The sequence below is a fragment of the Oncorhynchus keta genome, chromosome 8 (genome assembly GCF_023373465.1).
Source record: "Oncorhynchus keta strain PuntledgeMale-10-30-2019 chromosome 8, Oket_V2, whole genome shotgun sequence".
Taxonomy (NCBI): Eukaryota; Metazoa; Chordata; class Actinopteri; order Salmoniformes; family Salmonidae; genus Oncorhynchus; species Oncorhynchus keta.
The window spans coordinates 6821937-6966115 of NC_068428.1; the positions used below are offsets into that span (position 1 = coordinate 6821937).

Below are 144179 nucleotides of genomic sequence, written 5' to 3' on the forward strand. Positions count from 1 at the left end.
CCAAGCCATAAGACTCCTGAACAGGTAATCAAATGGTTACCCGGACTATTTGTATTGTGTCCCCCCCCCCCAACCCCTCTTTTACGCTGCTGCTACTCTCTGTTTATCTTATATGCATAGTCATTTTAACCGTACATACTACCTCAATTGGCCCGACCAACCAGTGCTCCCGCACATAGGCTAACTGGGCAATCTGCATTGTGTCCCGCTTACCCACCACCAACCAACCCCTCTTTATGCTACTGCTACTCTCTGTTCATCATATATGCATAGTCACTTTAACCAAATCTACATGTACATACTACCTCTATCAGCCTGACTAACCGGTGTCTGTACATAGCCTTGCTACTCTTATTTTCAAATGTATTATTGGTTAGAGCCTGTAAGTAAGCATTTCACTGTAAGGTCTACCTACACCTGTTGTATTCGGCGCACGTGACAAATAAACTTTGATTTGAAGTTTGATTTAATTTGATTTGAAGATGCTTCCCCCTCTCAGGCCCCAGAGCCTGTGTAGGGATCTGAGTACATTTGACTAAGTGAAGGAGTACATTGACCGTTGTTTTGTTTTTTGAGGATAATATGTGGAAATTATTATAATTTTGTTGTTGTTATATTATTATTATTTTGTATATATTTTCGTTAGAGTATTTTAATTTTTACCCCACCCAATAGGTGGCGGCAATACACATTTTGGGATGTAGTCTGTCAATAAATCCTTGAAGAAGAGGAAGACATTTTAAGAAGAAGTTGATGTTTGGACGGGTCCAGAAAGTCATACCCAAACAATTATTTAAGTCTTTGACACAACTTTTCTTATTACGGAATTCAAGAACAGTTACTTCTAAAATGTCTTTCCAGTACCCAAATGCTTACCGTGACGAGGCAGTTGTAAGTAACAGGCTAGCTTGTCATGTCGCTTCCAAGGCAATGGGGAGGAGCTAGCCTGCTAGCTTGCCATGTACCGGCACTTGCTAACTAGCTAGCGGTCTTTGTTTATTAGATAGTTTGAGGCTACTAAAATTAGTTGGCATTTGAACACATGCACATTGCTAGCTATGAACCGAGTTCGCGAGCTAACAAATGAACATCGGCTAGCTAACCGTTCGCTTGTAGGCTAATGTTACTGGCATGGATAACCAAACCTCAAATGAATGAATGAGTCAGCCAGACTGCTAACGTTAGCTCGGCTTCGTTCGCCTTTTGTTGGCTTTGTCTCATGTTAGCTAGCTGCTAGCAAAGCTTTTGCATAGGCTGGCTAGCTAGCAAGCTAACCATAGCGATGTAATGTCATCGCATAACATCCAGCAGCAAATGATCAATGTTGTTGGGTGACTGCTGCCGCACATTATGGATTTCACCTACTTGTTATTTCTCACAGGTGGATGACTACCATGGCAATAAGATTCCAGACCCGTACAGTTGGCTGGAAGACCCAGACAGCGAAAAGACGCAGGTAAACGCCCATTTGCCATTCAGTCAACACTGGTTGAAGGAATGTTATCGCAACGTTACCAGTTGATTTCGGTCAGGGAGTCCTTAGTCGGGGTCAATATGTTCAATTCTGATGAAATTCACATTAATTTGTATGTTATTACTTTTATCAAGGTATAATAAAGTTAGCTGAGTTGGTCACTGTAGAATGTGCCACTGCCAACTCCCCACAATCAAGGGGGGGGGGGGGGTTAAATTAAATTTGAGTCACCAACTCAGCACATCTACCAAAAATGTCCAACTGGTATTGACATACCTACTGTGTCAGTAGCCTAAGGTTGCAACCAGCTCCACCACCTGTGAATTAGTGGTCATTGCATTGATGATGTAATGTAATGTAATATATCTGGTTTCTTCCCAGGCTTTTGTCAATGCTCAGAACCAGCTGACACTGCCCTACTTGGAGCGCTGTGAGGTGCGAGACCTGTTCAAAGAGCGCATGACGGAGCTCTACGACTACCCCAAATACAGCTGCCCCTTCAAGAGGGGGAGCAGGTGAGAGGAGTAGGGTTGGGGTTGGGTCAAGGTTAGCGAGCACATCCGACCCGCTTGCTTACAGCTACACTAGGGTCAGACAGCCATCCTTTGTAAATTAAGAAATTGCGGATATGGCTCGGAAAATGTCCCTCATTCCAGGGGTGAGAAAGTTGTTCCATTATCCCAACTGTTACACGGAAAATATTGAATGACTGATAGTTTTCTGGAAAAATGTCCACAGCAGTCATTCCGACTCTAGTGCATCTGAAAGCAAGCAGGTTGGATCTGCTGGCTAGGTCACGGTGTGGGAGTTTTGAGGACTTTTGCTGCACCCAAAAACACAGGGTCATGTTCATTAGGGCATGTAACAGAAAATGTCTTAAATGTTCTGCAACAGAAAAATAAAAATGAGCTTTTCTTATTGGACAGCTCCAGAGGTTTATTCACTAGAAACACAACAGATGCAAACTATCAAATGGCGCAGGGACCTAGCTGCATTTGTCAAATAGAAAAATGATTCTGCTTCAAAATGTTTTTCGTTAAGAAAAATAATGACTACTGTTGGCCCTCCCAGTTTGGTTTCTTGTGAACACGATCTAGCTGCTCCTTGAAGGTGGCTTTCCATCAAATTGGTTTGGTGCATTTTTGTTCAGAGCTCTTACCCCCTTATTTTGCTTTGTTTGTACTGGTGTGAACACTGCACTCAGAAACGCACTAAACAATCCACCATGGTTCGCTCAAAAAGGGTAGTAGTGGTCCGATTCAATTCGAACCCTGGTGCAGTTCGCTGCAGGCGAGAAAGAAAGATAACCAGAGTTGAGCGCTATTATTGGTTGTTTGACTGCGAGCATTTGACGAAATGCACACAGCATCATAACTTGAGATCCCTGAAACATTCTGTGAGTAGCAGCGCATTTGAGAGCATCCTATGCAGATTAGGGGAGACAAGGGCTATTCCGGGGTTATAGGCTTTTGAATATAGCCTATTCACGTCGGAGTTAGAGCATCTATTTCTCTGTTTCCTGCTGCATGTTGAAAGATCAAAGTGAAAGTAATATGAAGATTGGGACACACAAGTGATGCTTCATGATAATCATAAATGGATTTAACAAAAGACATGCATGGACACGTGGTGTCCAACTAACATTTCTAATGTGAAACCTACCAGACTAAAATGTAAATAATACAAAATAACAAGTAGGCGATCTCTGATTCGAACTGTAGCTCAAAACTGTGTGACAACGCCCTGAGAGGCTCAGGGGGACTTGTCTCTTGGAATACTGGGTAGTGTGGTTCTATTGATGTCTGGCTCACATTCCTGGCCCCCTCTGCAGGTATTTCCACTTCTACAACACGGGTCTCCAGAACCAGAGTGTGATGTATGTTCAGGAGAGCCTGGAGGCAGAGCCCACAGTCTTTCTGGACCCAAACACTTTCTCTGAGGACGGGACTGTTGCTTTACAAGGTGGGAGACTGAAATGTGTACAAACAATATTAATATTTAAAACACATTTGTGTAGAATACATTCTTTATTGACAAAACTACACAGATGGCCATTGTTTTCATGATATATTCTCTATTAACAATCAATGTGTGTTGCTGACTGTGTACTATGTTGTCTAGCCGGACATGCAAGGCTATATGATGTGTATTCAGAAAGTATTCACACCCCTTGACTTTTTCCACATTCTGTTTTGCTACAGCCTGAATTTAAAATGGATTAATTTGAGATTTGTCACTGGCCTACACACAATACCCCATAATGTCAAAGTGGTATTATGTTTTTGGACATTTTTACAAGTTAATTAAAAACGAAAAGCTGAAATCTCTTGAGCTAATAAGTATTCAACCCCTTTTGTTATGGCAGGCTTATATAACTTCAGGATTAAACATTGCCTAAAGTCACAAGTTGCATGGACTTGTGCAGTAATAGTGTTTAACATTTTTCTTTTAATCATTACCTCATCTCTGTACCCAACACACTAAATTATGTAAGGTCCCTCATTTGAGCAGTGAATTTCAAACACAGATTCATCCACATAGACCAGGGAGGTTTTCCAATGCCTCACAAAGAAGGGCACCTATTGGTAGATGTGTGTGTAAAAAGGGGGGGAAAAGATATTGAACATCCTGTTGAGTATGGTGAAATATTAATTACACTTTGGATGATGTATCAATACACCCAGTCAATACAAAGATACATGTGTCCTTCCTAACTCAGTTGCCAGGGAGGAAGGAAACCGCTCAGGGATTTCAGTTTGGCCAATGCTGACTTTAAAACAGAGTTTAATGGCTGTGATGGGATTAAACTGAAGATGGATCAACAACATTGTAATTGCTCCACAATACTAACCTAATTGACAGTGAAAAGAAAGCCTGTACAGAATTAAACATATTCCAAAGCACGCATCCTGTTTACAGCAAGGCACTGAAAGTAATACTGCAAAATATGTGGCAAAGCAATTAACTTTTTGTCCTGAATACAAAGTGTTATGTTTGGGTCAAATCCAATAGAACACGTTACTGAGTACCACTCTCCGTATTTTCAAGAGTTGTGGTAGCTGCATCATATTATGGGTGTGCTTGTAATCATTAAGGACTAGGGAGTTTTTCAGAATGGAGCTAAGCACAGGCAAAATCCTAAAGGAAAACCTGGTTGTCTGCTTTTCACCAGACAGTGGGAGATGTATTCACCTTTCAGCAGGACAATAACCTAAAACACAAGGCCAAATCTACACTGGAGTTGCTTACCACAAGACCCTGAATGTTCCTGAGTGGCCGAGTTACAATTCTGACTTAAATCTTCTGAAATCTTTGGAATGACCTGAAAATGATTGTCTAGCAATGATCAACAACCAATTTGACAGAGCTTTAAGTATTTTGAAAATAATAATGGGCAAATGTTGCACAATCCAGGTGTGGAAATCTCTTGGACTAAAAAATGAAAGCCTAACAGCTATATTCACTGCCAAAGTTGCTTATATGAAGAATTGAATCAGGGGTGTGAATAGTTATGTAAATGTAAATACATTTGCGACATTTGGAAAGAGAAAAACGTGCTTTCACTTCATTATATGGTATTGTGTGTACAGTCGTGGCCAAAAGTTGAGAATGACACAAATATTCATTTTCAAAGTCTGCTGCCTCAGTTTGTATGATGACAATTTGCATATACTCCAGAATGTTACAAAGAGTGATCAAATTAATTGCAAAGTCACTCTTTGTCATGCAAATGAACTGAATTCCCCCTAAAAATTCCACTGCATTTCAGCCCTGCCACAAAAGGACCAGCTGACATTATGTCAGTGACTCTCTCGTTAACACAGGTGTGAGTGTTGATGAGGACAAGACTGGAGATCACTCTGTCATGCTGATTCAAATCAAATTTATTTATATAGCCCTTCGTACATCAGCTGATATCTCAAAGTGCTGTACAGAAACCCAGCCTAAAACCCCAAACAGCAAGCAATGCAGGTGTAGAAGCACGGTGGCTAAGAAAAACTCCCTAGAAAGGCCAAAACCTAGGAAGAAACCTAGAGAGGAACCAGGCTATGTGGGGTGGCCAGTCCTCTTCTGGCTGTGCCGGGTGGAGATTATAACAGAACATGGCCAAGATGTTCAAATGTTCATAAATGACCAGCATGGTCGAATAATAACAAGGCAGAACAGTTGAAACTGGAGCAGCAGCACAGTCAAGTGGACCGGGACAGCAAGGAGTCATCATGTCAGGTAGTCCTGGGGCACGGTCCTAGGGCTCAGGTCCTCTGAGAAGGAGAGAATTAGAGAGAGCATATGTGGGGTGACCCGTCCTCTTCTGGCTGTGCCGGGTGGAGATTATAACAGAACATGGCCAAGATGTTCAAATGTTCATAAATGACCAGCATGGTCGAATAATAGTAAGGCAGAACAGTTGAAACTGGAGCAGCAGCATGGCCAGGTGGACTGGGAACAGCAAGGAGTCATCATGTCAGGTAGTCCTGGGGCATGGTCCTAGGGCTCAGGTCCTCCGAGAAAGAAAGGAGAGAATTAGAGAACGCACACTTAGATTCACACAGGACACCGAATTAGGACAGGAGAAGTACTCCAGATATAACAAACTGACCCTAGCCCCCCGACACAAACTACTGCAGCATAAATACTGGAGGCTGAGACAGGAGGGGACAGGAGACACTGTGGCCCCATCCGAGGACACCCCGGACAGGGCCAAACAGGAAGGATATAACCCCACCCACTTTGCCAAAGCACAGCCCCCACACCACTAGAGGGATATCTTCAACCACCAACTTACCATCCTGAGACAAGGCTGAGTATAGCCCACAAAGATCTCCGCCACGGCACAGCCCAACCCACTCAGGTGACGCACCCCCTGCAGGGACGGCATGAGAGAGCCCCAGTAAGCTGATTGAGTTCGAATAACAGACTGGAAGCTTCAAAAGGAGGGTGGTGCTTGGAATCACTGTTCTTCCTCTGTCAAACATGGTTACCTGCAAGGAAACACGTGCCGTCATCATTGCTTTGCACAGAAAGGGCTTCACCGGCAAGGATTTTGCTGCCAGTAAGATTGTACCTAAATCAACAATTTTATCGGATCATCAAGAACTTCAAGGAGAGCAGTTCAATTGTTGTGACGAAGGCTTCAGTGCGCCCAAGAAAGTCCAGAAAGCGCCAGGACAGTCTCCTGAAGTTGATTCAGCTGCTGGATTGGGCTCCACCTGAACAGAGCTTGCTCAGGAATGGCAGCAGGCAGGTGTGAGTGCATCTGCAAACACAGTGAGGTGAACATTTTTGGAGGATGGCCTGGTGTCATGAAGGGCAGCAAAGAAGCCACTTCTCTGCAGGATAAACATAATGGACAGACTGATATCTTGCAAAAGGTACAGGGATTGGACTGCTGAGTACTGGGGTAAAGTCATTTTTGGGGTAAAGTAATTTTGTCAATTGTTTGGGGCATCTGGAAAAAAGCTTGTCCGGAGAAGACGAGGTGAGCTCTACCATCAGTCCTGTGTCATGCCAACAGTAAAGCATCCTGAGACCGTTCATGTGTGGGGTTGCTTCTCAGCCAAGGGAGTGGGCTCACTCACAATTTTGCCTAAGAACACAGCCATGAATAAAGAATGTTATCAACACATCCTCCGAGAGCAACTTCTCCCAACCATCCAGGAACAGTTTGGTGATTAACAAAGCTTTTTCCAGCATGATGGAACACCTTGCCATAAGGCAAAAGTGATAACTAAGTGGCTCGGGGAACAAAACATCGATATTTGAGCTCACCTCAGCTCAAATTTGATACTCAAACCAAAGGGTATGAATACTTATGTTATAAGTTATTTCTGTTTTTAAATTTAATACATTTGCAATATTATAGTATATATTATAGTATTGTGTCTAGTGTGATGAGAAAAACATATAATTAATTTTAGAATAAGGCTATAATGTAACAAAATGTGGAAAAAGCCAAGGGTCTAAATACTTTCCGAATGCTGTGTGTGTGTGTGTGTGTGTTTGGACACCTACTCATTCCAGTTTTAAATTATTTTTTTTAACCATTTTTAACATTGTAGAATAACAGTTAAGACATCAACTATGAAATAACACATGGAATCATGTAGTAACCAAAAAAACTGTTAAATGTCAAATATTTATTTGTATTAAGTTTCTTCAAATTAGCCACCCTTTGCCTTGATGACAGCTTAGCACACTCTTGGCATTTTCTCAACCAGCTTCACCTGGAATGCTTTTCCTTCACTCTGCGGTTCCTTCACTCTGCAGTCCAACTCATCCCAAACCATCTCAATTGGGTTGAGTTTGGGTGATTGTGGAGGCCAGGTCATCTGATGCAGCACTTCATCACTCTCTTTCTTGGTCAAATAGCCCTTACACAGCCTGGAGGTGTGTTTGGTCATTGTCCTGTTGTAAAACAAATGATAAGCGCAAGCCAGATGGGATGACGTATCGATGCAGAATGCTGTGGTAGCAATGCTGGTTAAGTGTGCCTTGAATTCTAAATCAATCACTGACAGTTCCACCAGCAAATCACCCACACGCCATCACACCACCAACGCCATGCTTCACGGTGGAACCACACATGCAGAGATCATCCGTTCACCTACTCTGTCTCAAAGACATGGCGGTTGGAACCTAAAATCAAATTTGGACTCATCAGAACAAAGGACAGATTTCCACCAGTCTCTAATATCCATTGCTCGTGTTTCTTGGCCCGGGCAACTCTCTTCTTCTTATTAGTGTCCTTTAGTAGTGGTTTCTTTGCAGCAATTCAACCATGAAAGCCTGATTCATGCAGTCTCCTCTGAACAGTTGATGTTGTGTCTGTTAATTGAACTCTGTGAAGCAATTATTTGGGCTTTGATTTCTGAGGCTGGCAACTCTAATGAGAGGTAACTCCGCGTCTTCCTTTCCTGTGGCAGTCCTCATGAGAGCCAGTTTCATAGCGCTTGATGGTTTTTGCGACTGCACTTGAAGAAACTTTCAAAGTTCTTAATTTTCCAGATTGACTGACCTTGAATGTCTTAAAGTAATGCTTGACTGTCATTTCTCTTTGCTTATTTGAGCTGTTCTTGCCTAAATTTGAACTTGGTCTTTTACCAAATAGGGCTATCTTCTGTATACTACCCTACCTTGTCACAACACAACTGATTTGGCTCAAACACATTAAGGAAAGAAATTCCACAAATGTAATTTTAACAAGGCACACTCTTAATTGAAATGCGTTCCAGGTGACTACCTCATGAAGCTGTTTGAGAGAGTGCCAAGTCTGCAAAGCTGACATCAAGGCAAAGGGTGGCTACTTTGAAGATAAAAAAATAAATGAACAAATACTTTGATTTAACACTTTTTTTGTTTACTACATGATTCCATATGTTTCATAGTGTTGATATCTTCACTATTATTCTACATTGTAGAAGTAAAGAAACCCTGTAATGAGTAGGTGTGTCCAAACTTCTGACTGGTACTGTATGTCGAGAGACCTGTCGACCAAATTTTGTCTGTGGACCATAAGTCGTGGAATCCTGGCATAGGTTAACTCATTGTGACCCTGCTCTCCAGTGTCTCCTGTTATGTCTTCACTATAAAAGTCTTACTTGGTTAAATAAAGGCTTTAAATCAGGTTCTGTCAATCCTCAGGCTATGCGTTCTCGGAGGATGGCGAATACCTGGCGTATGGTACCAGCGCCAGCGGCTCGGACTGGGTGGAGATGCACTTCCTGCAGGTGGAGGGGGCTGTCGCCCTCAAGGACAAACTAGAGAGGGTTAAGTTCAGCTGCATGTCCTGGACCCACGACGGCAAGGGCCTCTTCTACAACTCTTACCCCATGCAGGAGGGCAAGAGCGACGGTGAGCATCCTGGCTACGTAGACGCACACTGAACAAAAATATAAACGCAACATGTACAGTGTGGGTCCCATGTATCTTGACTTGAAATTAAAGATCGCAGAAATGTTAAGAATGCACAAAGCTAATTTCTCTAGATTTTTATGCACAAATTAGTTTACATCCCAGTTAGTGAGCATGTATCCTTTGCCAAGGTAATCCATCCACCTGAGAAGCTGATTTAAACAGCATGATCATTGCACAGGTGTACCTTGTGTTGGGACAATAAAAGGCCACTAAAATGTGGGAGCATGCAATTGGTATGCTGACTGCAGTAATGTCCACCCAAGCTGTTGCCAGAGACTTGAATGTTCATTTCTCTACCATAAGCCGCCTCCGTTTTTTTGTTTGGCAGTACATCCAACTGGCCTTACAATCGCAGACCACTTGTATGGCCTCGTGTGGGAGCGCAATGTCAACGTTGTGAACAGAGTGCCCCGCGGTGGGGGTATGGGCAGGCATAAGCTACAGACAATGAACACAATTGCATTTTAGTGATGACAATTTGAATGCAAGGAGATACGCAACGAAGTCCTAAGGCTTATTGTCTTACCATTCATTCGCAGTCATCACCTCATGTTTCAGCATGATAATGCACGGCCCCATGTCGCAATGATCTGTACACAACTCCTTGAAGCTGAAAATGTCACATTTCTTCCTTTGGCTGCATAATCACCAGATGTGACCCATTGAGCATGTTTGGGATTCTCTGGATTGACGTGTACGACAGCGTGTTCCAGTTCCCTCCAATATCCAGCAACTTTGCACAGCAATTGAAGAGGAGTGGGCCACAATCAACAGCCTGATCAACTCTATGGGAAGGAGATGTCACGCTGCATGAATTAAATGGTCACACTAGATACTGACTGGTTTTCTGATCCAAGCCTCAATCTGTGAACAACAGATGCGTATCTGTATTCACAGTCGTGATTAGGGCCTAATGAATTATTTTCAATTGACTGATTTCCTTACAAGAACTGTAACTCAGTAAAATCGTTGTGTGTTTATAATATGTTAGGGATCTCCCATTGCCACAATGGGGCAGACATGGTACATTAACGTCTCTCTCTCTCCTCTAGGCACGGAGACGTCTACCAACCTGCACCAGAAGCTCTACTTTCACGTGCTGGGGACCCCCCAGTCCCAGGACTGCCTATGTGCTGAGTTCTCCGACCACCCCAAGTGGATGAGCGGTGTCGAGGTAGGATGGAGTCACTATTACTTAAACGCTCCTCAACAGACAGGTGGGTGCTTGACTTGGTTCTAAGTTTTAATAGGCGCTGAAGCAGAAATTACATTATTTGAGTAATGTCGTTATCTTTAATGTAAGTAATATTTTCTGTTAATTTCACATCTATACCAATCCTGTTCCCCTCTACACACAATTTTGCTGTTAGCAATTTCTCCGGTATTTTATTTGGGTTAGCGGAAGAGTTTTGTGGTCAGAGTGCTTGACCAGTTTCGCTCTCTCCAGGTGTCCGATGACGGACGCTATGTGCTGCTGTCCATCAGGGAGGGCTGTGACCCGGTCAACCGGCTGTGGTACTGCGACCTCCAAACCACTCCCCAGGGCATCACAGGTACCCCTTTCCTTCATAATAAATTAATAATCACAAGTATCCTCGCCCAAAACGATGGTTCCGCTGAAGCTTTCTGTAGCTTCCTTAACCAACAATGCAGTTCATAAAATAGCTATGAAAATATTTACTAAATAAAACTAAAGTACATTTAAAAAAAAAAATTAAAAAAAAGTAACAATACAATAACAACGAGGCTATATACATGGGGTACTGGTACAGAGTCGTGCGGGGGTACAGGTTAGCTGAGGTCATTTGTACATGTAGGTAGGGGTAAAGGGACTATGCATTGATAATAAACAGCGAGTAGCAGCAGCGTAAATAAACGGGTCAATGCAAATAGTCTGGGTAGCAATTTGATTAATTGTTTATCAGTCTAATGGCTTCAGGGTAGAAGCTGTTAAGGAGCCTTTTGAACCTAGACTTTGTGCTCTGGTACTGCTTTCCATGCGGTAGCAGAGAGAACCGTCTATGACTAGGGCCTCTGGAGTCTTTGACAATTTTTAGGGCCTTCCTCTGACACCGCCTGGTATATAGGTCCTGGAAGGCAGGAAGGTTGGCCCCAGTGGTGTACTCGGCCGTACACACTACCCTCTGTAGCACCTTGTAGTCAGATGCCGAGCAGTGTCACCATACCAGGCGGTGATGCGACCGGTCAGGATGCTCTCTGGTGCTCGCTGTAGAACTTTTTAGGATCTGGGGACACACGCCAAATCTTTTCAGTCTCCTGAGGGGGGAAATTAGTTTTCGTGCCCTCTTCACAACTGTCTGGGTGTGTTTGGACTAGAAGTTGACCGATTAATCGGAATGGCCAATTTAATTAGGGCCGATTTCAAGTTTTCATAACAATCGGAAATCTGTATTTTCGGGCGCCGATTTCCGATTATTATTATTTTTTTTATACCTTTTTATTTGACTAGGCAAGTCAGTTAAGAACACATTCTTATTTTCAATGACTGCCTAGGAACTGTGGGTTAACTGCCTTGTTCAGGGGCAGAACAACAGATTTTCACCGTGTCAGCTCAGGGGTTCCAATCTTGCAACCGCACAGATAACTAGTCCAACGCTCTAACCATTCATTGCACTCCATGAGTAGGCTGCCTGTTACGCAAATGCAGTAGAAGCCAAGGTAAATTGCTAGCTAGCATTAAACTTATAAAAAACAATCAATCATAATCACTAGTTATAACTACTAATCCAGTTGAGCAGGCAATATTAACCAGGTGAAATTGTAATTTCTCTTGCACATAGTCAGGGTATATGCGACAGTTTGGGCTGCCTGGCTCATTGCGAACTAATTTGCCAAAATGTTATGTAATTATGACATACATTGACGGTTGTGCAATGTAACAAGAATATTTAGACTTAGGGATGCCACCCGTTAGATAAAATACCGAACGGTTCCGTATTTCACTGAAATAATAAACGTTTTGTTTTAAAAATGATAGTTTCCGGATTCGATCATATTAATGACCAAAGGCTCGTATTTCTGTGTGTTATAATTAAGTCTGATTTGATAGAGCAGTCTGACTGAGCAGCAGCAGGCCTGTAATCATTCATTCAAACTGTACTTTCGTGCGTTTTGCCAGCAGCTCTTCGTAAGCACAGCGCTGTTTATGACTTGAAGCCTATCGGCTGGTGTAACCCATGTTAAATGGCTAGCTAGTTTAGCTGGGTGTGCGCTAATACTGTTTCAAATGTCACTCGCTTTTAGATTTGTAGTAGTTATTCCCCTTGCACTGCAAGGGCCGTGGCTTTTGTGGAGCGATGGGTAACGATGCTTCGAGTGTGGCTGTCGACGTGTTCCTGGTTCGAGCCCAGGTAGGGACGAGGAGGGGGACGGAAGCTATACTGTTACACTGGCAATACTATAGTTCCTATAAGAACATCCAATAGTCAAAGGTATATGAAATACAAATGGTATAGAGCGAGAGAGTCCTATAAATACTATATTAACTACAACCTAAAACCTCTTACCTTTGAATATTGAAGTCTCATGTTAAAAGGAACCACCAACTTTCATATGTTCTCATGTTCTGAGCAAGGAACTTAAACGTTAGCTTTTTTACATGACACATATTTTACATGGCACATATTACTTTCTTCTGAAGCCGGCGACTGAGGTGATATACTCCTTAATGCAATTGGATGAATCCTGGAACATACTCCAGTCTGTGCTAGCAAAACACTCCTGTAGCTTAGATTCCGCATCATCTGATCACTTCCATATTGAGCGAGTCGCTGGTACTTCCTTCTTTAGTTTTTGTTTGTTTGTCTGCAGCAGGAATCGGGAGGATAGAATTATGGTCAGATTTGCCAAATGGAGAGCGCGGGAGAGCTTTGTATACATCTCTAATTAGCAGCCTCTGTGTTAGTGATGGCTGTTTAATAGTCTGATGGCCTTGAGATAGAAGCTGTTTTTCACTCTCTGTCCCAGCTTTGATGCACCTGTACTGACCTCACCTTCTGGATGATGGCGGGGTGAACAGGCAGTGGCCTTCCTGTGACATCGGGTACTGTAGGTGTCCTGGAGAGTGGGTAGTTTGCCCCCGGTGATGCGTTGTGCAGACCGCACCACCCTCTTGTGAGCCTTGTGGTTGTGGGCGGTGTAGTTGCCGTACTAGGCAGTGATACAGGCCGACAGGATGCTCTCAATTGTGTATCTGTAAAAGTGTGTGAGGGTTTTGGGTGACGAGCCAAATTTCTTCATGTTCCTGAGATTGAAGAGGAGCGGTTGTGCCGTCACCACACTGTCTGTGTGGGTGGACCATTTCAGTTTGTCAGTGATATGTACGCAGAGGAACTTAACTTTCCTCCTTCTCCACTGCTGTCCTGTCTGTGGATAGGGGGTGCTCCATCTGCTATTTCCTGAAGTCCACAATCATCTTCTTAGTTTTGTTGATGAGTGAGGTTATTTTCCTGACACCACACTCCCAGAGCCCTCCCCTCCTCCCTGCAGCCTGTCTCGTTGTTGGTAGTCAAGCCTACTCCTTTTGTGTCGTCTGAGTTGTAGGCGTGCATGGCCATGCAGTCATGGGTGAACAGGAAGTACAGGAGGGGGCTGAGCATGCCCCCTTGTGGGGCCCCAGTGTTGAGGATCAGCGAAGTGGAGAGGTTGTTTCCTAGCTTCACCACCTGGGGGTGTCCCGTTAGGAAGTCCAGCACCTAATACCCAGGGCCTCGAGCTTAATGATGAGCTTGGAGGGTACTATGGTGTTGAATGCTGAGCTATAGTCAATGAACAGCATTTATTACATAGGTATTGCTCTTGTCCAGATGGGATAGGACAGTGCAATGACACAGATGTGTCAAGTTTTGAAGGAGTGTGCAATTGGAATGCTCACTGCAGGAATGTCCACCCAAGCTGTTACCAGAGAATTGAATGTTAATTTCTCTACAATAAGCTGCCTCCAACGTCGTTTTAGAGAATTTGGCGATACGTCCAACCGGCCTCACAACCTCCGAACTCGTGTAACCACGCCAGCTCAGGACCTTCACATCTGGCTTCTTTACCTGCGGGATTGTGTAAGACCAGCCACCTGGACATTAGATGAAACTGGGGAGTATTTCTGTCTGTAATAAAGCCCTTTTGTAGTGAAACATTTATTCTGATTGGCGGGGCCTGGTTCCGTGGTGGGTGGGCCTTGCTCCCAAGTGGGTGGACCTATTCTCTCCCAGGCCCACCCATGGTTGCACCCCTGCTCAGTCACTCAATCATTTGAATTTTTTTGCTATTTTTATATTGGGACATAAAACTAAAACTTAGTTGGCTCACAGGTGGCTAAGCTCCTTTTTTTCCCCCTCGTGGAGCCGGGCCCGCAAGCAGATTTGTTTTATATCATGTGCTTTCTCATTTGCTGCATACCGACACAGCTTGGCTAAATTGTAACCATGAAGCGGCCATGGTGTGCATAGCCTGTGGGGCTCAACCAGGACTGTTGCTTTTGGAACTGAATTAAAACATTTTAACAATGTGATTTAACCTATTTGAAGTTTGGAAAATATATGGCAAAAATTGTTAAATGCCTGTAAACTGCTTACGAGGTCCCCATTGACCACTGGCAAGCTACCAGACATGCAGGTTTCTGCAAAGGTGCAACCTTTGGTAGGTTGATGACAGTGTCTGTCTGCTATACAGCAAAGCCTAATCAGACATGCCCATGCTCATCAGGGTTCTTACAGGGAACATGAAATTATCCAAATAATTTGCTCGTGGTTCCACGCAGCTCAAATTATACTGTATGTAACAACTCAATTGGACTTGAAACAGCGATACAAATCTAACAGTTCAACAAAATACATTTTAAAATGTCCTTTTCATTTTAAACTTCAGTGGTGCAGCTAGTGAACCAAAACATTAATCTTGAGGCGACGGGTGGAGGGGGTGTAAAATGCAATCTGACATACTGTGTTTATTTTAATACAAAACATTACTTTGTCATTGAAAGTGACAAATGACCCAATGGATCATGATAATTTTCTAGTAAAAAAAAAAAGAGCATTAGGCTAAAGCATAGGCTGCTGATGTGAATAATTGTCAGCAAACATTTTAATTTGAAGTCAATCTACATGGTTGGGAATTTATTTTGGACTAATTGGTTAATTACGTTAGATTCAGGCCTGGACAATTCCATTCCTCCGGGGCCTGATTTGATTTGGTGTCACTTTTCCCCCATCCCTAGCAAACGCACCTGATTTTAAAGCAATTGCATTTTTAACTGAATATGTTTAGTTGAGTATTGGAGTCAGGTGTGTTAGCTGGGGCAAAAGTGTGACACCAATCAGGCCCCCCGAAGACTGGAGGGTCCCGGGCCTGCATCATGGTATGCACACGTGACAATTAATTCACACATGGTGTGATGGTCGACATGCTAAAAAAAATAAAGGCCTGGCCCTAATCATGACATTATTTGTTTTGCCATCTTGGCTATAAATCATGCCAAATCTCCCTAGATTTTTTTTCTTCTTCATTTGAGCTCAATGGGAAAACCTGGTTAAATGGGCAAAATCCATCCATAAGCAGATCTTTTGATTGGCCCTCTGTGTGCATCGCATTAAATCACTCATCGTATCCCCTTGTATCTCTTTCTTCTCCAGGCCTGTTGCCGTGGGTGAAGCTGATAGACAACTTTGATGCGGAGTATGAGTACGTGACCAATGAGGGCACAGTGTTCACCTTCAAGACCAACCTAGAGGCCCCGCGCTACCGCCTCATCAACATAAACTTTGCCCAGCCTGCCCAGGCCAACTGGAAGGAGCTTATCCCCCAGCACGACAAGGACGTCATCGGTAGGTCACAGACAATGAAAAGACAGTTTTACGCAAATAATATACTTTATACAGAAGCTAGACAAAAAATAATAATTTCCATTCACTGCTTGCTACTACCAAGTGATCTTTAAAAGGCAGCCTAATGAAGATGTTTTGATTAGGTCGAAGGAATTGTCCGTAGATCTCCGAGACAGGATTGTGTTGAGGCACAGATCTGGTGAAGGGTACCAAAACATTTCTGCAGCATTGAAGGTCCCCAAGGTCATCACAGTGGCCTCCATAATTATTAAAAGGAAGAAGTTTGGAAACACCAAGACTTCATAGAGCTGGCTGCCCGGCCAAACTGAGCAATCGGGGGAGAAGGGACTTGGTCAGGGAGGTGACCAAGAACCCGATGGTCACTCTGACAGAGCTCTAGAGTTCCAATGTGGGGATGGGAGAACCTTCCAGAAGAACAACTATCTCAGAGGTCGGCCGATTACTCGGAATGGCCGATTTAATTAGGGCCGATTTCAAGTTTTCATAACAATCGGAAATCTGTATTTTTGGGCGCCGATTAAAAAATATATATATATATATATATTTAAAGGCTTCCCTTTTGTTAATCCACCTGTCGTCTCAGATTTTGAAATGATACTTTACAGCGAAAGCAATACAAGCGTTTGTAAGTTTATCGATTGCTCGACAAAACAATAAGTACACAAAATAGAAGCCACTTCCTGGTTTGATTTTTCTCAGGGTTTCGCCTGCAATATCAGTTCTGTTATACTCACAGACAATATTTTGACACTTTTGGAAACTTTAGTGTTTTCTATCCTAATCTGTCAATGAAATGCATATTCTAGCATCTGGTCCTGAGAAATAGGCCGTTTATTTTGGGAACGTTATTTTTAAAATAGTGCCCCCTAGCTTCAAGAGGTTAACTGACTTGTTCAGGGGCAGAACGACAGATTTTCACCTTGTCAGCTCGGGGCATCTAATCTTGCAACCTTACAGTTAACTAGTCCAACGCAATAACGACCTGCCTCTCTCTCATATCACTCCACAAGGAGACTGCCTGTTACGCGAATGCAGTAAGACGAGGTTAGTTGCTAGCTAGCATTAAACGTATCTTTATAAAAAATCATAATCACTAGTTAACTACACATGGTTGATGATATTACTAGATATTATCTAGCGTGTCCTGCGTTGCATATAATCTGACTGAGCATACAAGTATCTGACTGAGCGGTGGTAGGCAGAAGCAGGCGCGTAAACATTCATTCAAACAGCACTTTAGTGCGTTTTGCCAGCAGCTCTTCGTTGTGCGTCAAGCATTGCGCTGTTTATGACTTCAAGCCTATCAACTCCCGAGATTAGGATGGTGTAACCGAAGTGAAATGGCTAGCTAGTTAGCGCACGCTAACTAGAGGGACGGAAGCTATACTGTTACACTGGCAATACTAAAGTGCCTAAAAACCTACAGTGCATTCGATAAGTATTCAGACGCCTTGACTTTTTCAACATTGTTAAATTAAAGCTTTAGTCTACATTGGATTAAATTACTTATCGAATGATCTGTAGGTTTTTATACTTTTTGGTAAAAATGCCCAGTCTCCTTTAGTTTTCAATCTAGACTTTGGAATGATCTACAGAGCCCTGTCAGAGGATCTCAGGCTGCGTCCTGGCTCGTAGGGATATTCAAGATCAGAGATATAGGACGATTTAATAAAACATTTAAATCTATTCTCAAAGTGACTGGTAGCCAGTGTAGAGAAGCTGAAGTAAGTGTGATATGGGTACATTTTATTGTGCCTGTTAAAAGCTGAGCTGCACCATTTTGAATTAACTAGACCAGGGTTGTCAAACAAATTTTGCCCCGTGGGCCGCATTCTGTTGTTAAGGAGGTCCGCGCTGAAAGTTGGTTATATTTCCTTGCTGTCAATATTTGCAAAAAGTAGTCCTCACAGTTAAAAAATATATAATGTTTACTCAAACCAACTACGGGCTGGATTGAACCCCTTTTGGGGCCTAATGTTTGACACCCCTTAACTAAACAATGCAGTGATTTCTGGCAGACATTAATACAGATTACGCCTAGATTACTGTATGTATAACTTTCTCCAGATCAGTGACTAAAATAAATAGTTGACTTTAGCTGTCTCTTAGATGATAAAAGCAGGACTGGACAAACTTATTTACATGCATCTCAAGGTTTAGGTCAGGTTCAAAGAAGACACCAATGTTTCTGACCGCAGGCTTTACATTGGTTGACTAATGAGTTGTGGGTCAAATATCATTGAGCTGGAGAAAATGGTAAGACATACAACATTTGACGTCAGCAAGACACTTAAGGGTAGCTATGCTAGCTTGGTCATTGAGTCTGATTGGTAAATACAGCTGTGTGTCAATCATAACTAAATGTAATGATTGCGAATGATAAATGGAAGCATGTACTGAGAAAAATGGATGGGGCCCAGAATTGACACCTGCGGGACACCGTAGTGAATACGTGTTGGGGACAATACTGAACCACCCATGCTCACTGAGAAACATCTACCACATAGATATGACCTGAACCACTGGTGGGCAGCGTGAGAGATTCCTACCCAGCCGGTCAACAAAGATGTTATGATCAATAGTATCAAACGCGTCACTGAGATCCAAAATAACTACAATAGAGCTGACGTGACTATCATTAATGTGATCACTGCTATTCATCAATTTAATTACCTACTCTGTTTAATTATTACTCAATTTAATTAATCATGTAACATTGAACTCATTTGGAATTTGGGGCACCACTGGAGGAGTTTGTTTTAATGAGTCACCATTTCCCGAATGAACTAAAGAATATAGATATACTAGTCATAAATTAGTAATTTCCTCATATCAGTCTCATTCTGAACATCGTAGACTCTGCACAAATCTGGGTCTCACTAATCATTCCATACCACACACATTTATTTGATTATTTATTTACTAACAATAAATGAATGTGGTGTGTGTGTGTATACAATGACAACAGGTCCATAGCGGACCAACATGACGTGTTACACAAGATGGAGATTTAGAGAGTGAGAGCGAGGGAGAGAGCAAGAGAGAAAAGCAACACTTGGATACATTTGGGAACTATACTTATAATAGCCCTAAAACCTTGCCCCGAACTGCCGCTCTTATGGGTAAGAAGTGTAATGCATGTATTTACGTGTTGAAGGTCTTCGTTGGGTATCTTTGTTGGGCCCAGGCCTTCGTGGGCTTAGTGAGAAAGGTTTGACAGAGGCCTTGTTCTTTGGCTGACCGTCTCCTTCGTTCTCGGGTGTAAGTATATGATTGTCCACAAGATGTCACAATGTCCTTTCTCTTAAGTTGTCTTTTTCCTTGTATTCGTTCTGGAAGAGTGGTCTTCTGAGGACAGCTAATCAGCGGAATAGATGTTCCCATGGGGAATGGGGATGAAAGCAGTGTAGACAAACGATGACTTGAAGAGAATAACCAGAAAGTCCTGCTTGAATTCCTCATCTTAGATACAGTACTCAACCGTAGCATTGATTGTTAAGAGGTTCCTTTGTCTTCAATCTCATGTTGCGTTTTCAGGGTCGTGACTAATCGTAGACCTCGGCTGCAGCTCGTGGTCATCCCAGTCAGATATATTAATTATTAACTCAAATGATTTATACCCTCGAGTAAAAAGGGGGCGTTTCCATCTTGCTGACACCTCTGGGTTCCCTGGGGGCGTAGCTAGTTTCGAGGCAAGGTATCAGAATTTACTATGATCTCGTTTGGAGAGCTAAAATCACAATTTTATCGTCACAAAAATATTCTCTTTATCCTGGATACTTCACGCTGTGTGGAAAAGATGTAAACATGATATAGACCGTATGAAAACTCTTCAAGTTACAATGTTTTTGTTATAACATCTTCGTTTAATGACATGACAAAGTAGACATTAATCTTCCACATTCCATCTCTCATCATTACCAAAATTCGGAGGATGAAATATATTGCCTTCCTGGTGTTGAGGGAGAAGTTTTTGCTCCTGCACCACACTGTCAGGTCATTGACCTCCCTGTAGGCTGACTCATCGTCACCGGTGATCAGGGCAACCACCATCGTGACGTCAAAGACCTTGATAATGGTGTTGGAGTCGTGCTTGGTCACACAGTCGTAGGTGAACAGGGAGTACAGGAGGGGACTAAGCACACATCACCTCCACCACGCTGACCCTTAACACAGGGATGTTACCTACCCTCACTACCTGGGGTCAGCCCGTCAAAGTCCAGTTGCATAGAGAGGTGTTCAGACCCAGAGTCCTAAGCTTGGAGGGGATAATGGTGTTGAACGCTGAGCTGTAGTCTATGAACAGCATTCTCACATAGGTATTTCTCTTATCTAGTTGGGTGAGGGCAGTGTGGAGAGCAATTGAGATTGATTGTGGTCATCTTAAAACACCCAGTCCTCTGGGTCAGCGACGGCCCTCACACCCGGCTCGATGTTGTCAAAGCGTGCATAAAATGCATTGAATTCGTCTGGTAGGGAGGCGACGTTGGGCAGATCACGGTTGTGTTTTCCTTTGTACTCTGTAATAGACTAGCCCATGCCTCGTGTCAAAGCCTGTGTGATCTGATTCCACCTTATTCCTGTATTGTCTGCGGAGGTCATCGCGGGCCTTCGTGTACTTACTGCTGTCTTTGGCTGTAGCATCAGTGTTTTCTGTGATAGCTCTGTGTGCTATATATATCACACACACCCTATACCATTCAAGTTTGGACACACCTACTCATTCCAGGGTTTTTCTTTATTTTTGCTATTTTCTACATTATAGAATAATAGTGAAGACATCAGAACTATTAAATAACACATGGAATCATGTAGGAACCAAAAACGTGTTAAACAAATCAAAATAAATGTTATATTTGAGATTCTTCAAAGTCTGTTGCCTTGATGACTGCTTTGCACACTCTTGGAATTCTCTAAACCAGCCTCATGAGGTAGTCACCTGGAATGAATTTCAATGAACAGGTGTGCCTTAAGTTAATTTGTGGAATTTCTTTCCTTAATGCATTTGAGCCAATCAGTTGTGTTGTGACAAAGTAGGTGGGGTATATAGAATATAGCCCTATTTGATGAAATATCAAGTCCATATTATGGCAAGAATGGCTCAAGTAAGCAAAAGAGAAATGACAGTCCATTACTTTAAGACATGAAGGTCAGTCAATACAGAAAATGTCAAGAACTTTGAAAGATTCTTCAAGTGCAGTCGCAAAAACCATCAAGCGCGATGATGAAACTGGACATAGGAAAGGAAGAGGACCGGCACATGAAAGGAAGTCCCAAAGTTATCTGTGCTGCAGAGGATAAGTTCATTAGTTACCAGCCTCAGAAATGGCAGCCCAAATAATTGCTTCACAGAGTTCAAGTAATAGACGCATCTCAACATCAACTGTTCAGAGGAGACTGGGTGAATCAGGCCGTCATGGTCGAATTGCTGCAAAGAAACCACTACTAGAAGAAGAGACTTGCTTGGGCCAAGAAACATGAGCAATGAACATTAGGCTGGTGTAAATCTGTCCTTTTGGTCTGAGTCCAAATTAGATTTTTACATTCCAATTGCCATGTCTTTGTGAGACGTAGAGTAGGTGAATGGATGATCTCCGCATGTGTGGTTCCCACTGTGAAGCATGGAGGAGGTGCGGTGATTGTGTGGGGGTGCTTTGCTGTTGACGCTGTCTGTGATTTATTGAGAATTCAAGGCACACTTAACCAGCATGGCTACCACAGCATTCTACAGCGATACGCCATCCCATCTGGTTTGGGCTTAGTGGGACAGATTTGTTTTTCAATAGGACAATGACCCAACACACCTCCAGGCTGTTTGAGGGCTATTTGACCAAGAAGGAGAGTGATCGAGTGCTGCATCAGATGACCTGGCCTCCACAATCGCCCGAGCCGAGTGCGATGGGACAAGGAATTCCTGGCCGGCCAAACCCTCCCCTAATTCGTACGACAATTGTGCACCGCCTCATGGGCCTCCCGGTCACGGCTGGCTTTGACACAACCTGGGATCAAACCCGGGTCTGTAGTTTCGCCTCAAGCACTGCAATGCAGTGTTATGACCCTTGCTCAGCCGATGCATTTTCTATTGAAGCCGGTGACTGAGGTGGTTCACTCTTCAATGTTATCGGTGGAGTCATTAAACATATTCCAATCAGCACTAGCAAAGCAGTCCTGAAGCATACCCCCTGATTCTGGTGACCATTTCTCAACGGAGTGAATCGCGGGTACTTCCTGTTTCAGCTTTTGCTTGTAAACAGGAAGTAAAAGTACAGAGTCGTGATCTGATTTGCAGAATAGAGGACGAGGGAGGGTCTTGTATGCTTTCTTGTGGGTAGAATAGCAATGGTCTAGGACTTAATCCCCCCCTAGTGGTTTGGAGACGTGTTGATGAAAGTTGGGCATCAAGTGACTTATTGATGCCGACTTAAAATTGCAGATAGTTTGTAGCCTTGCACAGTTTAAGCGCCAGCTTATTCTTTTTGTCCTGTGGTGAAATGTTTACAGCAGTCCCGATAACAGCTGAAAACTACCTCGGGAGATAGAAGGGCCGGCATTTGACCATAAGGTATTCCAAGACTGGTGAACAGTGGGTTGACACTTCCATCGTGTTGGAATTACCACACCAGTTGGAGTTGATGAGGAGGCAAACGCCTCCCTCCCCCCTCGATTTCCCCGACTCCACTGTCCAGTGTGGCCAATGAGAATTGAGAATCCGAGTTGAATAGCCGTGGGGGGGTATCTTGTCTGAGAGCCATGTTTCTGAAAAGCAAAGAATATCGCAATTCCGAGAGTCTCATTGGTAGCAAATTCATTTTATTATCAAGTGCTTGTGCCAGTAGAATGGAGGCTTTCCCTTTCACTTATTCTCACCAAGAACCCCCCTTTCACTTATTCTCACCAAGAACCCCCCCCCCCTTCTCTTGCCTCTGTAACGCCAGCGTTTCCTCTTCGGTAGCCTGAAAATTGTTGGAATTACAGAGAGAGCCCAGGGCAGATTAGCTGATGTAGAAGCCAGAATAGGGGTAAGTAACTAAAGATCTGATGTTCAAGAGTTCTTGTCGGTTGTAAGAAATAGAGGATAGATTACATGTAAGTAGACTAAAAATAAACAAGATTTTTCTCAAAATAGCGAAGTTGGGCCAGAGCTTGCAAACCGGTGGCCTTTCAATACGGCGCCATGCTGAAATAGGCTGGAAAGGAGCCAGAGGTCAGGAAGCTATTTACAATGAACAGAATGTTGGGTCCAACAGTAGGCATAACCTCTTTTAGTAGTCTAGTAGGGCTCACGTACATGGAGTTGCCGTACGTGCTTCCTGACCAGAAATGCTGGTATGGTGTCAGCTACTGTCAATCGGAGTTCTAATATTTTCTATCTTTTCTGTAAAGAATCGTTAAAAAAAAATTGCAGAGATCAGGTAATGCGAGCATGTCCCTGTTAAGCCAGCCGCATGCTTCCCACCCGAAACTGTTCGGTACAGTTTGTGCATATTATTAACGTTTTGGATTATGGTTCGGGTTTTGTCGGCTATTTGGGTGGACATTTTTTTTTCTCTGCGCCTCGTGTCTGTGATTGGTCAACTGCAGGGGTGCTTCTTGTTGATTCAGCCCAAAACTCCATGTGGATTCAGCATGGTGAATGACAACGTCATGCATCGATTGACTGATACGATTCTAGCCATGCATTATATAAACACTACCATGTAAATGCCAAATCATGGAGGGAGATTGCGGAGACGCTGGAGTCCGACCCAACCACTTGTTTAAAAAAAAAAGTGTTCGCAACCAGTTCAAGGCAAAGAAAAGAAACAAGGGCCGCAGTGGAGATGCTGGTGGAAAGGCTTCTCCAGGAATGTTGCTGGCTTTTACGGCAGGTGAAGCAACATGTCATCTTCACCAAAGGATGGGGTATGTTGTATTTTTCTATTGTAGTTAACGAAAAGGGTAGCCATGTTTTGCCAACAATAGCGAGCCAGCTAATGCTAGCTACTTGGCTGGCTAGCCTAGCAGAATAGTCGTGCAGGGGAAGCAAGCCAACCAACTAAACTAAAGATCTTTTCAACTTTTGATTAAACAATTTTGTCATAGAAAGAAAAACATAATCTTCCCAAAGTCAATGTTTGGTAGCAAGGTCCAGCTAGTCAAAATGTTGCAAACGTTTGAGCAGAGTTGAGTAGCTAGGTCAGGCCTAGTCAACTCTGCTCCAACGTTTGCAACATTATATAGTCTATTGTGGTCTCGTTTTAATGACATTTGATGTTCATTAATGTTTTGAAATGTGTACTAAATAGCCCTCTACTCTTTTTTTATTTTCAAGGAACAAACACCAGTGAATGGAGACGGCACCTGGTTTTGTTCTCTGTACCCCAGCACTTCCTGTTCACCGGCCCCAAGCACGACCTCTGTCCCCAGTACTAACTGGTGACTGGCCCCCAGCCCATCTCCCACACTGAGTTGCAGTGCAGAATTAGGAGCAGTCTCCATGCAGGACTTGGGCAACTCTATCCTGGGCCCACCTCCGAGAACTACTCCACTGGCTTGCTCCTCACCGACGCCACAGAGCAGCAGCAGTAGTAGCAGGGGTGTGAGAAGAATGGAGAAGAGGGCTGCAGACTCCGTCTGGACATCAAGATCTGGACATCAATATCTGGACAACATCATGCACCAAGCCACCAGCTTGTCCCAGAGGTAAATAAATCAAAATGTCAGACTTTACTCTGATCTCCTTTCCTCTCTTCTGTTTTATTTTTTCCTCTTCACCATGCACACTCTCCAGACACTCCTAATTTCCCCCCTCTTCTCATCCTCCCCACAGGGTCCTGGCACCTATGGAGGAATTCGATCACCAGCTGCATGAAATTAACAACTTGTTCTGTTCAGATGTCTCAGAAGTCAGACAATAGACACTTTAATTTCTATTCCATACGCACTTTTGTTAATTACATGTCTGTTTTACTATTGTTCTGGAATATTTATATTGCTGTTAAATATTTATATCTACACTCTTGACACTATTTGACCCTTTTGTTGTTTACATGTCTGTTCATAGCAGACACAAATATTTGTAACTACACTTTGACACATTTTATTCCATAGACACTTGTTTTACATGTCTGTTCTCAACAGACACTTTAGTATTGTGGTATATTTTCAGAAGCAAGAATAAAGGTGTATTTGTGTGCTGAAAAAGCACTTTCATTTCAATACAAGTTGTTTCAATGGATTATATTTGAACATCAATTGCTGACAACTACTTTACAGGCTTGTGGTATAGTTCGGTCTAATCTAAATTACTGCACACTGAGGCATCCCAGAATCGGGTTGAATTTTATTAACAAGATTTAAAACTACTGGTTACAGTGCACTCAAAGAACTAAGTGTGCATCCATCAAGAACCTTCATCCTTGAAGATGATGCGATGATGCCGAATGCATACTCTAACTCTCCGACAACGAGAGGGGGTAGTTCCAGGTATGCCCAGGTTTATTGAGATGTTACCTGTCATTCAGGAGGTGTCCAAGAGAAAGTCATATGAGGTAAACAAAAAAATATAACATTTTCCAGGATGCAAAAGCCTTGATAAAATGGCACTTGTCATAAAGAGGTGTATGCATGTATGCAGTAACAAAGGAAATTAGAAACAGAAAAGTGACATTTATTCCAACTTTCTCAACATACCAGTTCAGTGATTTCCTAAATTCAACACACCTAAACTAAACTAAATGCATGCTCTTCAACCGATCGCTGCCTGCACCTGCCCGCCTGTCTAACATCACTACTCTGGACGGCTCTGACTTAGAATACATGGACAACAACAAATACCTAGGTGTCTGGTTAGACTGTAAACTCTCCTTCCAGACCCACAACAAACATCTCCAATCCAAAGTTAAATCTAGAATTGGCTTCCTATTTCGCAACAAAGCATCCTTCACTCATGCTGCCAAACATACCCTTGTAAAACTGACCATCCTACCAATCCTTGACTTCGGTGATGTCATTTACAAAATAGCCTCCAATACCCTACTCAACCAATTGGATGCAGTCTATCACAGTGCCATCCATTTTGTCACCAAAGCCCCATATACTACCCACCATTGCGACCTGCACGCTCTTGTTGGCTGGCCCTCGCTTCATACTCGTCGCCAAACCCACTGGCTCCATGTCATCTACAAGACCCTGCTAGGTAAAGTCTCCTCTTATCTCAGCTCGCTTTTCACCATAGCATCACCCACCTGTAGCACGCACTCCAGCAGGTATATCTCTCTGGTCACCCCCAAAACCAATTCTTTCTTTGGCCGCCTCTCCTTCCAGTTCTCTGCTGCCAATGACTGGAACGAACTACAAAAATCTCTGAAACTGGAAACACTTATCTCCCTCACTAGCTTTAAGCACCAGGTCTCAGAGCATATTACTGCACCTGTACATAGCCCTCCTATAATTTAGCCCAAACAACTACCTCTTTCCCTACTGTATTTATTTGTTTATTTTGATCCTTTGCACCCCATTATTTTTATTTCTACTTTGCACATTCTTCCACTGCAAATCTACCATTCCAGTGTTTTACTTGCTATATTGTATTTACTTTGCCACCATGGCCTTTTTTGCCTTTACGTCCCTTATCTCACCTCATTTTCTCACATCATATATAGACTTGTTTCTACTGTATTATTGACTGTATGTTTGTTTTACTCCATGTGTAACTCTGTCGTTGTATGTGTCGAACTGCTTTGCTTTATCTTGGCCAGGTCGCATTTGTAAATGAGAACTTGTTCTCAACTCTCCTACCTGGTTATTAAATAAAGGTGAAATAAATCAAACGTAAAAAATAAAACACCTGGTCTTCCAGGGTTGCCTACCTCTGCTATAGGTTCTGCATTTAAGAACTACACCTTGTCCAGGCCCGTAGAAATTCTGTTCGGGCCAGTAGAGTTTTGGCCGACTGGGCCAGTGAGAAAAGTTAATGTTGGACTCTGGCGTGTTTCATATGCAGCCAGGTATCGAACTGACTGAATAAAGTCTATCTCATATATCCTTTCCAGTCATAAATCATACAACATATATTCATGGTTTCGTATATAAAGCAAAGATCTCGTTTGTATTTTCGATATGAAGTCCATCGGGACTTGCCAGACAGTGGCGTTAAAGTGAGTGAATCGTCAGGAGCCTACTGAATTGCATCGGTAAGAGCTGTTCATTTGGCTCCCTAATTTGCACACTGGAAGGCTTTTCGCCAATTAATCTGCAGATAAATTATGAAAACATTAGATGACGATGGTGAATCCTCCTCGCTGCAGGAACAATATGTAGGCTGGTGGAGAGAGAGCCTCACTCTGGTCCAAAATATAATATAAGAAAACAGATTGAATTGTTTTAAAAGCTAATGATACTTATATGATATTTTCAAAGATATTGATCTAGTGATTTAATGAAAAGGTTGACAATAAGAGTAGTCCACTGCTGCTTTCTGTGTAGTAAAGGCCATGATTAACACCTGCTTCATTATTCAATCAGTCCTGCATGGCAGGTAGCTGAGAAAATGGCTCTTAAAAGGAAGCTTGAAGCCTGCAGTCCAAATTAAAATGTTCCTGTGTTTTATATCATATTGTACAACAGCTGATGAAACTAACACTGTCAAAGTGAAAATGTGTAATCAGTGTTATTTCCTCATAGTTGCTGGGTGAAAATACAATCTAGCATTTCAATGTACCAGAGGCCACCAAAATAGTGCCTGTTCTGCAACAAAGAAAATGCTCGGGGGAGCCAGGCTGGCTACTTTTTCTATTTGGCTGGCTACTCCATGTGCTTGTGGAAAACACTGTCAATGTCAGTGGAAATAATAAAATCATTGCATATGAACTACTTATTATTTAGATATCTTACATTCAATAAACCAATCTTGACATGGGTAGCTGCCAGATTGACAGAGGTATTCAGGGGAGTTAAAGGAAGATAAATTAAGTGATTTACATTAACCACACTACGGGACATAATATGCGTTCCATGTCCTCTGTTGCTAATTATGACAGGGAGGAATGGAGCACTACCAGACCGACAGTCAGTCTCTATTGGTTTTGATCAGGTCCTCAGTAAATAACAAATGCTATATACTCTCTAGGAGTATTCTGTTAACCACATGATCATGGTTATTAAAAATGTAGATTGTTTGACTAACCCTTCTTGCGTTCTCTCTCATTCACTCCCTCTCCCAGTGTTTGCCACCTGTACCTACTCCAGCCTCCTGTTCGTGTGTTTCCTGCACGATGTGAAGAACGTCCTTAAGATGTACCGTCTGAGCTCGGGGGAGGAGCTCAGGACGTTCCCCCTGGATGTGGGCTCTGTGGTGGGCTTCACCGGACGCAAGAGGGACTCTGAGATCTTCTACTACTTCACCTCCTTCCTCTCGCCAGGTAGGCTATCAAAGACCAGGGCTCAAAACTGCGACCCAAGCACTCACATTTGTGCAACACCTATTCTTAATCGGTCGCTAGGGTGCCAGTGGAGAAAATAAGTATTGTTTTTGTTCATGTTAGTTTTTGGTTTACAATGTGCTTTTATTATCAAGATGTATTCAAACACAATGGATATGCAGACCAGGAGGCCTATTGTGCAGTGCATTGTTTGAATATACATTTCTAAAGGCATCTCCAAAAACCTTCTCAGTTAAATGTTGACTAAAGAGTAGGCCTACCTGGCAGACTGATATCATGATGATTTGTTTCAATGACAGCGCATTTGTTTTGGAAACTCTGCCATCACATGTAGCCTACACTGTACAGTACAAAAACACTGCTAGCCAAACACAACGTGTACTTGGACGCTCCCGCCCAAAAATCTTTTGATTGTTCCCAGACCTCAAATGTGATTTAACCTGGGCTGTGTCTCAATGGGCTGCGTCTCCAATCCACCACATCCGCCGATGTCGTCCTTCCGCATCTGTGGTGCAAGGTGGCAGAGCTAGAGCAGTGTTTATCAGACCATGAGACATCCTGAAAATCAGTTCTTCTCACAAACACGGCAGTAGCGTCCAAAAGGTTTGGCCGACAAACTATTATGAACACTCTATTGAAAGCTGACTCACGAACACCGTGGTTTTCCATTTTGGCCAGTTAAAAAATGAATGGAACTACAGTGCATTCGGACAGTATTCAGACTCCTTGACTTTTCTACATTTTGTTACGTTACAGACTTATTCTAAAATGTATTAAATCGTTTTTTCCCCCATCAATCTACACACAATACCCCATAATGCAAAGCAAAAACAGGTTTTTAGAATAGTTTTAATAAAAATAGAAAATAAATAATTGACATCACATTTACACAAGTATTCTGATCCTTTACTCAGTACTTTGTTGAAGGACCTTTGGCAGCGACTACAGCCTCAAGTCTTCTTGGGTATGACGCAACAAGCTTGGCACACCTGTATTTGGGGAGTTTCTCCCATTCTTCTCTGCAGATCCTATCAAGCTCTGTCAGGTTGGATGGGGAGTGTCGCTGCACAGCTATTTACAGATCTCCAGAGATATTTGAATGGGTTCAAGTCCATGCTCTGGCTGATCTTTCTTATATCTCTCAGATATAGGACAGACACTTTAGAACAAACTTCCTTCAGCTTTTTTTTGGGGGGGGCTGTCTGTTGTTCCATGTAGTGAATATGTTATGCAATACATTTGTATGGGCTAATACCAGTAATGCCAAATTCAATATTTCCATTCCATATCTTTTGTAATCTATTTTTTTGATACCTTAAGATTTCTTCAAATTCAAAATCAACTAAATTTACCAAAAGATAAAACTGATTTCATAGTGTACTACAACTGTAGAGTGACTTCAAAATCCCTAAAAAGAACACACTTTTTTTTATTTAAAAAAAAGAAAAAATATTTGTCATTTTTAGCCTGGTTCGGAATGAATCCAGGCACATTATGGGACGCAGGTTAGGACATTATCGCTGCGCAGCGGCACAAAATTGGTTCGACCAAATCATGTGCTGGTGCCGTCAACTGAAAAAGTTGGTGCCACCAGTGAATCAGACACAGACAGACAAAAAAAAACACACACACACACACACACTGTGGTGGGCTTCTTCAGATGCAATAAGGACTCTGAGATCTTCTACTACAGAGTGACGCAGCGATCTAAGGCACTGCATCTCAGTGCTAGAGGCGCCATTACAGACCCTGGTTCGATACCAGGCTGTATCACAACCGGCTGTGGTTGGGAGTCCCATAGGGCGGCGCACAATTGGCCCAGCGTTGTTAGGGAGACCGATACACATGCATACACACGCACAGATGTTCTACTGCTTCACCTCCTTCCTAGGCTATCATATTTCCCTCGATTCTGAGTTAGAGACCGATACACATGCATACACGCGCACAGATGTTCTACTGCTTCACCTCCTTCCTCTTGCCAGATACCCCCCCCACACACACACACACTTTCTACTATTTCACCCCCTTCCTCTCTCTTGTCTCTTGTAATGTACAAATGTAATTCAGATGTGATTTTTCTACAAATAAACTGAATCTGAAAAATATAAAATGACCTGTCCCTCCTCTCTGTTCCGTCCAGCTGTTATCTATCACTGTGACCTAACCAAGGAGCCCCTGCATCCCCACGTGTTCCGGGAAGTCACCGTCAAGGGCTTTGACCCCTCTGACTACCAGACCACTCAGGTGAGATACCTACCATATTACATGTACATGATGACCCTTCAAAGGATGGTATTTTACATACAGTGCCAATGAAAAAGAAAGTGGATTTAATTGACCAACATTTCGGCTAAAGATGAAACGTTGGTCAAATATATCCACCCGAATGAGAGATGAGTGTGCAGCCTTTTCCTATGTATAGTGTATCTTCTGTTAGTCAGGACCTCACCTAAAGGGTGTGTTCTTTATTTTATGTACTTTGTGCTTTTCTTTACTAACACAAATCACCAGAATTGACTGATTGGGTGTGTGTGGTTTGTCACTTCAACAAACCTCTGTGTATACACAGAGTGTACAAAACATTAGGAACACCTCATATTGCATTGCACCTCGTTTTGCCCTTAAAACAGCCTAAATTCGTCGGGGCATGGACTACAAGGTGTTAGCTGGATGTCCTTTGGGTGGTTGACCATTCTTGATACGCACGGAAAACTGTTGAGTGTGAAAAATCCAGCAGCGTTGCAGTTCTTGACACACTCAAACCGGTGCTCCTGGCACCTACTACCATACTCCATTCAAAGGCACTTAAATATTTTGTCTTGCTCATTCACCCTCTGAATGGCACACATATACAATCCATGTCTCAATTGTTTCATAGCTTAAAATCTTTCTTTAACCTTTCTCCTACCCTTCTACACTGATTGAAGTGGATTCATGGGATCATAGCGTTCTCCCGGATTTACCGGGTCAATCTGTCATGGAAAGAGGATGTTTTCTGCACTCAGTGTGTATCTGTCTCCAGGTATTCTACCCCAGTAAGGATGGCACAGAGATCCCCATGTTTATTGTCCATAAGAAGGGCCTGAAGCTGGACGGCTCTCACCCAGCCTTCCTCTACGGCTACGGAGGGTTCAACATCTCCATCACTCCCAGCTACAGGTACAACCACAAGTCACACTGCTAGCTACAGGTGAAACCACAAGTCATACTGTTAGCCACAGGTAAAACCACAAGTCACACTGATATCTACAGGTACAACCACAAGTCACATTGATATCTACAGGTACAACCACAAGTAATACCTGTGTTTCCCATATGCGCCGTTCGTCAGCTAAATAGACGATAACAGACTCATTGATCTGCTGGCTGCTTTTTCCACTTCATTAAGATGGTCATACCAAAATATGTAAAAAATGATTTGATACAATTTTGAATTTGGACTTTATTACTATAGCCCATAGAAATGTGTTGAATAATACATTCATAAATGTAAAAATGGACGGTCTCTAAAAAAAATTAAACTAGGTTTTAAAGTGTCTGTCCTATATCTAGGACATCCTCATCGTCTAATTCATTTTCGGAGTCCAAGAGAGTCAGCATGGCACGATCGTCCTCCAGAAAGTAGTCCATCACAACTCTTCCCCACTGACCTTTGTTGATAATGCCTGATAAATTCAGGGCAGCAATGTTATTGAGAGCAGTAGCAACACTTGCAGTTCTCCATATCTTTCAAAAAAGCCACGGTAGCAAGGATTATCTACACATATGAGAAGCTCATGTTAAAGACATAAGATGCTACATGGCAGACCAATCTGAACTCATCTCTCAGCATGTCCAGCCCATCCATTCTCTCAGCCATTCATGGCTAGCGGGAAGATTCCTGACTTTTTCGTTGGCTAAACCAACTAGGTATGTAATTTAACAATTGTATTCGCACATGTGCCAGAAGGCATTTCTGCCCAAAAGCACATTTTGATGAAAAAAATGTTTAAGTTAAAATGCCTCTCATGTGAAGTAGTAACGTGCGACATACACCTAGGTTCTTGAAACGGGTCACATATAATAAAGCTCAAGAAATATTTGGTTGTTGTTGGCAGAAAACTACTTCCATACTTCCATTCATTTAAAACAACAGTACCGGGTTACCTTTAGACGAGTTCTGTGACTGTTGTGAGGGTTGTAGAGCAAAACAGAATACACCATTTTGTTTTTGAGAGTCTCATCTTTCCTTAGTGGCCAAACCGCTCGGCATTACAGACGTTTTTTGTGAGAAGACCGATTTTTGGGATTCCTGCTGGTCTGACTAACAGAGCTGTCACTCTGCCACTTTCCACGGCAGATGCAGAAGGCCGATATAGGCGGATGCGGTGGATTGAGTCGCAAAAAACAAACTGACAGATTTTGTTAATTAGATTGTGGCATGGGTGCTTCAATAGACTCTTAATTAAAATATATTGATATAGGCCTACTGATTTGATTAGTATTGACAATGGAGTAGTTAAAAGCTGCTGTATGTGTATCAAAGCACATGATTAGCACCTGCTTCATTCTTCAATCATACCTGTAGGTCTATTCATGGGCGCCTGACTTTGTATAAAATTGGAGGTGCACAATCTGGCAGGGGTCTGGGGGTCCTCCCCTGAAAATGCTAGAATTTTTAAAACCATGTTCTTACAATTCTATATTGGTTCTCAACAGGGAATCTATGTTTACTTGACAGAACACAACCTTTTTTCTTAGTTTCTTCCCACAATAAACTAAATTGAAATAGCAGGCTAGAGTTAATATTTGCCATAATAGATGTAGTAAAAGGGTAGACTAGACTACTTTTTCTGACTAGATTAGTAATCTACCACCTTCCCTCAAAGTCCTACCCACAGTTATTTATTGACAGGTCTGAAACCCTACCAAATCTGTCACTCACAAATGTCCTGCCCCCTCCCACCCACAGCAATTGATTGACAGGCCAAACTGTTAAAAGGTTGGTTGACCCAAATTACAAAATGGTTTCCTTACCCTAAAATGCTGCTGGCTGCGTGGTCAATCCGACGTCTGCATTGGCCGCGCAGCGTTTACGGTGATATGGCCTTCACAGAGCTGATTTGAAGGAAGTTGTCAAGGAAGTGAGTTTGTGTTTATACTGGACCTTCCGCCCCCATCTACCGTCACCCAATCATGCCATTGCGGAGCTATATGGAGCCTTCCGCATTGTTATAACATTTGGGAGGTGTACTGCGTTGCAGTACAGAGCTCAATTTGGCCTCTGCATGCCTCTGGAGACTCCACAATTGTGTCACACCATCCATATTGAGCCTCCGACCACATTTTCAGATCAAGCAAAAACAGCAGCAGAGCCAATAAAATACGTCATTTGAAGAACAAACATTATTGTTGCAATTCATACCTTACAAGTCATATTTACAGTTTACTGCATCTCAAGAGACAGGTTTAATGTTTAAAAAAAAGGGTTATCTTACTTAGAAAATAGTCCTGATCGTATAGGCCTAGGCGATATCCACATCAACTAACACACTGAAAACATAAATGTTCAGTCATTTGAATTGGAAAGTCATGTTTTTCTGTTCAATACCTCAACTCATTTTACCAATCTGGGAGCTAAAGTTGTGAAAGTATTCAATAATTTAGCCGTGTATTTCGGATGGAATCAAGGCATTGGAATGAATCAGAGGCCACCAAATTAGAGCTTGTTCTGCAATCTTTTCCCCCTAGAACTCACTGGTTGGCTACTTTTTCTATTTGGCTGTTATATTGGTAGCTACAGATAAAACCACATGTGACACTGCTAGCCACACATTTCATCAAGCTCCCGGCGAACAGTTCTTGTGCTGACGTTGCTCCGAAAGGCAGTTTGAAACTTGGTAGTTTCAGATGATTTTATCTGAGCTACACACTTCATCACTCGGTGGTCCCTTTCTGTGGCCTACCAGAAATAGCTGAATCCACTAGTTTGAAGGTGTGTCCACATACAGCCTTTTGGTTAATCGTTCAGCACTACCTTGACTAGTACAGATGTATTGTTGCCATGTAAGGCTGTTTAAGGTAACATTATTTGCAAGCAGTGTTTCCATTTACTGTCTTTTTGAGGAGTATCATATCTTGGCCCTTCTACACAATGCTTTCTATCTACCTTGACTTGTTTAGACAGAGTAAATTAAGTAACAGGATGTTAAATGTTGTTTTTTCCAGTGTATCACGGCTGATCTTTGTCCGACACATGGGAGGAGTCCTGGCGGTAGCCAACATCAGAGGAGGAGGGGAGTATGGAGAGACCTGGCACAAAGGTAACACAGACACAGGTTGCCAGTCACTTGAGAGAAGAGGACCCTCGGTTATAAATTCCAGACCTGCCAACATGCACTAACTTTGCCTACCAACTACACTCTGTCCATGTATGCAGGTACGCGATCCGAGATAAAAGTACGCAGAAATTAATAGGGCCTGATTTTTTTTTTTTTTTACATTTTAAGAAAAAATAAATCCGCTGAGTAAATCCCGATTCTCTAGCTGCAACACACAGACATGTACGGAGTTTGTGTCAGCGGACATGGAGATTAATACATCATTATTGGACGCAGCTACCCCGTCTGCCCCGCCTCCTGTTTGATGTGATGCTGAGTTTGCCGACTGTCAGCTGTGTGTAAACACATGGACAAATCCCTTTTCGACTCCGTGTGTTGTGGAAAGGTTATTGTTTAATTGTTTCAAGCTAACGTTAGCGAACAAAAGATGGACATTCAGTGGGCTCTAAAGTGTCAGCAGTTCACTTGCATTTGCTAGTGAAAGAAATGAAATACAAATATGAAAAGTAACTGGTCGCATTTGTGTGAGTGTGATATACATTTAATTCTGCGTCTCATTAGTTGTATTTTCCACGTAAAATTACAACGATCACGCAACCTGATAGACTGTAGCTGTAGTTGTGAACCACGTCACAAAAAGCATTACAAAAGTATAATAAAAAATACGTTGGGAGTTTAGAAGACTGTGTGATGGAGAATGAATGAGTGTCCGGTATTAGCTATAGAAGCAATGCTTCTAAAATGCCTTTGCACTAGGTTTGAGATTTGATCAATTTCAAAAATTCTGAAATGATGTATGCACTGCAAAGAAATACAATAGGCACCTTTACATAGGCTGAAACACCGGACTCTTCCAGCGAACAGCGTTCAGATTCCCTTTGCGCTAGCCTACTGAACAGCGTTCAGATTCCCTTTGCGGTAGTCTACTGAACAGCGTTCAGATTCCCTTTGCGGTAGTCTACTGAACAGCGTTCAGATTCCCTTTGCGGTAGCCTATTGAACAGCGTTCAGATTCCCGCTTACTGAACAGCGTAGTCTACTGAACAGCGTTCAGATTCCCTTTTTAGTCTACTGAACAGCGTAGTCTACTGAACAGCGTTCAGATTCCCTTTGCGCTAGCCTACTGAACAGCGTTCAGATTCCCTTTGCGCTGAGCCTACTGAACAGCGTTCAGATTCCCTTTGCGCTAGCCTACTGAACAGCGTTCAGATTCCCTTTGCGCTAGCCTACTGAACAGTGTTCAGATTCCTTTGCGCTAGCCTACTGAACAGTGTTCAGATTCCTTTGCGCTTACTGAACAGCGTAGATCTACTGAACAGCGTTCAGATTCCCTTTGCGGTAGCCTACTGAACAGCGTTCAGATTCCCTTTGCGCTAGCCTACTGAACAGCGTTCAGATTCCCTTTGCGGTAGTCTACTGAACAGCGTTCAGATTCCCTTTGCGGTAGTCTACTGAACAGCGTTCAGATTCCCTTTGCGGTAGTCTACTGAACAGCGTTCAGATTCCCTTTGCGCTAGCCTACTGAACAGCGTTCAGATTCCCTTTGCGCTAGCCTACTGAACAGTGTTCAGATTCCTTTTGCGGTAGCCTACTGAACAGTGTTCAGATTCCCTTTGCGGTGTTCTAGCCTACTGAACAGTGTTCAGATTCCCTTTGCGGTAGCCTAGCCTTCCCTTTGCGGTACCTACTGAACAGCGTTCAGATTCCCTTTGCGGTAGCCTACTGAACAGCGTTCAGATTCCCTTTGCCCTTTGCGTTCAGATTCCCTTTGCGTAGCCTACTGAACAGCGTTCAGATTCCCTTTGCGCTAGCCTACTGAACAGCGTTTAGATTCCCTTTGCGCTAGCCTACTGAACAGTGTTCAGATTCCCTTTACTGAACAGTGTAGCCTACTGAACAGCGTTCAGATTCCCCTACTTTGATTCCTTTGGTAGTCTACTGAACAGCGTTCAGATTCCCTTTGCGCTAGCCTACTGAACAGTGTTCAGATTCCCTTTGCGGTAGCCTACTGAACAGCGTTCAGATTCCCTTTGCGCTAGCCTACTGAACAGCGTTCAGATTCCCTTTGCGCTAGCCTACTGAACAGTGTTCAGATTCCCTTTGCGCTAGCCTACTGAACAGCGTTCAGATTCCCTTTGCGGTAGCCTACTGAACAGCGTTCAGATTCCCTTTGCGGTAGCCTACTGAACAGCGTTCAGATTCCCTTTGCGCTAGCCTACTGAACAGCGTTCAGATTCCCTTTGCGCTAGCCTACTGAACAGCGTTCAGATTCCCTTTGCGCTAGCCTACTGAACAGCGTTCAGATTCCCTTTGCGCTAGCCTACTGAACAGCGTTCAGATTCCCTTTGCGCTAGCCTACTGAACAGCGTTCAGATTCCCTTTGAACAGTCTTCCCTTTGCGGTAGCCTACTGAACAGCTTCAGATTCCCCTACTTGTTCAGATTCCCTTTGCTAGCCTACTGAACAGCGTTCAGATTCCCCCTTTGCGCTAGCCTAGCCTACTGAACAGCGTTCAGATTCCCTTTGCGCTAGCCTACTGAACAGCGTTCAGATTCCCTTTGCGGTAGCCTACTGAACAGCGTTCAGATTCCCTTTGCGCTAGCCTACTGAACAGTGTTCAGATTCCCTTTGCGCTAGCCTACTGAACAGTGTTCAGATTCCCTTTGCGTTAGCCTACTGAACAGCGTTCAGATTCCCTTTGCGCTAGCCTACTGAACAGTGTTCAGATTCCCTTTGCGCTAGCCTACTGAACAGCGTTCAGATTCCCTTTGCGCTAGCCTACTGAACAGCGTTCAGATTCCCTTTGCGCTAGCCTACTGATCAGTGTTCAGATTCCCTTTGCGCTAGCCTACTGAACAGCGTTCAGATTCCCTTTGCGCTAGCCTACTGAACAGCGTTCAGATTCCCTTTGCGCTAGCCTACTTAAGCTCCGTGTAGCCAGTTTGCTGTCTGTGTCGATGCAATCATTTGTTTTTGTTTTTATGTTTTCAAAATGATTTTGTTTTTAGTGTTGATTAGGAACCGTGTCTAAAAAGACAATACTTGTGAGCTGGCCCTAGTGATTGGCCCTGTTTGAGAGGTGACAAGCGTTCCTCTACTATAGAGACTTGGGGGCATGTGCTAAGAAAAACGTTATAATGATCTCCATTCTACACTGTACATGTAATAGAATAAACATACAGGCAATCTGTGCTAATTCCACAAAACATATATTTATTTGAAATGTTCTGTAGTCTTTTATTAATGTTTTGTAAATACCTTTTCAGAGGACTGAACCAGGTGTGACCCAAAATGTTTGTCTAAGCACATGTGCTGATGAAAAACAAGTAAGCATAGGTCCCATGCATTAACAAAATGAGCAGCTAATTTAGCAAATCATTGTTATTGCAGCCAGTCAGTAAAGCGATGTCAGACGATGCGAGTGAGGGAACTGAGAGAAACAGACAGAGCAGCAGCAGTAACCCCGAACCCTACAAAGTAGAGTGCATGTGCCTCAAAGTTCCTTCCTCGATACCAGGAGAAGTGGTCATGCTTAATGCAATCCAAGCTATCATATCATGCATTTTGTACTTTGTGTAAGTAGTAAGTATGATGTTGACATTAGTCATCAAGGAAGCTCAGGTAAGTGCTTACATATAAGGATGCTAAATTATTTGATCCAGTTGAAGTCGGAAGTTTACATACACTTAGGTTGGAGTCATTAAAACTCTTTTTTCAACCACTCCACACATTTCTTGTTGACAAACTATACAGTCATGGCCAATAGTTTTGAGAATGACACAAATATTAATTTTCACAAAGTCTGCTGTCTCAGTTTGTATGATGGCAATTTGCATATACTCCAGAATGTTATGAAGAGTGATCAGATGAATTGTAATTAATTGCGAAGTCCCTCTTTGACATGCAAAGAATCTCCCCCCCAAAAATTCCACTGCATTTCAGCCCTGCCACAAAAGGACCAGCTGACATTATGTCAGTGATTCTCTCGTTAACACAGGTGTGATTGTTGATTAGGACAAGGCTGGAGATCACTCAGTCATGCTGATTGAGTTCAAATAACAGACTGGAAGCTTCAAAATGAGGGTGGTGCTTGGGATCATTGTTCTTCCTCTGTCAACCATGGTAAACACGTGCCGTCATCATTGCTTTGCACAGAAAGGGCTTCACAGGCAAGGATATTGGTGCCAGTAGGATTGCACCTAAATCAACCATTTATCAGATCATCAAGAACTTCAATCAGAGCGGTTAGATTGTTGTGAAGGCGGCTTCAGGGCGCCCAAGAAAGTTCAGCAAGCGCCAGGACCGTCTCCTAAAGTTGATTCAGCTGCGGGATTGGGGCACCACCAGTACAGTACAAAAACATCAGGGACAGACTGATATCAGGGACAGACTGATACCTCCGAGAGCCATTTCCCCCCATCATCCAGGAACAGTTTGGTGACGAACAATGCCTTTTCCAGCATGATGAGTGGCTCTGGGAATTTTTTGTTGTTGATATTTTGGGTCCATGGCCAGGAAACTCCCCACACTTTAATCCCATTGAGATATTGTGGTCAATCCTCAAGAGGCGGGTGGACAAACAAAAAGCCACAAATTCTGACAAACTCCAAGCATTGATTATGCAAGTATGGGCTGCCTTCAGTCAGGATGTGGCCCAGAAGTTAATTGACAGCATGCCAGGGCGGATTGCAGAGGTCTTGAAAAATAAGGGTCAACACTGCAAATATTGACTCTTTGCATCAACTTCATGTAATTGTCAATAAAAGCTTTTCACACTTATGAATGCTTGTAATTATACTTCAGTATTCCATAGTAACATCTGACCAAAATATCTAAAGACACTGAAGCAGCAAACTTTGTGGAAATTAATATTTGTGTCATTCTCAAAACTTTTGGCCACGACTCTAGTTTTGGCAAGTCTCTTAGGACATCTACTTTGTGCATGACACAAGTAATTTTTCCAACAATTGTTTACAGACAGATTATTTCACTTATAATTCACTGTATCACAATTCCAGTGAGTCTGAAGTTAAAATACACTAAGATGACTGTGCCTTTAAACATCTTGGAAAATTCCAGAAAATTATGTCATGGGTTTAGAAGCTTCTGATAGGCTAATTGACATCATTTGAGTCAATTGGCGGTGTACCTGTGGATGTATTTCAAGGCCTACCTTTAGCCCCAGTGCATAATTTCTTGATATCACAGGGAGTCTTCAATATTCCCAGTTAAGAGGTTTTAGGTTGTAGTCATTATGGGAATTATAGGATTATTTCTCTCTATACCATTTGCATTTCGTATATCTTTGACTATTGGATGTTCATTAGGTCATTAATATGGTCAAATCTGGAAACTATCATCTCGAATATAATATAATAATATATATAACATAATAAGAATATGTTAATATAATTTCGAAAACAAAACATTTATTACATTTAAACATTTATTCTTCCAGTGAAATACGGAACCGTTACGTATTTTATCGAATGGGTGGCAACCCTGAATCTAAAGATTGCTGTTACATTGCACAACCTTAAATGTTATGTCATAATTATGTAAAATTCTGGCAAATTAATTACGGTCTTTGTTAGGAAGAAATGGTCTTCACACAGTTCGCAACGAGCCAGGCGGCCCAAACTGCTGCATATATCCTGACTCTGCTTGCACTGGAACGCAAGAGAAGTGACACAATTTCCCTACTTAATATTGCCTGCTAACATTAATTTATTTTAACTAATTATGCAGGTTTAAGAAAGGCATTGATGTTCATTGTGAGGCTTCATTGGTGCCACGAAAGTGCTTTTTTCGCGAATGTGCTTTTGTTAAATCACCCGTTTGGCGAAGTAGGCTGTGATTCGATGATAAATTAACAGGCACTGCATTGATTATATGCAACGCAGGACAAGCTAGTTAAACTAGCAATATCATCATCCATGTGGAGTCAACTAGTGATTATGTTAAGATTCATTGTTTTTTATAAGATAAATTTAATGCTAGCTGATGTCAGGAATATTTTGAAGCTGGTATCTACAAGATGTTTGTCCCTTGGCCAGTGTATCAACTGCCTTCTGCAGCAATGGGATCCTCTCACTGTTCTTTGCCGATGAGGTATCAGGAAACAAGACCACTGTGCCCCCAAGCTCCACCACAACAGCCACATCCTCCTCCTCGTCCTCACTTGAGCCCTCTGCTAGGCAGCCCAAGAGTTTTTCCTCCTCCTCCTCCACATTGCCAATACCACTGCTCAAGCCCCCAGCTGACTCTACGAAGCCCAAACCTGGCTCGACAAGCCCCCACCTGGCTCTACAAAGCCCCCACCTGGCTCCTCCGAGCCCTCCGAGCCCTCACCTGGTGCCTCCACAGGCTCCTCTGAGCCCTCACCTGGATCCTCCAAGCCCTCACTTGGATCCTCCAAGCCCTCACCTGGCTCCTCTGGAAGCAAAGTCAACTTTAAAGATTCAACTGCAGAAACGAGTGTTGTCCGTCTGCAAGCCAGACACTCACTACCATGATGGCAGAAACAAGTAGTGGTGTCAAGCCTACACTCTACCTGGAGAGACAAAACCAGCTTCCTGACAAGGAGCTGTCCATTGGCCAGGACACCCCCACCTACATAGGAAGCCAAGGCAAGCTGGATCTGCAGACCTTCTATCTTGATGTCAGAAACGTATTTTCTTCTGTAGCAGACTACATGTTGCTGATATTTCCATTTGGAGATGTGCTCCTCCAGCATGCAGTGGTCGCTGACATTGCCAGCAGGCAGACTGCCAATTCCTCATCCCGTAACTTGTTCATGGCTCTCTTTCCCTGCGTTGTTCCTGAGGGGAACCTCTGTTGATCTGGTGGAAGATGAGTTTAGACTCTATCAGGCAACAACCTTTGAAGCAGAGTCTGGTCAACATGCGCACGGATCAGGCCTGGAGAGAAATTGGCACAATGAAAAGGGGGAGCAGCCTGGTCTACTTCCAGCTGTGAGGCTGGGGATATTGGTCATATTCCACAGCAATGCAGACTGCAAATGAATATTCAGTCTTGTTTCCAAGAACAAAACACAGTACAGCACCTCCCTCATTAAAGAGATGCTGAGTGCCCTCGTTACCAATGTTTCAATGATTGCCAGAGGTACAGTTTTCCACAGAAAAGTCTACCCTGTTGCTCAATCTGCTAACTACCAGGCAAATCTGTCTAGGAAATGACTTCCTGAACATGTAAAGGTGTCCATAAGATTTGTTCTCACCCCCTGTTTCCTGTCATAGCTTTTTGGTTTTATTATGGAGAACATGTTTATATGATACTGATGCTCTGCTTCAAACATTTGTTCTTATCATATCAGAGTTTTTTAAAAGTTATCGTGGATAAGACGTTTGTACATTTTGTGCCTAAATAACTTGTGTTAATAAACTAACGTGTGTTTAATAAAATAAAAAAACTCCAAGAATAAAGGCCCTTTGTGTGTTCTTTCTAATTACATCTTGTGAGTGACTTTTACCATATGTGTAAGTGGAATGCTGTCAAGATAGAAAGTATTCCAACCTTTTATAGACTTGATTTGGTACAATTCTATAATTGCGATCAGACTCACAAACAGCGGGGGGAAAGAAAACCCAAATTCGGCGAGTGCTAAATATCTAATTTGCCGCGCGCGTCTGATACTCTAAAAAGTTGGACAGGGTTGGCAGGTTTGAAATTCTAATTCCTGAACTTTACACACACTCATTCGTTCTGTCTCTCTCTGTGTGTGTGCGTGTCTTTCTTTCCTTCTTTAGCGGGCATGCTGGCCAACAAGCAGAACTGCTTCACAGACTTCCAGTGTGCAGCAGAGTACCTCATCAAGGAGGGCTACTCATCCCCCTCCAAACTCACCATCAATGGAGGGTCCAACGGGGGCCTGCTCGTAGGTAGGGCCCGCAATGATAGCATCACTATTGTTTGTTGCTGATGCTTTTAGACAGTGAGCTCACGCCCAGTCTGAAAACTAACCCTGGCACTACCCTAACCTGTTGAGATCTTCCTCACCTGTGTGTGTGTATGTCTCTTGCTGCCTGCTAACCTTTTTGGTGCGTGTCAAACTTCTCACCTGTGTGTGTGTGTGTCTGTCAATCCCTTTCTGTCCTCCAGCGGCGTGTGTGAACCAGAGGCCGGAGCTGTTTGGCTGTGCCGTGGCCCAGGTGGGCGTCATGGACATGCTCAAGTTCCACAAGTTCACTATTGGCCACGCCTGGACCACCGACTTCGGCTGCTGCGATGTCAAGGAACAGTTTGACTGGCTCATCAAGTGAGTGATCCTCCTTGCTCAAAACCATTCATCTTGGGGCGACAGGGGAATTAGGTTTGCAAAATGCTATCATATCATGCAATTATACCATTCATAAATTGGTGTGTACCAAACATTAGGAACACCTTCGTAATATTGAGTTTCACCCCCCCTTGCCCTCAGAACAGCCTCAGTTTGTCTAGGCATGGACTCTACAGGGTGTCAAAATTGTTCTACAGGGATGCGGTCCCATGTTGGCTCCAATGGTTCCCACAGTTGTGTCACTTTGGCTGGATGTCCTTTGGGTGGTGGGCCGTTCTTGATACAAACGGGAAACTGTTGAGCGTGGAAAAACCTGGTCAGTGTTGCAGTTATTGATACAAACTGGCTGCCATACCCGTTCCAAGGCACTTAAATCTTTTGTCTTGCCCATTCACCCTCTGAATGGCACACACACAATCCATGTCTCAATTGTCTAACGGCTTAAAAATCCTTCTTCATCAGATGACACTCATAGGGCTTCATGTTACACAATACATGTATGTTTTGTTCGATAAAGTGCATATTTATATCCAAAAATCTAATTTTACATTGGCATGTTATGTTCAGTAGTTCCAAAACATGCAGTGATTTTGCAGAGAGCCACATCAATTCACAGACATACTCATAATAAACATTGATAATAGATACAACTATTATACATGGAACTTAAGATGAACTTCTCCTTAATGCAACCGCTGTGTCAGATTTAAAAAAAACTTTACGGAAAAAGCACACCATGCAATAATCTGAGCACGGCGCTCAAAGCCCAAACCAGCCAAAGAACTATCTGCCATGTTGTGTAGTCAACAGAAGTCAGAAATAGCATTATAAATATTCACTTACCTTTGATGATCTTCATCAGAATGCACTCCCAGGAATCTCAGCTCTACAATAAATGTTTGATTTGTTCGATAAAGTTCATAATTTATGTCCATATACCTCCTTTTGTTAGGGCGTTTGGTAAACAAATCCAAACGTGCGTGCAAGTCCAGCGGAAAGGTCGGATGAAAAGTCCAAAATGTTACATTACTGGTCGTAGAAACATATCAAACGAAGTACAGAATCAGGATGTTTTTAACATAAATCTTCAATAATGTCCCAACTGGAGAATTCCTTTGTCTGTAGGAAAGCAATGGAACGCAAGCTACCTCTCATGTGAATGCGTTTGACCAGCTCATGGCTCTCTGGCAGACCTCCGACTCATTCCCCTCTCCTTCCCCCCTCCTTCACAGTAGAAGCCTGAAACAACATTTTAAAGACGGTTGACATCTAGTGGAAGCCTTAGTAGGAAGTGCAAGATGACCAATATCCCACTGTATCTTCAATACGGGCTGAGTTGAAAAACTACAAACCTCAGATTTCACACTTCCTGGTTGGATTTTTTCTCTGTTTTTTGCCTGCCATATGAGTTCTATTATACTCACAGACATCATTTAAACAGTTTTAGAAACTTCAGTGTTTTCTATCCAATCCTACTAATAATATGCATATATTAGCATCTGGGACTGAGTAGCAGGCAGTTTACTCTGGGCACGCTTTTCATCCAAAAGTGAAAATCCTGCCCCCTATCTCAATGAAGTTAACCAGTTTTAATAGCTATAAACTGGTTTGACCTGTTTTCACCAGTCTGTCCAGGAAAGAGCAGGTGTTCTTAATGTTTTGTATACTCAGTGTATAATCTCTCAATAGGGGTTGTCATGTGTTAGTGTGAAAATGTTTGTGCAGTCTCAGTTACTTTGTCCTTGATAAAGTTTATCTGGGTGTATTTTAGCTCAAAAATAGAATCAAGCGCACTGTCTTTTTATGGGTATGATTTTTCCTCATTAGTCAGGAACCCCTGTTTTTCTGACATAACCTTCTAATCATACATGATACATCATTGAAATGTACCTTTGGCCAAGCAAATCTAATTTTTGTTCAGATATGTTGTTCTGTTCACATCCCTATTTTTTGCCTGTTAAACGATGGTCACCCACATGTAAATGTGCATTGACTTTGACCAATGCCCCAATTCTCTTTTCTGTCCCCTGATGTCTCTCTCCACTCCCGCCAGATACTCCCCGCTACACAACATCCACGTTCCCGAGGGCGAAGGTGTCCAGTACCCCTCAGTCCTCCTCCTCACAGGTGACCACGATGACCGCGTTGTCCCCCTGCACTCCCTCAAGTATATCGCCACACTGCAGCACGTGGTGGGCCGCTGGGCGGGCCAGAGTAACCCGTTGTTCATCCACGTGGACACCAAGTCGGGCCACGGTGCCGGCAAGCCCACCAGCAAGGTCATCCAGGAGGTGGCCGACACATATGCATTCATCGCCCGCTGCCTCAACATCTCCTGGGTCAAATGAGGTGGTGGAAGACCTCCGACACATACGCCTTCATCGCCCACTGCCTCAACATCTCCTGGGTCAAATGAGGTCCATGGAGCGCTGTGGTTCTAGTTCCCCCTTCTCTCTTTCTTTGTGGAACTCTTCCTGAAAGTATCTTTCTTAGTTCACTGGTTGTCTTGATCACTAAGTTTTTTTCAACTGTTCCCTCCTCTCATCCTCTTTCTTTGTATATCTCTGACTTGAGCTGTAATCAATGTCAATACACTTGAACCTGTGTTTCTGGTCTGTTTCTCTCCCGCTCTATTTCACAAATATGTATTAACCACCCCTCACTTCATACATGCTAATTTTCTATGTCCTCTTTCTCTTGTCTCTCCCCTCCCTTTCCCCCTCTCCACGCGTGTGCTTGTTTTGGGCATGCACACCAGGACAGCAGAAGTATACAGTTACCGCCCTGTCTCCATCCCTCATCCTTCTGTCCCCAGTACCTTACCCCGCAGGCGCCAGCCCCGGCACATAACCCCCCTCATAGCTCTTCCTCTTATTTGTCATCGTCCTCTGTATTATACTCCATGTGTATTTTGGTTCTGATCGGATAGCCCTTGTTTGTTCAATGTCGAGAGATAGGTGATACAGGGTAGGACTTAAAACACTTAGTTATCAGCCTAAAAGTCAAAGTTTAAGGCTGTAAATGTCATCAGTAGGGGGTCATAAAATGAAACAGCCCCTAATTGGTGCAACCCCCTACACAATACAGACAATTGTATGTATTTATAATTTGGAGTGCATTTGGAAGGCTGTTGCTCAGTAAAATCACTAGGTAAATTATTATAGCATTTAGGATTTTAACTCTTCACAGTGTTGGCGTGAATGGGTTTAGATTTAGGTTATTTTGTTGTTCTGTGGCCAGGAGGAGGGTAATGCAGAAAGAAAGTGTGTGTCCGTGTGTGTCCACATATCCTCAGACTGATGTTAATTTCTACCTCTTGACATGTGCTGATTGTTTATCAATGAAAGGGATATAAACAACTAACTGCAATGCCACAACTTCAATAAAAAAAAACATTTTGAACAGTGCTTTTTTGTCCATTGTGTGACTCTCGTTACCTAATACGTAGCCAATAAACTCTTAAATGGCAGGTAAAAACGCATTCGTCCTGTTTTTTTTACATTTCCACACTGAGGTAGAAATAACCATCAGAAATTATGATAATACCCTTTTTGTGTAGGCTGTTTTTTTTTAAATCACTGGGAATTTCAGTCTTTTCTGGTGGGATGTAATTTTGTCCCACTGTAACGCCTGTCGTCGGAAGGAGTGGACCAAAGCACAGTGTGAAAAGTGTTCATGATTTATTTTTATTATCAAACAAAACACTCGAACAAAGTAACAAAACAAAAGCGAACAGTTCTGTCAGGTAAGAGGCAAAACAGAAAATAACTACCCACAAAACACAGGTGGGAAAAAGGCTACCTCAGTATGATTCCCAATCAGAGACAACGTTAACAGCTGCCTCTGATTGGGAACCATACTCGGCCAAAAACAAAGAAATAGAAAACTAGAATGCCCACCCTAGTCACACCCTGACTTAACCAAATAGAGAAATAAAACTGCTCTCTTGGGTCAGGGCGTGACACCCACCGCATAACGTCACCTGCGATTATAATAGACCAATTAATGTTTGTTTATTTGAATATTCCCCCCTAGTCGCTAGAGCACAATGACATCTCTGCCGGCCAAACCCTCCACTAACCCAGACGACGCTGGGCCAATTGTGCGCTGCCACATGGGTCTTCTGGTTGCGACAGAAACCCTGGAACTAAGGGGCCTAGCCCGAAATGTGAAAATCAGCCCCAAACCATTATTCCTCCTCAACCAAACGTTACAGTTGGCACTATGTATTTGGGCAGGTAGGGTTCTCCTGGCATCAGCCAAACCCAGATTCGTCCATTAGAAGTGTGAAGTGTGATTCTAGAAACCCATTTCATGAAGCTCCCGACAAACAGTTATTAGTAGTGAGTGTTGCACCCGAGGACAGACCAATTCTATGCGCTACACGCTTCAGCCCTCGGCGATCCCGTTCTGTGAGCTTGTGTGGACTACCACTTTGTGGCTGAGCTATTGTTGCTCCTAGATGATTCCACTTCACAATAACAACACTTACAGTTGACTGGGGATGCTCGAACAGGGTAGAAATTTGACGAACTGACTTGTTGGAAAGGTGGCATCCTATGACGGTGCCACGTTGAAAGTCACTGAGCTCTTCACTAAGGCCATTCTACTGCCAATGTTTGTCTATGGAGATTGAATGTCTATGTGCTTGATTTAATACACCTGTCAACAACAGCTGTGGCTGAAATTGCAGAATCCACTAATGAAGGGGTGTACACATACCTTTCTATATATAGTGTATACACTACCGGTCAAAAGTATTCTAACACCTTAAAGGGTTTTCTACATTGTAGAATAATAGTGAAGACACAAAAACTATGAAATAACATACATGGAATCATGTAGTAATCAAAAATCTGTTAAACAAATACAAATATATTTTGTATTTTAGATTCTTCAAAGTAGCCTTGGCATTCTCTCAACCAGCTTCACCTGGAATGCTTTTTCAACAGCCTTGAAGGAGTTCCCACATATGCTGTGCACTTGTTGACTGCTTTTCCTTCACTCTGCGTTCCAACTCATCCCAAACCATCTCAATTGGGTTGAGGTCGAGTGATTGTGGAGGCCAGGTCATCTGATGCAGCACTCCATCACTCTCGTTGGTCAAATAGCCCTTACACAGCCTGGAGGTGTGTATTGGGTCCTTGTCATGTTAAAAAAAAGATATGATAGTCCCACTAAGTGCGAACCAGATAGGATGGCGTATCACTTTTTTGGTTACTACATGATTCCAAATGTGTTATTTCACAGTCTCAACATCAACAGTGAAGAGGTGACTCCGGGATGCTGGCCTTGTTGCAAAGAAAAAGTAATATCTCAACCTGGCCAATAAAAATAAAAGATGGGCAAAAGAACGCAGACGTTGGACAGAGGAACTCTGTTTATATATATATACTGTGCCTTTGGAATGTATTCAGACCCCTTGACCTTTTACACATTTTGTTACATTGCAGCCCTATTCTAAAATTGATGAAATCTGAACTCAATACCCCATAATGACAAAGCAAAAACTGTTCTTTAGAAAAGTTTGCTCATTTAAATAAATACATAACATTTTACATTTACATAAGTATTCATAGCCTTTACTTTGTTGAAGCACCTTTGGCAGCAATTACAGCATTGAGTCTTCTTGGGTATGATTCTACAAGCTTGGCACACCTATATTTGGGGAGTTTCTCACATTCTTCTCTGCAGATCTTCTCAAGCACTGTCAGCGTGGATGGGGAGCATTTGCTGCACAGCTATTTTCAGGTCTCTTCAGAGATGTTCGATCAGGTTCTAGTCCGGGCTCTGGCTGGGCCAGTCTGGGGTTTTCATCAAGAATCTCTCTGTACTCCATCCTCACCTGTCTCTCAGTCCCTGCCGCTGAAAAACATCCACGTAGTATGATGCTGTAACCACCACACTTCACCGTAGGTATGTTGCTAGGTTTCCAGATGTGACGCTTGGCATTCAGGCCAAAGAGTTCAATCTTGGTTTCATCAGACCAGAGAATCTTGTTTCTTGTGGTCTGCAAGTCTTCAGGTGCCTTTTGCGGGCTGTCATGTGGCTTTTACTGAGGAGTGGCTTCCGTCTGGCCACTCTACCATAAAGGCCTGATTGGTGGAGTGCTGCAGAGATGGTTGTCCTTCTGGAAGGTTCTCCCATCTCCACAGAGGAACTCTAGACCTCCATCATAGAAACTATTGGGTTCTTGGTCATCTCCCTGACCAAGGCCCTTCACCCCCGATTGCTCAGTTTGGCCGGGCGGCCAGCTCTAGGAAGAGTCTTGGTGGTTTCAAACATCTTTCATATAAGAATGATGGAGGCCACTGTGTTCTTGGGGACCTTCAATGCTGCAGACATGTTTTGGTACCCTTCATCTGTGCCTCAACACAATCTTGTCTCAGAGCTCTACAGACAATTCCTTCGACCTCATGGCTTGGTTTTTGCTTTGACGTGCACTGTCAACTGTGTCTGACTATATATAGACAGGTATGTGCCTTTCCAAATCATGTCCAATCAATAGAATTTTCCACAAGTGGACTACAGTCAAGTTGTAGAAACATCTCAAGGATGATCAATGGAAACAGGATGCACCTGAGCAAAGGGTCTGAATACTTATGTAAATAAAGGTATTTCTGTTTTTAATATTTCATAAACTTGCTAAAATATGTTTGTCAATATGGGGTGTAGATTGCTGAAGATTTGGTTTTATTTAATACATTTTAGAATAAGGCTGTAACATAACAAAATATGGACAAATTCAAGGGGTCTGAATACTTTCCGAAGGCACTGTATGAAATTATACTTATGATTAGATGTATGCAGATCACAATTGAGAAGGGTTTAGCTATAAAGTTGCTCATCTGTGGAAGACTGGAAGGAAGAAAATCAGGTGTAGGCAGGGACATGTGTTATTCTAGTAGAATCTTAAAGTAGATGGAAGGGAATCTGAACATTAATCATTTATAACTTAATGCTTTTCTTGAGTTAGCTTATGAGGAAGTAGGTTACTAATACCATAGCTTCTTTCAGTGTTTTCCTCTTTGATTGTGGCATCTGCTGTGGGTTGCTGGCATGGACTACATGAGAATCAGGGCCTTGTCACACTGACTTCAAGTTTACTCCAGAGGGCAGTAGACACACACTGATCACAGGGACATAACAGATAAGCTGTTGGAAAATACAAAATAGTATGCTGCATGGTTTTTACCATTTATGAGACATTATGTCTTACTAACTGTTATCATGTGACACTTTATACTTGTTACTTTGCTCAAATACTTCAACACTTTTGTCAACTTGCTAATGTCTATGATGTTTGGTGCTACGGTACGTGCTTTGGGCAAAAGTAGTGCACTATAGTGTAGGGTGTGGGGTATCAAGGGAGATATGTCTTGAACCTCGTGGGCTGCTTAGAGATCGAGCAGGCATTTGTGAGAATAAGGGCGAGCAAACAATATCATAGATTCTTTTAAGTGTCGCTCTCCTTGTGTTTGCTGTAGGTCTTGATCTGATCTTTACTCTCCCCTTTCTTATTTTTCCCCTTTTTTATTTTTCTCCTTTTCGTTTTCCCCTCCTCCCCAGCAGGTGTTCCTCTTCCTCTCCTGTCATTCCAGCAGGTCTGGCTCCATCCAACCTCCTGTCATTCCAGCAGGTCCAGCAGGTCTGCATTCCAGTGGCAAGAAGAGGGTGATCCATGTATCCAACCTGAGGGCCTCTCCTGTCACTCCAGCAGGTCCTCTCCATGTCACCTCCAGCAGGTCCGCATGGTGAGATTCCAGCAGGGTGATCCATGTATCCAACCTGAGGTCCATGTATCCAACCTGAGGTCCTCTCCTGTCATTCCAGCAGGTCCGCGTGGAGAGAAGAGGGTGATCCATGTATCCAACCTAAGGTCCTCTCCTGCCTTACTCGGATTCTGGACCACTTCAACCTCTACCGTCACAGGTTTCTCCAGGTGTGCAGGCTTGCCGCGGCCACTCCATCCCAGCGGCTCGCGTGGAAAACATCTCGCCACCTGCTAATAGGGCTCCAGCCCAGGTGAGGCCCTCGACTCCTCCACCCTCAACAGCAATGTCTCTGGTTGCAGCTGAGTAACACAGGATGAGTCTTTGTCCCCTCCTAATTCATTTCATTGTCATTATTTAGCCAGTAGAGTCCACTCAGGAAAAGACTTGCCACTGTTTACCAGGGAGTCCTCCTCCCTCTCCTCTGGTAACTCCAGACCACTATGAAAGGATCAAGCTGGCATAGCTCAGGAACTGGGAGCAACTCAGTACTGCACGCTCTTACCAAGATGCCTCTTGAGGATAGAAGTTGAGGACTTTTAGTACGCTACATAATATTGATAAATATAAAATAGATGATGAGATAGATGATATAATTTTAATCAAAAGTAATTCATTTGCAACTATCAAACTGTCAACTGGTTATTCATTACAGTATGAAGTGTAAAAAGATTGGGACAAACACAGCTCACCTAATGGTAGTTTTTACAAACAGTACAGCACCACGCTCACCCAAGAGCCAAGAGGTCTATGATACATGAGTCTACAACCTTATCATATTATCAATACTATTGGAACATTTACTAATCACGGTAAAACAATGTGGATTTGTTATTTGGGGAATACCAAAATAAACCAAAGGCAGACCCAAGTAAAACCAGGGTCATATTCATTAGGGTCGACCATAGACAAATATTTTGCTCAGGAAAACAAGAGTTTCTTATTGGAGAAGTTCACATTCCCTCCCTGTTTCAGTATGTTTCCTTATGTCTCTGGTGCATAATGAACACTACCCAGGGTTATTAGTCTGGGCCAGGTGTAACAAGGGTCCGAGAGCAGCACTCCTACTCTGAGACCCTTGATACATACAGCCTCTGGTGTATCTGGAGTTGAAAATGCCACTGTTCCTGATCATTCACAAGGGGGCAGCCTCCACTACGAATAGAAAGTGACTGTCTGTACATGAGATGTGGGCTGCATTGCCACAGTCTAAAATGGCTTCATCTGTTAATCTCATGTACACTGAATCCGAGGTGAAAAAAATGGACAAGTGGAAGCAAATGCCTAGTAGAACTCAGCCGTAATTATTTTACCTAGTCTGTTTTCACATCAGGGCAGATGGAGGAGATGAGGAGAGAGGAAGGGAGCCATTTTGGAAAATGGCTGATAGGGAGCAATCTATTATGACTTCTGTCTGTTCTCATATATTTGGCTTCAAAACTTTCCAGTTTCAATTAGTTTGTGCTCTTCCAGTATTATCTGTACATCTACACTTTTTACATTTTGTGTTTGAAAATTAAGAAATTCCAATCAACATTTTGGTCAAAAGCCTGAAGACGATCTGCGGTGTATTCATTACGCCGATTCAGTTGCAAAATGTTTCTTAAATGGGAGCAAACAGAACAAAACGGGGAGGGACCTACCTGACCTAACTTTTGTTTTCATTGCAAACGCAACTTTTTGGACTAATGATCACACCGCTGTTGACTGAAATGTTGCTTGGCGTTTACTTCTTTTCAAATGTAAAATGTGCAAAACATTATGTAAATTATGAAAAAGCTACAGTGATTGAAACTGTAACTTTTGAGAGCAAATACATCAGAACTACCCTTTTGTGTTCTTCTGAGATTACTTGAGTTTTTTTTCAAGACCATGCCAGATTACCAGTGTGCTGGAGTTTCTTTCTTTTCAAACAGGTGTTTTTCTCCATTTACCTGGAAATGCACTAGCTGTGCACACCACAGTTTTTTAAAGTACATTTTCTATTAGTCATGGATGATGGTCACTGCATCTATATCAACAACGTCTTAGTCAATATATATAATAATAATATATAATAATATAATATATATGCCATTTAGCAGACGCTTTTATCCAAAGCGACTTACAGTCATGTGTGCATACATTCTACGTATGGGTGGTCCCGGGAATCGAACCCACTACCCTGGCGTTACAAGCGCCATGCTCTACCAACTGTGCTACAGAACACCATCAACGTCACAACCCTGGATGGTCATGAAATTGTGGACTGACCAAAGAGATGGGATATAATGTTTCACTCAGCGTTCTATATTTTACACCCATATATTTTCTCTGTCATGAATATTTTACTCCCATTACAGAATAGTGAGAACATAATATAATGGATTATTGTGGGAGATGCGTGCCAGATCAGAAGATCGAAATGAGAAATAGCCCAAAATGGGCTAGGAATACCTATGTGAGAATGCTGTTCATCGACTACAGCTCGGCATTCAACACCATAGTACCCTCCAAGCTCGTCATCAAGCTCGAGACCCTGGGTCTCGACCCCGCCCTGTGCAACTGGGTACTGGACTTCCTGACGGGCCGCCCCCAGGTGGCGAGGGTAGGCAACAACATCTCCACCCCGCTGATCCTCAACACTAGGGCCCCACAAGGGTGCGTTCTGAGCCCTCTCCTGTACTCCCTGTTCACCCACGACTGCGTAGCCACGCACGCCTCCAACTCAATCATCAAGTTTGCGGACGACACAACAGTGGTAGGCTTGATTACCAACAGCAGAGGGAACACTCCCCTATCCACATTGATGGAACAGTAGTGGAGAGGGTAGTAAGTTTTAAGTTCCTCGGCATACACATCACAGACAAACTGAATTGGTCCACTCACACAGACAGCATTGTGAAGAAGGCGCAGCAGCGCCTCTTCAACCTCAGGAGGCTGAAGAAATTTGGCTTGTCACCAAAAGCACTCACAAACTTCTACAGATGCACAATCGAGAGCATCCTGGCGGGCTGTATCACCGCCTGGTATGGCAACTGCTCCGCCCACAACCGTAAGGCTCTCCAGAGGGGAGTGAGGTCTGCACAACGCATCACCGGAGGCAAACTACCTGCCCTCCAGGACACCTACACCACCCGATGTTACAGGAAGGCCATAAAGATCATCAAGGACATCAACCACCCGAGCCACTGCCTGTTCACCCCGCTATCATCCAGAAGGCGAGGTCAGTACAGGTGCATCAAAGCTGGGACCAAGAGACTGAAAAACAGCTTCTATCTCAAGGCCATCAGACTGTTAAACAGCCACCACTAACATTGAGTGGCTGCTGCCAACACACTGACTGTAACATTGTTCGTCTGTTGAAAGAAGAGAGTCAGACCGAAATGCAGCATGTTGGTTACTCATGACTTTAATGAATGAAAAAATGCGGTACATGAAATAACTGAAACTAAATACAAAAACAACAGAACGGAACGTGAAACTAATTACAGCCTATCTGGTGACTACAACACAGAGACAGGTACAAACACCCACGAAATACAAAGCGAAACTGAGGCTGTCTAAATACGGTTCCCAATCAGAGACAACGACAAGCACCTGACTGATTGAGAATCGCCTCAGGCAGCCAAGCCTAACAACACCCCTAATCAGCCGCGATCCCAAATACTACAAACCCCAATACGAAAACAACATATAAACCCATGTCACACCCTGGCCAACCCAAACATATAACAAAAACACAAAATACAATGACCAAGGCGTGACAGAACCCCCCTAAGGTGCGGACTCCCGGACGCACCTCAAGAGCATAGGGAGGGTCCGGGTGGGCATCTGTCCATGGTGGCGGTTCTGGCTCGGGACGTGGACCCCACTCCATTAATGTCTATTTCCTCCCCTTCGCGTCCTGGGATAATCCACCTTCTCCGCCGACCATGGCCTAATAATCCTCACCCCGATCCCCACATAACTGAGGAGCAGCTCGTGACAGAGGGGCAGCTCGGGACAGAGGGGCAGCTCGGGACAGAGGGGCATCTCAGGACAGAGGGGCATCTCAGGACAGAGGGGCATCTCGGGACAGAGGGGCAGCCCGGGACAGAGGGGCAGCTCGGGACAGAGGGGCAGCCCGGGACAGAGGGGCAGCTCGGGACAGAGGGGCAGCTCGGGACCGAAGCAGCCCGGGACTGAGGGGAAGCCCGGTACTGAGGGGAAGCACGGTACTGAGGGGAAGCCCAGTACTGAGAGGAAGCCCAGTACTGAGAGGAAGCCCAGTACTGAGAGGAAGCTCAGGCAGGTAGTAGGCTCCGGTAAATCCAGGCTGGCTGGCGGAATTGGAAGAGTCAGGTTGTCGGGCAGATCTGGAAGAGACTGGTTGTCGGGCAGATCTGGAAGAGACTGGTTGTCGGGCAGATCTGGAAGAGACTGGTTGTCTGGCGGTGCTGGGCTGACTGGCGGCACTGGCGGTGCTGGGAAGACTGGGAGCACTAGCGGCGCTGGCCAGACTGGGAGCACTGGCGGCGCTGGGCAGACTGGCAGCGCTGGGCAGACTGGCGGCGCTGGGCAGACTGGCGGCGCTGGGCAGACTGGCGGCGCTGGGCAGACTGGCGGCGCTGGGGAGACTGGCGGCGCTGGGAAGACTGGCGGCGCTGGGCAGACTGGCGGCGCTGGGCAGACTGGCGGCGCTGGGCAGACTGGCGGCGCTGGGCAGACTGGGAGCACTGGCGGCGCTGGGCAGACGGGAGACTCCGGCAGCGCAGGAGAGGAGAAAAGCTCTGGCTGCGCTAAACAGGCGGGAGACTCCGACAGCGCAGGAGAGGAGAAAAGCGCTGGCTGCGCTGAACAGGCGAGACGCACTGGAGGCCTGGTGCGTGGTGCTGGAACTGGTGGTACTGGATCGAGGACACGCACAGGAAGCCTGGTGCGGGAGCTGCTACCGGAGGACTGGTGTGTGGAGGTGGCTCTGGATAGACCCGGACCATGCAGGCGCACTGGAGCTCTTGAGCACCGAGCCTGCCCAAGCTTACCTGGCTCGATGCCCACTCTAGCCCGGCCAATAGGAAGGGCTGGTATGTGCCGCACCTGGCTCTGCACCCGCACTGGAAACACCGTGCGCTCCATAGCATAACACGGTGCCTGCCCGGTCTCTCTAGCCCAACGGTGAGCACAGGGAGTTTGCGCAGGTCTCCTACCTGGCATAACTATTCTCCCTTCTAGCCCCCCAATAATTTTCTTGGGCTGCTTTTCAGGTTTCCTTGCCAACCGTGTTCCCTCGTATCGTCGGCTCCTATCTCCGGCTGCCTCTGCTCTCCTTAGTGCCTCCACCTGTTCCCATGGGAGGCGATCTCTTCCGGCCAATATCTCCTCCCAAGTGTAACAACCTTTACCATCCAACACGTCTTCCCATGTCCATTCTCCGAATAATTCATCCTCCTTTTGCTGCTCCAGCTGTCGCTGCCTGTTTATACCAGCGCCTCTCCGTTTTAGCCGGCGTGTCTTTTCTTTGACTCCATTCGCCTATAGCCCTCTTCACACTGCTGAAGCGAATCCCAGGCGGGCTCCTGCACTCTCTCTGGGTCGGCCGCCCACCTGACGATTTCTTCCCACGTCGTATAATCCATGCCTCTACCGTCCATAACGTCCTCCTTTAGCTCCTGCCAGTTTACACACTGCTCGGTCCGTGAGAGGTGGGTGTTTCTGTAACGCGTTCGTCTGTTGAAAGAAGAGAGTCGGACCGAAATGCAGCATGTTGGTTACTCATGACTTTAATGAATGAAAAAATGCGGTACATGAAATAACTGAAACTAAATACAAAAACAACAGAACGGAACGTGAAACTAATTACAGCCTATCTGGTGACTACAACACAGAGACAGGTACAAACACCCACGAAATACAAAGCGAAACTGAGGCTGTCTAAATACGGTTCCCAATCAGAGACAACGACAAGCACCTGACTCTGATTGAGAATTGCCTCAGGCAGCCAAGCCTAACAACACCCCTAATCAGCCGCGATCCCAAATACTACAAACCCCAATACGAAAACAACATATAAACCCATGTCACACCCTGGCCAACCCAAACATATAACAAAAACACAAAATACAATGACCAAGGTGTGACACTGACACTGACACTGACTCAACTCCAGCCACTTTAATAATGGGAATTGATGGGAAATGATGTAAATATATCACTAGCCACTTTAAACAATGCTACCTTATATAATGTTACTTACCCTACATTATTCATCTCATATGCATACGTATATACTGTACCCTATATCATCGACTGCATCCTTATGTAATACATGTATCACTAGCCACTTTAACTATGCCACTTTGTTTACATACTCATCTCATATGTATATACTGTACTCGATACCATCTACTGTATCTTGCCTATGCTGCTCTGTACCATCACTCATTCATATATCCTTATGTACATATTCTTTATCCCCTTACAATGTGTATAAGACAGTAGTTTTGGAATTGTTAGTTAGATTACTTGTTGGTTATTACTAAACTGTTGGAACTAGAAGCACAAGCATTTCGCTACACTCGCATTAACATCTGCTAACCATGTGTATGTGACAAATTCAATTTGATTGGTTTGATTTGAAATGTGTTAGGTTCAAATGCGAAGTTTTTGGTCATTCCTATCTATTTCCAATGTACAGTACCAGTCAAAAGTTTGGACACACCACATTCAAGGGCTTTTCTTTATGTTTTACTACGTTCTACATTGTAGGATAATAGTGAAGAATGAAAAACACGTATGGAATTTTGTAGTAACCAAAAAAGTGTTAAACATAATTAAAAATATATTGTATATTTGAGATTCTTCAAAGTAGCCACCCTTTGCCTTTATGACAGCTTTTCAATCTCTTGGCATTCTCTCAACCAGCTTCATGGGGTAGTCACCTGGAATGCATTTCAATTAAAGGGTGTGCCTTGTTAAAAGTTCATTTATTCATTTATTTTCATTTATTTTCTTCTTAATGCGTTTGAGCCAATCAGTTGTGTTGTGAGCCAATCAGTTGTGTTGTGAGCCAATCAGTTGTGCTGTAACATACAGAATATGGACCTATTTGGCAAAAGACCAGGTCCATATTATGGCAAGAACAGCTCAAATAAGCAAAGAGAAATGACAGTCCATTATTACTTTAAGACAAGGTCAGTCAATGCAGAAAATGTCTAACTTTGCAGTCGCAAAGACCATCAAGTGTTATGATGATACCAGCTCTCATGAGGACCACCACAGGAAAGGAAGACCCAGAGTTACCTCTGTTGCAGAGGATAAGTTCATTAGAGTTAACTGCACCTCAGACTGCAGCCCAAATAAATGCTTCACAGAGAGACTCTCAGCATCAACTGTTCAGAGAAGACTGCATGAATCAGGCCTTAATGGTGAATTGCTGCAAGGAAACCACTAAAGTCACCAATAATAAGAATAGACTTGATTGGGCCAAGAAACACGAGCAATGGACATAAAACCAGTGGAAATCTGTCCTTTGGTCTGATGAGATTTTTTTTTTACATTTACAACCGACGTGTCTTTGTGAGAACGCCACTTTACAATAGTGCAGGTGAACGGATTACTTTATCCTATCCTAGGTATCTTAGCATGTGTGGACTTCCTGGCGTCGTGACCGTGAAGCACGGACGAGGAGGTGTGGTATGATGTGGGGTGCTTTGCAGGTCACACTGTCTGCTATTTATTTTGAATTCAAGGCACACTTAACCGGCATGGCTACCTTAGAATTCTACAGCGATATGCCATCCCATCTGGTTTGGGCTTAGTGGGACTATCATTTGTTTTTCAACAGGACAATGACCCAAAACACACCTCAGAAGCATAACCTCACACTCAACATCAAGAAAACAAAGGAGATGATCGTGGACTTCAGGAAACAGCAGAGGGAGCACCCCTCATCCACATCGACGGGACAGTAGTGGAGAAGGTGGAAAGTTTCAAGTTCCCTGGCGTACACATCACGGACAAACTGAAACGGTCCACCCACACAGACAGCATGGTGAAGAAGGTGCAACAGCGTCTCTTCAACCTAAGGATGTTGAAGAAATTTGGCTTGTCACCAAAAACACTTTTACAGATGCACAATCGAGAGCATCCTGTTGGGCTGTATCACCGCCTGGTACGGCAGCTGCTCCGCCCACAACCGCAAGGCTCTCCAGAGGGTAGTGAGGTCTGCACAACGCATCACCAGGGGCAAACTACCTGCCCTACACCACCTGATGTCACAGGAAGGCCAAAGAAATCATCAAGGACAACAACCACCGAAGCCACTGCCTGTTCACCCCGCTAACATCCAGAAGGCGAGATCAGTACAGGTGCATCAAAGCTGGGACCAAGAGACTGAAAAACAGCTTCTCAAGGACATTAGACTGTTAAACAGCCATCACTAACATTGAGTTGCTGCTGCCAACATACTGACTCAAATCTTTAGCCACTTTAATAATAAAAAATTGGATGTAATAAATGTATCACTAGTCACTTTAAACAATGTCACTTTATATAATGTTTACATACCCTACGTTACTCATCTCATATGTATATACTGTACTCTATACCATCTACTGCATCTTGCCTATAACTCACGGCCATCGCTCATCCATATATTTATATGTACATATTCTTATTCATTCCTTTACACTTGTGTGTATAAGGTAGTTGTTGTGAAATTGTTAGATTACTTGTTAGATATTACTGCACGGTCGGATCAGCATCTGCTAACCATGTGTATGTGACCAATAAAATATGATTTGATTTGATGTGGAATAGAGTTCCATGTAGTCATGGCTATATGTAGTACTGTGCGCCTCCCATAGTCTGTTCTGGACTTGGGGACTGTGAAGAGACCTCTGGTGGCATGTCTTGTGGGGTATGAATGGGTGTCCGAGCTGTGTGCTAGTATTTTAAACAGACAGCTCGGTACCTACAGCTTGTCAACACCTCTTACAAAAACAAGTAATGAGGAAGTCAATCTCTCTTCCAATTTGAGCCATGAGAGATTGACATGCATGTCATTAATGTTAGCTCTCCATGTACATTTAAGGTCCAGCCGTGCAGCCCTGTTCTGAGCCAACTGCAATTTTCCCAAGTCCCTCTTTGTGGCACCTGACCACACAACTGAAACGTAGTTCAGGCACGACAAAACCAGGGCCTGTAGGACCTGCCTTGTTGATAGTGTTGTTAAGAAGGCAGATCAGCGCTTTATTATGGATAAAATACCACTGTTGGTTGATTGTTTTTAATGCTTTACTGGAAAGCTTATCAGAAGTATACTTGATGGTTCAGGGTGAGCTGCACAAAGTGGTCTTCTTACTAGGACACACCGCCTCAATGGTAACAGTGTAACTCTGGTTCATAGGCTCATGATCATTGCATCCAATGGCTGTAGGATTAACAAAGATATTCAGGGCAATTAGGGGGACATAAATTAAGTTACTTACATTGTGTCTGGCATCACTCCTAGGATCATGTACATTAGCTGCATCATTATGATGACTCATTGTCACAATGGTAGGGATTAGCTGAGGCGGTCTTGGGTCATTGATAAGTCATTGTTTGGACAGGAGTCCAGGAGCCAAGAGTATCTCCTGTTTCCAGAAGGTGTCAAAGTTATCTATAAAAGTGACTCCCTCAGAGATACAATAACAATAATATTTTAGCCAGATGTGTACAGATGTGCCAGATGTGTACCAACGATGGTACGATGGTAATACAAAAATCAGTTCTTTAAAATACATTTTCAAATGTTCCGAGCTAGCCCTCCTGATGTCGTTTGATCCCACATAGACTACGACAGTGCCAGCTCCCGGCATCTGTCGTAGAAAAGTCAGAAGCTGCTTTGTGATGTCTTGTACTCGTGCTCCTGGGTAGCACAGAGTTTTTGCCTCGGGAACTGAGATGTTTCTCACCATAGAGCTGCCTATGATGACAGCTGGCGATGTTGATTGGGCCGGTCTCTCAGGCAGCCTCATGGTCTGATGAGGGTGGGATCTCCGAGGATCTGAACCCGAGGTTGAAGCCACCAGAGAGGGAGACAGAACAGAGGACGAAGACGCAGGAACCTCCGGATCTGATCTTGAATGGGAAGCCTGCAAGGAAGGCGGCGCTGGAACCTCTGGATCCAGGGCGGCAAAGCTGTTTCTGGTCCCTGTCAGATCCTGGCTCAACATCTCCAAGGAGACTCCCGTTGCCAGAGGACGCTGTCTTTGACTTCCACAGTGAGTTTCGTATCTCCATGGCTGGTTGGTTGGGTCGAGAACAGCTCCGTTCTCCAGGGAAGGGGGAGACCCCTTCGGGGATGGAACCCTGCTGAGCACCTGCCAGTCGGCTGTGGAGAGCCAACACTTCCACTAGACCAGAGCGGCATCCGGCTACTGGGGTGGAAGAAAAATAAAAAGTAGGCGGTGTGGATTTGCCAGTAGCTTGTGAAGGTTTGCTACGTGCTTGGTAAGAGTAGCCACTTTGCCCCTGTAGTCCTCCGCAAGCAATCAGCTGCTACATTGAAAGACAGCACGGTCTACATTGTCCCGGAACAAAGCAAAATTAAACACTGCTCCTGCAGTGCTGGAAACGTTCAATAGCGTCCTCCATTTGAGACCGTCGAGCCAGCTAGGCTAGCTGGGGTTCGGTGTCTCTCTGCGGAATCTGGAGAGATCCCGGAACAGACAGCAATGCTCGTAGCAACTAAGCCCAACAGAGCCACAGAATCCAAAATAAAATAATAAAAGCATATAGAAACAATGTTAGCTTTACAAAAACAATAAACCGAGGTCTCTCGTTCAGCTTTCGGCGTTCATCAACCTGTGTGGAGAGAGGTGGTGATGGTAAAGCATAGAGCAATTTGAGATGAGTGAGAGGATCGCATGAAGCAATTAAAAAATAAAATATTACATTCATCCTTTGTTGTATCTAAAAAAAAAAGGAGGGTTCTGATATCAAGACATGTTCAAGAAATGGAACAATGTATCAATCAATTGAGTACAAAAGGTAAGACAGGGCATGCCACCCAAGAACCTATGACAAACATGTAAACAATGCATTGTGTTTGTCACCGACAAGTGAACATTGAACTTGTCAGCTACAGGAGAGGCTTACATCTTTTGAGACTTAATTGAACAGGGGAAATAATCTTAAAAACAAACTTAGAAAAGCATGTATACAGCCTACGCTACACCACTACTTTCTTAGCTTCTGTAGCAGTGCGTGTGTAAAATCACTGGATAAGCCAAGAAAATGTATTGTGATAATTGCATTGTTTTCTCTATAACCTGTTAGTTCATATGCCTTGCGACCTTGATATACTGTATAGGTCTAAGGCAGAGACAAGAAGAATAAATTCAACCACACCTTTGTTTCATCACAATGAGCAAACTCTGTCCAGTGAAGTGCACAAAGCATATTGCATGTAAAAAACAGTTACATGACCTATAGCATGGTCAAGCAAGTTAATATTTCTGACATTTTCGGACTACTAAACAACTGTTGATTTAGAACCACGGAGAGTTACCACAAGTCACTCTGAAAACAGGAGCTGCCTCCATTAATCCATCACCATTTCATCATAAACAAATGACTCTGTCAATAAAGAATTGGTCAAATGACACAGATGTTAAGCTACAGGACTGTTTTACTAGCACAGACTGGAATATGTTCCGGGATTCTTCCGATGGCACTGAGGAGCACATCACATCAGTCACTGGCTTCATCAATAAGTTCATTGATGACGTCGACCCCACAGTGACCAAATGTACATACCCCAATCAAAAGCCATGGATTATAGGCAACATCCGCACTGAGCTAAATGTGAGAACTGCCGCTTTCAAGGAACGGGACTCTTATTAACCCGGAAGCTTATAAGACATCCTGCTATGCCCTCCGATGAACCATCAAACAGGCAAAGCGTTAATACAGGACTAAGATCGAATCGTACTACACTGGCTCTGAAGCTTGTCGGATGCGGCAGGGCTTGCGAACCATTACAGACTACAAAGGGAAGCACAGCCGAGAGATGCCTAGTGACACGAGCCTACCAGACGAGCTAAACTACTTCTATGTTCGCATCAAGGCAAATAACACTGAAACATGCATGAGAGCACCAGCTGTTCCAGAAGACTGTGTGATCACGCTCTCCGCAGCCGATGTGAGTAACACCTTTAAACAGGTTAAGATTCACAAGGCCGCAGGGCCAGACGGTTTACCAGGACGTGTACTGCGAGCATGCACTGACCAACTGGCAAGTGACTTCACTGACATTTTCAACCTCTCTGTAATACCTACATGTTTTAAACAGACCACCATAGTTCCTGTGCCCAAGAACACTAAGGTAACCTGCCTAAATGACTAACGACCCGTAGCACTCACGTCTGTAGCCATGAAGTGCTTTGAAAGGCTGGTCATGGCTCACATCAACACCATTATCCCAGAAACCCTAGACACACTCAAAATGGCATAATGCCCCAACAGATCCAGAGATGATGCAATCTCTATTGCACTCCACACTGCCCTTTCCCACCTTGACAAAAGGAACACCTACATGAGAATGCTATTCATTGAATTACAGCTCAGCCTTCAACACCATAGTGCCCTCAAAGCTCATCACTAAGCTAAGGACCCTGGGACTAAACACCTCCCTCTGCAACTGCATCCTGGACTTCCCGGTGGGCCGTACCCAGGTGGTAAGGGTAGGTAACAGCACGTCTGCCACGCTGATCCTCAACACAGGGGCCCCTCAGGGGTGTGTGCTCAGTCCCCTCCTGTACTCCTGTACTCCCTGTTCACCCATGACTGCACAGCCAGGCATGACTCCAACACCATCATTAAGTTTGCCGATGGTAGTGATAGGCCTGATTACCGACAACGACAGGACAGTCTATGGGGAGGAGATCAGAGACCTGGCACTTGTGGTGCCAGGACAACAACCTATCCTTTAATGTCAGCAAAACAAAGGAGATGATAGTGGACTACAGGAAAAAAAGGACCAAGCACGCCCCATTCCCATCGACGGGGCTGTAGTGGAGCAGGTTGAAAGCTTGTCCACATCACCAACAAACTAGAATGGTCCAAACACACCATGACAGTCATGAAGAGGGCAGAACAAAGCCTATTCCCCCTCAGGAGACTGAAATGATTTGGCAGGGGTCCTCAGATTCTCAAAAGGTTCTTCAGCTGCAACATCGAGAGCATCTTGACTGGTTGCATCACTGCCTGATATGGCAATTGCTCAGCCTCCTACCGCAAGGCACTACAGAGGGTAATGTGTATGGGGCCAAGCTTCCTGCCATCCGGCGGCAGGGTAGCCTAGTGGTTAGAGCGTTGGACTAGTAACCGGAAGGTTGCAAGTTCAAACCCCCGAGCTGACAAGGTACAAATCTGTCGTTCTGCCCCTGAACAGGCAGTTAACCCACTGTTCCTAGGCCGTCATTGAAAATAAGAATTTGTTCTTAACTGACTTGCCTGGTTAAATAAAGGTAAAAAAATATAAAAAAAAAAATAATTCCATGACCCCTATACCAGGCAGTGTCAGAGGAAGGCCTTAAAAATTATCAAAGACTCCAGCCACCCTAGTTATAGACAGTTCTCTCTGCTACCGCACGGCAAGCGGTACCGGAGCGCCAAGTCTAGGTCCAAAAGGCTCCTTAACAGCTTCTACCTCCAAACCATAAGACTCCTGAACAGTTAATCAAATGGTCCCGGCTCCCCCCCTCTAATACACTGCTGCTACTCTCTGTTTATTAACTATGCAAAGTCACTTTAACTCTACCTACATGTTCGTATTACCTCAATTACCTTGACTAACCTGTGCCCCCGCATATTGACTGTACCGGTAACCCCTGTATATAGCCTCGCTACTGTTATTTTATTGCTGCTCTGTAAATAATTAAATACAATTTTACACTTATTTTACTAAACATGCATTGTTGTTTAAGGGCTTTTAAGTAAGCATTTCACTGTAAGTTCTACTGCACCTGTTGCATTCAGCGCATGTGACAAATAAAATTTGATTTGATCAAATCACCTATGCTTAGTCTAAAACAGTAACAACTAAAAGATGCCAAAAACAATTTAGTCGAATCAACTTAAGCTAAATATGACGTGGTTTTATTGTAATTTCTTTGTGTGCAAGTAGAAAAACATGTTGACTCACAAAATGCCAATGCCATCCTTCTCTCTTTCATGTTGACCATCCAGTCTATGACTCTGTCATACAGTACATGCTTGTATTTATTTTTGACCTAGGCTACCTGGCTAAAACGCTTGCTCGCTAGCCTAACTTCCTTTCATGGGCAAAACTTCCATCCTCTCAGGCCAGGGGCACAATGTATGAATTTATGGTTGGATCAGAATCGCTGTTATAATCATCAAATCAAATCAAATCAAATTGATTTATATAGCCCTTCGTACATCAGCTGATATCTCAAAGTGCTGTACAGAAACCCAGCCTAAAACCCCAAACAGCAAACAATGCAGGTGTAAAAGCACGGTGGCTAGGAAAAACTCCCTAGAAAGGCCAAAAACCTAGGAAGAAATAATCATTGGCTAGTACGGAGAATTAAGTAAAACCACAATTCCAAATCCCTATCTCCATCCAACGGCCAGTTTTAGCTAGCTAGACACTAGAGGACAACAACACAACAAGATGCAACAATTAAAGTTATTTTCTGTCAATGACGTTTTGGATCTCGATGTGAGGTGATTTATTTTTTTGGTGCACCAGGACCATTCACAGTTTAGCTCACTCAGTTTAGCTCAACTCGGATTGGCTATTATTTTACACTTTTTTTTATCAAGGGAGGCCAAATGCTTGCTGGATTCCCTTGCACCCTTGCTCGCTCGGATGCTTTCTCTGGTGAGACACATTCAGCCTCTTGCAAATTGAAGGAAAATTATGAAACACAGGGAGACGACAGATAAATTACTGTATATTTCTTTCTTAATACATTTTTTGGGGAAGCCTGGCTTCCAATGGCATCCAAGAATACATGCCACTGCTTAGCTTGACATTGGTTATTGAGGAAAGACTGGGTTTGTCACACCCTGACCATAGTTTGCTTTGTATGTTCTATGTTTTGTTTGGTCAGGGTGTGATCTAAGTGGGCATTCTATGTTGGATGTCTTGTTTGTCTGTTTCTGTGTTTGGGCCTGATATGGTTCTCAATCAGAGGCAGGTGTTAGTCATTGTCTCTGATTGGGAGCCATATTTATGTAGCCTGTTTTGTGTTGGGTTTTGTGGGTGATTGTTCCTGTCTTTGTGTTTGTTACACCAGATAGGGCTGTTTTCGGTTTTTCACGTTTCTTGTTTTTGTATATTGTTCTATTTTCATCTTTATTAAAGATGTATCAAAATAACCACGCTGCGTTTTGGTCCGCCTCTCCTTCAACAGAAGAAAGCTGTGACAGGGGTAGAGTATTGGGCCCATAAACTGAGTGATAATCACTTGAATGTACAGTAAATGGATGGAAAATATACATTTACATCGTGGCTATTTTCTCTCCATCTTTATTAAAGAAAGTGTAGGTCAAAAATGGGATTGGGACAACATCAGCAAAAAAATAAACGTTCTCTCACTGTCAACCTTAACGTGTAACTATTTGTATGAACATAACAAGATTCAACAACTGAGACATAAACTGAACAAGTTCCACAAACGTGAATAACAGTAATTGAATAATGTGCCCCTAAACAAGTGGGGGTCAAAAGTAACAGTCAGTATCTGATGTGGCCACCAGCTGCATTGAGTACTACAGTTCATCTCCTCCTCATGGACTGCACCAGATTTGCCAGTTCTTGCTGTGAAATGTTACCCCACTGTTCCACCAAGGCACCTGCAACAGGTCCCAAATGTGCTCAATGGGATTGAGATCCGAGCTCTTCACTGGCCATGGCAGAACAATGACATTCCTGTCTTGCAGGAAATCACGCACAGAACGAGCAGTATGGCTGGTGGCATTGTCATGCTGGAGGGTCATGTCAGGATGAGCCTGCAGGACGCGTACCACATGATGGAGGAGGATGTCTTCCTGTAACGCACAGAGTTGAGATTGCCTGCAATGACAACAACCTCAGTCCTATGATGCAGTGACACACCGCCCCAGACCATGACAGACCCTCCACCTCCAAATCGATCCCGCTCCAGAGTACAGGCCTCGGTGTAACGCTATTTTTTCAATGATAAATCCGACCATCACTCCTGGTGTGACAAAACCGCGACCCGTCAGTGAAGAGCAGTTTTTGCCAGTCCTGTCTGGTCCAGCGACGGTGGGTTTGTGCCCATCGATGTTGCTGGTGATGTCTGGTGACATCAGCCTATTGCGGACAGTCTGAGCACTGATGGGGGATTGTGCATTCCTGGTGTAACTTGGGCAGTTGTTGTTGCCATCCTGTACCTGTCCCACAAGTGTGATGTTCAGATGTACCGATCCTAAGCAGGTGTTGTTACACGTGGTCTGCCACTGCGAGGACAATCAGCTGTTCGTCCTGTCTCCTTGTAGCACTGTCTTAGGCGTCTCACAGTACGGACATTGCAATTTATTGCCCTGGCCACATCTGCAGTCCTCATGCCTCCTTGCAGCATGCCTAAGGCACATTCACGCAGATGAGCAGGGACCCTCGGCATCTTTCTTTTGGTGTTTTTCAGAGTTAGTAGAAAGGCCTCTTTAGTGTCCTACATTTTCATAACTGTGACCTTAATTGCCTACCGTCTGTAAGCTGTTAGTGTCTTAACAACCATTCCACAGGTGCATGTTCATTAATTGTTTATGGTTCATTGAAAAAGCATGGGAAACAGTGTTTAAATCCTTTACAATGAAGATCTGTTATTTGAATTTTTACGAATTATCTTTGAAAGACAGGTCCTAAAAAGGAGCGTTTCTTTTTTTGCTGAGTTTATGTGCTGATCAAATTCCTAGCTTGTGTTAAGTGATTATTCTTAAGGTATATTTACATTTTAAAGGGTCCAGTCAAAAATAGTTTTTTTTATGCTATTTTGTTTATTTAGACAATACATTTGTTTTTGCTCTTGTTGCTTCTGAAGAAAATAGCATAAAATAACTTTGTGTGGACCCTGTTTTTATTTTGGTCAATCCATCAGTTCTCAGTGCACCAGTTCTGATTTGTTTTGAAATGCATGTGCTCCATATACTGGGGAGGGAAAGTAGACGTGTAGGTATCATTCTAAGAAAGTGGAGAGAGAGAGAGAGAGAGAGAGAGCTTGAAAGAGATGTGGTTCTGGGGGGTTATGATTAAATCACATACATTTACAATGTTTATCAAAGTGCTTAGAGTGAACCCCAATTGATAGTTTGCGCCAGAACAAATCAGTTGGGCATTTGATTTCCATTGGTAGGTCCGTTTTCCACTGGACCTCCTATGTGTGCGCACGCTCTTGCACAGATTTTAAATGGGTGTAACAATAAAGACCATAGGCCGTTCATGAGTTTCAAGTCTGGAGAAGCTTATTTAAGCAATTTATCCTACCATTTCTACCCATCCGCGTGCCAGTTATGAATATTTATATATGCACATTTCCATGAAACAGTTTCATTCAATAATAAAGTTTTAGTTTCTTAAACTCATTGTTACATGGTTAATCATAAAAATCTGAAGTAAAACTATACAAATCTAAAAGTTAAAATTCAACTATAGCTAGATCGTCGTAGGAATCGGAACAAAGCGCAGCGTGGTGTGAATGCATCATTTAATAGATGACAACAAACACGAAGTAAACTGTACAAAACCAAATAAACAAAATAACGACCGTAAAGCTATAAGAAGAACTGTGCAGACACAAGTAACTAACATAGACAATCACCCACAAACAAACAGTGAAACCCAGGCTACCTAAGTATGATTCTCAATCAGAGACAACTAATGACACCTGCCTCTGATTGAGAACCATACTCGGCAGAAACATAGAAATCCCAAAATCATAGAAAAACAAACATAGACTGCCCACCCCAACTCACGCCGTGACCATACTAAATAATGACAAAACAAAGGAAATAAAGTTCAGAATGTGTCAGTACCCCCCCCCCAAAGGTGCGGACTCCGGCTGCAAAACCTTAACCTATAGGGGAGGGTCTGGGTGGGCGTCTGTCCGCGGTGGCGGCTCTGGCGCGGGACGTGGACCCCACTTCAACACAGTCTTTCTCCACCTCACTGTCTGCCTCCGTGACCTACTAAACACAGTGACCCTTCTAAATGGCCCCACTGGACTGAGAGGCAGATCCTGGCTGACTGGCGGCTCTGGCAGATCCTGGCTGAATGGCGGCTCTGGCAGATCCTGGCTGAATGGCGGCTCTGGCAGATCCTGGCTGAATGGCGGCTCTGGCAGATCCTGGCTGACTGGCGGCTCTGGCAGATCCTGGCTGAATGGCGGCTCTGGCAGACCCTGGCTGAATGGCGGCTCTGGCAGATCTTGGCTGACTGGTGGCTCTGGCAGATCCTGGCTGACTGGCGGCTCTGGCGGATCCTGGCTGAATAGCGGCTCTGGCGGATCCTGGCTGAATGGCGGCTCTGGCAGATCCTGGCTGACTGGCGGCTCTGGCGGTTCCTGGCTGACTGGCGGCTCTGGAGGATCCTGGCTGACTGGCGGCTCTGGAGGATCCTGGCTGACTGGCGGCTCTGCAGACTGCCGGCTCTGGTGGCTCCTTGCTGACTGGCGGCTCTGGCAGCTCAGGACAGACGGGAGACTCTGATGGTGTTGGGCAGACGGGCAGCTCAGGCGGCGCTGGGCAGACGGCCAGCTCAGACGGCGCTGGTCAGACTGGAGACTCCGCTAGCACTGGAGAGGAGGAAGGCTCTGGCAGCGCTGGACGGAGGAGCTCTGATGCCTCTGGACTGAGGGACGGAAGCTCTGGCAGTGCCGGACAGGCGGGAGACTCCGGCAGGGCTGGAGAGGAGGAAAGCTCTGGCAGCGCTGGACGGAGTAGCTCTGGCGCCTCTGGACTGAGGGGCTCTGGTGCCTCTGGGCTGAGGGACGGAAGCTCTGGCAGCGCCGGACAGGCGGGAGACTCCGGCAGCGCTGGAGAGGAGTAAGGCTCCGGCAGCACTGGACAGGCGGGAGCACCTGTAGGGATGAGGCGGAGAGACAGCATGGTGTGGGGGGCTGCCACCGGAGGGTTGGTGTGTGGAGGTGGTACTGGATAGACTGGACCGTGCAGGCGCACTGGAGCTCTTGAGCACCGAGCCTGCCCAAACTTACCTGGTTGAATGCTCCCGGTCGCCCTGCCAGTGCGGCGAGGTGGAATACCCAGCACTGGGCTGTGCTGTCGAACCGGGGACACCATGCGTAAGGCTGGTGCCATGTACGCCGGCCCAAGGAGACGCACTGGAGACCAGATGCGTAGAGCCGGCTTCATGGCACCTGGCTCGATGCCCACTCTAGCCCGGCCGATGCGAGGAGCTGGTATGTACCGCACCGGGCTATGCACCCACACTGGGGACACCGTGCACTCCACAGCATAACAAGGTGCCTGCCCGGTCTCTCTCGCCCTCCGGTAAGCACAGGAAGCTTCGCCACACTTACTGTTTGTCCCCCCACCCAATAAATGTTTGGGGCTGACTCTCTGGCTTCCATCCACGCCGCCCTGCTGCCTCCTCATACCAGCGCCTTTCCGCCTTCGCTGCCTCTAGCTCTTCCTTGGGGCGGGGATAATCTCCTGGCTGTGCCCAGGGTCCTTTACCGTCCAACTCGTCCTCCCATGTCCATTCCTCCTTGTGCTGCTCCTGCTGCCGCTGCCTGTCACCACGCTGCTTGGTCCTTGGTTGGTGGGTGATTCTGTCAAGGTTTTCCTCCTCTTCGTCTGAAGAGGAGAGGCGAGAAGGATCGGAGGACCAATATGCGGCGTGGTAAGTGTCCATGGTTCTTTTAATAAGAAATACTCAACATGAACACAACTGAAAACAAAAACAATAAACGTGGAACGAACGAAACCCAAAACAGTACCGTGTGGTGAAAAACACAGACACGGAACAAACATGGACTAGAGCCGCCATTCAGCCATACTAAATAATGACAAAACAAAGGAAATAAAGGTCAGAACGTGACATAGAGCACTAGCCTCTGCCATATGGACACATTGATACACTGTGATCCATTGGCAGCTAAAGAAATTAGAACATAGAACTCAGAGATAGCCTATAGGCCAATGCAACAGTAGGCCTATACCTTCCATCATCAACTAAGTAAAATACATAACGTTAGCTAACACCGTTCCGTACACATTTTGGGCAACTGCGGCATTCAAACGAGGCTGCAATGAAAACTAATGGGACTGTAGTGACTGTGTTGGCATCAAAATCCGGGGTCTGAGCTTAGTTTCTATTCAGCATTGTTTGACATGGTAATTGACCAATAGTATTTGAGAAAAGTTGAAAAATCTGACCCCTCTGATGCTGTATGTCAAAGTGTGATGTGTCATTATGCAACTCATTCTGTGCTGTACAGTCTCTTTCCACCAGGGGTAGCGCCTCACTCGCAGATTAAAAACAAGAAATGATCAATGGTGAGTGTAAAGTTAATTACTCGCGAGTTCATCAATAGTTAGTTCAATCAATTGTATTTAAAAAATTACGTCATCACTGCGAGCCATCATGACTCAAAAACCGTGACAGCCGCAGTTTACTTGTGAAGGTAACTTTAGCGTTGCCCTAAAAACCCTATTCAAATTCGACACAAACCTTCAAATAGGTATGTAATGAGACTTATATAAACTCTTTATAGTGTTTATTTACATTTTAGAGGTGATAAGTTGGACAAACCGGGTGAAAAACGCAGTTTCCCCACACAGCATTTCACTATCACTCTGTAGCTTTCACTTCCCCGCCCTCCATTTTTAAAAAGACCAGGCGGAGCTCCATTGACTTCTTCAATCATGCAGAGACGGGCAGCATGAAGATCTCATCATTGATTTTGCTGGAAAGGGGAGAAATTGTGCTTTACAATGGTATTCATATTACAGTTGACCTGGAAGTATTACGTTTTTGGGGCGCTAAAATAAGGTCAAGTGTACGGAACAGAGCGATGTACAAAAGTTTGTTAGCTAACGTTAGGCCTAAAGCTGACAAAATAAAAACAGTTGAAAATATCCTGATGAAAATTCTAGTTAATTCAAACACATTCATAACTCTTCTACGCTTGTCTGCCTCCCTTTTTATCTGCCTTCACCTGAGCTATTGCTAGTGAAGTTGTACATTGTATCAAAGTATCACAGAGTCAGATAAGAGAGGCAGAGCAGTGAGGGGACCAGACCAGGTGGGGTCCAGTCCTACTGTGAATCTGGCCGAACTAGAGGGGCAGCTGATTACTACGGTCTCTTTAGAGGACCATGGGGGTCAGGAGGATGCCGGCTCAAGGGCATGCAATGGGCTTAGGGGCCGACCCGTCAGGGCAGTGCACAGGGAAAACAAAAGCAGTCTTTGGCCGCCCCATGGAATGCCACAAGGGCATTCCTGCAGGGCAGGAAACTAGGGCCCCAACAGGGCAGGGGATTGCAAGCCAGGCATGGCGTGAGGCTGCAAACCTAGCTGAGCAGGGAACTTGTAGCCTAACACTAGGACAGGCGACTTGGTGCTAGCAGAGGCTGGAGACTGCAAAATGGCTAGGGGCAGGGACTGCAGACCTAGACAAGCAGCTCGCTCTGAGCCTAGCTGAACAGGAGATCCAGGGCTTGGAACTAGTGCAGGAGGTTTGGAGTGTAACACTAAAGGAGCTGACTGCTTACCAACTGAGGCTGTGGGCTGCTGACCAACTGAGGGCAGAGCCTGCAGATCTAGTAATGTTCGTAAGAGGGGATATGCATCTTTCAAATGACTTGCCATGGATATTTGCCAAATGAAGGACTGCAACAGGTATTTCTCGTCAATATCACTGTTTGCCGTTTACTCCAGTTTCAACAGGTTGTTGTTCCCTTTATAATGGGAGTTGAGACACAGTTAACAGCATTAGAAATTGACACTAAAGCAGTAAGCAAAGAAAACTAACTAAATAGATGAGACACATCTGTAATTCCTAAACTGCAGCTTGTGATTGGAACACATTTCCCTACTTTAATCAACCAGACCATTTTGAATTTGTGATAAAGCTGTCATGATTTGGCAAGGAATTTAAGCCTTTCTACAGTTTTGTTTGTGTGCCCCATCGGTTAGATACGTTTCTAAAGGCAGTCATTTCTGTAGGCCTAATAGGAGCTTGGGTGCGCAGGTCACATGTGTGTATAGGGAGTAGAGAATGCAGGGAGAAGAACTGTGATCACTTGGCTAGGTTACTTTTTGTTGTAAGACGCTAATGCATATACCAAGTGGAAGGAACACTAGAGTCAGCGTGAATTAACTGTTGTCTTTGGGACAAAATTTCACCTGCCTGTTTGGGCAGATTCCAGATTCCTAAACTTACTGTATGACTGTGGTAGAACTTAATTGCCCCCTAGTGGTCAAAACACGCTATATGATTTCACATGGAATTTTATGAAATTGTCAAATAGTTTTAATGGAAAACCGATAAAAATAAGGCAGTTTAAACATGAAAGAAAATTTTCATTTGTCACATCCCTACAGGACAGTCATTTTGCTCAGACTATTGTGTTCTAGCATTGCATGCTTATATGGACTATAAATTAGCCTGAACCCGACATAGACCTCAAAAGAGTCATAAGTGAAAAAATCTGTAAGGAAACCTCAAGAATGTGTGTTTCAATGACAGTGTTTTTGTATGTTGATTGTTTTTAGTCTGCATTCTGCACTAAAGGTATTTTTGTATTGGAGCATTCAGGATGAAGTACCCTCACTTACATGTTAATTAGACTTTGGAGCAGTGACTTTGAGTTGGAAGTATCTTTAAACAATTACCCCAGTGAATCTTGAATCGTTATCTCCGACCTGCTAGCACACTAATATTTTGTGTGACACGGGGGTAATTTATTGTATGGGTATCAATTGCTCGTTGGCCGGTATGGTGACGATTCTGAGGTGTCAGGAGCTGGGACTTAGTTCTGACAAGGATTTGTTTCAATTTTGTTTGAGAATTCCCTATAGAGATACCGCACCGCAGATATTGAAGCAGGACTTTCCTCTCACACAGTCACGCAGAGTATCTGCGCATGTGCACAGGTGCGCGTCACGCTGCTACAATGTGGTAGCTACGGGACCAAAACAGCACAGACGTTTAGTCTCATGCTTCAACGCTTTTACATTCTGAACAAGGCTCGTGTTACGTGTGCGAGCTTTGCAAAATAAATGTACACATACATGTTATTCAATCATTGCATCCAAACTGCTAGCGAGCGTCTGCGTAGCCAGGCGCTAAAATAGAACTTAGTTCTATTTGTGATGCATGACACTCTGCAGGTCCTGCCTCTCCTATCTCCTCACTGGTTTTTAGGAGCATATACACACGTGGGTGATTGAAAGATCCACACTCCAGTCCAGTTGGTGATGGTAATGCACCTTAAAGTGGGTTGCCATATGAAGTCCAAAGAAGAAGCCTGAAGGAGGAGAGATTACTAGAAACAAACTCGGTTTACCCTTTTATCTGTGGATTAAAAGTCGGAGTAGAGGACCTTGTGCATTTCAGGTAAAATAACAACCCAATGTTTATATCCCAGGACAAATTAGCTAGCAACAGCAAGCTAGCTAGCTAAAATGCCATGAATGTTTCATGCTTTTCGTGCCTGTCCCCTCGTTGGTTCAGAGTTTGTTTTTATATTTCAACCTGTGTGTCCTGGTCGTGTCTGGTGTGGATGGACAAAATCAACATGTGCATGATGGCAAGCAGACTCTCCCGCACCTGGTCTAGCCAGCATGTAAATAGTGGCGGAAATTGTTGCATCACTGTGTTTACTTTGTGCATGCAACGTCAACCTTGAACAAAAAAACACATTTGATGACTGGACCATTCATAAAGTACTACATAGATGCTTCTTACATCTTTCAAGCAAATTCATACATAAAGGGTGATATAAAGGTCCTCACATCTAGTGGTTTGACAAATGCTTTGCCATTGATATAATGTGACATTTGTTCAGGGATAGATTTTGGACACTGGCCAGCCGAGCTGGACCACCATTTTTACTAGTCCAGGTGCAAAGCCTGTGCCATTCCATATTTGAAAATGCAACGTTTCTCTAGCAGGCGGCTAGTTGGGCATTTTTGGTCTGAGAGCATTTCCTTTTATCCTCTGATTAAATCCAAGACACTCCATTTAGTATGATATGTTACATTTCGCATGGTTACATAAGACAGATAGTTCCTTAAGGCAAAAACGAAAGGAGGGGTGGTTGGTCGAGGTGGGTGGATGGTTGGGCGTGACCCTCAAGTCTGTGGTTGGTCGAGGTGGGTGGATGGTTGGGCGTGACCCTCAAGTCTCCTAGGTAGGGTTGTTGAGTGAGTGTTTTCTAAGTTAGGGCCATATCATAATTGATCAATATAGGATATCGCCTAATTAGGATTACTGATTATAACAAACAATAAGCAACATGTCAATGGATTAAATTAAATTAGTATCAATTTGCGTAAACCGTTCTGCATGTCCCTGCATTCCAAGCTCTACATTACCCTCTCTTTTTTCGTAACAAAATTAGTAGAAGTCTATTTGTTATCTAAAACCAACCACAGTAGCATATTGCAAATGTTTTGAGAAATCAAAATGAATTAGGCTACTGTTTTTCTTTCGTAAAATAATAGAAAACATAATGCTCATGTATTTATTTGGCCCGCTACAAAATATTTGTAAGACAATGGATCACTCTTACACTGTCTATCAGCAATCCGTTTTTCCTTGGTGACAAATCCGGACAAACCTATGGCTTGTCCCGCACACAGGTCCGTTTATGTTACACTGTCATTATAAAATATTCAGCCGTGGAAAATCTGCGTATATCCGCGCTGTGAATAATCTACCACTTGATAAACATAATGACTGTAAATATGCCGGTAATGGTAGTCGACTTGCATGCTTGAACTTTTCGGCTGTATCCAGTGCGCGTGTGACTTTGACAGTTTCATTAGTTCACACTTACAATAAAATCAAATGAACATGACATTCGATCAGAACGACGGGTTCATTTGTAGGTTATCTCCACCCACAGCAGCAGGTCTGAGAACAGAGAAGGACAAGGATAACAATGGCTCTACCGTCGCTCACAGGTTAGTGAAGGATCTTTCAGACTATACATTTGTAGAACAATGCTTGGCTAGATGTCTCCGCAGCATAAGGAAGGATTGCATGGTGACAACAACACCTGTTAATCGCAGCAACAGATGGGTGTAGTCTATTATCAGACTCTCAATGCTGTCGATATTGCCACCATTCTGAAATTGCATTCAATTCCATTTACAATAAGTTCGCCTATAGGCTACTTCACATTGTATTTATTGTTTAAGTGAATTAGAAAACAGGATACATTATTGCGTAGGCCTATAGCAGATAGTTTATGTATTAGGCCTATATTTTCAAATCAAACTATGTTCCGGTTCAACCCAGTTTTAAAACCAATATATATATAAAGGGTGATATAAAGGGTGATATAAACGTCCTCACATATATATGTATATATATATTCATTCGGCTTATTTGTTAGGTTCCTGAGTGAATGAACTAATATTAAGATTAAACAAGACAACATAATTTAGCCCATTTCTAAGCAAACGCGACCATAGAAAACACATCGTAATAAATGACATTTTCCCACTAAAATGACGAGAATTCGTGAAGAAACAAGGCGCTATTCTTAGTTGTCCTATGCTGGTTGTTGGTGTATTGTTTGGCTTTGTGAGGAACTTGCGTGTTTATTGCCGGGGCAGAGAGAAGCGCATCTCACTCATGCTACCCTCTGACGTCACTGATGTGTCATTCGATATTTGTTGGCTTTGTGTTCACATTTTGTGTTCAAACGTTTCTATTTTTAAAACCAAAAAGCAGCATATGTCGTTGAATAAAAAACATTAAATCAACAAATCAGATCAGCGAGCGGAAAATGTATTGTTTTAGTTCATACCACTTTCTAATTTGGATTTGTCAGTGGGGTTTTTCAGATATCTCTTGAAAACATTTTGGGCGTTAGCCATATTTATCTGTTAAATCCTTTGAATAAGTATCCCTATTTGTTTATAATGTAGGCCTACGTGGATTTGAATTGTTAATGCCTACAATTTAATAATTTATTCAAAGATAATAATAATTTGCTTAAATTATAGTCTTAAACCCCATTACAGGAAATATTTAGGCTACATTTGATTGCTTTTCAAATAAATGACTCTTATTGGAACGAAAAGTGCATTTAAAATAATTTTATTTCGTCTAAATAGACAGGATTGCCTTGTTGCTATGCTCAAACAAAGACACCCACATGTCCAACTATGGGCATTATACACATCTTATACTTAAAATGTTCGCCTATAAAAATGTCTATTAACGAAGTATATAATTAAGTTACTTTCTTTCACGAAATCAAGTAAAAATGTGCATACAATTGACTTCAATGTTTCCCTAGTAGACACAAGTAAAGTACACTGTGATTGAAATAAAGTCCTGATTGGCTGGTTTGTTCTAAACACGTTAAATGAATGAATTAACATAAAACATTGACCTGTTTGCTTGTAAAATGATGTTAGCCTCCCCAACACACATTTCCTTTCCAACAGCATGGCCTGGCCTGACCCATGGCTATGTCAACAATGTTTCCTTTTTCCTAGTGGTGGATATAAAAAAAGCGAGGGATTGCTGGCTGGAATGCATGAGTTAAAACATCGAAATAAACCCCCCACCCTTAGCCCTTTGAACTCTATTGACAGAAATGCAGGGTAGAGGGGAGGCAAAGCTTGGTTGGTGAGGTGTGGGGGTTGGGTGGGGTTGGCTAGGGTGAAGGAGTCCACCAAAATCTCTGCTTGGGACGTTGCTATTGAAAAAGCTCTGGAATCTCGATGTGGAATTGTTTACCGTCTGTGAAAGTGGCATTAAACTGTATTATGAGGATCGGATCATGTTTGATCAGTTGGTTTGGTTTTAGGCTAATCAATAATTGAGATGACATTCTTATTTTCAAATTGGCTTAATTAGTTGAGTCTCTTATTAATCACTGCACGTGTTTATGTTCATAAGCCTTTATTATGAGGTTGGACTCAGAATCAACTTTATTCGCCAAAAACATTTACACGTAGCCTACCAGGAATTTGACCTGTCGAAATTGTGCCGAAAACAATAAGAATATACAGACAGAATATAGACAAAACCTACAGAATCTACAGATTACGTTTCGACTTGTTTTATACAGCATCAACGCTTTTATAATGTTGGCCTTGGCAGGGAATGTGAACCATACAGAATCAGAATGTTATTATTTTAGCCTTCAAAGGATAGCCTAAAATCCTAATAGCCCACGCTTGTGGATGATTACTGATGCATTTCAAATGAGGATTTACCCCAGTGTTTTACCCAAAAGGCTCAGACTTTTCTCTTTCCATCTACATGGTCCGGCACCCGTGGCTCAGCGTGCCGTGGCTCTGGCGGACCTCCTCTAACTTGGAACCAATGCAAGGCTCTGGGTACTTTTCAGCTCTCATTTACATAATGGTCAACTGTGATCTTTAACACCTCACAAATCAACAGTCTTGAATGATTCAGGGGTGTTGATCGCCACATGTCTTTAGTGTCAAGCCCCTGATGGAAACACGATTACACTATAGCTTACGTTAATATAAAACACTGGCGGCCCACTAGTGTGGGGTTAAGTCTCATTGGAAAAGCACCAAACATAGCTCTGTTCGGTCAGAAAAAGCCCTTCCCAGGATATGAGTGAGTCGATAACATCTGACACCGTTGACCGGCCCTGTGACCCAAACCATCATTTTTGTGGCCACTGTGGAGCCCTCCTCACCGCATCTTCAAACAGAGAATTTGCGCGGGGGTTGGGCAGGGCCCGCCTTTGTTGGAGGCATGAGGTAAACTCGTGAATTCCGGAGGGTGGGCTCTTTGGTGTTGCTTTGCTGCTGGTGGGTGGGGATGGGTTGCTGTTGATTAATTCCTTCCCAACGTGTTTTTCCCCTTTGACAGTTTTGCGACTGGATATTGACAGAGCTGATAAATTGATAGTGCGCGTGCGAAACATCAGACTCATGTTTCCAGCCATACTCTCGTAGGCATAACCTACTGCGAATAGCCGCGGGGCGGGAACCCGTTTGTGGGTAGGGGTGCTGCGATATTCTTTTGTGCCCTTGCACAAAAGGTCTATTTTGGTCAGCTGATACAGGACTAGTAAAGGCCCAGCGCACCCCCCAAGTACCCCTCTTTTTTTAAACTAAATGTATTTGAGTGTTTACCAGTATGTATTTGTAACTTGAGTCTGATAATTACATGTACAAAACAGTTATTACGGATGATACTTGTGGAATATACAAATACTTGCTTGATATATATTTTCTAGTTTCTTGAAATACTTTGCAAATGCAACTTATTTCTATGTGAAAACTGACAACAACTCTTACAATTCCAACTATTGATTTCTGAAAGATACTGTTCTTAATTAAACTACCTTTTTGGTAAATCAGAGATGTTTTGCCTGCCCTACAGATGTAAAGAAGTCTACATCGGTCTACTAATACTAGTAAAGGCCCAGTGCACTACGTTTGTGATATTTATTTTTTCTTAAACGATATATATATTTTCCCCCGATTTTTCAGGGGGTGCAGCACCCTCAACACCCCTAGTTCCTGCAGCTATGTCTGTGCGGATGTTGTCCATTGTTTGATTTGTCCTGAATTTTAAGTTCTGAAGGATCACACATGCCACCCACCCCTCAATTTTATCAATGGACATCTTGGCAGTGTATCAGGCCTTTATAACCATACGTATACCACTTAAAGTTAACCAAATAATTCATAGGCTATAGCCTATACTAGATTTGTAATTGAAGTCTTCGCCTACACCTAATAGTTTCTGCAAGAGAAGGAGGAATATAGGGCTGGTCATGTGAACACGAACTCAATGTAGGCGTAAATACGTTTCTAAAATGCATAAGGAAACTTCTATTTACTCAAAGGTTAATGAATACAATCTTTAGGTTATTATTTGGCGATATGTTTAACGAATGAATTGACCATTTTTGTAAATTCAGCAATGAATTATGTTCAACAAACAATTGTAATCTATCAATTTAAAATAAACCCCCCAATTCCCAATCTCATAATGATTAGGGCTATTTTACCACATGTAGCCCGCTGAATCGAGCTCACAAAGGTAGGAAAAATAAAGTAATATAGTCCTATAAAAGAAGCAGAATAACATATTTAATATTTACTGCACCAGATGTTTGTTTGCGTAAATATTTTTTTTTCAGTCTTTATATTTCCAATGTAGTGCATTTAGCTGCTGTTAATCAAATATGACATTTTAGAAATGGTTGATTTGGCTATTAAAATTTGCATTGAGGAGTTGAAAACAAGGTTGACCATTGCAAAGTGGACTGCCTACTGCCATTCACACGACTCTCTACCGAAGTTGTAAAATGTTTTTGCAAGATAATGGGTATGTGACCTAGTCCATCCTTTTATAAAATAGTGTTATTGTGAGGACACAACTGACCACTGGGACCTTATAATCGGTTCCGAGTCCGTTTCCCTCGCTGCACTCCCTCCCCTGGATCCGTACTGAAATTAGCAGCAAGAAAGCATGTCATTGACAAAGTCACGTGTCTAGAGGCACAGCCAGCAAGCTAGCGGATGAGAAAAGGTACGAGCGAGTGCAAGCGCTCGAAGTGGATTAAGTGTGGAAGGGATTGAAGGAGAGACATGACAAAATATCAAGAGGGAAAGCACGCACTACCATGCGAGCTAAATTTGCGACCGCTGGAATAGAGGATGTCGGATTAATGGTGACTATTATAACCCGTTTTCGCAGAGGAAGCTTTTCGATTGGGACTTTGGAAGAGAGGGTCCGCGGGGAAACATGGCCGAAGGTTATTCTGCAATTATTTTCTATTTTTTTGCGCTTACTTTTTATTCTGATGGTATTGAGTGGATCTGCGAGGCACTATTGTTATATATCCTATATGTTATGTACCGCCCACGATTATTGGCATGTGAAAATATGCCTTGGGATCTTGTTGGAGCAGTTTGTCAACGGTAAAGAGCGTATTCTGCCCAACTGGGGCTTGCATGGGGAACCATGTGTGTAGCCTACACCTGCCCTTTGAGTTTCATACAATGCTGGTTAAACGTGGTAGATGCACGCAAATATGCTCCAGAATTTAAAAAACGGTGAGCATGCATTTGCAAAGGCAAAGCGATCAATTGCAAATCGCTGACCGTTGTGTAGTTAGAAACCCCACAAGTAGCCTATTTTACACCACTTTGCGTTTATGTTCGAAACATTCTACCATGCCGCCAGTTCACGCTTAGGTGATCTCGAAAATCGTTTTGCTGGGAGAATTGGAGCAAAGACGAACCTCACACAGCGTCCAGTGATGGGGGCTATTCAACAAACTGGGCTCCATAAAATGTGTTTATAGGATACTACTCGGCCTACTATACGCGCGCACGACTATAAGGAAAATAGACTACCTGGGCACCTTCTACACCTTTTTATCAATACATACTGTATTTAGCTAACTACTTTCATTTGACTTTTAGGAGGGGCGGTTAAAGGTGGCGCAGAATACACCGCCAAATCGGCGGAGCAGGAAGAGCGGATTCTGCCCCAGCCTCTGTCGGGAGCAGGCCACTGCAAGTGGTTCAATGTTCGAATGGGGTTCGGATTTATATCAATGACCAGCAGCGAGGGAAGCCCCCTAGACCTCCCTCTGGACGTATTTGTCCACCAAGTAAGTTCCCCCGAACGAGAAAAGTCTTCCACGTTGATGTTGTGCTGCTGTGAGCTTGGGTTGTGGGCATTGGGCATCTATCTACCTCTTTGGCTCAACCCTCCACCCCATAGACTAGGTTATAGCCTACTCCACCTTGTTAATGATAAGTAATGTTTCAATAGGCTAGGTCAAGCAGCACAGGTCTATCCTTTCTAAAAGGGTAATTACTGGATTTTAATTCTACAAAATCGGTTTATTAGCCTGTGTCCATGCGTGGCAATAACATCACGTGTTAATGCGAAATAGTGACACATTTTTAGGCCAGTGTTGGTTGCAACATTTGTATCACTTAATGATTGTGATATTGTAACGGTTCACGTGTGTTACTTTTAATTTTATATATATATGGCACACAAAACATGCTGTGGGTTTCCTTAGTGACACGTTCCCTCCTCGTTCACTTCCCCTTGAACTTCGTGGAGGGAGAACACCAGTTGTATGACAGTTTTGTAGTTTTTCTATTGCCTCATGGACAGGGAGATTATGCTTGATGGCCCACCATGTCGGAAAACGTGCTCAAATACTTTGAGTAAGTAGCCTACAAGAAAACATACATCAATCGAATGAAACGGAAAGAAACATCCCACTCAGTCTAGAAACACACTGTGCTTGTTTTTGTTGACACTAAGTGCTAAACGCTGTCATTTGAGTACTCGTACAATTGCTTCGTCGAAAGTTATAGCATGGATAGTTTGGGTGTGTAGATTTTCATTCGAGTTCATATTCTAATAACCCATCCATATTTTCAGCTGATTCTGTGGCCGTTAAATAGCTATTTTTTACGGTCCAATAATGTCGCTTTTAAAGACTCAAGAGGAGAAACGAGAAGGGAGTAGTCATTTTCACCATCTTATTTTCCCACACGGTTTGGCGGTGGAGGTGCATTTATTGTGGTCTCACGGGAAGTTATTTCATTGAACTGGGAGAGAACATTCTGGTTCAAAGATGTAAGCGCCTAGCACGGCCCCAACCGAAGTCTTGAAAACATCTGTCAAACACGAGTGAGTAACGAGAGAGTTTACAATGATGAATGGCGCAGCTTTAAACTGCTATGCTGCAGCTGTAGCTGCTACCATTGAGGTCTCGTGGTGAATTTGGGCGAACATGTTTCCTTGTTGCTGTTGTGTTGGCTACTCCCATCATCACTAACTTTTTCATGTGGCAGCACTATATGCTCTGAAAACGGAACTCCCAAGTCTTAAGATGTATTTCAGTATTTGCATGCTGGCTAAGTTCTTGGTTCATTGATCAGTTATTTATATTGTCTCCCTAGTAATATTCAAATGATTAGAGCGCCATGCTGGCATATAGTATTTTATTTTCATGTACTGTGTGTGCCTGTGTCCTGTTGATATTTCAGCAGAAGACATTTATGTTAAGAAACAACCGAAAGACACAACTTGCAGCACAGTAGAAGACAATACACCCTGTTGTTCATGCAGTGTACTATATTTTCCTTTGCAGAGGAAATCCAAATGAGCAGAATAGGTTGAGAATTCGAATCAATCATAGCCATTAGTGGATATGTCAGATGTACCTACTTTAGCCTTGCAAGCTTCCTCCCTGCCAAAGATGTGTGCTTAGAGAGAGAGAGAGAGAGAGCCCTGCTGAAGTCAAATAAACATTGTCTGGCGTGCAGTTTCTTAGCCTGGGCCTGAGCACAGAAATAAATAGAACACCATTGGGCTATTAATAGGCCTATGCATTATAGGCTCTTGTATCTCTATGGTACAGATTTAGATGTAGACATTTCTTAAACGTTTTCATGATCTAAATGTAGAGGAATACACACATTCACAAGATAATAATAATAATGATTGTTATGATGTTGATAAACCCCTACAGAATTCTATTGAGCCATTTCTTATAAACGCTCATGATTTTAGAAGAACTGGCTACTTATAGCCATACCAATCGTTATGTTTATAAGGGTGTTGCATCCTGCAGAATTCTGTTGTCTTTTGTTGGAAATGTGCGCAATCTCAAAGTAATAGCAATCATTATGATGCTGATACTGAGAAGAATAATACATACTTTTCTTAGAAATGTATATGAATTTCAATTGAGAGGAACACATTCATAAGATATAATTCTGTGCAGTCTTATAAACGTTCACGATCCAATTTTCGAGGAATACTCATTCATAATGTTGGAATTACTACTGTAATACTGTTGTTAATGATGACAGTGTAGTCTTTGAAATGTAAATCATCAACTACCAATGAAATTGCCAATTCAGTAGGGATGTGCATTTTCCCTTTCAAGATGATTCAACACAAATCTAGATCCATCTCTGATACTATTCACAGGAACGATCTGTTTTAGTTTGAAGTGATTAGGTTCGATGCGATACTATTCGATGCCCTAACATTTGTTGCATAAACACATACATTTTCCATTCGAAATTCATATCTGCTGATGATGGAGCTCATGAGCTGGGCCTCTCTGAGCTGGGCTTCTCTGAGCTGGGCTTCTCTGAGCTGGGCCTCTCTGAGCTGGGCCTCTCTGAGCTGGGCCGGTCTGAGATGACTTCTGTGTGTGTAAATTCTGTGTATGTACAATGTTGGCACCTGAGCTGAGCCATAAGAGAGGCATCTCCCACTATCAGATTAGGGGGTGCAATGTAGCCTGTTTTTTTGTCTCCCCATTTTGGTTCTGAAATAACCATCACCCACAAATTAACTTGTCATTTTTGCAGATTAAGTGTTTGACTAGTCAACATATCAATATTTATATTTGACAAATGTAGCTATGACATAGCCAATGAATATATAGCACAACTTTGGATTTCACCCACATCTCAAAATCAAATGGTTTTGACCATTTGGAAATGTTTCCGTAGAGATCTTCTTTACTCCTCTTGCTTCGGCCATGCAGTGCACCTCACAAAAGGGATTGCTCATTATGAAATGATCAACTTTACCCTGTATATCTAAAAATGACCATATACACGGAATTGTTTTAAGCAAAAACTACCAAAACTGTTGGTGATGGTGAACCGGAACAATCAAAGTAAAATATATTATATTATATAATATTATATACCTGTTTAGCAGGTATAGTCAGATAAGTTGGCTCTCCAGTAGCTTACTTTTTATTCCAGTAAAACACAATGTACATCAGGTTATCACTCAACGAATAAAGCACAATTTCATGCAAGCCATTCATGCAAGTTGAAGGTGCCTCGCTGATGTGCAAGATCCAGAACAGGCCCCCTACCTCACTGTGGTCAGTGCACAAAACAACTATATTATTGAAAAGTTTATTGATGGGACAATTTTTTGTTTGAATGCATAAAAACCTATCTAGAGTTTAGAATGTAACCTTGTGGTAGGGTTGATCGGGGGACCATGTATGCTTGTTTTTCAGTTGCAGACATGCCTGATCAGTTATATGACGTAGCCTCAAAGGTTGGAGAGCTGACACACACACACACACACACACACACACACACACACACACACACACACACACACACACACACACACACACACACACACACACACACACACACACACACACACACACACATTTACTTTCCTGTTATGGGGTATTTCTGTTGCTTGCTGCTTGGGAAGATTGTACCATTTGTAAATATTATCTCCAAAGATAAAGACACATTTTGTCCCATGGAAAAAATATCATTTGAGTGCAAGATTCAGATTGGGCTCCAGTTTGTGACAATGTGTGATAATTTTCTATGCATGCAGGAATGATTGAGATAATGAGAGGGGGAGGGGGGGGGGGGGAGAAAGAGAGATAAATTAAATGTGGTAGAGACTAAAGGGGGAGGTTAGGAAATAAGAGAGAGAACAGGGAAAGAGAGAATGGTGGAAGAGAGGGGATTGGGAGGTCGGGAGTAAGAAAGGTAGTTAGAGGGAGAGAAAGGAGAGGTTATGCAGAAGAGGGAAAGAGGAGGGGTTTGAGAAGCAAATGAGGGAAGGGGCAAGGTGAAGGACGGAGGGAAAGGGGTGGGGAAAAATAACAGGAGAGTGGTAGGAAATTCATTTGTGATGGGGAAGTAGATTAGAAGAGGGATAAATTAGTGATGGGGAATTAGGTGAGAAGAGGGAGGAAGCGGGAGAGAGATAGAGAGGAGGTAGAGAATAAGAAAGAGGTAAAGAGAGTGGGGGAGAGAGAATAGAGGAGAGCGAGAAAGAGGAAGAGAGAAGGATAAAGAGGTAGAAAAGGAAGGAAAGCGAGAGGAGCTATAGAGAGGTACAGAAGGGAAAAGAGAGAGAGGAACAAAAGAGAGTAGGTAGAAAAGAATGAGAGATAAAGAGCTCGAGATAAGGAAAGATACAGAGGGAGAGAGAGAGGTATAGAGAAAGAGGGAGGTAGAGAAGAAAAAAGAGGGAGAGGTATAACGAAGGAGACCGAGGATGTAGAGGGACAGAGAAAGAAAGAAATAATGAGCTAGTCCCATCTTGACCCCAGAGAAATCTTCCCGGGGGGGCCAAACATCATGGGGGTTCCCGTCCAATCACTTCCAGTGTATGTGTGTGTGTGCAGGCTTCTCTATATGACCACTACTACTACCATGTGCCAGCGTTGCACCCGCACTATGACACATTTTTATTCAGTTTGTTTGTTTATTTCACCAGTGATGATCTATGATGAATTACATTAATGCATTTGCTCTTTTGGAGATTAAATGTAAGACTCTTCTGTCTTTGTGTGTTGCTTGAGCACCTCACATTTTCACGCTTGGATGTTTAGCTGGCACATCAATCAACCCATTGCTATTTACCCACAAGTCTCTTTTGGTGTGTGTGTGTGTGTGTGTGTGTGTGTGTGTGTGTGTTTGCACAAGTGCATGTATTTTTCAGTTGCTTTGTTCTGTTCTTGCCAGCAGGTCCACTCCTTAATAATATCTGAGCACTTGGAGATTTTGGTTTTGTCTGTATGCATGCATGTGTGTGTTGTGTGTTAAAGTGGGCCCCTAGTGAGATTTTCTTTGTACATTTATTTTTATTTAACCTTTTATTTAACTAGGCAAGTCAGTTAAGAACAAAGTCTTATTTACAATGACAGCCTACTTTAAAACCCCCCTAGCCAGACCCTCCCCTAACCCGGACGATGCTGGGTCAATTGTGCGCTGCCTTATGGGACTCCCGATCGAGGCCGGTTGTCATACAGCCCGGGTACGAACCCAGGTCTGTTTTGATGCCTCACAGGCCAGATATTGATCTCAATGGCGATGCAGTGCCTTAGACCGCTGCGCCACTCAAGAGGCCATTGAGATGAACCTCTGACCTGTGTCTCCATTTGGCATGCAAGCCCTACCCCTCCCCAGTCCCTGCCACAGACCCACCTCCCCCTCTTTACTTCAATGCTTAAAAACCGCAGAAGAAGAAAGTGGAGCTGTCATGTGACTTCCCGTCCATATATGGGGAATGTGATTGGTCATTTGAAAGGTAGATTGTGTGAATTCAAGTAGAAGTGGTGCTAGAGATGTTTCTTTCTATTGACATGACAAACAGACATGTTGTAGAATAGACCCATTCCACTTTTGGTGGGTGATCTGTTTTTTTGGTATTGTCTAGAACAACAAAGGGTTTGGTTTTGGCATTGCTTCTGAAGAAGCTTGGTGGATTTGAATGCGTTTTTTTATGTAACTGTTTTGTGTGTTTCTGTGAAGTTGTATGAAGTTAAGTGTTTTATTTCAGGCAAAACATTTTTGTTTTACTTGTTCAGTTTGTTTGCTTCTAGATAAGGTCCGTTTTATTTCAGCCTTTATTTAGAGAGTTTGAAAGACCCTTTGTTCTCAATGACCTAAGACCCGTGATCTTGGTTGATTTGTACGAAGTTGCATTTCCCTCAATGTTTAAGTTGTTCTAGTTTTTTTTTACTGTTGGTTGTTTTTTTTGATACATTTTTTAATGGAAGGAAAGTGGAACAACAAACTGTTAGTTACATTAGTTGGCAAATAGCAACACAGTAGCCTGTGGATCTTGTTTGTGAAAATTTTCCATGTTTTTAATGCCTGTCGTTTGTTTACAGGATAACATTATGATATAAATTATTGGTAGCATGTATTTGTAATGAGTTTTGATCCTATATTTACTTGTTGTTGAACCAGATTCCGAAATGCTGTTTTAATGCAACCAAATTAGCATTTAGCTAACATGTCACTACCATTCACCGAGCATTTAGCTAGTATTTACCTAGTATTTAGCTAGTATTTACCTAGTGATTTAGCTAGCATTTAGCTAGTATTTAGCAAGCATTGACCACAAGTCTTTATGGTTATGATCTTAACTCATCTGGAGGAAATAAGGCAGACTAGTTTATTTCTGTAGAAACAGGAAAAATATGGGAAAAAATGATAAGATAATTCATGGTTAATATAAAACATAATCCACAACTTTTAGAATTGTGTGTAGAAAGATCAAACCAGGAAATGTTCAATAGTTGGTCTGAAACTTCATTTGATAATAGGCAACCTGTTTCTAAAACCTCATTTTTATGTTAAGGAAGTAAACAATTTCAGTGTGTCCCTCCGGACCTCGTTGAAGAACGAATGTGAGGAATATGGTTTAGAAATATCTGAACTGCAGTTTGTATATGTACACAAGATAGCCAGGCCGGTGAATCGTTATGGAATAGCAACCTTTTAGTGGCAAACAATGTATAAAACCACATTTAATTTGTGTAATTTTACTCCTTTACTATTACAGATATATTTAGCTTGACAATTAGCTTGATTCTGAATTGAAATGCCACTTGTATTACATTTGATTTGTAGACGCGTTTAGATCAGGGTCATGTTCATTAGGCACCACATCGAAGAAAACTGAAACACGGAACAACTACCTGGACTTGTCCAATAAGAAACACAAATTGAAATGTTCTATTGCAAAACATTTCCTGTTGCATGCTATAATGCACACAACCTATAGCAGTAGGCTTCATCACGCTCCTGTTTGATTTGGTTTGAAGTGAGAAACTTTAGCTTTACAGTTTTTGAACAGTGGGCGATTTAAATGACAATTGAAAGACAAAAATAAATGCAACTCTATTTTCAATGTTGACCTGTGCTTTTTGCCGTTATTTTATATGTCTCCCATTTTCAATTAAGTGAATTCTGATTTTCACCCCACTACTACTACTATTGTATTCTTTCTCCCCAGCCACCTAACCTAGGTTCATTTCCTCCCTTTCTGATAAACCTTTAGCAGAATGATCTAGTGCTCACCAACCCCCTCTGATCAAACACAGGGCTGTTGTTGGTTTGGGCAGAGGGGAAACGGGAACACTCTTTATTGTTTGATGGGGGGGTTGGGTAGAGGTCAGGGGTTAGGGGCTGTAATGAAAACGTGCGGAGGAGGGCGAGGGTTGTCAGTGCGGTGAGCTTTTGGCTTTGTTGGTGGTTCGCTCTGGTGTTTTCTTCCCCCTCTTCATCTTTGGTTTATATGCATCCTGTTGGGTCATATCCATCTGTGACGATCGGGCCAGCTTTGTCCACTTAGCATTTCCTGTGTGTAAAAAGCTACTTAATATCGTCATCCATTCCCTTCTGCTCCTAGCCCTCCTCCACCACCCCTACACACACACTCACACACACACACACACACACACTGCTTCCACTATGCAGCTCCGCTCCATCCAATGATGAACACTCACACAGCCATGCGTCACCATGGTGAGACAAGAGGAGCAGGAGGTCTCATATCCTCTTCTCTCACTCTCCTCTCGTTCCACTTCCTGGATCGATTACTGTGACTGGTGATGACGATGGTTTGGAGGATGATGAAGAGGAAAGGTTATTTCGATCCAGGCTGCTGGGTTCATTGATTGCTGTCTCCATCTCAGTTTACACACACACACACACACACACACACACACACACACACACACACACACACACACACACACACACACACACACACACACACACACACACACACACACACACACACACACACACACACACACACACACACAAACGTTCTGAACGTAGGCTTATAAGCATAATAAGCACAAACACCTACAAATAATCAGGACTTGGTCTGAGTGTGTTTATCAGTGTGTGTATGATCTGTTGCTGAGTGATGTTTTCGTTCATCTATTTTTCCACCATTCTTTTACCAGGTATGTTGGAAGAGAACACAATCTCTTTTACAGATATTTGGGGAGAAAGTTAGTGGAGGGAAGAAGAGGACGATTTCATTTGAATGTGGAGCTGGGTATATTACATGGGTTGTTCTCAGGACAGACAGGCAATTGGGAGGAGTGTGGGGGATTGGTTGGCTGGTGTGCTCTCTGCCTGCCTGTCAGTGGGTCCTCTCTCTGTGGGGGGAGGGGGTTTCTGCCCCTGACCCAGGGATTTCTGGAGCTGACCTGTGGGGCTCCTAATCAAATGGGGGTTTTGTTCCAGGTCGTTCTTCGTCCCTCCTGGGCCTGGCCTGATCAGGAGTTGCTCCTCCATTGGAGCTGAATAGAATGCGCTGGTGGAATTTCCATGGGCTCACACCCTCCCTGTCCCCCCCACCCCCACCCCCATCTCTCTCTTTATCTCCTCCCCTTCTCCCTCTTGTGCACACCCCACCCTGTTCCAGGCAACTCCTCCATTTTGTTCTCTCTCTCTCGCTCTCTCTTTCTCTCTCACTCAACTATTACCGCCCCAACAGATCCACAGATGATGCAATCTCAATTGCATTCCACACTGCCACCTAAATGAGAGGTATACCGATGTGAGAATGCTGTTCATTGATTATAGCTCAGCATTCAACACCATAGTCCCCTCCAAGTTTTTTACCAATCTTGAGACCCTGGGACTAAACACCCCCTCTGCAGCTGGATCCTGGACTTCTTGACGGGCCGACCCCAGGTCTTGAAGGTTGGCAACGTAACTTCCGCCATGCAGACCGTTAACAAGGGGTCCCCTCAGGGATGTGTGCTTAGTCCCCTCCTGTACTCCCTGATCACCAGCGATAATGAGACAGCCTATAGGGTGGAGGCCAGTGACAACAACCTCTCCCTCACACCCCCATCCACATCGACAGGGCTGTAGTAGAGCGGGTCAACAGCTTCAACTTCGTCGATGTCCAAATCACTAAGGACTTAAAATTGTCTACCCACAACGCACTCAGTTGTGAAGAAGGGGCGACAGCACCTCTTCCCCCAAAGAAGGTTGAAAAGATTTGTCATGGGCCATCAAATCCTCAAAAAGTTCTACAACTTCATCATTGAGAGCATCTCGACTAGCTGCATCACTGCTTGGTATGGCAACTGCACCGCCCTCACTCGTATGGAACTATAGAGGGTGGTGCGGACAGCCCAGTACATCACCAGGGCCTAGCTCCCTGCCATCTAGGACCTCTTTATCAGGCGGTGTGAAATGAAGGCCCGGAAAATTGTTAAAGACTCCAGCCACCCAAGCCATAGACTGTTCTCTCTGCTTCCGTACAGCAAGCGGTACCAGAGCAACAAGTCTGACACCAACAAGCTCTTGAACAGCTTCTATCCTCAAGCCATAAGACTGCAAAATAGCTAACAAAATGTCTACACGGACTATCATTGACCTTTTTGTTGCACTGACTCTATGCACACTCACAGGACTCTACACACTCACTCACAGAAGCTCACACTACAACAAGCACACACACGCACATATAATCAACATATAAGCTGCTGCTACTCTGTTTATCATATATCTTGATGCCTAGTCCTATACACTCAGTGTCTACCTCTACTACTCCAGTATCCCTGCACTGCTACTCTGTTTATCATATATCTTGATGCCTAGTCCTATACACTCAGTGTCTACCTCTACTACTCCAGTATCCCTGCACTGCTACTCTGTTTATCATGTATCTTGATGCCTAGTCCTATACACTCAGTGTCTACCTCTACTACTCCAGTATCCCTGCACTGCTACTCTGTTTATCATATATCTTGATGCCTAGTCCTATACACTCAGTGTCTACCCCTACCACTCCAGTATCCCTGCACTGCTACTCTGTTTATCATATATCTTGATGCCTAGTCCTATACACTCAGTGTCTACCTCTACTACTCCAGTATCCCTGCACTGCTACTCTGTTTATCATATATCTTGATGCCTAGTCCTATACACTCAGTGTCTACCCCTACCACTCCAGTATCCCTGCACTACTACTCTGTTTATAATGTATCTTGATGCCTAGTCCTATACACTCAGTGTCTACAGATGCCTAGTCCTATACACTCAGTGTCTACTACCACTCCAGTATCTACTCTGTTTATCATATATCTTGATGCCTAGTCCTAAACACTCAGTGTCTACCTCTACTACTCCAGTATCCCTGCACTGCTACTCTGTTTATCATGTATCTTGATGCCTAGTCCTATACACTCAGTGTCTACCTCTACTACTCCAGTATCCCTGCACTGCTACTCTGTTTATATGTATCTTGATGCCTAGTCCTATACACTCAGTGTCTACCTCTACTACTCCAGTATCCCTGCACTACTACTCTGTTTATCATATATCTTGATGCCTAGTCCAAAACACCCCTCCAGTATCCCTGCACTACTACCTGTTTATCATATATCTTGATGCCAGTCCTATACACAGTATCCCTGTATCCCTGCACTACTACTCTGTTTATCATGTATCTTGATGCCTAGTCCTATACACTCAGTGTCTACCTCTACTACTCCAGTATCCCTGCACTACTACTCTGTTTATCATATATCTTGATGCCTAGTCATATACACTCAGTACCTACAGTTGAAGTTGGAAGTTTACATACACTTAGGTTGGAGTCATTAAAACTCATTTTTCAAACACTCCACATTTCTTGTTAACAAACTATAGTTTTGACAAGTCGGTTAGGACAACTACTTTTACAGACAGATTATTTCACTTATAATTCACTGTATCACAATTCCAGTGGGTCAGAAGTTTACATACACTAAGTTGACTGTGCCTTTCAACAGCTTGGAAAATTCCATAAAATTATTGTCATGGCTTTAGAAGCAAGCTTCTGATAGGTGTACCTGTGGATGTATTGCAAGGCCTACCTTCAAACTCTGAGCCTCTTTGCTTGACATCATGGGAAAATCTAAAGAAATCACACTTGACTTCAGAAAAAAATTGTAGACCTCCACAAGTCTGGTTCATCCTTGGGAGCAATTTCCAAATGCCTGAAGGTACCACGTTCATCTGTACAAACAATCGCACACAAGTATAAACGCCACGGAACCACACAGCAGTCATACCACTCAGGAAGGTGACGCGTTCTGTCTCCTAGAGATGAATGTACTTTGGTGCGAAAAGTGCAAATCAATCCCAGAACAACAGCAAAGGACCCTGTGAAGATGCTGGAGGAAACAGGTACAAAAGTATCAATATCCACAGTAAAACGAGTCCTATATTGACATAACCTGAAAGGCCGCTCAGCAAGGAAGAAGCCACTGCTCCAAAACCACCCTAAAAAAGCAAGACTATGGTTTGCAACTGCAGATGGTGACAAAGATCGTACTTTTTGGAGAAATGTCCTCTGGTCTGATGAAACAAAATATAACTGTTTGGCCATAATGACCATTGTTATGTTATGAGGAAAAAGAGGGAGGCTTGCAAGCCAAAGGACACCATCCCAACCGTGAAGCACCGGGGTGGCAGCATCATGTTGTGGGGTGCTTTTCTGCAGGAGGGACTGGTGCACTTCACAAAATAGATGGCTCATGAGGAAGGAGAATTATGTGGATATATTGAAGCAACATCTCAAGTCATCAGTCAGGAAGTTAAAGCTTGGTCGCAAATGGGTCTTCTAAATGGACAATGACCCCAAGCATACTTCCAAAGTTGTGGCAAAATGTCTTAAGGACAACAAAGTCAAGGTATTGGAGTGACCATCACAATGCCCTGACCTCAATCCTATAGAAAATTTGTGGGCACAACTGAAAAAGCGTGTGCGAGCAAGGAGGCCTACAAACCTGACTCAGTTACACAAGCTCTATCAGGAGGAATGGGCCAAAATTCAACTTATTGTGGGAAGCTTGTGGAAGGCTACCCAAAACGGTTGACTCAAGTTAAACAGTTTAAAGACAATGCTACCAAATACTAATTGAGTGTATGTAAACTTCTGACCCACTGGGAATGTGATGAAATAAATAAAACCTGAAATAAATCTTTCTCTCTACTATTATTCAAACATTTCACAGTCTTAAAATAAAGTGGTGATCCTAACTGACCTAAGACAGGGAATTTTTTACTAGGATTACATTTCTGGAATTGTGGAAAACTGAGTTTAAATGTAGTTGGCTAAGGTGAGGGTAAACTTCCGACTTCAACTGTAGGTTGTTACGATGTGTGTTCTGTCCTGTATTTTATTTTTTAACCCAGCCCATTTCCCCGCAGGAGGCCTTTTTGCCTTTTGGTAGGCCGTCATTGTAAATAAGAATTTGTGCTTAACTGACTTGCCTAGTTAAATAAAGGTAATAACATTTTTTGCGGAAAGAGCTTGCAAGAAAGGCATTTATTTCCCTGTACATGACAATAAATGTTTAAACTCTCTGTTCTGTCCTCTCTCTCTCTCTCTCTCACACCAACAGACAGACAGACTGTCTCTGTTCACTCCCTCCTCTCTCTTGCTCTCTCTATACACTTCTCTCTCACACTCTCGCACTCTCGCTCTCTCGCTCTCTCGCTCTCTCTCTCTCTCTCTACTTCTCTCTCTCTCTACTACTCTCTCTCTCTCTACTACTCTCTCTCTCTCTACTACTCTCTCTCTCTCTCTCTACTACTACTCTCTCTCTCGCTCTCTCTCATTCAATTCAAAGGGCTTTATTGGCATGGGAAAGCCCTTTTGAATTGAATTTACAAAGCTGTTTGTGCTTCACTGGTTGCTCTTTTCTTGTGGCGACTGGTCACAAATCTTTCTGCTGTGATGGCACACTGGTGTTTCACCTAATAGATACAGGAGTTTATCAAAATTGGATTTGTCTTCAAGTTCTTTGTGGGTCTGGGTGATATGAGGGAAATATCTGTCTCTGATTGAACATGCCCCGATCCACATCAACTGCAGTAGAGGGAGTCCCAAGTTTGAAGTTCCTAGGCATCCACATCACTGAGGACTTGTCATAGAGCAACAGCGTCACCACTCTTGTCAAGAGGGCGCAACAGCGTCTCTAATTCCTAAGGCGGCTGAATAAATTCGTCATGCCACCCTGGGTCCCCTCCAAATAGTACCTCTACATCGAGATCATCCTGACCGGTTTCATCACGGCCAGGTACGGGAATCTCTCCGTCCACAACCGCAAGGCCCTCCTGCAGGTGGTGAAGACGGCACAGTACATCACTGGGATCGTGCTCCCACCCATCCAGGTGATCTACTCAAAGCGGTGCCTGAGGAAGGCCACAGCATCATCAAGGACCCCACACACCCCAGCCACAAGCTGTCCACTCCCTTACTGTTGGGCAGACATTATCATATATTTATTTAACTAGGTAGGTCAGTTAAGAACAAATTCTTATATTCAATGACGGCCTACACCGGCCAAACTGGGACGACGCTGGGCCAATTGTGCACCTCCCTATGGGACTTCCGATCCTGGCCAGTTGTGATACAGCCTGGATTCGAACCAGAGTGTCTGTAGTGACGCCTCTAGCACTGAGATGCAGTGCCTTAGACCACTGCACTTGAACTGGACTGACCACCTGCTCTGATTCTTCGCACCTTAGCACACATGCACACATGCACTCACACACACATTCTCTGGTCTGATGAAACCAAGATTGAACTCTTTGGCCTGAATGCCAAGCGTCACATCTGGAGGAAACCTGGCACCATCTCTACGGTGAAGCATGGTGGTGGCAGGATCATGCTGTGGGGATGTTTTTCAGAGGCGGTTACTGGGAGACTAGTCAGGGTTGAGGGAAAGATGAACAGACCAAAGTACAGAGAGATCCTTGATGAAAACCTGCTCCAGAGTGCTCAGGGCCTCAGACTGGGGCGAAGTTTTACTATCTCTGGAGAGACCTGGAAATAGCCGTGCAGCGACGCTCCCCATCCAACCAGACAGAGCTTGAGAGGATCTGCAGAGAAGAATGGGAGAAACTCCCCGAATACAGGTGTGCTAAGCTTATAGCATCATAACCAAGAACACTCGATGCTGTAATCGCTGCCAAAGGTGCTTCAACACAGTACTGAGTAAAGGGTCTGACTAATTAAGTCAAGGTGATATTTCATTTTTGATTTATTTATACATTTGTAAAAAATATATATATATTATATATATATATATATATATATATATATTTTTTTTTGTCATTATGGGGTATTGTGTGTAGATTGATGAGGGAAAAATATATTGAATCCATTTTAGAATAACATAACAAAATGTGGAAAAAGTCAAGGGGTCTGAATACTTCTCTGAATGAACTGCTTCACACATCACAACTGCTGCTACCAGACTCTTATTATACTACTCAATTTATACACTTGCGGTGGCCTCTCTCAGTAGGAAGGCTATGCTCACTGAGTCTGTACATAGTCAAACCTTTCCTTAATCTTGGGTCAGTCACAGTGGTCAGGTATTCTCTGTTTAGGGCCAAATAACATTCCAGTTTGTTCAGTTTTTTTTGGTTAATTCCTTCCAATGTGTCAAGTAATTATCTTTTGGTTTTCTCATGATTTGGTTGGGTATAATTGTGTTCCTGTCCTGGGGCTCTGTTCACAAACAGAAACAGACCCCACAGAGCCCCAGGACAGGAACACAATTAGACCCAACCAAATCACAAGAAAACAAAAAGATAAGGACCAGCTTGCTTAGAGGACTCTTCTCCAGGTTCATCTCTATGTAGGTGATGGCGTTGTTATGGAAGGTTTGGGAATTAATTCCTTTTAGGTGGTTGTAGAATCTATTTTCTGAATTTTGATAATTAGCAGGTATCGTCCTAATTCTGCACTGCATTATTTGGTGTTTTACGTTTTCTCCCTCCCTCTCATGCTTTCTCATTCTCTTTCTGACCGTGCCCTCTGACCTCTGTGTGTAAACTGAAACCAGGCAAGACACCCTCCAGGACACTTGAGAGGAGGGTATTTTACACACACACACTCACATGCTGACCACACCGCTCACGTCGGTCAGCATGTGAGTGTGTGTCAATTTAACAAGGCATAGCTGTTAATTGAAATGCATTCCAGGTGACTACCTCATGAAGCTGGTTGAGAGAATGCCAAGAGTGTGCAAAACTGTCATCAAGGCAAAGGGTGGCTACAAAAGTTTTTAGAACACCTACTCATTCAAGGGGTTTTCTTTATTTTGTACTATTTTCTACATTGTAGAATATGCCAAGAGTGTGCAAAGCATTCATCAAGGCAAAGGGTGACTATTTGAAGAATACTCACTTTTTTGGTTACTACATGATTCTGTATGTATTATTTCACAGTTGTGATGTCTTCACTAATATTGTACAATGTAGAAAATATTTTTAAAAAATAAGGAAAAACTATGGAATGAGTAGGTGTGTCCAAACCTTTGACTGGTACTGTCTGTCTGTCTGTATGTAGTGAATGAATTGATGTTCATTCTTCTATAGATACCACACTTCACATTTAGAAAGATTCAGCGTATGCAAGATTTAATTCATGAATATATTGAAGCATCTTTAATAGCTTTGTTTTGACTATCTTAATTCTAACAGGAAAAGTTGATTATATAGTAATACAATAGTATTATATGAGCACAAAACAATGTTTTGTGTGTATAATTTAAAAAAAACTTATAGCAAATATATACCTTTAAATTCATATATAAAAAATGTTCTAAATGTTCTAAAAAAGAAAATATGGTACTGACTGCAATGCATCTTTCATTTCCCTCGTTCTTTTCTATTTGTTTCCAAAGGTAATGTTAATTAATAACAATGGTATGAAAGGTTGATAAAAAAATACTATACATTGGGCCAGATTTACAAAGCAATTGCATTCTACCTATTATTTTTTTGAGAAACAGAATTAGTTTTTCAATAATTAACCCTCATGGTTTATACATACTCTTACATTTATTCTTACTGTTATTATACTCTTGTTCTGCCTTAGTCTTACATATCTGTATGTTGTTCACCATAAAGAAACAAGTGCAATATTTGCACTGTTGTAAATGACTTAGTTAATCCTTGTGTCTTCTGTTCTCTCTCTCTCTCTCTCTCTCTGTCTCTGTCTCTGTCTCTGTCTCTCTCTCTCTCCATTCTTATTCTTCCCTTGTGTCTTCTGTTCTCTCTCTCTCTCTCTCTCTCTCTCTCTCTCTCTCTCTCTCTCTCTCTCCATTCTTATTCTTCCCTTGTGTCTTCTGTTCTCTCTCTCTCTCTCTCTCTCTCTCTCTCTCTCTCTCTCTGTCTCTCTCTCTCTCGCTCTCTCTCCATTCTTATTCTTCCCTTGTGTCTTCTGTTCTCTCTCTCTCTCTCTCTCTCTGTCTCTGTCTCTGTCTCTCTGTCTCTCTCTCTCTCGCTCTCTCTCCATTCTTATTCTTCCCTTGTGTCTTCTGTTCTCTCTCTCTCTCTCTCTCTCTCTCTCTCTCTCTCTCTCTCTCTCTCTCTCTCCATTCTTATTCTTCCCTTGTGTCTTCTGTTCTCTCTCTCTCTCTCCATTCTTATTCTTCCCTTGTGTCTTCTGTTCTCTCTCTCTCTCGCTCTCTCCATTCTTATTCTTCCCTTGTGTCTTCTGTTCTCTCTCTCCATTCCCTCCATCTATGTTGTTTGGCAATAAACTTGTTTGAGTAGCTCTTTATAGGCTTGCATACTGTTGGCTTACTCTCCCACTCTTCAACTCTATTAAAGCATGTCATGCTGTGTGGGTGTGTTTGTTTCCCTCTGTTAAGTTTGGTTACGATTTGTTTAATCGTAAAAAATAAAAGCTACCGATTTTCCGATTTGAATAACATTTTTCGTAAGACATTTAACGGACCTTGACTATGACAGGAATTAAATACTCAATTGACATTCTAAAGGTTTTCTCCGAATAAAGCATATCTTTATGCCAGTTGTCACGCCCTGGTCGAAGTATTTTGTGTTTTTCTTCATGTATTTGGTCAGGCCAGGGTGTGACATGGATTTTTGTATGTGGTGTGTAGCTTAGTGGGGTTGTAGCTTAGTGGGGTGTTCTAGGAAAGTCTATGGCTGTCTGAAGTGATTCTCAATCAGAGGCAGGTGTTTATCGTTGTCTCTGATTGGAACCATATTTAGGCAGCCATATTCTTTGGTTGTATTGTGGGTGATTGTCCTGAGTGTCTTGATGGCCTTGGTTGATGTTAGGTGACACAAGTATAGGTTGTTTTCGTTTATTGTTTTGTAGTGTTCGTGTTTAGTCGTGTTTACGTTTGTTTAAATAAACATGGATCGAAATTGACACGCTGCAGTTTGGTCGGACTCTCCTTCACCATATGAAAACCGTGACAGAATCACCCACCACAAACGGACCAAGCAGCGTGTCAACAGGCAGGAGCCACAGGAGAGGCAACAGAGGCAGCAGCAGCAGGAGCAGCAGCAGCTGCAGTGGGAGAGGCTGCACTACCTGGAGAAATGGACATGGGAGGATGAACTGGACGGTAAAGGACCCTGGGCTCAGCCAGGAGAATATTGCCGCCCCAAGGCCGAGCTGGAGGCAGCAAAAGCAGAGAGGCGGCATTATGAGAAACTAGCACGGCAGAGCGGATAGAAGCCCGAGAGTCAGCCCCAAAAATATTTTTTGGGGGGGCTCACAGGGAGTATGGCTATGCCAGGTAGGAGACCTGAGCCAACTTCCTGTGGTTACCGGGGGGCTGGAGAGACCGGGCAGGCACCGTGTTATGCTGTGGAGCGCACGGTGTCCCCAATGCGGGTGCATAGCCCGGTGCGGTACATTCCAGCTCCGCGTATCGGCCGGGCTATAGTGGGCATCGAGCCAAGTGCCATGAAGCCGGCTCTACGCATCTGGTCTCCAGTGCGTCTCCTTGGGCCGGCTTACAGGGCACCAGCCTTGCGCACGGTGTCCCCGGTTCGCCTGCATAGCCCAGTGCGGGCTATTCCACCTCGCCGCACTGGCAGGGCGACCGGGATCATTCAACCGGGTAGGGTTGGGCAGGCTCGGTGCTCAAGATCTCCAGTGCGCCTGCACGGCCCGGTCTATCCGTCACCACCTCCACGCACCAGCCCTCCGGTGGCAGCCCCCCGCACCAGGCTGTCTCTCCGGCTCATCCTTACAGGGGCTCCCGCCTCTCCAGTGCTGCCGGAGTCAGTCTGCATGGAGCAGTCAGAGCTGTCAGTCTGCATGGAGCAGTCAGAGCTGTCAGTCTGCATGGAGCAGTCAGAGCTGTCAGTCTGCATGGAGCAGTCAGAGCTGTCAGTCTGCATGGAGCAGTCAGAGCTGTCAGTCTGCATGAAGCAGCCAGAGCTGTCAATCAGCCGGGATCTGCCAGAACTGCCAGTCAGCCGGAATCTTCCAGAACTGCCAGTCAGCCGGAATCTTCCAGAACTGCCAGTCAGCCGGAATCTTCCAGAACTGCCAGTCAGCCGGAATCTTCCAGATCTGCCAGTCAGCCGGAATCTTCCAGATCTGCCAGTCAGCCGGAATCTTCCAGATCTGCCAGTCAGCCGGAATCTTCCAGATCTGCCAGTCAGCCGGAATCTTCCAGATCTGCCAGTCAGCCGGAATCTTCCAGATCTGCCAGTCAGCCGGACTCTTCCAGATCTGCCAGTCAGCCAGGATCCGTCAGTCGGCCAGGATCCGCCAGTCAGCCAGGATCTGCCTGAGCTTCCTCTTACTCCTGAGCTTCCTCTTACTCCTGAGCTTCCTTTTTACTCCTGAGCTTCCTTTTTACTCCTGAGCTTCCTTTTTACTCCTGAGCTTCCTTTTCACTCCTGAGCTTCCTTTTCACTCCTGAGCTTCCTTTTCACTCCTGAGCTTCCCCTCAGTCCCGATCTGCTCCTCAGTCTAGTGGGGTTCTGGGTGAGGACTACTAGGCCATGGTTGGCGGCGAGGTTGGACTATCCAGGGACGCAAGGAGAGGGGACTAAGACATTAACTGAGTGGGGTCCACGTCCCGCGCCGGAGCCGCCACCATGGACAGACGCCCACCCGGACCCTCCCTATTGATTTGAGGTGCGTTCGGGAGTCCGCACCTTAGGGGGGTTCTGTCACGCCCTGGTCGAAGTATTTTGTGTTTTTCTTCATGTATTTGGTCAGGTCAGGGTGTGACATGGGTTTTTGTATGTGGTGTGTAGCTTAGTGGGGTTGTAGCTTAGTGGGGTGTTCTAGGAAAGTCTATGGCTGTCTGAAGTGGTTCTCAATCAGAGACAGGTGTTTATCGTTGTCTCTGATTGGGAACCATATTTAGGCAGCCATATTCTTTGGTTGTATTGTGGGTGATTGTCCTGAGTGTCTTGATGTCCTTGTTCGATGGTAGTTGACACAAGTATAGGTTGTTTTCGGTTTTCGTTTCGTTTATTGTTTTGTAGTGTTCGTGTTTAGTCGTGTTTACGTTTGTTTAAATAAACATGGATCGAAATCGACACGCTGCAGTTTGGTCCGACTCTCCTTCACCATATGAAAACCGTGACACCAGTCCAAAAATTATTCATTGTAACAGTGCAGAGTTTTTTCAAAGGGGTTGTCTGGGTCTAATTGTAATTACATGGTTATAGTTCAGTATCTTTTAAAAGGCGATTTTCTGTAATTCAAATTCTATGGTTAAAGAGCAGCATTTTTAAAGGCGTGGTCTGTTTATTTTTTCCTCCACAGAGTAAGCTGGTGATGGATGGCTTCCGCAGCCTGAAGGAGGGCGAGCAGGTGGAGTTCACCTTTAAGAAGTCCTCCAAGGGCCTGGAGTCCTTGCGGGTGACGGGGCCGGGCGGGGGACCATGCGCGGGCAGCGAGAGGAGACCCAAAGGGAAGGCCACGCCCCAGAAGAACCGCAAACAAAAGGGTGACCGGTGAGTACAAGAGCAAAGCATGCTGGGAAGGCTCTGATTCACAGGAAGTCAAATGTGGATGGAGCTTTGCTGTAGTAGTCACAGGTGTTTAAAATGACATGGACAAAATCATTGTTACTGGAAACTAAAGTTAAAGTGACATTGGACAACATAAATAATTGAAAAGGCTAAGATTCTTTATATGCTTATGATCAATTTTATACTTAAATTTTACTAACGACAACACAACCCAAATTAATGTGAGGGTTTAGAGTGTCTTTTCAAAATCCTCTTTACAAAACCTACAAAACCAAACATTTTCTAGTGGTATTCATATGGTGGTGATTTTTGTTCAGAAAGTATCTTACTGTTCCCAGCTCATAACACACATTTTTACTTTATAAACAAAAAATATCAAATAACAAAAATCTTCCTATAAGGATAGTTGGATGAAAGTTACAGCTTTGTAACTACAGAGCCTTCAGAGAGTATTCACACTCCTTGACTTTTTCCATATTTTGTTGTGTTACAGACTGAATTTAACATTGATTACATTTATATATTTTTGGTCACTGGCCTACGCACAGTACCCCATAATGTCAAAGTGGAATTATGTTTTTAAAAATGTTTACAAAATTATTTAAAAATAAAAAGCTGAAATGTCTTGAGTCAATAAGTGTTCAACCCCTTGGTTATAGCAAGCCTAAATCAGTTCAGCAGTAAAAATGTGCTTAACAAGTCACATAATTGTTGTCACATAATAAGTTGCATGGACTCTGTGTGCAATAATAGTGTTTAACCCACTAGAGTCGATTGACGCAATTTAAGCTAGAGATACTGTTTCAGTTTTTTGCATTGTATGCGTCTCAATCCGCCGCATCCAACGATGGCGCACTTCTGCATCTGCGGTGAAAGATGAGACTCTCACAAACATGATGGTGGTCTCCTCTATGACCCCCCACAAGAGTCAGGAGACTTGTCTGAAGTTTGTACCGCTGATGTACTTCTGTTTGTCCAAACTGTTTAGGCTACAAACTAATGTGACAGGGACTCAAATCCTGCAGTGCCAGATGTGTCCCCCTGCTTAAGCCAGTACATGTCCAGGCCCATCGGAAGTTTGCTAGAGAGCATTTGGATGATCCAGAAGAAGATTGGGAGAATGTCATATGGTCAGATGAAACCAAAATATAACTTTTTGGTAAACTCAACTAGTCGTGTTTGGAGGACAAAGAATGCTGAGTTGCATCCAAAGAACACCATACCTACTGTGAAGCATGTGGGTGGAAACGGCATGCTTTGGGGCTGTTTTTCTGCAAAGGGACCAGGACGATTGATCCGTGTAAAGGAAAGAATGAATGGGGCCATGTATTGTGAGATTTTGAGTGAAAACCTCCTTCCATCAGCAAGGGCATTGAAGATGAAACGTGGCTGGGTCTTTCAGCATGACAATGATCCCAAACACACCGCCTGGGCAACGAAGGAGTGGCTTCGTAAGAAGCATTTCAAGGTCCTGGAGTGGCCTCTCCAGTCTCCAGATCTCAACCCCATAGAAAATCTTTGGAGGGAGTTGAAAGTCCGTGTTGCCCAGCAACAGCCCCAAAACATCACTGCTCTAGAGGAGATCTGCATGAAGGAAAGGGCCAAAATTCCAGGAACAGTGTGTGAAAACCTTGTGAAGACTTACAGAAAACGTTTGACCTCTGTCATTGCCAACAAAGGGTATATAACAAAGTATTGAGAAACTTTTGTTATTGACCAAATACTTATTTTCCACCATAATTTGCAATAAGTGTGATATCTATATATTTTTTATACCTAAAGGGGTTCTATAATTCTAAATCAAATAGCTAAATGGTCCATAGTATGACCATCTTAAAACAATTCCATAGGTCAGCTTAGAACTCCCCATAGTTGCCGGTGAGGAAGTGTTATATTTGTGGCAAATCCAAAACAACACATCACTGGGCATAGTGGTGGCCACTCAGGATTTCACTGAGGTCAATATATATATATTTTTTGGGAGACAAATTCACCTTTCAGCAGGACAATAACCTAAAACACAAGGTCATATGTGTACAAAACATTAAGAACCCAGTCTTTTTTACCAGACACTGGGAGACAAATTCACCTTTCAGCAGGACAATAACCTAAAACACAAGGTCATATGTGTACAAAACATTAAGAACCCCTTCCCAATATTGAGTGTCAGAGCTTTCCCCTGGTTAGTCTATGTTTTGGAAAGAGCAGGTGTTCTTAGTGTTTGTGCACTGTGTACACTGGAGTTGCTTACCAATATGACATTGAATGTTCCCGAGTGGCCTATTTAGAGTTTTTACTTCAATCCGCTTGAAAATGCCTGTCTGGCAATGATCAACTATCAATTTCGAACCATTTTTTAAAACAAATAATATGCAAATATTGTGCAATCCATGTGTGCAAAACACTTAGACTTACCCAGAAAGACTCACTGCTGTAGTCACTGCCAAAAGTGATTCTAAGATGTATTGACTCAGGGGTGTGAATACTTATTGAAATGAGATATTTTTTTGTATTTCATTTTCAATCAATTAACAAACATTTCCAAAAACAGGTTTTCACTTTGTCATTGTGGGTTCTTGTGTGTAGATGGGTGAGATGTTTATACATTGAATCCATGTTGAATTCAGGCTGTAACACAACAACATGTGGAAAACGTCTTGGGGTACTTTCTGAAGGCTCTGTATGTTTCTGTCCTCAGCCTCAGTTAAATCTTTCTCAGGGGGCCTATATTGTGGATTCAAACCTAGATCTAAGGACACTATGGTTGCTATGGTTATTCCGCTCGATGATCATGCATTGAATAGGGCACTTTGCCCGCTATTTCACAGCTATTTAAAGTCACTTTGTCAGCTTCCACATTGTAGACCATCTTAAATGTGTGCCTGGGTAAGTTTGTGAGTCTTAATGCATTTTACTGCAGCCATTTTGACAGGGGGTGTTTTGTCAGAGGAAGGCCCATAACATTGTCAGACTCCAGCCAACCATACACTATTCTCTCTGCTACTGCATGGCAAGCGGTACCAGTGCACCAAGTCTGGGGCAAACAGGATCCTGGACAGTTTCTACCCCCAAGCCATAAGACGGATAAATACGACTGATAAATAGCTAATCAAATGGCTAGCTGGACCACCTGCAATGACCCTTTTGTCTTGAACCTAACTGTCTTGCACTGACTATACACACCCACACTCACACATACTTACACACAAATACACGCCCACACACACATAATGTGCACACACATGCATAATGACACCACACACCACACACACATTCTCACCACATATGCTGCTGCTGTCTTATCTATCCTTGTCACTTTACCCCTACCTCTATGTACATAGCTACCTGAATTACTTGGTACCTCTGCATATCGACTCAGTACTGGTACTCCCTCTATCAGTGGTGTAGTGGAGTTCTGTGGGGCCCTGTCCAAAGGTCCAAGCAAATGCCCCTCCCGAACCCCATTGGGGCAGAGAGAATGTGCAGTTTTATAGCTAATGTCATGCTAATTTGCACGTTTTGCGATGAGGCTTTCAAACATGTTGCTGTTTTACTGCTCAGGGATTCTTGAAAGACGGGACAATCAACTTTTCCCCCACGAATATTTGTCTTAATATTAACAACCATTTTAAATATATATTTTGATAGACCAATCAGCTATCACACCATGTAAAATAACAACCTCCTATTTGTATTTATGTGTCATAAAATGCAACAAACTGCATTTTTTTTCAACTCCAGGCATTTCCTTTGTTACAATTATTGTCTAAAAACGGTTTAAAGGCCTTGATTGTTTAATTCTAACATTAGATCAAATTCAAATCTCCAATGTTATTTTTGTTTTATTTATTAGCACTATTAAAAGCTCCGGGGATAATGTCTTCAGCATTTTGGCATGTTTGTCTAGATTTAGAGCATAAAACATTAATCATGTAAATAGTTTCCCTTCGGTCTAGCACGGCTATAACTTGAATTGCTTAAGAATCTGTTGCAGAACAGTGATTAAGGGGTTAACCATCAGTGGCTTGTCAACTCCGTCACTCATGGCTAACCCCTTAATCACTGTTCTGAAACATATGGTTAAACAATTGAAGTACTTGCTGTTGACAATAGATATTCAAAACGGACATATTTTTGTCTTAAAAAGTAGGTTCATTTGTAAAATATGGAAAATGATTCATTTGAAAATCTCCAAATAAAACAGAACCATTCTATCAAATCTTTCAGCACTCTGGCAGAGTTAACTTTAGACAACAATGATAAACACAGTAGCAATTTAGTTTTTCCTGACTAAAACCTTATTACATGTAACATATTTGAAACAAAATTCATATTCTATTCTAATCTGTCAGGCAGATGGAGTTGACATGTTATTGCTGTGAACATGTTGATTGCAATATTGTTTGTTTAAACAATCAAAAGTAGAGAACTTTCCAGATCATGACATGTGTAAGGTCCTTATGATATGGCTGACCCTGCTCATTCCTGATTCCTTTAGGATTTTACCAAATCTCCAGACACATCTTTTAGGAATCGAAGTTTTGAGATAAATATTATTTAAAGTCACAGAGGGCTATTGCAAGAAACTACATACGATACACTTTTTAGTTAATATCCATTAGCTGACATGGAAATAGCTGACATAGTTGACATGGAAATAACATTTAGAAAATGCCCCTAAATATAACTTTTAAGCTCAAATATTGCAACAATAAGTTTCCCTGCCCGACAAGGGTTGTCACGACTTTCAAGAATCCCTGAGCTAATTTCCTGCTATTCTACACATTTTGTCATGAGGCTGGGAGAAAATGGTGTAGTTATAAAGCTAATTTCCTGCTATTCTACACATTTTGTCATGAGGCTGGGAGAAAATGGTGTAGTTATAAAGCTAATTTCCTGCTATTCTACACATTTTGTCATGAGGCTGGGAGAAAATGGTGTAGTTATAAAGCTAATTTCCCAATTTTTATTTTAATTTTAATTTTTTTCATGGCTTATGACATCTTCATACGCTTCTGGAGGGCCCGCCTTCGTGTCACCTTCTATTATTATTTCAATGATATCTTTAACTCTGCACTGTTGGAAAAGGACCTGTAAGTAAGCATTTTCACTGTTAGTCTACACCTGTTGTTTACAAAGCACGTGACAAATAAAATTGGATTTGATATCTGAAGACTGAATACAGTGTGTGGTGTTGTGTTGCCCTATTACAGGCGCAAGATTTAAGATTTTCAGTAGAAGTGATCGTTAAATGTGAGCTCTTTCCCAACATTAGCATTTAAAAAAAAAAATTATTGTATAGTCCCCAAGGCTTATATGGAACGCCCTGAAATAGCTTGATGATTGCTGTATCTGTGCCCTCCCTCCCTCATCCCGTCTCCTTTTCTACTGAGAGAACATGCAGTTCCTACTCTCCATGTGTCTGTGCACCTGGTGCTGCGGTGAACACAGAGAGCCAGTTAACATAGCCAGATAGAGCTATATCTGGCTCCTTCGTAGGAGGCTACTGCACATAGCTACACTGTACAGTGTACATTAAAGCCACAATCTGGGGTTTGTGTATTCAGACCCAACGGCAGCCCCTCCGCCACTTGCAGTGCTGGAGAAATGGATCTACTGTCAAATTCGTACACACAGCTCGTAAGCCATTTCTAAGTTATTCTTCAACAATCAATGGGTATAGGGCGGGCTAACCCTCGAACAGCAGGAAATCTCCCTGATTATGCCTTTAAAAATAACGCCTTTCCATCTCATAACCAATAGAACACCTCAAATAACAAATAGAACATCTTCTAGTCTAGATTCAATTTCTCACAAATAAAACACTATATTAAATAACAGAAGACTATCTAAAATGTTCCTTATGCAAAACCATATCTGAGACTCAGAGCATACAAAATAATTTTACAATTACAGCTAAACTGTTTTTTAAAATTGTAATTCGATACATATCGGGCATAATTTGCTCAGCTATGGCCATAATATTGGGCCAAATTAACATTTATTAAACCTAGGATTCATGATTCATTACAGCTATATCATTTAATGTATTAAATTCATAGTTTAGTTCCAAAACTACATGAAAAACACTTTAAAGCTCATTTTTAAAGCTTCTATATTCCATTATAAACTGGGTGGTTTGGGCCCTGATTGCTGATTGGCTGACAGCTGTGGTATTTCAGACCGTATATCACAAAGTATGACAAAAAAGAAAGGTTAACTGCTCTAATTAGGTTGGTAACCAGTTTATAATAGCAATAAGGCACCTTTGGGGTTTGTGGTATATGGCCAATTTACCACGGCTAAGGGCTGTATCCAGGCACTCTGCGTTGCGTTGTGACTAAGAACAGCCCTTAGCCGTGGTAAATTGACCTTATACCACACCCCCTCATGCCTTATTGCTTAAATATAAAAACACTTTCCTAATATTGAGTTGCCTCTCCGTTTTGCCCTCAGAACAGTCTCAATTCGTAGGGGCACACAAGGTGTCGAAGTGTTCCACAGGGATGCTGGCCCATGTTGACTCCAGTGCTTCCCACAGTTGTGTCAAGTTGGCTGGATGTCTTATGGGAGGTGGACCATTCTTGATACACACAGGAAACTGTTGAGCGTGAAAAACCCAGCAGTATTGCAGTTTTTGACACAAACTGGTGCGCCTGGCACCTACTACCATACCCCGTTCAAAGGTACATAAATATTTTGTCTTACCCATTCACTCTCTGAATGACACACCTAGACATTCCATGACTCAATTGTCTCATGGCGTAAAAATCCTTCTTTAACCTGTCTCCTCCCGTTCATCTACACTGATTTGAAGTGGATTTAACAAATTACATTAATGAGGGATCATAGCTTTCACCATATCAGTCTGTCATGGAAAGAGCAAGTGCTCCTAATGTTTTGTACACTCAGTGTAGTCTACACACCATAGAAATACAATGGATTTGACCTAGCATACTACGACTCCCAGGGTGCAATGCTTCACCCAGCTGCTGCTAGCTGGCTACTTATCATATTATAGTGCTGAAAAGAATATATGTCATTGTCACTCCAAAATAATTTGAATTTAGTTGCTGGTAGAATAACGTTACAAAGCAAATGTAATGTGTAAAATAGTTTTTTTTAAATGTATTTTTGGAAGTTAACCTCCCTCACTGCACTGCTTTGTAACACCTTTTGCATAGGTTTTTTTGGTAGGCTGGTTTTCATCTGTTCTGAAGCAAAGTATTCCCATATTTTGCTTCTGGAGCCAGTTTTGTAAACAACCTGCTGGAGTGGAGGTATGATGTTTTCGTTAGAAGAGGCCATGTTGACGGCATTTTCTCTCTCTCTCTTGCTTCTTAAAAGTGTCTCGCACAGTGTCAGCAGCATGCGCAAGCGCAAGGAGCCTGGCTAGCTTACTATTGCCACCTTGAGAAGATTCAGACAAAGTACTCGACAGACTCGCTCACCTCAGACACATTTGACAGAATTACCGAAAGTAACAAATTCTAGTACCAAACCGTTTTTCATGTTCTAGTATTGAAAAAGTACAGGCGTTTTGGTATACCATGCAACACTACAGAAGATGTGAGTGCAATATCTGCATAGACCAAATCACTGTGCCATTGCTATACTATTCTAGCTATCCAATCCCACTCTTACTCCCTCTTATCTGCCGAAAGGGTTCCCTGGTTATTTCAGTGTAGTTGGGATAATTGGAGTACTTTGTGGTTTATCATAATGGTGTTTTGATTGTGCTTCGGATAGGGAGCTGTGCTTAGGATAGGGAGCTGTGCTTAGGATAGGGAGCTGTGCTTAGGATAGGGAGCTGTGCTTAGGATAGGGAGCTGTGCTTCGGACAGGGAGCTGTGCTTCGGATAGGGAGCTGTGCTTAGGACAGGAGCTGTGCTTCGGACAGGGAGCTGTGCTTCGGACACGGAGCTGTGCTTCGGACACGGAGCTGTGCTTCGGACACGGAGCTGTGCTTCGGACACGGAGCTGTGCTTCGGACACGGAGCTGTGCTTCGGACACGGAGCTGTGCTTCGGACACGGAGCTGTGCTTCGGACACGGAGCTGTGCTTCGGACACGGAGCTGTGTTGGTAGGCGGCAGGTACTTGAGCCTGATTAAACCTCTTGGTTCTGTGTAAGGGGCCACAGGGCTGCGCTACTGAAGCCGCCAAGACGTCCACATACACATGTTGGGTTTGCTCCTAGCAGAACCCGGCTCGGCGACGCAAACGTCTGTGCTTGCATACTCCCTAAAGCAGGGGGTTCTACTTTGGTAGAGGTACTGCAGGGGGTCCGCAGCCAGATCGAGAAATACTAAATCAAATCATCTGCCCAAGGGATCTGTGAAATAAGTTTAGACGGTGTAATACAAAACAATGTAATATTATTCATTTACAATGTATGTTCCTAACCATGGGCAACATAGGCCTGGAAGGCTCACAGGGATATTGGTTTCCACAGTACTCCACCAATTATACATTTACAAATGTTTGTGTTCCCCAAAAATGCACTTAATTCACTGTAACTGTTCACTACAAATCTCACATTTAAATGTTTACATTCCGTTAGCTCATACCCAAATAATGTTGTTGACTCATCATGTACTTGTATTTGTGGTCAAAGCATGCCTTTTTCAGAAACGCTTGCTATTTCCTCATTGGCCGATTAGCGGTCAACTTGCGTTAATAATTTTAATGACCGTTATTTGCCCACGTCATTCTGTTGTGGTACGCCCACACCATTCCAACACAGAAAAGCTGGTATTGTAACATGCTAAATATAAATCATATCAAATGTGTATTTGTCACATGCGCTGAATACAACGGGTGTAGACTTTACAGTGAAATGCTTACTTGTCTATTTTTACTTATCATTTAATTGATAAGTAAAAATAACAAATAATTAAAGAGCAGCAGTAAAATAACAGTATCGGGGTAGCGGGGGTAGCGGTACAGAGTCAATGTGCGGGGGTACAGGTTAATCGAGCTAATTGAGGTAACATGTACATGTAGGAAGAGTTAAAGTGACTAAGCATAGATAATAAACAGAGAGTAGCTCCAGTACCGCTTGCCGTGCGGTAGCAGAGAGAACAGTCTATGACTAGGGTGGCTGGAGTCTTTGATCATTTTTAGGCCCTTCCTCTGACACTGCCTGGTATAGAGGTCCTGGATGGCAGGAAGCTTGGCCCCAGTGATGTACTTGGCCGTTACCATTACCCTCTGTAGTGCCTTGTGGTTGGAGGCCGAGCAGTTGCCATACCAGGCAGTGACACAACCAGTCAAGATGCTCTCGATGGTGCAGCTGTATAACTTTTTAAGGATTTGAGGACCAATGCCAACTCTTTTCACTCTTCTCTTCACGACTGTCTTGGTATGTTTGGACCATAATAGTTTGTTGGTGATGTGGACGCCAAGGAACTTGAAGCTCTCAACCTGCTCCACTACAGTCCCATCGCTGAGAATGGGGGCGTGCTCGGTCCTCCTTTTCCTGTAGTCTCTTTTGTCTTGATCACATTGAGGGAGATGTTGTTGTCCTGGCACCACACGGCCAGGTCTCTGACCTCCTCCCTTATAGGCTGTCTCATCGTTGTCAGTGATCAGGCCTACCACTGTTGTGTCATTGGCAAACTTAATGATGGTGTTGGAGTCGTGCTATGAACGGAAGGAAAACTTTTGAACTCATATTGTAATTAATTATTGGTCATATTTCATAGAAATCTGGAAACACTGGACAGTTACTTTAAGCTTTAAAACGGCAAGGTTTTCTCTGCCTCATGGAAATATGTGTAGAATTGCAGGAAATTAGCTTGAAAACGGCAAACTTCTCTCCAGTGTCAAGAGACGGGTCTTTAAATTGTTCCTTCCCAATACCCGAAGTCATGGTAAACTCCTTGAATGCTATTTTTCTTTTATCTCGAGTTGTGTTTATGAGGGGGTCCCTGATAAATTTGCTGTCTCAAAAGGGGTCCCCAGCCCCAAAGACCTTGCTTGAAAAACGAGTAAAGCTGCAATAATACTATTGTTTGTCCCTCTTGAGCCACCGTAGCAACAACCTAGCCAGAAACACTTCCTCAAAATAGTCCAAGATAAGATAAATCAAGAAATCTGTATTAAATGTTTACATGTTTGCTTTAGAGGTCTTCGTCGTGCAATTTTACAACTAACTAAGATGTTTGGTGCAGTATTTCTCAAGTGAAATAAATTGCATGAAAATTAGTCTTCTGTCAATGAATGACAACGAACACTTCATTGAAGAATGCCGTCCATGGTTCCCACTTCCACAAGGAGTAGTACTGTTGACCAATCACCAACGAAGGGGCGGAGACTTCAGCTACCAAGCTTCGACTTGCCTCTATATTTTTGTGTACGCGAACAGCTGAAAAAAAACCTGGAAAACACCAAAACAAGCAAAAACGTAACATGTCGTCATAATATGTGCGCAGTGTTTCGACTGTGAAGCATGCGACAGGCTTTACGCTACTCTTCTCCCTGCTGTCCAGAGCTATAACTACAACTATATTTGAACACAGTATAGAAGTACTGCATTCCAATATTCTATATATTATATACACTACATGACCAAAAGTATGTGGACACCTGTTCGTCGAACATCTCATTCCAAAATCATAGGCATTATAATGGAGTTGCCCCCCCCCCCTTTGCTGTTATAACAGCCTCCACTCTTCTGGGAAGGCTTTCCACTAGATGTTGGAACATGGCTGCGGGACTTGCTTCCATTTAGCCACGAGAATTAGTGATGTCAGACAGATGTTGGGCGATTTGGCATGGCTCGCAGTCGGCATTCCAAATCATCCCAAAGGTGTTCCATAGGGTTGAGGTCAGGGCTCTGTGCAGACCAGTCAAGTTCTTCCAAACCGATCTCGACAAACCATTTCTGTATGGACCTCGCTTTGTGCACGGGGGCAGTGTCATGCTGAAACAGGAAAGGGCCTTCCCCAAACTGTTGCACAAAGTTGGAAGCACAGAATTGTCTAGAATGTCATTGTATTCTGTAGATATCCCTTTACTTGAACTAAGGGGCCTGAACCATGAAAAACTGCCCCAGACCATTTTCCCTCCTCCGCCAAACTTTACAGTTGGCACTATGCATTGGTGCAGGTAGCGTTCTCCTGGCATCCGCCAAACCCAGATTTGTACGTTGGACTGCCATATGGTGAAGTGTGATTCATCACTCCAGAGAACGCGTTTCCACTGCTCCAGAGTCCAATGGAGTCAAGCGTTACACCACCACGCTTGGGATTGCGCATCTTAGGCTTGGTGCGGCTGCGAGGCAATGGAAATCCATTTTTTGAAGCTTCTGACAAACAGTTATTGTGTTGACGTTCCTTACAAAGGCAGTTTGGAACTCGGTAGGGAGTGTAGCAACAGAGGACAGACGATTTTTACATACTACACTCAGCGGTCCCGTTCTGTGGGCTTGGATGGTCTACCACTTCGCTGCTGAGCCGTTGTTGCTCCTAGATGTTTCCATTTCACAATAACAGCACTTACGGTTGACTAGTGCAGCTCTAGCAGGACAACCTTTCCAACAACTGACTTGTTGGAAAGGTGGCATCCTATGATGGTGCCATGCTGAAACAAACAAACAATTATGGAGACGTTAATAAATGCATTTCTATTGCTTCTAAAATCTTTCAATGATTCATTGTGAAATAATCATTTTACCAGTACCATTTTTCCTTGTAAATTTCAAGAAAAGGTTGAATGGACTATGACAAAAAAACATATCAGTGAGTTGATTCACAAGTCCCTTGTTAGTGCTAAAACCTGCCATCCAACAATAAAAATAAAATTTAAAAAATCTATATTCTGTTATTCTGTTACAATGTGCATGTTAAATTATGCAACAAAGATTTTTGGACAATGAAGTCACTACCGGTTGAGTCCAAGTCCGCACTGGTCGAGGTTGATTGACGAGTCATGAGAACCTTTGACTCGAGTCCAAGTCAAGTCCCAGTCCTGGACTCGAGTACTACAACACTGAAGCATATTCATTGAAATATAAACCAAGTCTATTCTCAACACTTATGTATATATGTGTTCATTTAAAGTGTTAATCAGTGTTTAACTGTCAGAGTTAAATTAAACATTTGCTTTGTAACCCGGAATTTGTAACAGAATAAAAAGAGCATACGGCATATGACACCCAACAAATCCCCGGGAGGAATATGAAAATATTGCGGATGATGTGTCTACGCTATTCTGAGGAGGCAAGAACAAATGAGGCAGTCTAGGCTATTTCGGGTAGCATCCCAAATGGTTTCCTATTCCCTAGTGCACTACCTTTGACCAGATACCTATGGACTCTGGTCAAATGTAGTGCACTGAATAGGGAGCCATTTGGTGGAATGCAGTCATGATGCTAACAGCATTCTACAACCGGCCGCCAAGTATTACCGTGGTAACCACCACAGGCTCCTTAGTAACCCACAAGGTCCCAGTGAAGTGTGTTTGCACCATTTCTTAGCTCGGTAAGAGCACATGAAGCTCATCAAAATATTGAGGGTACGAAATCTTCTGAACTGAGGTCAAGCCTGTTTGGTAATTGAATTGGATGTTGCGTTTGAGATATGCAGCAGGTTGCGTTGGGCCAGTAACTGAAAGGTTGCTGGATCGAATCCCTGAGCTGACGAGGTAAAAATCAGTTATTCTGCCCCTGAACAAGGCAGTTAACCCACTGTTCCCCAGTAGGCAGTCATTTTAAATAAGAATTTGTTCTTAACTAATATATGCAATGGCGTTTTCAATTCAGTTTTTCTTCGGCAGCTCAATTGGAATTGAAATGTACTTGACCCTTGATCGGCACAATGTTTTCATTGCGATTGCGTGTCAAGGAGTGTGTGTGTGTGTGTGTGTGTGTGTGAAAGTGATTTTGCGAGAGAGAGATGGGGTGTGTGTGTGTGAGTATGAGAGAGAGAGATGGAATGTGTTTTCATCGAGGATGAACAGTTCATCTCAACATCCTCATTAAGTGCAGCTTTCTTCTACATCTGCTCCTTGATTTGTTATTGAGCGGTCTGTTGGTCTTATACCAGGGTTCTTCGAGATGCACCAAGACAAATGCAACATGCCTGTCTTATAGTGCTCACCGTCCATTGTGTCTGTCTGAGAATCAATGCTATAGAGACATCCAAGCCATCCAAGCCCTTACATTTTTCAATTCAATGCACTGTGTTCCATGCAAAATTGAGAACTCTCTATATGAGGAATGCATTGAGGGTGGTGTGTTTTGCTTGTACTTTAAGTGCTATACAACTTAATTTACAAATGATTCTAAAGCATCTATGTTGTGCTTATGAAGACTTAATAAAACCTATATTTGTTTGTTGCAAGGAGAACGCTAAAGTGGGACCCCCCCCCCCGATTGATTTCACCAATGATTTGTGTAAATACTGTATAGATAAAACTCTACTGTGATGGAATTGTTTCTCACATTTCAAAAGGATTTATGGCCTTAGACAGTTTACATAAAGCCGACTGGTATAATGCATTAGTGAATGTTATAAGCTTGTATGAGCCTTTATAATGTCTAATTAGGCCTTATATGTCACCTTTCTATGATACATTTTCAACTGATTCAAAATGGATGATGGTTGGTCGGGATTTCTGTTAGGATAAATACACACAAGGGGGCTTAAGAAGATGCTTAAGACAATAATTGCAATGCATTATAACACCATTGTTAGGCTTTATACTTGTTTACTTTATTAAAGCATTATCGAATTGTTGATTCATCCTTATTTGAGTTATTGAATATTGTTTCGATATAAGTAGCAAGTTGGTTCCGTTTTCTGTCCTTTACCTGTTTCTTCTTCTCTCCCTCCTCTTCTTTCTCTCCATTCCACTCCCACTGTCCTCTGTCCAGCTGTTATAACTGTGGAGGTCTGGACCACCACGCCAAGGAGTGTGGCCTGCCCCCCCAGCCAAAGAAATGCCACTACTGCCAGAGCATCATGCACATGGTGGCCCAGTGTCCCCACAAGGCGCCGCCCACTGGCTCTCAGGACACCCTGCACCCCTCTACCTCGACCGACCTGTACCCCCCCGACGAGGAGGAGCGCTTGGGTTCATCCCCCCTCGATGGCCCCTCGTGCTCCCCGGAAGCGCCACCCCAGTCACACTATGGTGGCCCCCAGAGGTGGAGGAAATAGGCGGGGAGAAGGGGAGAGGTGTACCATGACCCTGACTCCCCTAACCTAAGGAACCCCCAAAATCCCATCCCTATTCTACCTCACACTCGTGAAAAAAATGGGAGGTATATTTTTGGGAGGACCAGCGAAGTTATGGCAACGATCACCGGGATATGGATTTGTGTGAATGTGTGCGACTGGCTGACTGGTTGTCATCTGGTTGCAGCTATGGAAACCATCTCTGGGGATACGAACTCATGTGAATGACTGTGTGACTTCTCAATCAGTGCAGCTCAAGAGACAAAATGGTCTAAAAGAGAAACAAGGTTTGGGGTTAAGGGTTAGGGGTTAGGGTTAGGGTGATTGTGAAGCTGAGTTAGATGACTGGTGTCATCTGTAACACTTTGTGTGGTAGTTTCTGAATAGAACTCGGTTTCCTTTTAGATTTTAGTTCACGTGTTTCATATTATATTATTATTCTAAACATCATTATGCCTCTTTTTTAGCATTAAGACTTTTAAAAAAGGCCTAGATGTAGGCCAGTGTTTCCTAATCGAGCATATTTTAGTTTTGCCCTAGCAGTAACACACTTGATTTAACTTATCGCCAAGTCTTTGATTATTTACAATCCGGTGTGTTAGTGATACATCAAACTAAAATGTGTACCCCTTTGGCTCCCCGGGACCAGGATTGCAAAACACTGATTGGTCCTCTATAAAAACAATAGAACCACAAAAAATCTGAATCCAAATGATGCTTCAGTGTGACCTATTGTGTTGGCGAGAGCACCATGGATACCAGGGTGAAAGGTTGGAAAGAGGATGGGGGCGTAAGGACCCATTCAATAACCCTTGTGGTCGTGTGCAACGCTCTGCTTTACAGAAACAGAACTGTAACAACTGCCGCGGGGGGCAACAATGGTTGCAATGGTTTCATAAGAACCAGGAACTGGTTGTTATATCGTTGTTAGTATATGGTTGTAATGATGTCATTTCAACCAGCTTTGCCGTGTGTGTGTGTGTGTGTGTGTGTGTGTGTGTGTGTGTGTGTTGAAGTCACCTTTGCTGTGTACTTCCCCAGCGGGTAGATTTTGGCACAAGACATCATTGCAACCAGTATTCTGCTGCGAAAAGAAGCCTAACTGTCCTGAACCACAGAAGATGAGCTTTTCTAGTTCAGTGGTACTAACAATTGACTGCAGAGTGCTAGTGGGGGAATAGTATTGAATCCAGGCATGTGTGCACTTGCTTGTGTGTGAGTGGGGTTGTTAGGAACGTGTGAGAGACGTTGTTCCTTTCCTAAAACATAACAGAGAAGTTTGATCCAGGCTTTGAGATTGGGGCCAACCTCTAGTCGACTTGATATTAATGTTTCATGTAATCCTAGAAAGACATGCCTTAGAAAAAGTGTTTTATCACTCGAGACCTTGCCTGGCTACCCAGATTCCTTGCTCTTGCCAAACGCTAAGCCACGCTCACAGACGTTAGTTTCTTCTCCGCAGTGAGTCTGGATCTGAGTATGTCCCAGACCCTTCACCAAATGCCAACACATTTGAGGCCATCTGATTGGTCCAGGAACCGATGGGTTGGGCCAGAGCTAGAACAAACATGGGTAAAGCGGCAGTTTGAAAATGTGTCATTGGCATTGATACTCTGATTGGTTCGAGACGATCCAATCGATGTTGACTTTGTTTTGTACAAAGCCCCTCGTGTCCCTCGTCACCACAATCTTAAATGATGGCAGACCGACACACTCAATATGTGGTCTGGAGACCGGACTCGAGTAGCCTAACAACTCGCACTATATTCTTCTTCTGAAGAATTTAGTGTGAGTTGTTAGGCTACTCGAGTCCGGTACCCAGACCACATATGGAGTGTCTCGGGCTTGTCTCGGATACATTTTTACTCTGTCTTGACTGTTTCGGGCTCGGACAATGAGGACTCGTAAACAAAATCTGAATTATCAGCCCCCGTTCAGTCAATCCTTCACCATGCCAAATAAACACACTCCTTTTATAAACACCTTTCATACTTACTCATAACAATACTGTCCTTTACTACAGTGCATTCCGAAAGTATTCAAACCCCTTGAATTGCTCCTCATTTTGTTACATTGCAGCCTTATTCTAAAATGGATTCAATATTGAATTGTTTTTCCTCATCAATCTACACACAATACCCCATAATGACAAAGTGAAAACAGTTTTTTTTAGAAATGTTTGCTAATGTATTACACTTACAGAAATACTGTACATTTTTAGCTCTTTTTTTTTTTATGGCGGCGATCTGACACAATTTCAATCATGGTCTTGAATTGGACTCGCATTGTTCTGGTCTCGGTCTTGACTCGAACTCGCCCCCCTCCCGGTCTCGGTCTTGACTCGGTCTCACAACACTTCTTAGCTAAGAAACCATTTTATCCACCTCTAGGTTTAAGTTCCAAAACATTGAAAAAATGCCATTATTTAATTGGACTTCTACTATCTACATTTGGGCTGTTGACTAATTAGTTGGAGATAGTGTCACAGTTTATGAAGTCACAATATAAGTCATTAATATATGTATGAAAGAATAGCAAGTTCTAAAACAATTATTACATTTAAGTATAGAATGAATTATTTCTGGCATAGTTTAAGGAACTATGAATTGTGCGTAGGATTCTTTATTGTCAAGCACCATCACACCTCTCTCTCCCTTTGACCTGTGTGACATCACTCATTCACTCAGTCAATGCCCTCCCCGTTTATAATATGAAGTCATTTTCTACATTTGTCTCTCTTTATTTCTATCACTCCATCTCACTCTTATCCTCCCTCCGCACAATCAAAATATCTGATCACTCTCACATCACTCTACCTCTCTCTATCGTTCTATCTGTCCCCGTTCCTCTTTTCTGACTAAATGCCTTACCTATATAGGAAAAACTCGGACCCCTAGTCCTAGGCCTAGTATTAGTCAAATCACATAGCCTCTACATCTGTCTGATGTCAAAGCTTTCTATCCCTATATACACACCCCTGTCCCTCTCCCATCTATGCCTGTGGTACCACCTGTTTCCCACTCAAAACGGGATCCCTAAACACTGCTGCTCGTTATTCAAATAGTCCAGAGATTTATTAAGAGCTGAAAAAGAGGTAGGGAGAAAAAAAAAAATGTAAGTGCTGCTCTGCGACTTTCTGGTAGCGCTTCTACTAATGAAACATGACGACTCTTCTCTGACCATATTGAATGTGAAAAGAACTCTGACGTGGCTCTCTCCTCGCAAAAGTCAACGAGGGTGACTTTGGAGTCGTATCTTCTTAATGTGCCGACAAATCAAATGGCTTTGTATGATGACGTCAAACTAGCTTGTCTTTTCTAAAAGCTCGAAAACAAATGACATAGACAAGCAACAGTCTTTGGTATATACGTTTCTATAAAAGAGTTTTGGCTTTATTTTAAGGCATCGTAAAAGTCGTTCCTGCTCCTTTTGGAATTTCGAGAGATTGTTTCTGAAAGTTCAACACTGAGGTTGTTTATGTACAGCGTTTTGAATGTGTGACGTGCATCGAATTGAATCCAATAAGCAGACAACAACAGAGAGGGGGAAAAAAAGAGAATGACCAAACCACACAATGAGCACAGCCCATTTTTGTACTATGTATATATATTTTTTAATCCACAATTCCTCTCAGGATGATAAACTGTTCTCAGGGAATTAACCAAAAAATGTATATTTTATTATTTTGGGAATCATCCACCGACTTGCTCGATGAACTCTGAACAGTGAAGTTTAACGGTTCTGTACCTCTTCATGTCCTGATATTAGTAACTAACTACCTCTCGAGTTACACATAGTTGTGCATTTTCTTCTTATGTTTTGTTTTGATTGATCTTGTATGATTAACTGTAGGACTTTTTTTGTTTCCAGCAAAAGCCTACCTCATTTCCTCAGTTATTCCCCTCCCCCAGCCCCCCCCCCCTGTCCTCTACCACCTCTGTTGTTTGTTACAAGCGTCCAGTGTTGGCACAATAGTCGCAATGCGGTTTCAATCAATCACATCGCTGAAATGGCAGATCAGTTGTGACTCCAACTCCTCTTTTCCAATCAAAGCCTGTTTTTGGTTGTTGTTTTTCTTCAGTTTTGAAATTGTAGTGTTAATCTCCACATCCAGGGTGAACTTTGTCTGCCAGCTAAGTGTGTGTGTGTGTGTGTGTGCTTTTCCAGCATATGTAGGCCTACACACTTGCAGACAACAGCCAGTGAGTTTAAGTGTTTGTACATATTTTTTCTCCTAACCTCATTTCTCATTGTAACCACTTGACAGGCATGAGGTGGACACAAATTGGATTGTACTGTAAATGCACAAGAAGATGGTGCCTATCTATGTTTTGTCTGTGTATTCCCATCGTATTACCAAATAACAATTTTTCTCGCTTTGGCCTACTCATTAAGTGACCTAAATATCAGCCATTTTGACAACCTCCGAAAATGACAAGTTGTGTTGTCTCGAGACAATTGGTTATTGTTTTTGTGAACTACAATACGTATTATGTGGCATTAATAATTCTTAAAAATGGGTAGATTTAAGTACTAATAGTGACCTTGCATATGTTGAGATCCTTAAAAAAAAAGGGTTTATGAATATTACTATTATTGGGGGGGGGGGATTGGGGCGGCTGCAGCATTCCAGTACAAGCTCACCTCATAGTCTTCTTTGCAGTTTGCAGTACATGAGCGACTAGTTTACATCGGCATATGAACAAAAAGTACCACCATTACGGATAATAGTATTATTCATTATTAGCTTTATGGTGGAAGTCGGAAGTTTACATACACCTTTGCCAAATACATTTTATCTCAGTTTTTCACAATTCTTGACATTTAAACCTAGTAAAAATTCCATGTCTTAGGTCAGTTAGGATCACCACTTTATTTTAAGAATGTGAAATGTCAGAATAATGGTAGAGAGAATTATTTATTTCAGCTTTCATCACATTCTCAGTGGGTCTGAAGTTTACATACACTCAATTAGCATTTGGTAGCATTGCCTTAATTGTTTAACTTGGGTCAAACGTTTCAGGTAGCCTTCCACAAGCTTCCCACAATAAGTTCAATTAATTTTGGCCCATTCCTCCTGACAGCTGGTGTAACTGAGTCAGGTTTGTAGGCCTCCTTGCTCGCACACGCTTTTTCAGTTCTGCCCACAAATTTTATAAAGGATTGAGGTCAGGGCTTTGTGATGGCCACTCCAATACCTTGACTTTGTTGTCCTTTAGCCATTTTGCCACAACTTTGGAAGTATGCTTGAGGTCATTGTCCATTTGGAAGACCCATTTGCTACCAAGCTTTAACTTCCTGATTGATGTCTTGAGATGTTGCTTCAATATATCCACATAATGTTCCTCTCTCATTATGCCATCTATTTTGTGAAGTGCACCAGTCCCTCCTCCAGCAAAGCACCCCACAACATAATGCTGCCACCCCCGTGCTTCACAGTTGGGATGGTGTTCTTCAGCTTGCAAGCCTCCCCCCTTTTCCTCCTAACATAATGATGGTCATTATGGTCAAACAGCTCTATTTTCAGTTCGATCAGACCAAAGGACATTTCTCCAAAAAGAAGAGGCATTGAGTTTGAAGGTAGGCCTTGAAATTCATCCATAGGTACACCTCCAATTGACTCAAATGATGTCAATTGGCCTATCAGAAGCTTCTAAAGCTATGACATCATTTTCTGGAATTTTCCAAGCTGTTTAATGGCACAGTTAACTTAGTGTATGTAAACTTCTGACCCACTGAAACAGTGAATTATAAGTGAAATAATGCGTCTTAACAATTGTTAGATAAATGACTTGTGTCCTGCACAAAGCAGATATCCTAACCGACTTGCCAAAACTATAGTTTGTTAACAAGAAATTTGTGGAGTGGTTGAAAAACAAGTTTTAATGACTCCATCCTAAGTGTACGTAAATTTCCCACTTCAGCGGTATGTGTTCTTCGAATCATTGTAAGTACTTATTGCTTGTTGTCTTTCTATCCTGGTCAGTATTTAACTGTCAGGTAGGGAATCATTTGAAGACTCTACTGAGAACACCTCTCATTGGGTCTGTTCCAATACACATACTAACACACGACTTTGAATACATGCTGAATATGCATAGACAGTGGATTTGCATGGATGCATGTCACAATAGTCAAATGTAAACAAAAATGGAGACACTGTCATTTGAGGGATTTTTGTGACACAAAAGCATTACATTAGCTAGTAAAAGAGTATAGGAGTGGTTGCTAACTAACTGTGAATAACTTTAGCTCGCTTGCCAACTTGGCTAACTGTAGGGTGAAACTATTTATTTTCAGTTCGTTAGCTACGACACTGCTTTTTGTGAGCAAATGTAACGCTGCCTCAAACTGATGAGGTGTCACCGCTAATGTTTTAATTTGGATGTTTATGACGCCTCCACTGCTCAAACATGCCAATAAATTGCTTCATACTAAGTGGTACGCTGGTTTTGACATTTGAACAGAGCCTCCGTCTCAGTGAATGTAAAGAATACGGTCTCTCTAAAGCGGCTGTGTTTAGATTACGTTTCTGTTGGGGGCTGAGACACCATCTGATTATTTACTTGTTTAATAGGCTACATTGAAAATGTGAGAATGTTTTACACTCATGTTGCCAAACCAGACACTTGACTGACACGCACTCGAGCAGGGGTAGACAACTAGATTCAAGGCGGGACGATTTTTGTTTGAGTGGAAGGTCTTGGGGCCGGAACATAATTTCATAATTTGTACACAGCAAATTTACCACAACTAAGCCCAAAAAGTGATTGTATTTTGAAAAGAACAGCCTTATTTGAACCAAAACCATTGCTTTAAGATCTGAGTTTCAGGCCTCAGTCGCTCAAGGTGTTTATCTCAAATAATTATTTTACTGGTGAACCTTTTTGATTCCATCAAAGGTTTAAGACTTACTTTTACCCTTTAACCCTGGGTTAAATGCGGACACATTCTGGTTGAATGCATTCAGTTGTGCAACTGACCCTTTCCCCTAATAGCCTAGGAGAGGAAGATTAATTTCAAATCTACACCTTGCCCCTAATCCTTAGCCACTTCTAGTATAGTTTTATAGAAGGATATTTGGCAACATTTCCACCTAGCTAAAAAGTTTACCTTAGTGCTTCCGCCTATCCAATTCTCTTAAATCTACAGGAGTATCTAGGGTGTATTGGCTAGGGTCGATTTGTCATTTAGCATTAGACTGGTTGACTTCCAGTATTAGGAGTCAGTTCTAGAGATCTTTTAAAGCCTTCAAAAACAAGACTGATCCCTAAAGTGACGCTAAAACAGAGGTGGGAACTAAAGTTAAGCATACGATGCCCTCCAGTGGGTGAAAGAGGAAATGACAGAATGTGATTGACGTTCACATACCTCAAATGCCACGGTGCTCTGTTCTTCTGTTCTTTGCCTTTTATCCACCCTTGGTGGCTAAAGGGGTGTGTATTCTCACCCCTGTCCCCTCACTTGTGTAAATTGAGTATCCGAGCAATGATTGCTTTTATCATTACAGAAACATTACTTTGTGTACATATCACTCATTATTATAGCCCCAATTTAAACATACTGCCTTAAAAAATTATGTGAATCTTGAGTAAAAAAAAAAATGTCTTAATTGTTTTACTTGACTGGAAATAAACATATTATATTGGCATTAAACTCAGTTGTGGGTCTGTTTTTGACAATGAAACACAGGCATTGTACAGGTCTAGGTAAAGGGACTTAGCCTGATGAAACGCATCCTGTTTGTTCAAATTTTGTCAGGTGAATGCTGAATCCCAAACTGACCTATAATGACTACCTATACTATCAAGGCTCAGGTTAAGACTCGGATGCAGACAGAGGAGGCGGATAGTACGAGTCTCAGTGTTTTCTATAGTACAAGGGGCAGGCAAAAGGTAAGTCAAGGCAGGCAAATCCATAGTCATAATCCAATCAGAGTCAGGCAGGTACAGGACGGCAGGCAGGATCAGGGTCAGGACAGGCAGAAAGGTCAGAACTGGGAAAACAAAGAACATCAACTAGAGCACAGGAAACACATGAAAACGCTGGTAGGACTTGACGGGATAAGACAAATTGGCAACAGACAAAGAGAGAACGCAGGTATAAATACACAGGGACAAGCACAAAGACAGGTGAAACAGATTAGTGACATATACTGTGTTAGCTTAGCTACAGTGATATAGTGGTGAAAACATATGTGAATATGAACACTGATAGCCGATCATGGTGAGTAATGCTCCCTAAATTTTCATTGCATTTTTCCGCAAAAGGTGGGTAACGCTCATGCAAAATAAAGGTGATTTATAAACTCAAAACTATAATTTCCAAAACAACATCTTACCTCGTATAATTTACAAAACAATATCTTACCTCGTTCAGTCACATTGCACATAGGTGGCAAGGTAGAAAGAACTAAAGAAAAAGCTAGCTTCAATTACTATTTTGGTGCTAGCTGGAAAACTCCTTCTGGCAGTTCTGCCAGGTGGAAAACATATTTAAAGTTAATAGTATTAATATCTAATCAAATAAAATGCCCTCGTACATGTGAACACTTAATTGATGGTGAGACTCCTCCTCCTTTATCTCTTGCAAATTTCAATTTGAAAGATCGTCTGTCTGTCAGCCAGGTGGAGGCGGGCTTAAGGAACATTTATAATTGTAATTGGCAGCTTAGTGTGTGCCAATTATTTTTTTTTAGTTGGTGTGTTCAGCTTGCCATGTTTTGTCTTTCAGGGCCAGCACAAGAGCATCCCGGAGTCGCCTCTTCACTGTTGACGTTAAGACTGGTGTTTTGCCGGGACTATTTAATGAAGCTGCCAGTTGAGTACTTGTGAGGTGTCTGTTTCTCAAACTAGACACTCTTAATTGCTCAGTTGTGCACGGGTCCTCCCACTCCTCTTTCTATTCTGGTTAAAGCCAGTTTGCGCTGTTCTGTAAAGGGAGTAGTACACAGCGTTGTACGAGATCTTCAGTTTCTTGGCAATTTCTCGCATGGAATAGCCTTCATTTCTCAGAACAAGTATAGACTGACGAGTTTCAGAAAAGTGCTTTGTTTCTGGCCATTTTGAGCCTGAAATCAAACCCACAAATGCTGATGCTCCAGATACTCAACTAGTCTAAAGAAGGCCAGTTTTATTGCTTCTTTAATCAGGACAGCAGTTTTTATCTGTGCTAATATAATTGAAAAAGGGTTTTCTAATGATCAATTAGCCTTTTAAAATGATAAACTTGGATTAGCTAACACAACGTGCCATTGGAATACAGGAGTGATGGTTGCTGATAATGGGCCTCTGTACGCCTATGTAGATATTCCATAAAAAAATCAGCCATTTCCAGCTACAATAGTCATTTACAACATTAACAATGTCTACACTGTAGTTCTGATCAATTTGATGTTATTTAAGTGGACAAAAAAGTAGCGTTTCGTTCAAAAACAATGACATTCCTAAGTGACCCCAAACTTTTGAATGGTAGTGTATGTCTATACATGATTCGTTCTTATCACACACACAATTGTGTCATTCTGCCGTTCCTGCACTAGAGGGTAAGAGAGTGCCGTTGTGACATTCTATTCCTCGCTGAAGGACACAGTAGCCAAGGCAAACAAATCACCCAGACACATCTGTGACTCACCATATATGTCATTGTTTCTTTATATAGTTGTTTCTCTTGCCCAGCCTATGGTCTATGGCCTGCTTTTATTTAATAGGGGATTTGCTTTTTTCTCTTGTCCTTTCGGTGGCCCAAATGGCACCCTATTCCCTATATAGTGCACTACTTTTGACCAGACCTAATTGGGGAATAAGGTGCCATTTGGAATGAAGCATTCTGGTTACTGTAAGGATAGCCTATATAAAAGTAAAGTAGTAATGTTTGTTAACTATTTCCTTGCCAATACACATCTAGCCAAGAGATGAGCAGATGCCTTCTCTTTCTCTCTCATAGCGCCATCCCTCATTCCTAAGCAATATGTTGACCTTTGTAATCATGCCTGCAGACTGTACGTTTTAACCTTTGCAGTGGGGTACCTGGAGCCTGCACTCAGGGAACAGAAGATAAATCGGAAGCGCTGACTGTTCCACGACGGGCTAAAATGAGCACACACACACACACGTACGCACGCATCTACACATCTACACACACAAGCGCACCACCATGTATCAGCGACCTCTCCTCCTACTTGCAGCTAAGACAGCATGCTGGGCTCTTGTTTTTACAAGTCCACCTTGAATAATATATTCGTCATTAGTCTCCACTCTGAATAATCATAGTAACCCATGTCCATGTATTCTGTTTTATCTAAACATAAAGGTCATTAAGGAGTCATTGCTGGACAATTTCAACATGAAAACCCAGGCTTAGAAAGGAAAGAAAAACCCATTAGTATCCAGGTTCTCTCCCCCATTAGAATCCATGTTAAAGAAGGATCAAAGAGGCACAGGAAAATAGGAGAAAGAGATGACATTTTCTCTCTATCTGGCTCCCTCTGAGTGGAGAGAAATGACTTTAAAGTGCAGGACAGGATGAAAGAGTGGAGCGACGGCTAGGCCTAATGCATTCCCCTAACACTGGGATAGATGGAATAGTGTGTGAGTGAATAACTAAGGGAAAAGAGGGGAATTAAATTGAGATTTCTTTAGGGGGGGGGTTTATTGGCTCAGGTACACTCTTAGAAAACAGGGTTCCAAAAGGGTTCTTCGGCTGTCCACATAGGATAACTATTTTTGTTTCCAGGTAGAACCCTTTTTGTTTCCAAGGATAACTCTTGGGTTCCATGTAGAACCCTCTGTGGAAAGGATTTTACATGGAACCCAATAAGGTTCTACCTGGAACCAAAAGAGTTCTACCTGGAACAGAAAATAGGTTTTCAAAGGGTTCTCCTATGGGGACAGCTGAAGAACCCTTTTAGGTTCTAGACAGCACCTTTTTTTTCTAAGAGTGTAAAGTTCATAAAGACTCCCCAAAAAGTGGACACAATGCACCCCTTGCATCTTGTATGTGCTTATACTTACAAATAGCAATGTTAGCAAGCATGTGAGCAATGTACTGCCTATTGCTTGTATTGCTCAGTTGGTAAGAGTGCTTGGTGCCACTTATCTCACGTAAGGCTGTCAAACATGTCCAATAACCATCCAGTTGTCCATGTTTCATAAGCCAATCATGTATAGCTTCTGCTTCTGATTGGAGGCCTGCCAATACCGCCGCACCCTATACATCAGCGGTTACACCACTCCATCTTTTGAAAGATGTAGGGGTGTGACGCTATTTGTTGAGTCAGCCAACCACCTGGAAAAAAGGGCTGTCCAGTCAGTGCACATCAAGACAGAACCTTCTCCAACTTTCTTCTGGACTATCAGCTTTTCATACCACACGGTAAGATTAAAAGCATAAATTATACTGCAATGGTGATATTAACAAGAGCCAACTTGTTTTCCAACTGTAGAATTTAAATAGAAACCGCTAACTATCAATAAGTTGCTGCTTAATGAACTTAGCTGCCTGGCCAGCTAGCTAGCTAGCATGGTAAGGGTAAGTTACAGTAACGTTACAGTAGCTATAGCTAGCATTGTTTGATAATGCTTTCATATCCAGGGGACAAACTACGTTTACCTATATAAGTCATTTGTTTATGATGCACTATTGTAAGTGGCTGTTCCACTGGATGTCATAAGGTGTATGCACCAATTTGTAAGTCGCTCTGGATAAGAGCGTCTGCTAAATTACTTAAATGTAAATGTTAAATGTATGAATTAAAATGAGTCCATGAGATAGCCTGGCTGATATAGCCTAAGAGTACACTTTAAATTACCAACAAATGCACTTGACCTAAAGCAGAATAAAACAATGTTCCACAAATAACCCTGTCTTCCTGTATGATGTCACATGAAAACCAATATGTATTTAACATTCATAGAATAGAAACACTTATATATGAAGACCAAAAACAGAATGTTTTTCTACATACCGCTACCAATACAAAAAAAACGGACTACAATACATTCAGCTTTAAGATAGGAGCACCTCCGTAAATCGTCTCTCTCTCATGCACCCATACTGTCTGCACTAAAAGTCCACGCTCCAGACTGAGCGTGAGCGGCCAGTTTACCAGCTCGTGAGCACAATTTCACACAAAACCAAAAACATGTCAAACGAACTCAGAAATCCCTAACAAATGGATTCTTTATAAAATTATAAAATCTCATAGACAAAATCCAGTACAAGTAAACTACTCAGTAAACAGTCTCTGTGACTTGTAAATCGTTTTTACCTCAGCTAGTATCAAGCTACACATACTCTCACTCATTGTAAATCACATTCTTCTCTCACTCAGTTAGTCACAAAACCAACACACATCCCTTGACTAAGTGGTTAAATAGCATGTTAATACATATTCTTTCGATATTAGTAGGTTTGGAAGTTCTGTCACTGTAATAGTAAAAAGAATGGACACAAGTTTACAAAGTCTGCAAAGTTTTGGCACTTTCTTTATTCTGAAGAATGGTGCGCAGGCATGGCCAGTGCAGTGCAACAGAACCCGCTTCTCCTTGGCTGATGTGAGTAAAACATTCAAACGTGTTAACCCTCGCAAGGCTTCTGGCACAGACGGCATCCCTAGGCGCATCCTCAAAGCATGCGCAGACCAGCTGGCTGGTGTGTTTACGGACATATTTAATCGCTCCCTATCCCAGTCTGTTGTCCACACATGCTTCAAGATGGCTACCATTGTTCCTGTACCCAAGAAGGCAAAGATAACTGAACTAAATGACTACCGCCCTGTAGCACTCACTTCTGTCATTATTAAGTGCTTTGAGAGGCTAGTCAAGGATCATATCACCACCACCTTACCGGCCACCCTAGAACCACTTCAGTTTGCATATCGCCCCAACAGGTCCACAGATGATGCAATCGCCATCACACTGCACACTGCCCTATCCCATCGGGACAGAATGAATACCTATGTAAGAATGCTGTCCATTGACTACAGCTCAGCATTCAACACCATAGTACCCCCCAAGCTCATCATCAAGCTTGAGGCCCTGGGTCTCAACCCCACCCTGGGTCCTGGACTTTCTGACGGGCCGCCCCCTGGTGGTGAAGGTAGGAAACAACATCTCCACTTCGCTGATCCTACACACGGGGGCCCTACAAGGGTGCGTTCTCAGCCCCCTCCTGTACTCCCCATTCACCCCCTCCTGTTCACCCCGTTCATGCACGCCTCCAACTCAATCATCAAGTTTGCAAACGACACAACAATAGTGGGCTTGATTACCAACCACGACGAGACAGGTGAGGTGAGTGCACTCGGAGTGTGGTGTCAGGAAAACTACTTCTCACTCAACGTCAACAAAACAAAGGAGATGATCATGGATTTCAGGAAACAGCAGCGGGAGCACCCCCCTATCCACATCGAAGGGACAGCAGTGGAGAAGGTGGAAAGTTTTAAGTTCCTTGGCATACACATCACAGACAAACTAAAATGGTCCACTCAGACAGACAGTGTTGTGAAGAAGGTGCAACAGCGTCTCTTCAACCTCAGGAGGCTGAAGAAATTTGACTTGTCACCCAAAACCCTTACAAACTATTACAGATGCACAATTGAGTGCATCCTGTCAGGCTGTATCACCATCTGGGATGACAACTGCACTGCCCTCAACCGCAAGTACTTTCCATAGAGTGGTGCGGTCTGCACAACGCATCACCAGGCAAATTACCTGCCTTCCATGACACCTACAGCACCCGATGTCACAGGAAGGCCAAAAAGATCATCAAGGACATCAACCACCCGAGCCACCGCCTTTTCACACCGCTACCATCCAGAAGGTGAGGTCAGTACAGGTGCATCAAAGCTGGGACCGAGAGACTGAAAAAACCACCGGGGGCCTCACTGCGGTTAGGGTCCGCGTTCTCCTTTTGGCACATCATGGCCTGCTGAAGGTGAACACAGACAGCTTCCCATGTCTCCACCGCGCGCCTAAACCAGTCGTCCACCGCGCGCCTAAACCAGTCGTCCACCGCGCGCCTAAACCAGTCGTCCACCGCAGGAACCTCGGTCGGACTCTGATGCCAAGGCGCAAGAACCGGCTGGTACCCCAGTACGCACTGGAAGGGAGAGAGGTTAGTGAAGGAGTGGCGAAGCGAGTTCTGGGCCCAGGGCACGAACGCTGCCCACTCCCCCAGCCGATCCTGGCAATACGACCGTAGAAACCTGCCCACATCCTGGTTCACTCTCTCCACCTGCCCATTACTCTCGGGGTGAAACCCTGAAGTAAGGCTGATCGAGTAAGGCAGTACCTCCCGCTCAAACAGCGCACTGTCCGACCGATCCCAGGATGACCAGAGGAGGGTGAGGTGTGGGCCCAATAGATCAACCGGTCACGGTTCAGCCGGTCACGGACGGGACGTACAGACACCCAGTGGGACACTGGACGGGAGCGGGCTCTGCACGTAACGCCTGCTCAATGTCCGTGTGCAGCTCCCACACTGCCGTAAGCATAAGGCAGGAGGCGGGGAGTATGTGAGTGGGATCCATGGACCGCTCCTTTGTGTCATTCAGCCGGGACAATGCGTCTGCCTTCACGTTCTGGGAACCTGGTCTGTAGGAAAGGGTAAACACAAAACGGGTGAAAAACATGGCCCACCTGGCCTGGCAAGGGTTCAGCCTCCTCGCTGCCCGGATGTACTCCAGATTGCTGTGGTCAGTCCAGATGAGAAAAGGGTGTCTATCCCCCTCAAGCCAATGTCTCCACGCCTTCAAGGACTTGACGACAGCCAACAGCTCCAGTCCCCCACATCATAGTTTCGCTCCGCTGGGCTGAGCTTCTTCGAGAAGAAGGCACAGGGGCGGAGCTTCGGTGGCGTACCCGAACGCTGAGAGAGCACAGCTCCTATCCCAGCCTCAGCATCTCCACCATGAACGCCAAAGAGGGATCCAGATGGGCCAGCATGGGAGCCGAGGTAAACAGAGCCCTCAGGTGACTAAAACCCCTTTCCGCATCAGCTGACCACTGCAAGCGCACCGTCCCCCCTTCAGCAGTGAAGTCAATGGGAGCCGCTACCTGATAAAAACCCCAGATAAACCGGGAGTAGTTGGCAAACACTGAGAACCTCTGCACCTCCTTTACCGTGGTGGGAGTTGGCCAATTACACGGCTGAAATGCGGTCACTCTCCATCTCCACCCCTGAGGTGGAAATGCGATACCCCAGGAAGGAGACGAACTGTTGGTAGAACAGGCATTTCTCAGCCTTGACGTACAGGTCATGCTCCAACAGAAGACCAAGCACCCTGCGCACCAGGGACACATGCTTGGCGCGTGTAGCGGAGTATATCAAAATGTCATCAATATACACCACCACACCCTGCAGGTGCAGGTCCCTGAAAATTCGAGGGCGGACAACCTCTCACGGCCCGACGGAGCCGGGTGGACAGCGGCCAGGTATAGGTCCAGTTGTAAAAGGAACCCCTGACAGTTCACAACCTTTCCGTCATATTCCTGGGGCAGGGAGAGACGAATCCCACTGGGATCAGGAGGTAGAGGGGCGCTCAGGAGAGACCCCGGTTGTGCTGGTGGAGGGCTGGAAGAACTCCCTATCTCTCCATTGTCTGAACAACGTGGTCCATGGCGGTGCCAAGATGGCGGCGCCAAGATGGTGGCGCATTGCTGCGTGCTCCTGGACGCTCTCCTCCACCCCTATACCCCGGGGTACCTGCTCCTGCAGAGAAGTCAGGCACAGGAGATCGAAAACTGATTTCCAATGGTGTCGATTAATATCCATAATCCACCGTCAACAGAACAATACAATAAATGGGTCAAACAAAACCCTGTAAATACCAGCATACCGTGTATAAGCACTACAAGAAACAATCGCTGACAAGGACATGGGGGGGAACAGAGGCTTAAATACACATGTAATTGATGGAATTGGAACCAGGTGTGATGGAAGAAAGACAAAACCAATGGAAAATGAAAAGTGGACCAGTGATGGCTAGAAGGTCGGTGACTTCGACCACCGAAAGCTGCCCAAACAAGGAGAGGGACCACCTTTGGCGGAAGTCGTGACAGTTATTATACAATCAAAAGTAATTAAAAGAATGTGTTGAAATATAGAAAGATGTTTATTAATGACAAAAGTTAAACATTACACACACACTGGTAGGATTTAAACCGTTTGAACTTCTAAAGTGGACGGGAGTCGTTTATTGACACACAAACAACCACGGGTTAACGTTCGATCTGATTTGAATCGATCCCCTAATTTTAGAAAGAATATGAAAAAGGTCTAGAATACAGCAGAGTCGATGTGGAAACTAGTGATGCATTGCCACTTATCAAACCAATACATTTTTTTTTGCATTGGTGGAGGTTGCTGGCAGTAGACTGGGCTGTGGGTGAAGCAGGCCAGGTACTGGTGTCAGGCAGGTACTGGTGGCAGCAGACTTGTCACTGGAGGAAGCAGGTTGGACTGTAGTGGCGGCAGACTGGGTGCGGCAGGCAGCGGTAAAGTCATTCAGAAGACTACCATCTGTGGTGAAAAAGACATCAGGATGCAAAACAAGACACGAATAGATGAATATAATTACTCACAATATCTTCATCATATCAAAAAAATATCAAAAACACTGACGGCCCCAGCTTCCGACAGGGCAGGCGGAGGGGCAGGTTTCGGGTCGAGAGCCAGACCCTGTCCCCCGGTGCAAACACGGGGGTCTCACTGCGGTGCTGGTCAGCGCTCCTCTTCTGCCGTTCTCCCGCTAACCGTAATGAGTCCTGAACGGCTTTCCAGGTGTCCTTGGAGCGCTGTACGCATTCCTCCACCGCAGGAGCCTTGGTCTGACTCTGATGCCATGGAGCCAGGACCGGCTGGTAACCTAACACATACTCAAAAGGAGACAAGTTAGTAGAGGAGTGGCGTAAGGAGTTCTGGGCTAGTTCGGCCCATACCTTGCCCACTCACCAGGCCGGTCCCGACAACAGGACCGCAGAAACCTGCCCACATCCTGGTTAACGCGCTCCACCTGCCCATTACTCTCGGGGTGAAAACCTGAGGTTAGGCTAACCGGGACCCCCAGTCTCTCCATAAACGCCCTCCACACTCTGGACGTGAATTGGGGACCCCGATCAGAGACACCCCATAGTGCAGGCACCCCATAGTGCCGGAAGACATGGGTAAACAAAGCCTCAGCAGTCTGCAGGGCCGTAGGAAGACCGGGCAATGGAATAAGATGACAGGACTTAGAAAACCGATCCACAACGACCAGGATCGTAGTACTTCCCTGGGACGGGGGAAGGTCGGTAAGAAAATCCACCGATAAATGTGTCCACGGCCGTTGTGGGACAGGGAGGGGTTGTAATTTCCCTCTAGGTAGGTGCCGAGGAGCCTTGCTCTGAGCACACACTGAGCAGGAGGAGACATAAAATCTCACGTCTTTAGCCAGTGTGGGCCACCAGTATCTCCCTCTCAGACTCTGCACTGTCCTCTTGATACCAGGATGAGCCGAGGAGGGAAGAGTATGAGCCCACCTAATCAGCTTGTCCCGGACCACCCTCGGCACGTACTTGGTCCCTACTAGACAGTTAGGAGGAGCCGGCTCTGACCGTGAGGCCCTCTCTATCTCAGCATCTACCTCCCATACCACCGGTGCCACGAGACATGACGGTGGAATGATGGGAGTTGGCTCTACTGACCGTTCCTCCCTCTGTATCATAGAGGCGAGACAGTGCGTCAGCTTTGGTGTTTTGGGAGCCTGGCCGATATGTGAGGGTAAACTGGAACCTAGTAAAAAACATGGCCCATCTAGCCTGACGTGGATTTAGTCTCTTAGCTGCCCGGATGTACTCGAGATTACGATGGTCAGTCCAGATGAGAAAAGGGTATTTAGCCCCCTCAAGCCAATGTCTCCACACCTTCAGAGCTTTGACTACAGCTAACAACTCCCGGTCCCCCACATCATAGTTTCGCTCCGCTGGGCTGAGCTTGCTCGAAAAGAAAGCACACAAGCGGAGTTTGGATGGCACGCCCGAGCGTTGGGATAGCACGGCTCCACGGGCGCATTGGTGAACAGCTCCTTCAGACGACTGAAAGCTCTGCCCGCCTCTGCTGACCAGCGCAAGCGCACCGGTCCTCCCTTCAGCAGTGAGGTGATGGGAGCAGTCACCTGACCAAAACCCCGGATAAACCTCCGGTAGTAATTGACAAACCCTAAAAACCGCTGCACTTCTTTCACCGTGGTCGGAGTCGGCCAATTACACATGGCTGTAACGCCATCATGGTTTTCCACTCATCTCCTCCCCGGATACGTACCAGATTATACGTGTTCCTCAGGTCCATTTTTGTGAAGAATTGCGCCCCATGAAATGATTCCATTGCCATAGCGATGAGAGGTAGTGGGTAACTAAACCCCACTGTAATGGAATTTAGACCTCTATAATCAATACACGGACGCAGACCTCCATCCTTCTTCTTCACAAAAAGAAGCTTGAGGAGACGGGTGATATGGAGGGCTGAATGTACCCCTGTCCCAGTGATTCGGAAACATATGTTTCCATCGCAACTGTCTCCTCCTGGGACAATGGATACACGTGACTCCTAGGAAGTGCAGCGTTTTCCAGAAGGTTTATCGCACAGTCCTCTCGACGATGAGGTGGTACTTGGGTCGCCTTCCCTTTACTGAAGTCGATAGCCAAATCGGCATATTCAGAGGGAATGCGCACGGTGGAAACTTGGTCTGGACTCTCCACCGTAGTCGCACCAACGGCAACTCCTATACATCTACCTGAACACTCCTCTGACCACCCCTTAAGAGCCCCCTGTCGCCAGAAAATCACCGGGTTGTGTTGAGCTAACCAGGGAACCCCAACACCACTGGAAACGCAGGTGAATCTATAAGGAACAGGCTAATCTGCTCCTTATGATCACCCTGCGTTACCATGTCCAGCGGCACCGTAGCCTCCCTAATTTCTCCTGACCCTAATGGTCAACTATCTAAGGAGTGCACGGGGAAAGGTCGATCTAACGACACCAGGGAATCCTAGCCTTAACGCAAGCTCACAATCCATAAAATTCCCAGCTGCGCCTGAATCGACTAGCGCCTTATGCTGTAGAGAGGGGGAAAACCCAGGGAAAGAAATCAATACAAACACATGACCGACAGGAAGCTCTGAATGAGTTTGGTGCTTACTCACCTGGGGTGATCGAGCAGTGTTCCGCCTGTCCTCCCGACTCCTAGACGAGTTCCTCCAGCACCGGTCGGACGTGTGCCCTCGTCGACCACAACTGGTGCAACCGTACCTCCTAATTCCATAGGAATAGGAACAGGGGGGCTGGGGATTGGAAACGACAGGACCTGATCCGAACGCCCGCGAGCAGCCAGCAGGTTGTCGAGACGGATAGCCAGATCGATAAGTCCATCCAGTGAATATGTGGTGTCCCGACATGCCAGCTCCCTGCGGACGTCCTCCCTGAGACTAAATCTAAAATGATCAATCAAGGCCCTGTCGTTCCATCCTGCTCCTGCTACCAAAGTCCTAAACTCTAGGGCAAAATCCCGTACGCTCCTCGTCTCCTGACGCAGGTGAAACAGCTGTTCACCCGCCGCCCGACCCTCAGGTGGATGGTCAAAAACAGCTCGGAATCGGCAGGTGAACTCTGGGTAATTATCCTTAGCCGAGTCCGGACCATTCCATACTGCGTTGGCCCACTCGAGGGCTCGCCCAGTCAAGCAGGAGATGAGGGCGCACACGCTCTCCTCTCCAGAATGAGCAGGACGCACGGTAGCCAGGTATAATTCCTGCTGAAGGAACCCTGGCACCCAGCCGCCAATCCGTCAAACTCCCGTGGGAGTGTCAGCCGAAGAGCCCCAGAGCCAGATGTGGTCGCAGAAACAGGAGGTGCTGGAGAAGGGGTTGCTAGAGATGAGGTGGGGAGGCCACTCCTCTCCCATCGATCCATTCTCTCCATCATTTGGTCCATAGCAGAACCAATCCGGTGAATCACGCTGGTATGATGGAGGACCCTCTCTTCCATCGATGGGAGAGGAGACGCTGCTGCTCCTGCTGATTCCATGGTGTGCGGGATTCTGTCACGTCTAATCAAGGTGGGTGGAATCAGGCGCAGAGAGCAAATAGCGATAATAAGTTAATTCTCCGGTGAACAAAATAAACACGGTCAACCCAGATACAAACAGGGTGAAATTATCCAAAACAGGATAACAGACTAACCGGAGAATAATAAACACAAAAACACAGACAGACGAAACGAATGACAAAACAATCCCGCACAAAACAAGGGCGGGACAACCTACATTATATACAGACACTAATTAACTAAACAACACACAGGTGAAAACAATCAGACAAAACCAACAGATACACGAAAAGGGATCGGTAGTGGCTAGTAGGACGGTGACGACGACCGCCGAGCACCGCCCAGACGGGCAGGAGAGCCAACCTCGGCGGAAGTCGTGACAATGTGAATGCAGCTGCCACTGTATTGAAGCCATTGGATGCAGTTTATCATAGCGCAAGACACTTTATTATGGGTGATAGGTTCCAGTACACATTACTGCATTTTGTATCAGAAAGTAGACTGGCCCTATTTGAAGTCTCGTAGATCGATGCATTGCACTCTTTTTGTTTATAAAGCCCTCCTGCATAAACATCCACCGGAACTTACTTTATTGTTAATTAACTTACAAGATACAGTACCCGACCCGGTCTCAGGGATGGCTAACTCTGGAGATCGCTTCCATCTCCACTGAGTTGGGAAGATCTGCCTTCAGTTTTTTTTTGCACATTTAAGTGTCCAATGCACTTTAACATCGAATGAATTGGTGCCTCTAGGGCATTTCAGACGCCTGTTGGGGATCTTTTTACTAAAGAATGTGTCTGTTTTTTATGATTGTTTTGCTTTCTATGTGTGTATAATAATGTGTATTTAATGTGTACATTTAATGTGTACAGTGCCTTGCAAAAGTATTCATCCCATTCATTGGCATTTTTCCTATCTTGTTGCAATACAACCTGTAATTTAAATAGATTTATATTTGGATTTAATGTAATGAACATACACAAAATAGTCCATATTGGTGAAGTGAAATTTAAAAAATTACTTGTTTCCAAATATTAAATAAATAAAAAACGGAAAAGTGGTGCGTGCATATGCATTCACCCCCTTTGCTATGAAGCCCCTAAATAAATCTTGTTCAACCAATTACCTTCAGAAGTCACATAATTAGTTAAATAAAGTCCACCTGTGTAAGGGGCACAACCAAGCAAGCGGCACCATGAAGACCAAGGAGCTCTCCAAACAGGTCAGGGACAAAGTTGTGGAGAAGTACAGATCAGGGTTGGGTTATAAAAAAATATCACCACATGGCACCACAACAAACCTGCCAAGAGCGGGTCGCCTACCAAAACTCATGGACCAGGCAAGGAGGGCATTAATCAGAGAGACAACAAAAGAGACCAAAGATAACCCTGAAGGAGCTGCAAAGCTCCACAGCGGAGATCTGTCCATAGGACCACTTTAAGCCGTACACTCCACAGAGCTGGGATTTACAGAAGAGTGACCAGAAAAAAGCCATTGCTTAAGGAAAAAAATAAGCAAACACATTTGATGTTTGCCAAAAGGCATGAGGGAGATTCCCTAAGCATATGGAAGAAGGTACTCTAGTCAGATGAAACTAAAATGTAGCTTTTCGGCCATCAAGGAAAACGCTATGCCTAGCGCAAACCCAACACCTCTCATCACCCTGAGAACACCATCCCTACAGTGAAGCATGGTGGTGGCAGCAACATGCTCTGGGGATGTTTTTCATCGGCAGGGACTGGGAAACTGGTCAGAATGGAAGGAATGATGGATGGCGCTAAATACAGGGAAATTCTTGAGGGAAACCTGTTTCAGTCTTCCAGATATTTGAGACTGGGACGGAAGTTCACCTTCCAGCAGGACAATGACCCTAAGCATACTGCTAAAGCAACACTCGAGTGGTTTAAGGGGACACATTTAAATGTCTTAGAAAGGCCTTGTCAAATCCCAGACCTCAATCCAATTGAAAATCTGTGGTATAACTTAAAGATTGCTGTGCACCAGCGGAACCCATTCAACTTGAAGGAGCTGGAGCAATTTTGCCTTGAAGAATGGCCAAAAATCCCAGTGGCTACATGTGCCAAGCTTATAGAGACATACCCCAATTGCTGCAAAAAGTGCCTCTACAAAGTATTTACTTTGGGGGGGTGAATAGTTATGCACGCTCAAGTTTTCATTTTTTTGTCTTATTTCTTGTTTGTTTCACTTTTTATTTTATTTTGCATCTTCAAAGTGGTAGGCATGTTGTGTAAATCAAATGATTACAACCCCCCCCCCCCAAAAAAAAATATATATTTTAATTCTAGGTTGTAAAAGAAACAAAATAGGAAAAATGCCAAGGGGGGTGAATAATTTCGCAAGCCACTGTATACGGATGTGTAGTTTACCACCACCTCATTTAACTGAAGAACAATGAAGAAAAGACTAGGGAGTACAGTACCATGGTCTAAGAGAGATGCGACATAAATGAATTGTGCCGAATGCAGGTGGGGCACGAGAGGAATCACAGACATACGTGATCACTTACAAGTTAAGAACGTGTTGTAAGCTCACTCTACAGCTAGCTACAGCTAGTCAAGGAGAACACTTGTGTGTTTGCGAACAGAGGATATCTTATTTGTGCCCAGTGTGGAAAGGGAGAGTGGAGGAAGATATACTATTTTTGCATTAGCATTATACACTTGAGGGGGGAGGGGAGGGGGGGCTGCTGTATCAGATCATGCTGGATCTTGTGACGAGTCTGTTGACTGGATCTTCTTCTGGTCATCCACCTCATGGTACTCGGGGGACTGATAGGTGTCACACTTTTTCCCCAGCTCCAGCTAACCAACATTATTAAGCTAATTGCATTCCAAGAACTGGAATTGTCCATCACTACGATAGACTGTTACAATGACGACGTGAAACACATAAATAGTGTCACAATTACTTTCTTTGCAAAACGTAAGAACACAAACGTTCTTTAAACTGCAAAGAAAGAAAACAGGTACATGGAACAAACATCTATTGAAGTATAGTCATTGTGTTCATAGAGTTGAATCATGTCCACATACGGTAGGTAGCCTGGGAGAGAGCAAATCCAATTTTATTGGTCACATGGTTAGCAGATGTTATTGCGAGTGTAGCGAAATGCTTGTGGGCAATGTGATTAGTCTAGATAGAACAGCATTTCATGATCCTGGTCTTGGGAACCCAAAGGGGTGCACATTTTTGTATTTGCCAGAGCACTGATTTGTTGATTTGATCCACTGTGTAGTGCTAGGGTAAAAAAACAAAACGTACACCCTAGGGAGCCCCAGGACCGAGTTTGGGAAACCTTGTGATTCAGATCTCTCCTGGAGAGTTACCATCTTGGAGCTTTGCTCCAAACCTAATCTAGTGCATCTGATTCATCTTTGGAGTGCTCATCAATGTACTAGCACCTTTTCCCCACTCCCACTCCATTCTAACTGTGGAACAGCTTGTTGCATTGTGAACAGAGCCATAATCCATAGGATAGTTTTGGAACTTCTAACCCTGCCAGTTTGACTGTTAAACTCATGGGTACACTAGCGATGGCTGCCAGTCTTGACTTGAATGGGAACTGCCATCTATGGATTATATGTCTATGGTTGATTGTGGCTGTCAGTTTGCCTTTTGCAAATTTCTAAACGCAATCGCACAAGACAAGTACAGTTTGGAAAGCAAATGCTATCATTAATACATGTGTAATGTTGACATTACTATTTCTTTACACACAAAAACATGTGATTAATAAAATATTGAATCTGTTGTCTTCACAAAATGAAGGGGATGATGACTCAATCTTTGGGAGCGGTAGGGCATCTGATTTAATTGGTCTTCTACTCGTGGCTCAGACACTTCATTCAGGATAAATGGAGCTAACCTTTAGTTAGCCTGTCCCGGTGCAGGTTAATTCTGAAGGATTTGTTGCCATAAAAATGTACCTGGCTAAAAGGTGATCCACTTTCATGGTACCGGTTATCCTGAGTTTAACCTTGCCTGGAAACCCAACATTGAATTGCATTGAATTCTATGTAGAGCAGAAATTAGCGTAGAATTCAACACAATTCAATGTCGGGTTTCCAGGCAAAGTTGAAACCAGAGTTGACCAAAGTTAGCTCGAAAACTCCTTGTAGTGTAGGGTTCAGAACGAAGCCCTCTCTGTTGCCTTCTCCTCTGTCCCTCCGCTACAGCACTGTGCTCCCAGTTCAACCCCAACAAGCTGATTGCTGTGTCTGAATGCATACACACACAAACACACACACACAACTGCAAATCAACCATACACTCAGACTATCTACAAACAATTAACAAACCAATCAGTAATTAGGAATGTAGCGAGGGGTGATGCGGATCACCTCCTCCAGAACCTTCTCAAAGCGGGCTCGAACCTGGGGGTGTCTCATTGGGGGGAGGTGCACACATTCTTACACACACACACACACACACACACACACACACAGGTACATAGATAAAAGCATGTTTCCAGTAGAACATCATGTTATTACAATATTGAGAAAAGTGTAAATGTACAATATTGTTATTTGTATTCTGTACTTACTTTGATTGGGGTTGTACTGTACTTTCAAATGTGTTGGTGGATAATACTGTCAATTAGCTAGGTAGCTAGATATTCTACTCATCAAGCCCTTTTAAAATAGGAAGTCAACTCGGCTGTTTACAGCTAGCATAAGACAACTAGCTAGGAATCGTAGCTAAGACTTGTACTTGTATTTATTATGGATCCCCACTGCTGCCAAGCCAGCAGCTACTCTTCTTAGGGTAAAGCAAAATTAAGGTCGTTTATAGAATTTTAAAGACATTACAATACATTCACAGATTTCACAACACACTGTGTGCCCTCAGGCCCCGACTCCACCACTACCACATATCTACAGTATAGTGCGTATGTTATCATGTGTGTGTATGCATGTGTCTGTGCCTATATTTGTGTTACTTCACAGTCCCCGCTGTTCCATGAGGTGTATTTTTAAATCAAATTTTACTGCTTGCATTAGTTACTTGATGTGGAATAGATTTCCATGTAGTCATGGCTCTATGTAGTACTGTCCACTTCCCATTATCTGTTCTGGACTTGGGGACTGTGAAGAGACCTCTTGTGGCATGTCTTGTGGGGTATGCATGGTGTCCAGTAGATCAAACAAACAGCTCGGTGCATTCAACATGCACCTTTCATAAATACAGGTAGTGGTGAAGTCAATCTCTTCCACTTTGAGCAAGGAGAGATTGACATACATATTATTCATGTTAGCTCTCTGTGTGCATCCAAGGGCCAGCCGTGCTGCCCTGTTCTGAGCCAATTGCAATCCCTTTTTGTGGCACCTGACAACACGACTGAACAGCAGTCCAGGTGCGACAACTAGGGCCTGTAGGACCTGCCTTGTTGATTGTGCTGTTAAGAAGGTAAAGCTACACTTTATTATGGACGTACTTCTCCCCACCTTAGCTACTGTTGCATCAATATGTTTTGACCATGACAGTTTACAATCCAGGGTTACTCCAAGCAGTTTAGTCACCTCAACTTGCTCAATTTCCACATGATTTATTACAAGATTTAATTAAGGTCTAGGGTTTAGTGAAAAATGTGTCCCAAATTCAATGCTTTTTGTTTTTAGAAATATTTAGGACTAACTTATTCCTTGCCAACCACTCTGAAACTAACGGCAACACAACAGCCCCCAAAATATTTTTATCAACGATTTCTCTCAGCCAATCATCAGTCATTTGTTTAAGTGCTGTGCTTGTTGAATCTTCTTCCCTATACGCATCCTGAAAGTTTGTTGTCAATTTGTTTACTGTAAAATAGTATTGTATCTTGTCAAACACTAGTTTACTAAGGGTTGGTTACAGGCTGATTGGTCGGCTACTTGAGCCAGTAAAGGGGGCTTTTGCTTGCCTCCAAACCTGGGGGAATACACTTTCTAGTAAGCTTAAACTCTATTATCCTCAGTAATTTTCCATCCAAGTGGTCAGACCCTGGTGGCTTGTCATTGTTGATAGTCAACAATATTGTTTTTTGTGTAGTGTCAGAGTTTGTTGCTGGCATGTCATGCCTAAATTTGCTTAACTTGCGTAACTTGCCAATGAAAACATAATTAAAGTAGTTGACAATATCAGTTGGCTTTGTGATGAATAAGCCATCTGATTCAATGAATGATGGAGCTTTTTTGCTTTTTTTCCCAAAAAATGTCATTAAAGGTGTTCCAAAGCTTTACTATCATTCTTTATGTCATTTATCATTGTTTCATAGTGTATTTTCTTCTTGTTTTTTATTCAGTTTGTTCACATGATTTCTCAATTTGCAATATGTTTGCCAATCGGTTGTGCAGCCAGTCTTATTTGCCATTCCTTGTGCCTCATCCCTCTTAACCATACCATTTTTCAAATCCTCATCAATCTGAACAGTTTTTACAGTCATTTTCTTAATAGGTGCATGCTTATTAGTAACTGGAATATGTGTCAAGTGCAGTGTCTGCTTGCTCCTCATTACACACCGCAGACCAACCAATATTCTTTACGTCAATAGCATAGGAATCACTTCAAAACTCATTGTATGACCTCTTATACCGTATATTAGGCCCAGCCTTTGGAACTTTGCTTTTCCTAGATATGGCTATTATATTGTGATCACTACATTCGATGGATCTGGAAACTGCTTTCAAGCAAATTTCTGCAGCATTAGTAAAAATGTGATCAATACATGTTGTTGATTTCATTCCTGTGCTGTTTGTAAATACCCTGGTAGGTTGACTGATAACCTGAACCAGGTTGCAGGCACTGGTTACAGTTTGAAGCTTTTTCTTGAGTGGGGAGCTTGATGAGAGCCAGTCAATATTTAAATCACCCAGAACATATCTCTCTCTGTTCATATCACATACACTATCAAGCATTTCACACATGTTATCCAGATACTAACTGTTAGCATTTGGTGGTCTATAGCAGCAATGCACCAGAACGGGCATTAGGTGAGGCAAATTAACCTGTAGCCATATTACTTCAAACATATTTAACATGAGATCCTCTCGAAGATTTACATTAATGTGGTTCTGAATATAAAACAGCAACACCTTCACCACTGGCATTTCTATATTTTCTGTAAATGTTATAACCTTGTATTGCTACCACTGTATCATCAAATGTATTATCAGCGATAGTTTCAGCGATAGTCAGAATATGAATGTCATCTGTTACTAGCAAATTATTGATTTCATGAACCTTGTTTCTTTAGCTACATATGTTAACGTGGGCTTTTTTGGGGACTTTTCTTCTGGGAAGCTTACTTATTTTTATTCCTCTACTGGGAAGTTTAGCAGAAGTTTTTTTGGAGAGCCCATGCTCTTACAATGGAAAGTATAGGGGCATACTGAATTTTAGCTCCCGGGATGAAATTCCAATATCTTCCACGGGGTGTCAGCAGTCTGTGTTCAAGGTTTCAGGTTTGTAACATCCAAAATTAATAAAAAATATCAGTTTTAGTACAGGAACACAGTCTTGGAAATGTGTGTATGCTCGCACGAAGAAGACAGAACGCACCTGCTAAAATTGCTTTCCTATTGAACATACTTCTTTCTGTAAGTAATATTATAGTTTGATTACATTTTGGGCTATCTGAGGAGTAAATAGAAACATATTTTGACTTGTTGAAACAAAGTTTAGGGGTACAGTGCCATGCAAAAGTATTCGGCCCCCTTGAACTTTGCGACCTTTTGCCACATTTCAGGCTTTAAACATAAAGATATAAAACTATTTTTTTGTGAAGAATCAACAACAAGTGGGACACAATTATGAAGTGGAACGACATTTATTGGGTATTTCAAACTTTTTTAACAAATCAAAAACTGAAAAATTGGGCGTGCAAAATTATTATCTTTTTGTATCCAAATCCGGCTTTATACTTCTTCACAACAGTATCTCGGACCTGCCTGGTGTGTTCCTTGTTCTTCATGATGCTCTCTGCGCTTTTAACGGACCTCTGAGACTATCACAGTGCAGGTGCATTTATACGGAGACTTGATTACACACAGGTGGATTGTATTTATCATTTAGGTC

General features: G+C 43.4%; 2 protein-coding genes across 3 annotated transcripts; both read left to right on the plus strand.

Moving 5' to 3' along the window:
- The first annotated feature begins 706 nt into the window (after nt 1-706).
- On the plus strand, nt 707-46699 carry LOC118386759 (prolyl endopeptidase-like). The gene is made up of 15 exons (XM_035774537.1): nt 707-891; nt 1382-1456; nt 1856-1989; nt 3306-3436; nt 9116-9325; nt 10441-10562; nt 10836-10941; nt 16036-16227; nt 28452-28649; nt 30814-30917; nt 31696-31832; nt 34881-34975; nt 42763-42894; nt 43115-43271; nt 45346-46699. Exons 1-15 carry the CDS (start codon nt 754-756, stop codon nt 45638-45640), a joined length of 2226 nt encoding a protein of 741 aa, XP_035630430.1. The 5' UTR covers nt 707-753; the 3' UTR covers nt 45641-46699.
- A 34044-nt stretch (nt 46700-80743) lies between these two features.
- Nucleotides 80744-120624, plus strand: LOC118387177 (protein lin-28 homolog A-like). Of its 2 annotated transcripts, none has more exons than XM_035775352.2 (4): nt 80744-81016; nt 81690-81880; nt 101632-101822; nt 115718-120624. In XM_035775352.2, the coding sequence occupies exons 1-4, from the start codon at nt 81007-81009 to the stop codon at nt 116001-116003; spliced, it is 678 nt and encodes a 225-aa protein (XP_035631245.1). In that variant the 5' UTR covers nt 80744-81006; the 3' UTR covers nt 116004-120624. The 2 variants fall into 2 exon arrangements, with proteins under 2 accessions (XP_035631245.1, XP_035631246.1); XM_035775353.2 differs by having other exon boundaries at nt 80744-80932.
- The last annotated feature ends 23555 nt before the right edge of the window (nt 120625-144179 follow it).

Excerpts from the sequence above, each read along its gene's own strand:
- LOC118387177 (XM_035775352.2), top strand. Across the intron at positions 81,881-101,631 it reads TGGACGTATTTGTCCACCAA|AGTAAGCTGGTGATGGATGG; the intron begins GTAAGTTCCCCC and ends TTTCCTCCACAG. Across the intron at positions 101,823-115,717 it reads CGCAAACAAAAGGGTGACCG|CTGTTATAACTGTGGAGGTC; the intron begins GTGAGTACAAGA and ends TCCTCTGTCCAG.
- LOC118386759 (XM_035774537.1), top strand. The coding sequence starts at position 754 with ATGTTTGGACGGGTCCAGAAAGTCATACCCAAACAATTATTTAAGTCT. Across the intron at positions 9,326-10,440 it reads GCAGGAGGGCAAGAGCGACG|GCACGGAGACGTCTACCAAC; the intron begins GTGAGCATCCTG and ends TCTCTCCTCTAG. Across the intron at positions 10,942-16,035 it reads CACTCCCCAGGGCATCACAG|GCCTGTTGCCGTGGGTGAAG; the intron begins GTACCCCTTTCC and ends TTTCTTCTCCAG.